The sequence below is a fragment of the Chelon labrosus genome, assembly GCF_963514085.1.
Source record: "Chelon labrosus genome assembly, chromosome: 5".
Lineage (NCBI taxonomy): Eukaryota > Metazoa > Chordata > Actinopteri > Mugiliformes > Mugilidae > Chelon > Chelon labrosus.
Window position 1 is genome coordinate 17,173,012 of NC_140341.1, and position 106,821 is coordinate 17,279,832.

Consider the following 106,821-nt stretch of genomic DNA (forward strand, 5'->3'; position numbering starts at 1 on the left):
AAAAGAAAACTTGCCTTTTCCTTTTTTTTTTTTTTACATAGCATCTACAAGATATATAATAACTAATCTATATACAGAGGACTTTCAGTTATGGAATAATGTTTCTATATTGATGTTGGAACATTATGTAAACTATATTGCTCAAAGCACATCATAATCGCTTCTATAAAAACCTCCAATCGTCTTAATCTCCATCAAGCCATAAACATCCAGTATGTTGTCCAGTTTCCGTCCATCCACCCCCTGCAGATATTACATTGGCGCTTTCATTCAGATTCAATGAACATTTAATCATTTGCGGCGCAGATGTAAACACATAGTCCTCTAGAGAGCCGGATCGCAGTGTGAGGCTTCGCAAGAGCACGACGGACAGAGTGCCAAAAGTGTCCGGCTGCGACGTGGTCGACCGAGCAGACACAATGAAGGCCTGTCCTGTGTTACACGACCGACTTGGAGAAATGCAAAGCGGTGCTAACGTGGTGTAAATTCAGGTGACCTGTGTGGCTGGAGAGAGAGAAAGAGAGAGGTGGAGAGAGGGGGAGGGTTGAGACAAATCTCTCTTAATTCAGATATTGCCAAAATGGTCATTTGCCCCTAAGTGAGATGAATGAGGCTCGTGGTTGAGTGGCTGGCTGATTGAACAGACTGGGGATGCGAGGAAATTGAGTTGCTTGACCCATCACAGGCCTGACAGGGTGAGGTAGTGCAGAGTGCAGAGGAGATACGTGGTGTAACACCTGGCTTTCTGGAAACACAAGGGAATCATCTAAGATCATTTTATTACTCATATTTAGGTAAATAGGGTTTAGGGGCACTAATATAGCTTATCCCTGCATGTATGAACACTAAAGATTTACAATAAGTGCAGTATATTACCAGGAATAAATGCTTTGCATAATGAACGTTCATGAACGTAGCAGTAACTTCTCCTGTAGGCACATATACAAGGTAGCAGATATTGAATGACAATATAGAAAACACAGTTGTAATATTATAAGTTCTTGTACATTAACAAACACTTAAAGCATCCTTATATAAAGCTTGCAACTGCGATAAACGTACATGCATTTTATAAGTTTTTTTTTAATAAAATAAACTCTTAAACATTAGAGACTCCAAATGAATTTTTCAATCAATTTGTAACCGTAATTTAAAACGTAAACCAAACTGTAAATCAAAACCAAACGGTCCTATTCAGAATCACTCAAAATGAAAAACTCAAACCACTGGTACACAAAGCACACTTTACATCTACCCACCTACCTAAAAAGTCAGAATAAATTCATCTTTACGCATTCAGCAGAGCCTTGTAGATAATATATTGCATGATTCATAGTATACATTATGTATTTATACATCTGATATAGTTTCAAGAAATGTTTCCAGCGACTTCACCTGATCCAAGGTAAACTGTGGACATCCTGCTATGCCAAGAGTCAATCGCGTACCACACACTTAAATAAATACTTAATTAAATTCTTATTTTTTATAGACAGTCCTGAGTTGTCAACCTTGAGTACATGCCAGTGACAATTTGCTGCTCACACTGACATGGCTTTAGGCAAAAGAATCTCATAATATGTTTCATTCGGTGTCTGTTTCTGGAGCTTTTAATCATGTTACATGCTTCTAAAGATGTTGCCGCAGAACGGTAGAAGCTCAAATTTCCATTTTCTCTTCTCTGAATCGAAAATGGACATTTACTGTTTTGATTAAGGCCGTTTACATGATACAAAATAAAGCTTCATACTCTTTTAAATATGGTTCCCAAGTTTAAAAAACTAATTTAGAAAATAAAAAAACTGTAGTTAAGACTCAAAGTTATTGATATAAAATGTGATGTAAGTTACAACCAATTAAAATCACCCATCACTCATTAAGATTTTTTTTTTATTCCATGGAGCAAGCTCATACAGACAGATGATTATTTAATGATCACATGAGTCTGTGTATAAAAATGGCTCCGGTAATAGTTTGTCACCGACAGAGGAGAAACTCAGAGCAGCAAGCCTGAGCCCCGTCTTTGCACCAGCTGCTTATGTGTGGCCAAGTTCACGATGGGATATTTCAGTGGTGGATTACCCTGGCATGTTGATCTTATAACAGATGGCAAAGAACGCGGCCCTCTCAAATGACAAGCATTGGGAGCCAGTCATTCACATCCGCTGTCGATACAATAACAACAAGGCTGCCAGTGCGGAGCATGGAGGTTGTACAGTAAGTCATTTGCCAGCGTTGAAAGAATGTTTTAGGTGGGTCAAACCTTTTTAATTCTCTAGTGGTCAACGGACAACGTGTTGAAGTTGGATCTTGGTTTTGGATGCCTGACTTTATTGGCCAGAATGAATCCTGTGTTTGTCATTTTTCATCTGGTCATTCTAGCAGGTAAGAAGTTCTTTTAAACTAAAGAAATGTATGAAATATACTGTATACCTTTTTACTTTAGTTAGGTTGAAACAAGTTATAATTCTACATAAATATAATGCTTAACCTGCCCTTAAAGTGAACTCCTGTCATGTCAGAGTGATGCAACACAAACTAATGAGCAAATTTAAATTTTCGAGCACTGTGGCTCTTTGGGAAGAGCATGTATGCTGTCTGCATTTCAGCCTTTCCTCTCGCTGTCACCTCTTGAAGTCCCCTGCAGTATTATAGAATATTATAGACAGGCAGTTCTTTAATTTGCTGTGCTGAATGTCTGCAGAATTTTTTGAGCGTTCAGACAACATGTTGCTGTAAAATGACCTTCGTTTCAAGGTGAGACGAAAAAGCGTAAGGGGATCCTGCTCTGGCCTGTGACAGATATGTTGTGGAAATAGTATAAGAATATCTCTATTAACGACCCTCAGGGGTGAGTGCATGTTTGAGTGTAGTGTTTCCAGATTTAGACCTCAAATCCGGCTCTCTGAAAATAAGCAAACATGTGAGCTATATTTATGCAACAGAGCTTGAATGAATTTTCTTTTAGTTGTGTTGTAAATTTCACGAGTTCAGTGTGCAGCTCTTCCAAAGCTTGTCTATGCACACAGCAGTGTAAAAGTGGGTCAGCTTCTGAGTGTTGTGCACTTACATTTACAAAACATGTAGCACCTAGTGTGGCGCTTCTATTTTCAAGTCATATTAGGTGAACTACGTATCAGATGTTCTTAAGCAATATTCTTCTTTGGCACAACTTACACTTGACGAGTAACACAGCAGTGAGCCTGTACCCTGTATTATTTGTTTCAGGTACATCCTCGGCCTCGTCTGATGAAACGCGTCTAGTTAAAACCCTTTTCACTGGCTATAATAAGGTTGTCCGTCCCGTCAATCATTTCAAGGAACCCGTCGTTGTAACCGTGGGTCTTCAGCTCATTCAGCTCATCAGCGTGGTGAGGTCTCACGTCACAGCATGTCCGCCCATTTGTATAAAGTTTCACTATCGTCAACTGTCTAAATGTGTCTGAATTCCCAGGATGAGGTCAACCAGATTGTCAGCAGCAACGTACGACTGAAGCAGGTTTGATTATATGTTCTTATCGTGAAAGAAAGACACTGAACAAACCATGTTGCACGACACCTCAAAAGATACACTGCATACTGCTTAAAACAAATAATGTATGTTGCATAAATAGACACATATTCTCTATGAAGGCAGATGTTGGTCAATGGCTGCACTGATCTTCCTATAGTTCTCCAAAGAAATTCTAATTCAAACCGGTTTTGTGTCTCTAAATACTACTTTTTAAGTGCACAGAGACAAATCTATACGTAAAATACCAGAAAAATATATGCAATGAATCATTAATACTGGTGGTTATTATTGAAGTGCTTTCCATTGTCCTTGTCTGTATTTTCAGCAATGGAAAGATGTGAACTTGCACTGGAACCCGGAGGATTACGGTGGCATCAGAAAGATCAGAGTCCCCTCCACTGACATTTGGCGTCCTGATCTGGTCCTCTACAACAAGTAAGCTATCAACCTGTATTTGATCCATGTCATGTCTTTCTAAAACCTTTTTTATAACCGTAAGGTGAATGTGACTTGAACATCTCTTCTGCTAAAAACAATCAGCCCACCTGTCAGTGACATTTTGACTCACACACCGTCTCATACAGCAGTCTGTAGCATGTGAAAGCTCAGATTTCATCAGGCTAAATCTGGCCTCTGTATTGCAGGGGCCCCCTCTCTCCTCACACCATATGCTGCATCTGACACACTGCTGTTTTTTCCCTGACAACCGGCTCTGCAGGCACAACAACTTGTGCCAACCCCGCTCATCCTCGGGCGCTGATGTCCCCCCACGTTAACATTTAACTTATTATCTCCCATGTTGATGCTGCGTCTGTGTTTGTCTGTGCCCGCAGTGCTGACGGTGACTTTGCCATCGTTCACGAGACCAAAGTGCTGCTGGAGCACACTGGACTGATCACGTGGAACCCGCCAGCCATCTTCAAGAGCTACTGTGAAATCATTGTGCTGCATTTCCCCTTTGACCTCCAGAACTGCAGTATGAAGTTGGGTACCTGGACCTACGATGGAAACTTGGTCGTCGTCAACCCTGTAATAAAACTCAATCCATGCAAATTCACTTTCTTGCTGAGAATTACTAATAATCCCGTGTTCATAGGTGCTCCTACAGTAAATATGAAGCTGTACCTACTTTAGCTACTTGTGCCTGTAAAGGCATGTCTGAATGTACTGTACAATCTGAACAATTTAGCATTCTACTCTTGAAATCAAACATAATTTAGAGGCAACCTCTTATAAATAACTTCAGCATATTTACATAGTCGCCCAACAGAGACCAATACAAATGACAACTAGAGAAATGACGGGAGCAGCCACCATGTTTATTGTATCTCCTCGCAGGACAGTGACCGCCCAGATCTGAGTAATTTTATGGAAAGTGGAGAGTGGGTGATGAAGGATTTCCGTGGATGGAAGCACTGGGTGTACTACGCCTGCTGCCCGGACACCCCCTACCTGGACATCACCTACCACTTCCTCATGCTGCGGCTTCCTCTCTACTTCATCGTCAACGTGATCATCCCTTGCATGCTCTTCTCCTTCCTGACTGGCCTCGTCTTCTATCTCCCCACAGACTCTGGTATGTAAAATATGACCAGAAAACATATTTAAGGATTTATGGACATTTTTAAATACCTCTCACATTAGTTGGATTAGTAGCAATGTACTAAGTCTGCATTTTTAAAAATGGGGCTTTTATTCTTAACATGTTTTCCAAGTAAACGCATTGCTGAACTAAATGAAATCGGTAGATGCAAGGCAAGTTCAGCCTTTTCGGAAATATGCTACGTGCTTTCTTTCCAGAAAGTAGATGAGAATTGTGTCTTGTGTCTGTCTCCTAAATATGAATTTACACTCAGCAGCCAATTAGCCTAGCTTAGCAAAAAGACCACATGTAAGAAGATGTAGCCTGGCTCCATTTACCAACACTTGTAAAGCTTGATAATTTGCTCATTGTGTTCCCTTTTGTTTGCCCTGCAACCCTACAGTATTACAAAGACTCAAGGATATGTGTCTGGAAAATAGTCTACCTCACAATACAAAATTGTCACATGTACACATAACACAGATTTGACCTGTCATCCAAATTTAATCCAGCGTCTTGAAACATATAAAGCCCCAAGTCAAAGTACAAATTGTGCATCTGAAGCCAAAATTAGATCCTCATTTTATTTCTTATCCGTATGTTGCATTACAGTATTCATTTACACCACGTTGGGAAAATCCTTAAATGTTGCCTGCCAGTGCAAAGTGTCCCAGCATCATCTGCAACCGAAACTTCCCTGCTTATGTGCACATCTGGCTGAGTTCCCACTGTGTAGGTCTGCCTCATTACCCAGAGTCCCTCTGTGCTGTCATGTCTGAAAGGAGGCCTTTGCTTTAATGTATAATACATCACTTGATCCCTGTTTCTGATATGGCGGCTGACAGGATAGTGTGGAGGAGAAGCTGGTGCCAAAAGATGCCCTCTCCGGGATAACAGCTCTCACTGAGCAACAACATAAAAACATGTCTTGAATTTTACTGGTGTGAAATTGTGTCAGACTCGGTTTACTTGTTCTTTTGTTGGTTTTATACAACATTATCAAGCTGCCTCCCCAGCAAGCCTATCCCAGGCAGATATTTAACTGCTTGTTGGGATAGACAGTGCAATTATTGTGTTGTGTAAATAAAAACTTTGGGTGAATACGTGATTGGCTGACATGACTAACAGAAAACAGGCCTATGGAAACAGCCCTCCCTTGTGGCAGTGAAATAAGACTGCATGTACATGAGCCAAGATACGGTTAAACATGTCTTTTGAATGTCAGAATGGCAAAGAATATTTTATTGTATGTGGAAATATTTACCTTTTTCTTTCTTATATTACATCTTGACCTTTTGAATTACTTCCTAGTTCCGTCTCAAACATCTAAGTTAAGATTTTTTATTTATTTATAGCTACTTCGATGCACCAAGAATAGACATCAAGAAATTCAAACATTAGAATTGTATTTTTTTTCTTATTGTGTGGCCTCGACATTTACCTTGCCCTTCTAATTTGATCTTGACCTCTCAGCTGTAAACCATCCGTTCAAATGTGTACTTACACCTCATGGTGACTTTTAGACAAACTGTAATGAAAAATGGAACACGTTTTGTTATTGCCTTCCAGGTGAGAAGATGACTCTGAGCATCTCTGTCTTGCTTTCCCTGACTGTGTTCCTGCTGGTCATTGTGGAGCTGATCCCTTCCACTTCCAGTGCTGTACCGCTCATTGGGAAGTACATGCTCTTCACCATGGTGTTCGTCATTGCGTCCATCATCATCACTGTCATTGTCATCAACACCCACCACAGATCCCCAAGTACTCATACAATGCCAGACTGGGTCCGTAAGGTGAGCACAAGGACGCAAAGGGCAACACTTTTAATTGTATTTTGATAATGAATGGGTCTGCCTGAGCTTGGCAAGCTTTGGTGAACTGGCCTCATTTTCCTCTGTACTGTACTGCCATCTAGTGGAAGCATCCTGAATATCTGTTTTGAGCCTTTGCTATGCTGATATTACAAAGTACAGTTTTTCACACTGTGCTCATCTTTTGTTTTTTGCTTTTTGTGACAGGTTTTCATCGAAACCATTCCCAACATCATGTTTTTCTCAACAATGAAACGCCCTGGGAAAGAAAAGCAGACTAAAAACGTCTACGGTGGAGATTTTGACATCTCAGACATCTCTGGCAACCAGACCACTGCCGTTCCCTACCAGTCCCCCATCACCAAGAATCCTGATGTCCGCAGTGCCATCGAAGGAGTCAAGTACATAGCAGAAACCATGAAATCAGATGAGGAATCCAACAATGTAATGTTTCTTTTCATACAGAGTACTTCTAATGTTTTTTTTTTTTTTGTATTTGTGACAGATTGTCCCTTTTTCTTTGTCTGCAGGCTGCTGAAGAGTGGAAGTTTGTGGCCATGGTGTTGGATCACATTCTGCTGTGCGTCTTCATGGCTGTGTGTCTGATCGGCACGTTAGGTGTTTTCGCAGGTCGCCTCATTGAGTTGAGCATGCTTTAAAGACTTTGCTCTATGTTTTACCAGTTTGACTTGTTAAGTGACCACCTTGTTGCTCAGACCCTGCAGCAGTTTGAACCTAAGTTCATTTATCTTTTGGACACGCTTATTTTGTATATGCATAAGAACATGTTTTGTGCAGTATATCTTCAGCATATTTGGTTGTTGTTGTGGGGATGGGTGAACACATGTGTGCAATTTGAAACAATAATCACTTGAAAAGAAATGTTTTTGAAATACTGTGCAGTTCTGTTTGATATGTGAAGGGCACAACTGAATAAACTGATTTTGTCAGTTTATAGAGTGACTGAAGTGCTATGTTAAGTCGTGCATATAATAATTTCTTTTCCTGATGTGTCTTTGGCAAAATTACCACTTCTGGCACGTTGTTAAATGTTGCAATTATCTCATTTTATTTGCCATAATCCAATCATACGGAAATCCTCACACGTGTCATATTTTGGAAAACATTTGGCCCTGGTTTGTATTAACATGGTGGGTCTGTTGGACATGCAACATAAGCTTTCTGCCTTAGCAAAAGTAACATAGACCAAAGACTTGCTCTGACAACTGTGTGTGTAACACAGGCCTCAGCTAATCTTTTCTAAACACTGTATGGATAATTTCCATGTAGATCGTTGTGTACATTTTGCTATTAACATGTGTATGATGGTGGTATGATAAACACAATAGCCTATATCCTTGTGTCAAAATTATACTTACACTTATGTATACCCCAACAACACTTATATGATGACGGCTCCATCGACACCATGCATCATGTTTTTATGTTAGGTTGAACAGATTTTTAATTTTGTAATTAAACACTATTTAAAATAATCATCTTTATTTTTTAAGCTTTTTCGTCCAATGACTTCAACTGTTTATATTATTTGTAATTTTTTGAAATACGAATCACTTGCAACTTATTATAAATTTATTTTAGGTAACAATTTTTCTACTTCTTTCTGGTTATTTAGCCAGTTGTTTTATTATTTTTCGGGAAAAAAAACACTATTTACACTTTACAAGTATCAAATTATTCGTGTATACATAAATGTACATTTTATATTACATTTTTTTAACCATTTATGTGGAGGATTCAGAGCATTACGCTCTGTGAATACGAACTATTCCAAACAAATTAAAGAGGTAATAATAATAGATATTTTTTTTATTTAATTACATTACTTTTTAAACGCTGTCCGCATGGTTGTGACGTAACGCCGGTTGATCATGTGACTACTAGATTGGCCTCTGAGGTAAATCCGTAACAGTGATGGGGTAAAAAAAAAAACTAAACAAAACATTATTATAAGAGGGGGATATTCACCCCAAGACAGTGGAAGTTACTTTCATGTCTACTAAATCGTAGCTGGTGAAGGGCTGAAAACGTGAGTAACACATTGTCCTCTAACTGAGACTCATTACTTAATGTGTTTTCGTAGCCGTTGTGACCGTTGTTACTGCGTACAACCGTCTGCCCTCCAGGCCGAGCTAAGCCCCGCCCCTGCCCTGGTCTTGGGAACATGATTGGTGAAGTCGAGTCGTCAAATCGGGTATTATGAAAGTTACTGGGCGGAATCTTAAGCAATACCTCCATGTAGCAGGACACAACAACACATAACATCAGTTTAGAATTGTGGCAACCGGTCTGTAGAGGTGGAGCAGAGCAAAGTTTGGTCGTGTAAGTGGCTCTCCATGTAACATATCTCTGTGCCTCAAGTTTAACATTAGCTAGCGGGCTAACTCTTACTGCTACGAAAGATGACTGACACATGGGGCACATGAGGGCACAGCCGCTGTCAAAAAGGTAAGAGTAACTCATAAAGTGGTTGTTGTTAACCGAATATATGTTAACTCCATCGCAGTCTGTCTATAAGGATTTATTTCAAGCATATGATACAGTTAACGCGGACAGCGCTGCCTAGTTATGTGAAATCAGATTACCTTTGTACCTGTCATTTCGATTATAACTGATAACTACAGTAAGTCTTCCGGTTTTAGTGTCGGCCAGTGCCGAGCAGTGATGGGCTTCAACGTGAACCAGGCATGACAGCTGATCGGAGCATCGACATGATGGAGACACCTGCCAGCTCCACCTTTGCATATGTGCAGGAGGACCTGGAGTCCTCTGCGCTTCCTAACACCATGTCCATAGACAAGCTCTTCCCGGCTCTCCTGGAGTGTTTTGGGATAATACTGTGCGGGTACATCGCAGGGAGGACAAATATCATCACCTCCACGCAGGCCAAAGGTTTGGGGAATTTCGTGTCCAAGTTTGCTCTCCCAGCACTCCTGTTCAAGAACATGGTGCTGCTGGACTTTGCTAATGTCATCTGGCCATTTCTCTGGAGCATCCTCATCGCCAAAGTGTCCGTGTTCTTCATTGTTTGCATCCTGACTCTGATAGTTTCCAGCCCTGACAGTCGCTATAGCAAGGCTGGACTCTTTTCAATATTTGCTACCCAAAGCAATGACTTTGCCCTGGGATATCCTATAGGTAAGTCTAAATCTTTTCATCCCATCACAAACACTGCTTTTCCGTCATGCTTTCCCATCCATCAAACCAGGACTATAATTATGCATTTGTTGCACCATAAACCAAGCTGGCAGTATACACCGATCAGGCATAACATTATAACGGGAGGAGTAAATAACATTAAGCATCTTGTGACAATGCAGTGTTCTGCTGGGAAACTTTTGGGGCTGGCATTTGTGTACACAAGGTGTTGACCTGGCCTCCAAATTCCTTAGATCCCAGACTGATAAAGTATCTGTGGGATGCACTGGGACAAGCCTGATCTACAGAGGCCCCTCCCCTTAACCCATAGGATCCCAAGGCCCCCACTAACAACATCCTGGTGACAGACACTGCAGGACACCCTCAGAAGGCCCATGTCCATTCTCTGATGAGTCAGAACTGTTTTGGTTCACAAGGGAGACCTAAACAGCATTATTCAGATGGTCATAATGTTATGCCTGATCTGTGTATTTCACACCTTTCCTTTATCAACACGTGATGTATGTTTCTAAAGGGTGTGAGTAATGTCAGAGAAAAGTGGGATTCCATATTTTGTTTTTTGTTTTAATGAAACAAGTCGTTTTTAACTTCAAATACAGTAAATGTTAAATGTTCTACACTAGTGTTAGGTACACTAGTGAAAACAAATCCATTCTAATATAACAGCTTTGTGAATGGGATTCTGCATTACTTTAAAATAACTGAGAGAGATGTTGTTATTCAGCTGTTTTTCACTTTGGAGGCTGTGGTTTGTTGTACTATTGAATTGTGTTGTGTTGTACAGACACGTCGTTCAGTGGTTTAGGTTGAATATCAAAACCACCTCTGTGTTTAATTCAGTCCCATACGGTTTAACAGCACCACAAAACTACATCCTTCAAAATGGCCATACAGTTAAATTACCAACTTTCTTACGTTGTTTTTTACATTAACTGAACATTATAACAGCCACAGAAGGGGATTTTAGTACAGGACTGTTTTTTTTTTTTAAATGCTTGTGTTTTCACTAGTGTAACTAAAGTTTCAGCATGTGACTGTATATCCCAGTGACTCAGACAATAGAGAAATCTGAACCTGTTCCTCAATTCTGATCTATTGTTGTCTATTGGTGACATTTCTGAAAAGTGTTTTCTCTAGTTTTCCTGTCTCTTCAGTTCCATCATTTGTTTTATTTCCAGGATATTTCACATTAGAACTATTGATCTGCTCCAGGTTTAAATCTTAAAGAGACGGTTGCTTTTAATGGTCAGATATCAAGGTGGATGTGAGAACCACTGTGCATGATGCAAGTATACTGAACTTTCATGGAGGGAGTGGTTAAAGAACCTCCCTGTATCAAGTGCAGACAAACTGGTGTCATTTACAAACCTTTGTACAGTTTGAAGTGATCCAGGACAAGAACATTTTGTTAACGTTGTGGCATTATTCCTCATTAATCTCTATCTTCATCCACAGTTGAAGCCCTGTACCAGAGCACATACCCAGACTACCTCCAGTATATCTACCTGGTTGCACCTGTTTCCCTAATACTTCTAAATCCCATCGGCTTTGCCCTCTGCGAGATCCAGAAGTGGAAGGATCAGGGAGACAACCAACAGAGCAAACTAAAGATTGTAGGAGTTGTCATTTTACAGGTCCTAAAGAACCCCATAGTGTTTATGGTCGTTATCGGCATCATTGCCCACTTTGCCCTGCACCAGACAGTTCCTCCCTTCATGTCTGAGTTTGTGGACGGCTTGGCCAACTCTTTTGGGGGAGCGGCTCTGTTCTACTTGGGTCTGTCCATGGTGGGACAGTTGAGGAAATTAACCAAATCCACAGTCGTGACACTGATATTACTCATCACAGCAAAACTGTAAGTGGAAATGGTTAAGGCTTTTGCTACACCCAATGGTCAGATGATTTTGTGTTATCAGACAACCTTATATTATTATAATGTGGAGTGTAGCTAGAGTCAGCAGCTTAGAGTACTCCCAACGTGTTGTTTTGTGCTCATGGTGTGTGTGACTCAGGCTTTTCTCAGACCACAAGCCTTTTCCAAATGGATTACACATGAAGAAGTCTCAGACTGATTTATCGTAAATATTTTAGATGCAGTGCCTTTCACACCAAAGTGTTAACTAACCCCTCAAATAACTGTACATGACCCAAGTCTTTTGATTTGACTTTCAGGTTGCTAATGCCCCTCATTTGTAAGGACATGGTGGATCTGCTGGACAATAGTAACACCAGCGCTATGAACCACTCCAGCCTCTCTGACTATGCCTTTCTTTATGGAGTGTTTCCCACTGCACCCAGTGTGGCCATCTACGCTGTTTATTATAACGCAGAGCTAGAAGTTGTGAGTTGTTTACATCTAGCTGCCAATCTTTTATGTGCCATTCAGCTACTCCAGTAACTTTGTGTTGAAATCACAACCCACTTAATGTGTTTTTTTATTCTGATTCCTAACAGATAACTTCTGGGATGGTGATCAGCACTTTTCTCTCAGCTCCGATCATGTATGTTTCGGCCTGGTTGCTCACAATCCATTGGATGGATCCTCAGCGTTTAATGAATTCGCTGCTGACTGTCAGTTTCAACATAAGCATACTGAGCTTAGTGGCACTGGTGAGTCTCAACAAGAAACTTTAGTTCGGCAACATGTTGGCCAATCTTACATAACTGACTGATAATCAGCTGATTATTGGTTTCAGTATGTGGAAACACAGGTCTCGGTGAAACAAAACATAATGTGGTTGTACTGCAAGTTTAGCATTTTCCATTTCAGGCCGGGCAGCAATTATTTCCGTCAGTCACTTTATTCCATAATTTGGCACTGTTCACTATGTATAACATGCACGAGATGTTTTCATTATTTGAAAATAAATTGGAAGACAAAATACAAAAGTACGGATTCTGCTTAGATGTTTGAACCACTTGTGGAAGGGTGACATTAAGAGGCTCTGGCATTGACAGGATGTATGGTTCAGAGAGGCTGACTTACTTCCTCATTCTCCTTTTCAGTATCTAATTTAAGGAAGTGGAAACTCACTTCTATAAATGTATAACCTTTGTGGTGATGAAACATGATTACATTTGTGTTTGTATTCTGCCGTGACTTGCATACATTAATTACTCTTCTGTGTTTTCATTTTCTAAATGTGGCTTGCCATTTTCCTGAATAATCTACCCATTTAGTTTGCTTAGAAATGGAATAACCATGTTCAATATTAGTTCACTGTCTGTGTGCAAATTTTTTGCTATATGTGTTTTCTCTGGCAGGTGTGGACAATTGCTGTTATGGTTTTAAGTAAGAAATTCAAGAAGCTACCTCACATGTTTACTGTCAACCTTTTCCTGGCGCAGGTAAGCATGCTGCCACATACAGTACTCTTAACCTGCTTTGTGTAATTAAACACAAAGGTTATATATTGAGAAGTTGACGTCAGTCATGTTTGATTTGTTGTGGTGTGTTTTCCAGTTCCTGACATCTGTGGGAATGATTTTGTGGAACTTTGTGGTAAAGGAAGGCAACTTCACTGGACTGGTCCTGACTTTCACATTATCAAGCATCTCACTCTACAGTACCTTCTTATGGCCAGGTATGCACACAGCGATGCACTTGAAGTAGACTGATACTGAATTGTATTCATGTATCTTGGTGAGCTCTGATTTTCTTTTCCTGTTTTGTTTATTTTAGGGTTTATAGCTCTTTCACTTACGAAAAGATTTGAGGAAGTGAGAATTTCACCAGGCACATTGGTCATTGCAGCCTGGGGGTGAGTGGCTTTGACAAAAATGAACACAGAAATGAAACCAGGCAAGTTTGTCTGGCAGGCTTAAAGCCACAGACATTGTACCTGTTCTGAAGTAGTACTCATTCGTTGGTCCTAAATTTTAAACATGATTCATTCGAAAAGTGCATCCACTATACTGTACTGAGAAGGATTTCTACGAGTTTACTACTCACTTGAATCTAAATGGTTGAGCAAACCGTTCCTGATATGTAATCCATGCCAGTTTGGTTCAGGGCGAGGCTCTAAGCTGTTCTTTGTTTCATTATCAGTGAATTCAGTGTACATCTCTTTACAGGATTCCAGCTTTAATAACTGCTGTTATTCTCATATTTGGGGAAGTAATGTCAGACACAATTAATGTGTCCTTCTTCTACGGCAGACTGCAGGTATCAGTTCTCACCATTTTCCTGTTTTCTGCCATTTAATTGAAGAGAATTAGATAAAAGTCTGCATACTTTGTGTTTTCTTTCAGATGATCTGCACCACAGTTGTAGTCGCCTTCAGCATACTCCTTGCAGGAGGCTCTCTAGTGTGTCTCAGTAGAGGAAGCTGGGCCCAAAATGACCAAAATCTAGAAGGAGGCTCTTCATTTGACCCTCCAGAGGATGTTGTGACTGAAGCAGAAAACCAGCCTCTATTTGAGCCAGTCATCCCATCAGGAGACCTCAACAGAGGTAGACCAACAGACCATTTAACAGAGACAATTATTATGGATTATTTTAATAAGTCAGCAATTGTTTAGATTACTTTGATAGGAATAAATAAAGACCAGGTTTTCCACGTAACAAAATGGATGATTAGTGAAGCATATGGAAGCAGTTCTAACAACGAAAAACTGTCAGGAGTTCAAGCCCCAGGTGGAGTTAAAATGAAAAGAAAAGTCAATAATCCAAAGTCAAGTCTACCCCTTATCTACAAGTGGTCTACAGCCAACTGCCACACAATGCAACGTCTATGTGATGACCAACACCTTCCTCTCAGATGTGACTTGTCATTATCTGCAGGAAACATGATAAGCTCCGATAAGTTTAGTTCCCTATTGAACACATCACCCTCAACGAATACATTTGTAGAAAATACGCTTGACTTGTCGCTGAGTTTCCTGTCCAAGGTTGTGTTTATTTAAAAGCTGTTGAGAGCAAAAGTGACTAGCCAGATGCTTTGTTTTTGTTTACCCGCTACACTTTTGACTGTTGTATTAGAATGCAGTCAATTTCATTAGTGTACCTAATGTTTTGGCAAGTGTGTTTTTGCTGTATGGAGCAACTCTGTAAGTTAATGGTTAACTTAAGATTAATGGTAGTATAAGGTCATGTTTACAGTCAGTACCCATGGGAGCAACAAATTAAAAACTAACAGAAGAAAATCAATGCTGCAAGTGTTGAAAAAAACATGTACATGGTCATCCTAAAGTCATATATTGGTTACTTAATATAATTATGGTATAAAATGATTCCCGTGGGTTACTGGAACACAAGTGTTGACTAAATTAATACGTAATTGAAATTAAGTAAGTGACAGATACATTTAATTGAAAAATTGGGCATAAGTCAAACATATCTTTGTTAACACAATATTTGTTTTGTATTTTCAGACTTATATGCGTGTCACTATAATGGATTACATGGCTTTTTTATTGGAATACTTTATTATTATACTCATATTTTATTGATGATTTTAGTGTGAAACTGAGTTGAACTGTACTAATACAGTCTGAAATTTCTTTTCACTTTATCTTTATCAGCGTGCCTCATATGTGACTGTGCACCGCCCCAGCCGATGCCTGACATGATCATCAGCACAAACACCAACAACACGCCAGCAGCGCTTGGAGGTATTGGACTGATAGTCAACAGACCTTTCTCTTTCATGAGAGTGTAAATTAGTGCAGAATGTCTAATAATGTCACCTTCCGCATGGGTAATATAAATATAAATGTATTGTTTATATGTAGTTTATAATATTTGCTATGTTCAATTTCTGTTCTGCTGCCCCTTTCAGGTGAGTGTGAGAACAGGTGTGAGTCAACAGACTGCCTCCTCGTCCAAGTGGAGGAGTGCCAGCAGGTTGCAGACAGACAGGTGGCCCGTCATGTGCTCATATGTCTACTTCTGACTGTCAGCCTGCTCGCTGTGAGTAAACTACTACCTTTCAGTGCTACAGTGACATGTAGTCAGCCTTCCTCTGCCTGCATTATTATATTTAGCGCATCACAAACCAAATCAGATACAAATGGCTGAGCTGTGTAATTTCCAACTGTGGAAGACTTTAGGAAACCAATTCTGAAACCCCATTATATAGTTGTGGTTATTAAATTATTACTCTCATTTTAGACATTTTAATATACTGCTCTTTTTCACTAAAATTACATTAAACGAAATGAGTGTCCTAATGGAGACAATTGCACACAACTGGTTCTACGATGACACTGTATACAGGTTCGGCTCGCATTTCAAGTGCACTTCCTTTGTAATTCTTGTTAACAGAACTTGTCGAGCTGCTTGTGGCTGCTTTTTAATCACGATCCTGGTAGACTCTACTTAGAGCTGCAGTTCTTCTGTGCTGTGGCCAACTATGGACAGGTTAGTGTTACAAGCACCGTAGCCTCACCATAAGGAGCATTTGCTCTCACACAACACTACATTCATGTGAGTTATCTTTTCCGTTGACAGGGGTTTCTCTCTTTTGCACTTTTTGGACTGGATAAGCATTTGATTTTACTGCCGTTTAAGAGGAGGTAAAGAATGTTAATTTACTATACTATGTGTACACTACAGTATACAGAATAGTATGTCCATGGATTTATTTACTTTTTCTACGGGTGTGCAGGTTATACAGTCTGTGGCAAGGAAAGAAGCGAGACGAGCAGCCTCAGACTGATTTATCTGAGGACATTCGAATGACCTGCACCCAGTTCACCAAATACCACAAACAACAGTGTTTTCAAGAGATCGTAAAAAAGAGAAGGTGAGAGCACATGTTCTTACTCACTGCTGCTGTGGTCAGACGTTGATGAGGAAATGTCTCGAATGAACATGTTCCTCACTGTCATTCAAACCACCTTAAAAGTTTTTTTTTTTTTTTAAATGTTATTTCTAGTCATTTTAATGTGTGGCCCCTTTTTTCTCCTCCTCATTATTTTGTGACTAACATTAAAGAAACAGTTCTTTGAAGGTCTCTTTTGACTTTCAGGTGTGGGAAGAAGACTATGGTGGAGTGTTTTCTTGGCTGTGAACTTGTGGACTGGCTTCTGCAGGTGGGGTTGGCTCAAGATCGTGGTGAGGCAGTACTCTACGGGACACGGTTACAGCAGGGTGGGGTGCTCCAGCACATCAAACAGGAGTACGGCTTCCAAGACAGTCGCTTTTATTACCGCTTCAGTGCATAACACACAAGAGTCAAAGATAACATTTCCTTTATCCCATAGGTGATGACATTTCAGTTTAAACTGGAAATACTGCTCTATTCACGCCCTGTACAGACACACACAAAAAATCCAGTTTAGTTTGTTTACAGGGGATACACCTAACTCTCATGTTAGGAGTGTTTGGAAGTGCAGCACATCTGCAAATTAAAGGACATCAGGGACTATGCATTGTGTCGAGTTGGTCTCAAAGGGAATTAACAATGAATAGTTTTTTTCATTTCATCCATCATTTCAGCATGTTAATTTCTGCCATATTGAGCTGCAGCTGCGTTGAAACAATGTTTATCCATATTGTCAAAATTATTTAAAGCTATTTATTTGTAAAACAGTAGACACACTGTAACAGTGGTAATATAATCCCTCATCGGGTGGGAAAACTGCTTAAATAGCTCTGTTAAGATGTGACAATGTCCCTTACAGTTCAAAACACTGGACTTGATAACATGGCATTATTAATATTAGGGGTTAAGGTTGTGCTGCATGCTTGTTATTGTTTTTATTTAATGCCGTTCTATGAGTGATAAAAAGCAAAAAAATATTCTTATGAATTTGTGGTGCAGGCCAAAAAAAACACACGCCATTATTTCCTGTACTGGGACACCTCTGCATCCATCATCACTCTTCTGGAAGAGACACTTGCTAAAGGAGTTAAGGGAAGATGAGGTTATTTTCATCCATTTTTAGAGATACTTTGACCCGTTAGTTAACTGGTCGTGTAGCATGAAGCACAAAGTACAGTTGCTTTGGTAACGTGCAATATAATATGACTTGGCATTGATACAGAACAGAGTTTGCACTATTTATCAGGACTACGTTGTGTTGTCAGTGTCCCAATACACCATTTTAACCAACAACTGGTTGTCTTTGTTTCCATTAACAGGATCATTTTGTTTTACGACTTTTTTCTCATCATTAGATGAATTAAAAAAGCTCTTACCTTTAACATGATGACCATAACGTGGTAGCATGACTCCTCTGAATACCTGATGAAATCAGATGTGTCTACTTCAGGTACACACAGGTAGTGCAAGCAGAGATAAAATGTTTGTGGCTTTGGAAGTGCAAATGTTTATTTTATTAACTTACAGACTTTGAGAAAACGTGTTTAAATAGTCTTTTTAATAAAATTGCTATAATACAATGTGTATCACATACTTTTTGTCAAATGCTTTATATTTGTTATGTTTACGTTTTTATTGTTGAAACTTAAAATCATGTAATACATAATGAATTTGGTTTGGAGACCTTTCTTATGAACAGTTGCTACATTTTAGTGTCTTTTCGTCTATTATACAAGCATGTTTGACTAAAAAGTGGACAGTGGAGACGTGCACTCTTGCTGAAGCAGTATTGACTTTTCAGCTTTTGCTGTAAATGGCCATCTCCTCCTTAACGGAGCTTGAGAACAGATTCACCAAAAGATCAGGCTCCCCAACACCCTGTGAAAGAATTTCCTCCATTTTTTCCATCTTCTTCTTCTCTAGCTGCCTCATACCGTCTGTGATCTTCTGTCCTCTGTCCTGTTGAGAAAAAAACATGAGTAGTTAGCATAGTTTCAACAGATTTTAACCCTTGTATAAAACGCAAGCTTCACTTAAATTGTTACACCTTGTAGGATTCAATGATGGCGGCCACCAGTTCATGTTTGACAAACAACTCGTGTTTGCGGTCGGGCTTCCTCTGGAAGCGAGGTTTCTTCTTTACAGGGTCATCTGGACCAAAACTGGGTGAAGAGGTCTCCTTTAACGGATTAAGGTGTTCCACAAAGATGAACGGTTTGAATACAGACCTGTTGTACAAAAGAACGACGCTGTGAGTCATCAGTAACTTCAGTACACACTAAACTAAGTGTGGTACCTTTCAGGGTCTGGAGTTGCTGTAAAATAGTGAACCCCGGGCAGATGAGGGTTTGTTGGAATCACAGACACCATACTTCCTGTTGTCATAAACATGCCCTCCATGTTGATGCCGCTGTCTTTGTCCCTCAAGATATCCATCATTGTTTCCGCATTAATATGACCTTCGAAAATAAAATCAACACATGCATAAACAGTGGCTGAGGTCAGAAAACGTCTCCGTTTTCTAAAGAGGATCCTGCATTAACTAACCGTTGCTCTTTTCCAACAACTTCTTCCCCTCACAGTAGCGGCTCCCAGACGCTTCTATCCTGGCCGTAGTCGTAAAAGAGTAGACTGTAGCAAAGTTGAACCCTGTCTTTCCGTCCCACCATCCTTTGCTTCGCGCATATTCCCTCATTTCTGGATGTTCCTTGTCTATCTTAGTCGTTATGCCATACTGGTTCGAGATGTTGCGATATCCACCTAGAAAAGCAGGAATTGTGATAATTAGCTGTTGGAATTTAGATTTGTTACTACTATATATTTATATATATGAACAGCAGCTCATCAGTGCAATTCTTTCTTAGTAAACTTTATGCTAATCACTGTCCATGTAATCTGCTTCTACCAGTTCTTGCAAGGCTGTTTTAGCTTCAATGAGTGCAGTTGAGACGACAAAAGGAAGACGGCACATAAACAAGGTTTTAACCCTATTCTGAGTTGCAACTATGGTCAATTGGGTTGACACTGTGCTCTGAGTGGGAGAAAATATTCATCTTAAAAATTAAAGTGGCAGCGCTCCCTGGTGGTCAAAACGTGTAAGTAAGAATCTTACATGATTTATTCTTGTATCTGTTTCGTTTCTATCACTCCCAATTACTTTCGAGCCCCTAAACTATGAAAAGGACTACATCTCCCATATAGCCCTTCAATGTAAAACCACTGAAATTAAATCTGAGACTTGGCACTTTAATGTAGTATCCACTATCTTTTACAAACCATTGAGACCATGGAATATGTGACTTTTCCTTTGAGGGTTTCATTTATAACTCATTGTGCTGCAGACTAAACAAGTGTGTAGTCCACTTTGTACAAATCTCTAATATTCTGTTCTTATTACCTTCCACTTTCTCTGCTGCCCAGTACTTCCCTGACGTTTCCAGCAGCCACGCCTCCTTCCTGTCTGAGATGAGGAAGCTGTTGTGGTAGGTGAAGCTACATTCATCTTCCATGCATGTTCCTCCTTGGCCATATTTCTCCAGCAGCCCAGTGATAACATCCACGGCTTTTTCAGCTGTATGTGCTCTCTCAAGCCCAAGCCTGTGAAATCACAGAATCATATCAGATTCTAAATAGCTGCATGTAATTCCTATTGCCTCAAAGTACAGCATGAAAACACTGCTTGGAAACACGTCTAATTTATTTTACTTTGGGCTTACCTGACGAGATCCATGCCGAGAAGAGCCTCCTCCCCGTCTGCGCTCTCTCTGCCCCACACTGCTTCATTTCCAATGCACACTTGATGCTCATTTGCACCCATCTCTGCCCCCCACAGCCACGCTGGTCTGCTCAACACCACTGCATGAGTGTGGGCAACCTGCTCAATCTCTATGTAGGTGCACTTTTCACAAAAAGAGGGGGAAAAAACGAACAAGGGCAAAAACTGTTAATGGTTATCAATTGGGAGCAGTCACACTGTGGGAAATTGAAGGTTGGAGGGCAATGACAGGCTGTCTGTAAGAGTCACCCACCTCAACCTTCTCCTCTCCCTCATAGTCTCTGGCAGGAAAATGCACAACCTCCTGGACTTCATCACAAGGCCTGTCAGAGTTTTTTCCAAAGATGATGCGTTGCCCCTCAGTGGAGGGTGGAAGAGCCACAAAGGTGTCACAAGAAGATGGCTGCATTTCAGTCACTGACTGTCTGAGACAGACAAAAATAATGGATTAGATGAGTTTACTAAAACAGTCATATCTTAAAACCAGATTTAAAGAGCGTGGTTATCTTAGCAAAAGCAAACAATAACACTTTGACTATGTTAGTCCTAAATGTAATGTTTAATGCCATATAGTTTACAGTCATTAGTAGTACCATACCTGTCTTTGCCCTGTCTGTATCAGTTTCTATTCTCGTAACTTGTTTCGGTCATAGTTCGCTCTCATTGACACCGGAAGCAGTACAGTCACGTGACCGAGATGAAGTCAGTTTTATATTCGTAGTTAATCTCATTAGTTTGTAAATTTAAAGACGCCTGAGGAGGAAAGACATCTATATTACTGATTCTGCATTTTATTTGTATTGTTTTATTTTTTAACATGAGTTTATGGTCACATAATGGTGAACGATTAAAGAATTACCGTGATCTGCACCTAAAACAGACCTTGATGATGATTTGTTGACATTGACAAAAATAAATTAATTGTATCGTTTGTTGATTTATATTTTATACTATTAAATTGAATGTGTTTTTATTTATTTATTTATTTTTATTATTTAAAAGTGGGCCTATCTCGGCTTACTCCAATACAAACCTATCTTCGTGGCACCGGGCTTGTTTACATGCGGAGGAGGAAGCTTTTCGCCAGTGTCGCCGTTAGCTAAATTCAACGTCGCGTTTTCCAGTGTACTAACAAATACAGATCGTCAGCCATGGGGAAGTCGTTTGCCAATTTTATGTGTAAGAAGGACTTTCATCCTGCATCGAAGTCAAACATCAAAAAGGTACGTGTGCTAGTTCACGGTTAGCGTTGCTACGTTTGAGGCTTATGGACGTTAGCTTAGCCTGCTAGCTAAAGAGCAGCTCTGTGCTTGCTGCGTAGCAAAAGCTAGCACTTTGCTAACTTCTTGATATAAACTAAGTACAGTTAATTTTCACTTTTGAGCTTCCATTGCTTCACCTTTCTATCGGATAGGCAACAGTTCATTAAAGTTTTCCGGTCACTTGTGTGTTTATTCTCTTTATTCTTGAGGAAATATTCACAAACAAATTTAAATAACAGCAATAAAGCACTGAATAAATGATAACTCGCACACATTCAGTGCTTTTATCAGTATTATTTCTCTGGGTTTCCATGTATTTGTACTGGAAACTCTGCTAACATTTGCTGCTTATTGGATTTAATGTGGGTGTAAGTGTTGTTTTTAGAAACAGTTTTGCTGTTGTCCTTAGTGTGAGTGTTTGTGAGGCTAGCTCCAGATCCAGTATATTGTTTGTGTTTTGTGCATGTTGCATTTTCAAAAGAAATTAACCCACAAGTTTCTATGTTTTTATGTTTACTTCTGTACACCAATGATTTAACAATAATTCAAATTCCTTTCATTTAAGTCTATAAAATGCCAGAAAATGTCCCTCTCATTTTTCAAGACAATAAACGGATGTCCTCATGTGTAATAAATATACAGATATATACTCACTTGACCAAACATTAGGCACACTAGTGAAAATTAATCCATTCAGATAAAATAGTCCAGTACTAAACTCCCCTTCATGACTGTGTTCAGTTTATGTTGAAAAAGTGTAGGAAATGACGTCCATTTTGGAGGATGTAGTTTGTGGTGCTGTTAAACTAGACTGAATTAAACACAAACGTGTTTCTGTTACTAAGCTCAACCCACTGACTAAAATGGGATTGTCGAAGTAATGGAAACATATTTTGGTACAACACACTTACTGTTATTTCAAACAAATCCTGAATATGCTAACCATCATGAAGTTAATTCAGGACTCTTTATTGTCAGTATGCATTCATTTTCATGATAATAAATTAGAAGGTGTAGGTAGCTATGATTACTTGGGAAAAACAAAATAAGCACAACTTTACCTTTATGAGAACATGTAGCCAATGAATGTTTGATGTTTTTGCTTGCAAAATAATATAATCGTTTCTCAACCATTATTAAAATTGTTTCTGATCCATCTTCCTTTAATCAACTGAATGACCAAGAAGTAATTTCTGCTTTAACATAGGGTGACTTGTCTCAGTGATTTCATGTAGGGATGCACTGGAGTTGGAACACATTGTTGTAGCTTGAATTACTTAGTACGCCTATGAGAGTTTGTTCTGTAACCATTCCTGTCACTTCATCTTACAGGTATGGATAGCAGAACAGAAACTTACCTTCGAGAAGAAGAAGCAAGAAGACCTAATGCAGGCGTATCTGAAGGAGCAGGACACTTACAACAACAGGTTAGATCATGACACAGGAAGACGTCGTGTGTTTTCTTCAAACGCAACCAACTTCATATGTTAAAATGTTGATAAAAACATGTTCAACATATTGTTTTCTCGCCTCTAGGCTGTTGATGGGGGATGATCGTGTTAAAAATGGCCTCAATTTCATGTACGAGGCTCCACCTGGAGCATCCAAAGGTAAATGATCCCTTATAAAAAAAAAGTAGCTCTGATTCTTATCAAATATTTCTCAGGATTCTGAAAAGTTAGTTCCTATGAAGATATTTATTAATATTTTAACACTTTTGTCTTTTTTGTCTTCACAACTATTTTCTGTCCTGAAGAGGAAAAGAAAGAGGTAAGTAAAGGCAAACGCCCAACTACAAAAATAACAAAATGATTCAATGAACCAGATGGTCAGAACATCTGCGCTTTGAAATGTGACATTACCTCCTTTTTTGGGGCATTTGGAGAGTTCATTCTGCAGAAACGTATCGTCAACGATGGTTTTATCCCTACAATACAATAAAGACCTAAAACTAAAACTTTGTCCGACCAGAACTTCACAGACTAATTAAAGTATCAAGGAAAAAAAGTTAAATTTATTGTAAACCATGCATTACTGATGACTTAAATCAAAATACTGTACACTGTATATACATTGTGAGCTTGAAATCACGTTGTTCTTGCATCAATTTATAATAATTAAACCACACGCCAAAATTCATAATGAAAATGTGCTTTTCAGGACGGTGAAGAAGAGTACAAATTTGAGTGGCAGAAGGGGGCTCCTCGAGAGAAGTACGTCCCCTTTTTACGCACATGATTTTTTCATTATTTTGTCCAGTGCTGTCAGAATTTGAATAACTTTTTCTTTAATTGTGTCTTTTAGGTATGCAAAGGATGACATGAACATCAGAGATCAGCCATTTGGAATCCAGGTGCGTGGTATTTTGTGTTTATTTGAAGTATACAAGACGATGAAATGAAGGAAAAACAAAATGCCTTTAGTTTTCTCAGGACTTTCATCTCCTCAGAGCCCTGAAAGTCGTGCAAACAAAATCTGTGGTCTGTCTGTGGTTGTAATGCTTTTAACCCATGTTCACTCTCAGCCTTTGAGTAGTAGTGTCTTATGAAACAAATGGTTTCAATTACACACATATTTTCAATATTAAAACCAGAGCTAATATAACACATGAATGAATATACTGTCTTTTGGGGCTTACATGCAACTCCAGTACTGAGATAATTCTAATATCTGTCGTTGTCAACTTTCCCAAGGTGCGCAATGTGAGATGCATCAAGTGTCACAAATGGGGCCACGTGAACACGGACAGAGAGTGTCCCCTCTATGGACTGTCGGGCATCAACGCCAGCTCTATGACCTCAGAGGAAGCGGCAGGTTCGTACGAGAACTGTTCAGAACCGGCGTGATCTTAAATGCCGTCTCATCAGTTTCTTTGTGTTTTATGTAGCAGTTAAATCACTGTAATTAAATGTGAAATGTACAGTGACTATAAAAAGTGTTCACCCTCTTGGACCTTTCCTCCCCTTTATTGATTTTACAAATGCAATTATGGTCGATATAATTTGGCATCTGGGAAACTACAAGGTCAACACATCTGCCGTGTTCGTTCCGTTTCTTCAGGTTGGATTTAACTGAACTCTAGATTATGTTCCCAAACTTACACTTTAGAAATAACCTCGTCTCTGAGTTGCTTGGAGTTTTGTAATTGTATCCAGGTATACTGATTAGTGTTGAGATGATCTCTATTTCACTTATTGACTGGTCCCCCATTAATAGGTAGAGTATATTACTTATGCAGTCACTTTTTACATACATTAAATACTTTTTATATGCATTACATTAATAAATTAAATGTTTATATAGATTTGATTAGGTTAGGGTCCATTTTCACTTTGACAGAAAATAAGTTTTTGTATTTTTTGTCAAAAAAAGTGCAGTTATATTGACCATGATTACATTTATAAAAGCCATATTAAGTGGAAAACATCCACAAGGATCAAAACACATGATATGCCTTACAATAAATAAGGTGTAAGATATTTAATTACTGTATTCTTATTTTTACTAGCTGAAATTTAGTTTCCAAAAGATACATCTACTATAAATGCCTAGTAAATATGGTTATTGACAGTAATGTGGTGGAAAAACTAGAATAATTCTTTGTAGTGCAAGAGAAAACGGTCAGAATACCTAGATGCTTGATATTTGACACCAGTAGGGAAGCTTTTGTGTGTCACGGATTTTGCAGCAGGTACACCTACTGCATCCTTCCTCTCAGGCTTCAGCTGGAGCTCCCAGCCTCGAGCTGATTCTGAGTTCTGCAATCAGCGAGTTGAGTAGTAAAGTAATAATGTTTACCCTGGGAGAGTCCAGTCAGTGGTGTTGATGGTGGAGTGCTGTAATGGTCCCCCTCCTGTGCCGGGAGGAAAAAAAATGTAATTATTGTGTATTCTGATTCCCCCTAACTGCTGCTTTGGCAGAGAATGATATTGTATGATTTGCTCAGCCGGAAGTGGAGTGAGTTGATTTGATGTCCCATTCTGTTAACAAAGCCGCCTCTGAAATTCCCACTGTGGAGATAGTGGATGGTATGGGTTCGACATCAATGGGACTCTGAGGCTGTGATTTGTGCCAACAGGTCCGTCGATGCACCCCTCGGAGTTAATGGCGGAGATGCGAAACAGTGGGTTTGCCCTGAAAAAATGTGTCCTTGATAGGAATTCAACTGTTTGTGATCCATCGCAGGTAATTGTCTTGTCTCACACTGTCATCTCTGTGCGCATAGGACAGTATAGGAACACACACAATTCCCTTGAGAGCGTGAAGACTAGCTGTAGATTTGGTATGTCACGAGACAATGTACGTTTGAAGAAATCAAAAATGGTCTCGGCTTAAGTCGTGTACAGAGATCTGATGTAATCAATTGACCGCTGAGAGTCGTATTTATCTGTACGTTGTCGTTCTGATTTGAACCTGATGTGTCCTTTTACAGGAATATGTTGCCAGTGAGGAAGAGGAGGATCCTGAGGTGGAATTTCTCAAGTCACTGACAACCAAACAAAAACAGAAACTCCTCAGGTAAAAAACATTTACATTACAAATGTTAATGTTTTGAAATGTACTGAGATTTGAATATTAAAAGCTAAAATGGAAAATATTTTTTAAAGATGAATTTCGTACGTCATATTGATAGAAGAGGAAGGGAAGCTCTGATAAGGGTTCAGTCTTACATCCACATTGCATCTATGTTTTTCATAAGGTTGTTGACTGCTTTCCTTTATGATTAAGTGTTTTATATTTACCTTAAATGCTCTGAGGAAACGTTAATTGTTGAGAATTTATTATCTTTGTGTTTTATGTCCGCTGTCTTGTTTTGACTGTTAATCAAATGGTTGTTTTCCTGTTTTTACAGAAAACTTGATCGGCTCGAAAAGAAGAAATCGAAGAAAAAGAAGAGCAAGAAACAGAAGAAGAAGAAAAGCAAAAGTAAACAAAAGAAGAAGCATGAAAGCAGCGACAGCTCCAGTGAGTCCTCCAGTAGCAGCAGCAGCGATAGTGACTCGGATTCAGACAGTCATGGCAAGTCCAAGAGCCAGAAGAAAAAGAAGAACAAGAGGAAAGATTCCTGTCGGGATAACAGCTCTGAGACCGAGCGACGAGTCAAGAGTCAGAAAAAGGCCTCTTCTCACAGGAGCAGGTCACCGAGTCCTCACGCCGGACAGAAGCGGCATAGAGAGGAGTCTGGAGATTACAGGCGAGCGAGGACAGAGAGGGGAAGGAGCAGGAGTCGGAATCGCAGCCACGAGACCAGGATCAAGTCGGAGGGAGGTCAAGAGAGGAAGAGGGCCAGCAGCAGGGACAGGCAGAGACCTAGCAGCTCCAAGGCAGGCTTGGACAGAAGCCGGAGCCGCGAGAGAGGCAGGGAGGAGCGAGGTAAAGAAGGACATCACAGTAGAGATGGGGAGAGGAACAGAAGTAGCACAGAAGGGAGGAGAGGCAGAACAGCAGATGGGAGGAGCAGAAGCAGAGAAAGGAGAAAAGAAAGGGAGGGAAGGGGAAGAAGTAGGAGTAAGAGTAGGGAGAGAAGAGAGAGGAGCCAGGAAACGACTAAAAGAAAGCACTAATCCCCCCCCCCCTTATAACACTGGGCAAAATATAAAAGTATTGTGCATGTTTCCTTCAATGGGTGTTTAGTGTTTTTAGTAATCCTGTAGAGTCCCCCTATTTAACAATGTAAATGTGCGTGGATCTCCTTTTCCTCCAGTAGAGGGAAGCAGTCGACAGAAAATATGGAAATGCATCTCAGTGCTCTCTGGTGCTGTTTTGTACTGTATGAAAGGCTCCAAATTAATTGATTACCATTGGAAGCAATTTGCAGCTGATCCGCTGATGGGAAAATGCTGGACTCGTTTTCATGGTCAGATGCCCACAAGAAGGACAAGTTCCGGTGCTGCTTTCTTTTTTTTTTTTCTTTTTTTTTTTTCTTTATCCTGCTTTCGTGATTTGGAGCTTTTGAAAAAAAATTGACATTGTAAGATGTGTTGTTAAAACTGATGTAGAGCCCTAAAAGTGTAGGGCTTTTAATTACTGATTAAATTTTTACAATTCACAATTTATTATTTTTCTTTATTGTTTTTGCGGTTTAGAAATTAATGTGAGCGTCTTGAGCCATCTTTACATTCGCACTTTATTTTCTTAAAGGTATGATAGTAACTAAAAACAAACAGCGTTTGCAGCCCCCCACCCTCCTCCTATTTTTTTATTTTTTTTTTATTATTATTATTTTTTGTAAATCATTGTCCATACATTTTTTTCAAGTCGGGTTTCCGTGAATAAAATAATGTGACTTGGATTTTTGCTGGGGTCTTTTTGCGCGTTTCCAAAATCAAACAAGAAAAATAACGTGATTTCTATCCAAGCGCGTAATTACTGTACAGCCCTGAGAGGAGAGAGAAAAAAAGCAAGCGGTGGACGCGAATAGAGGAAATAACGTTGTATTTGTCATTAATAATTATAATATAATTACATTTATTTATATTAAATCAAAATCGGATTTTATGTTTTAATATAAGAGATTGGGTGGAAATAAAATTAAATTTAATAATGACAATAAATTGTCAGACATTTTTTTTTCTAAATGAAATCTGTTAGATTTCATCTAAAGAGTCATTTATTTCATTTGAAAATGTAGCGACATAATTATATTAAATTTCGACATTTTTACCTGATGTTTGCTGCCGCTTTAGCTTTTTAGATTTCGAGTTAAATTCAAATTGGAAATCTAATTTGATAGTTTTCACTTTCTGTCCGTTTTACTTGAAGCCGATGTTACACAAAAGGAAATGAAAATAATTTCCCTCTATTGCCTTCTGGTCAATTTAACATCCTCTTCAAAAAAAAAAAAAAAAAAGGAGGGTGTCTGGATGAGATGCTTTTCCATGACGTATTCCCAGTCCTGGATTCACGCTGTAATTATTCCCCGGCTTTTTCTTTGAGAGTCGGACGCTGCACTGGGTAAGCACAAAGAAGTCAGAGAGCATCCTTGAACCCTTTCAGTGCGGGGCCACTGATATTCAAATAACACGCAGGAACCATTTGACTGCGCTGCGCAAAGAGCGTTTAAAATTCAACATTTGCATGTGACTCTTTGCCCCTTCTTTTTTTTTTTTTTTTCCTTTTCTTTCTAAAGTTTAAAAAACTGTTCCCATAACAGCGATGTGGTTTCTGGCAAAGAGACAGAAGCCACATCCTTACTCTCGGCCCGTCGATTGGTATGCAAATGAAAGCAGTTAATTTGGACAATTAGAATAAATATTCGGGGACCTTTTGTCAGCGAACCCCCTTGGAAACCCCCCGATAAAGTGAAACTGAACAAAAGATGTCTCGGAGATTAATTAGATATTTGATAAGACACGAATCCCTAATCGCAAATACAAGACACATGGGGGCTGCGATGTGCTCCAAGTCATAATTAATACCATTTAACAAGATTTTCATTTGGGCATGAAATGTCTTTTCCGGGGCATTAAACATTGATTTATTCCATAGGGGAAATAGTCAAAGGTATTGTAGGTGAATTTTAAAAAGAAAAAAAATATATATGTGTCACTCTACTTAAAATACATTTCTACATTAAAAATAAAATATATTTTCCAGTTTAAAATCAAACGAGTAATGAATAAAATAAATATAAAATCTACATCACACAGTTCCAGCCTTTTTTCAGATGTTTTAATTACGATAAAATGAAAGTCTTATACGTGTGACTTTATACAGGTAAACATTTATATATAGATATTTTTTTTAGCAAAGAAATAAAATGGTTTAACCAAAGTTTAAAAAGCTGTGTACATACATATCCACAAAGTGCGTTGAAAGTAAACTCCCTGATTTCCAGGATACCAACACGAATAAAACAATCATAGCCTAACATTTACATGAAAAGAACACATAGTTTAGTGGTCAATATACAAGATGGAACTCACATTGTCCAACCAAAGTTCAACAGGTTTTCTCGCACTCTTCGCAGACATTTCTTTTCCAAGTTGTCCCTAAAAAAAATTTCCGGAGGCCTACAGTAAATCACTCTGTTTTTCTTTTGATGAATTTACGAATGAGATACTCGCCCGTGGAGAATATATATATATTTTTAAGATCTTGCAATCGCTTCTGGAAATATTTTCTCCTTTTTTACTGTCTGTCAGATAAGACCCGTTTTCATTGCTGTGCAGTTTTGAATCTGGTTTGATATTATTTTTATTTTTTTGGAGGGAGTGGGTTTGGAGAAGCCTCAAGGCTCGTCGTGAGGAGACGGATCCTTAACAGTGATTCTGGGGTTTACCCCCTCCAAAATAAGTTCTGGCGACTCGGACCTCGGGGTCTCCAGGTTACTGGTGTCGGTGTCACTGTCGCTGCCCTTTTTGCCTCCTCCGCCTGCCGTGTGCGTTTTGATGTGCTTGCTCAAATGGTCACTGCGCATAAAGCGCTTGTTGCACACCGGGCACGCGAACCTTTTCTCGCCGGTGTGGGTGCGAAGGTGTCTCTGGAGCTCATCGGACCGAGTGAACCTTTTGCCACAGAAAAGCCAGTTGCAGACAAAAGGCCGCTCGCCGGTGTGCCATCTCAAATGCGCTTTGAGGTGAGATGTCTTTCCATACACTTTACCGCAGCCGGGAATGTGGCAGCTGTGGAGTCCCTTTCTCCGCAGACTGGCCCCGGCGGGTCCCAGCCGCTCAGCCTCCTGGCAGTTCGGACAGTCACACGTTGCTCTGCCGGAGTATCGCCTGGACGACCTTGTGGAGCTACTTATTCCTGAACTGCCCCCTGAAATCATGGCGTTGGCGGCAGAAGCGTCTGTGTAAGTGGGGATGACAGTTTTGAACCCGTCCTGCGTTAACAGGTGCTGACTGGTGGACAGCAGATGAGACGCAGACGGGCTGATTCCAGTGGAGCTAAACGCCGAGTGGGTCAGCGAGGAGAAGTCCGGGTTGTAGCCGCTCAGCTGGGAGTGGATAGCCTGGGGGGTCCCGGAGTGCAGTGAGGTCTGGAGGGTGCCTGCGGGATTCTGGACATCAAGCCACGACCCGGGGTTAGTGTGGACATCCCACCACGAGGACCCCCCGTTTGCAACATCGCCAGAGATGGTTGAGTGGAACCCCGACTTGTACCAGGACTCGTATGGATGCGCCATTCCCACCCGCGGGTACAGAGTCTCTGCTGAAGTGTGGACTTTGGAGATAAAAGCTGACTGCCCAGACTCCTGCGTCGCGACGCTCGCAGAGTTGGAAAACAGACCGCTGTACTCTGTGGAAAATGCTGATGAGGTCGGGGAGGTGGAGGCTAAGCAAAAGGCGCTGTTGCCTGTGCCACTGGTCGGCGTTAGTCCTGTCGAAGCGCGGCTCGTTGCTACTGTGAAACCGGGCAGGCTGGATCCTAAGTTGCAGCTGGAGGAGGATCTTTTCCACGGATGAAATCCACCTTTTGAGAACGCGCTGGAGTCAGGTAAAGTTGTAAGGGGACTGGTGTTACCAATTTTGTTGCAAGTTGCAGCCAGCATAGCTAGAGGTGTAGTTCCAAACCGTGGCTCTTCCTGCAAAGACAGACGAAAAAAAGTTGGACTTAAAACAGGCAGGGAATGGGGCAAGATTTCACGCTTAACCCGGACGCAGCGTGCGCTCAACACGACGTCAACAAATTAACAAAAACAACAATTTAGTTTTGTAGCTTAAACATTTTCGGAGAGGGATAGAAGACGCGATGGACATTCAGTCAAGTATCTTTGCACAGAGCACGTAACAAGTAACTCAGAATATTAACTGCAGCCTATTTTGCAAAGTTTGACTAGCTGTTGTTTTAACATACCCATGCGCTTTGTCCGTTATTAAACGTCAATTTTAAAAGCAGAAACAAGTTAAGTAATAAAACACACGCAGTAAACCTTCATTAACCTGAAACATGTATGTTTACAAAAGCAGCAAACATTTTGTTGCAAAAGAAAGTAGGCGGCAATAACTTTACGCACAACTTTTGTGCGTAAAGACAAAGTCGGACTCACCCCAAGTATAGACGTAGCCATATCCAGGGTCTGTGCCGTGATGAGAGTGTTCGCGATTTCAATGCTGTATGGCTCCAATTTGATTCAGATTTACCGTGTTGACTCGGGTCACACGGTTTCTCTCTTGGCTCGCAGCTCCCAACACTACCTAGTTGTAGTGAGCGTGTTCTTTGAAGTACAGCTGGCTGGGACGCGCAGCCAATCTAATAGGCGCATTCGTGGCTGGGGTTTGAAGTCAGCCAATGAGAGGCGCGACCACAGACAGAAACACCAAAAACCCCGCCGTCAATCATGTGTTGTGCAGCCTCTGCTCAGACTGTCATACAAGACACGATTTGGTATTTTTTTTAATGCGTACAGTTATTTTTTTGTATTCTCACACGAAGGCTCAATGTCTCCTTTCATGGCAGAATTGAGTTCACACGTCAGTTCTCCCAAAGGTAAGATTTTCATTCATTTGAAAGCGTTTGAGGATTGTGCCGACAGTCTCCTTAGGTGTATCCAGGTTTCCCCTCTTTTGATTTTCTATATTCAGATCATGCGCAACACGTCATTGAGAAAATGTTGATTTAAGCGCGGACTGTCAGCGTTGGAGGTAACTTGGAGATGACTTTATCATATCGGCACAAAGCGCATATGCTGCTATGTTCTAGGAATGGCACAGTTTACGCACGGTGGGAAACAACTGGTGTTTTATGCTCTGTCCCATATTTTACAGCCATTGTGTTTTATATTGGAAAACCAGATGGATTAAGTTTAGCGAAGAAGTCCAGAAACAGGCCTGACTGCACAGACCATGTCTTCTCTAACCGCAGATTCGATTATTTATGAGCTGGCTTCATAAAAAGACGCATCACAGAATACGAGAAGAAAGGCACATAAGGACCCACAGTTCATCAACTAACCCACATTTTTTTTGTTTTGTTTTGTTTTTGTTTTTTTTACTTTCAGCCAAATCTGTGCGTGTGGTCGTTTTGGCGCACGCCGTCACCCCCTCCCCGCTTACATGGTGGGGGAGTGCAGGTGAGGGGTTAATTAAAAATGACAGCTTGCTTTATCAGCGCATGCCGTAGACCTGTTTTAAAAGCGGTAAAAAAAAAAAAAAAAGTTTCAGCATCCTGGGGATACCTGCTGTAAGGCCGCCAGTCATGCCCTATTAAAACGATTTAACTGGAAGCCAGTACTGTAGCAGGGAATTAAAACGTGATGGCACATTTAATTAAATCGAGCACAATGAAGAGGATCCCGTGTTTCAAAATTGTCCTAAACTCGAGCTTCTTCTTCTTATTTTTCCTTTGAACATGTCAATTCAATAAGCCGACATATTCCATAAGCTTGTTAAAGCGCTCAGGGATAATGGCATAATGTAAAATTGACCTGCTCTGGTGTGATTCATCATCCCTTTAAAAGTTAAAGCAATTTGCCAGAGAAAAGGCTCGACCGAAAGATGTGCATTACAGTATTCAAAATGGGCAAATAATGCTCTATTATGGAGTGTGAATGCAGCCAGTAAACACAGGCGCAATTTGTTCAAATACTCCTTTTTTTTCCCTTTTTTTTCTTTAAAACCCCACCTTTTGGAAGGGGTGAATAAAAATCTGTCTCATCAAATACTGAGCGCAGCCAAGAAAATGGAATCATTTTTGCAATCATGACAATTTGGCAGAGTGCTGTTAACGGTATTAAATGTAATTGTTGCTAAAGGAGTTAAATTAATTCCGGCGTGAAATGCGGTTTTACGCGGGATTTAAGTATTTATTTTCAACACATTTTCTATATAACAAATCAGAGCATAGCTTCATCATTCAATATCATTCGTCACTTTATTATTTTATACAAAAAATATATATATAATTCCACCATTTTAGTTTGGAATTAATAACAAAGAGAGTTCACTGCCTGTATGTTCATGTTTAGTATTATATCTATATATCTGTATATAATGAGAAGTGTGAACGTTCGGATTGGAGTCCTAATAAAGACATGCATGATCCTAATGCACCAATAAATGCTTTTTATTTGAATTAATTTGTATAGAAATGTATTTGTTACATTATTCTGTAGAATAATTAAATAGATTTTTCAGAGCATGTGCATCCAGGGACAGGAGGGGAGAACATGATCTTGCCTTGTCATTCAAGTGAAATTTCTGAGCTGAATCTGTAATTCTGGACTCCATTCGTGAGCACTTCTCTGTGGCAATTAGGAGCCTATTACAAGCCATTAGATTGATCAATGTACCTTAAACAATGGGAATGATTTATTTGGTCGAACAAAACGCTCTGCATCTATTGTGATGAGTCTAAGTGGGGGTGCATCCATCAACAAAAGATAAATGATTAATTCAGACCTATTCATTTAAATTCTTTCTACAAAGCCGGCCTCACTTGCCTCAAATCCAGATTATTAGAGCCTCATTTTCTGCATGTTAAACCAGACAGGCTGCTGGATCGGGCAATGGTTTTTGGTTGTGCCCCTGTGTGCTTTAATTTGTATTTCTGCAGAGGGAAGTTTATTTGAGGATGTTTAACTAATTGTGGTAATTTTGTGCGCTCATGTGGCTACACCTGTTTCTCTCAAAGGGGGCTGGAGTAAACTATGAGTGAAAGGATGCTGTACTTTATTTCTGCGGTGCTGTTTTATTTCCACTTGTATCAGAGGGAGCTCAGTAAACAGAAAAAGTGGGCACTTTTGTCAAAATGCTTTCACTTAGTGTATCTTCCTTTTCTTGCAGATATTTCTGGGGTGTAAAATTTATTCTAATCCACTTTAAAAATCTAAATATTGTGTTAGAAAACAGCTTATTTTCCTTTATGTTGATGTCTTTCTTTAAATGTACTGCATTTCAGCTGGCATATTACATGAGTTTAATTATTTCCACAAAGGTTGCCAGTTCATTCTTCTTTTGGAGGATGGTAAAGAACGCAGTAAGAAAACAGAATCAACATACATTAAAGTCCGTAACCGACAAGCTATGAAACAAGGGGACATGGGAAAATTGCTCATACCTGCCAGCACCGTACGTCTTCAGTTTAGACGACTGTCAAGACTGCTGCTTTCCAGTGTTAACAGAAAGCAGACAATGCAGCCAAGCCTCTGATAAGGACTAACAATGCTTTTAATGCCCACTTTTCAACAGCAGCGCGTCAGTCCCATCTTATAGGAGCTCATCAACCAGCATCGATATTATCGACAGCTAAATTTGGAGGTGCAGGTCAGCTTGCTGGCTTACAGTGTCAACTTTCATTTCCTGAGGCTGCATGCTCTATTTTGAGCGCAGGCAGCGAGCTAGTTGAAGTGCAGTCGCCTGGTTGCGTTTGAGGACTTACAGCTTCATAGCTCTGTCAGTGAATGTGCTTTTCTGACTTGGTGAGCTGTTGGGGAAATCAGTGAAACCACATAAGTGTGAGAAATGGCTCCAAAGAAGGTGCGTTTTTTTCTTTGTTTGTGTGTGTTTTTTTTAAGGAACAGATCCATTCAGAAACAAGGACAAGCATGCATTGTAGATTATGTAACTGCATGTGCTCTTTCTGACTGCAGATGTTTCCACATTGCCTTTATTAGGGTAAGGGAGGTGATGTGCCAAAGCCACCACCACTGATTGGAAGGTTTGGCACCTCATTAAAAATAGGAGTTGTCGGCCTGCCCAATGTTGGGTAAGTAATGCTTATATAGATACTACAACCTTCTCACTTCACTTAACAGCATCTGGACCAGATTTGACTTCTGTGATGCCAAGAATATCAGTGTATGCAAGACAGTAAACCGAATACACAAAACTCATGTTGACCGTTTGTAGAAAAAGTTCTCTAAAGTGTCCTTTAACAACTGTAACACTGTATGTAAGGCTGTTAAATGTCTGCGCCCCCAGTAACCTGAGAACAAATCAAACCATGTCTCGCATGCATCACAAAAACCTTGAAGCGTTTCTACCTAGCGGTTAACTATTATGATTTAGAGTGGCGTAAAAGAGCTGTAGCAAATAAAAGTCTGTGCTGTTAGTACAGTTATTAAAGTACAAATCCCTAAATTTATGAATGAGGGTTTTATGTTTACACCAGTGTCTATTAATTAGAGAAGAGTCATAGTTAAACAGTAGTTACATTCAGTGAGATGTCTTCCTCATAACAGTATATTACTATTAATCTCCATCCACATTTGAACAAATCTTGCATGACAGCAAGTCAAAACGAACCCATCGTCTATAGGCTACGTTGTGGCAGCAAAGAACGCCGAATGAATGAAAGGCGTTTGTTTTGAATGCCCACTCATTACTCATCATAGTATGCACTAGTCAAAGGTTAGGGTGCATTCTGGATAGCTCTGTGGGCAAATAACAAGGGAGAAAACACTAACACTGTCACATCTCGGGCAATTTGTGAGTTAAGATGCTGACATACTGCAAGCATGTCAGACCTGGTCAGACAAATCCATTTTGTCAGCATCTACTAAGACCTTCAGCAACATCAGTGTCATAGCTTAATCACAGGGCAGACCCTGCATGCCTCTCCTGTAGCCTCCTCCGAGTTACAGGAAGGGCCGCAGCGATAGGTCGTCTTCTGCTCAGCTGACAGGTTTGCATCCTCTTGCTGCTCCATAAAAGATCTTTTAAGTCATTTTCAACGTTCGTTTTCAAGCGGCGTAAAAAGTTTCTTTACGACGTGCAGGACTGGAAAGGACATACAGATCTGTGATGTTGAGTCGTCACTGCGTAATAATTTATAACTTATGAATATTATTTCAGTTAAACAATGGACAGGCTAAGTGTATCACTCATTTATTATACCCTATATTTTGGTAACGATTATACGTAATGGAGTAAAATACTTTATCTAGAGCAGACACTGGTTCACATGTGGTGTGTACTGGTAGCTGTTGTGAAGTTTATTGCGCAAAACTCTCTTCTGTCCAGTGTTTTCCTTTCCTACCGCCATGAAACCACAATTTCTTCCTGCTATAAGAAGTAGAACTCACTGAGGTTGTGGCCTGCCATGCCACATTTGTGTCAAAGAACAACTTGTCAACCCTCCTATGGTTTCTTCATGAATGAACTATGCTCAGATGCCAGCCAGCTGTTAGTTGGGCGTAACTGACTATTCTTCACACACGGGAAACTTGAGAGTGTGTGATTCAGCCAACCTTTCAGCTATTTCTACACTTACACCAGCACGTGTTCAGAGGGTTTACTGCCACTCTGCGGCTTACAGGAAGGAAAAAGTGTATTCAAACCATATAGAGACACACTATATGGCCTAATTGCATCAAGTCTCTAACTAGTGATATACCTGCCTTTTGGCATGTGTACGCTCTGTTGTGATTAAGAAGCCAGCATCTAAATAATAATCTCCTAACAACAAGCTCTTTTTTTCGTACATAAACATCTGTTCTTATAGTGAGTGGATAGATGTGTGCTCAGGAAGCCGTCTCATCACGGCTCTGAATGAGGCAGCTTGCATGGGGATAACCAAGATGATTAAGATTAACAAGGCATTCAAGCAGAAAAACAAAGAAGCCCACTTCCTCATGCAGGCTAGTAAAGTGGCTCGGGAGTCGCCGTTTTGTTTTGTTTTTTTCCCATGGACTGACGATAACACAGACATCAACCGTAAGAAACACAGATACTGCAGAAACACATACATTTAAAACACTGTGAATGCACACGCTTAAATGTAACATGCTGCTTAAAACATATACAGGTTGTCTGTGTTAGTAGCCATCCATGCGGAGGACCTACATTTAGCCTCCTTACAATAATCCACCAAGACTAAAACCACAAATGTGGATAAATCATTAATAGTTTGTTTTTGCCCAACTCTAGTTCTTAGCACATATGGGTCAATCAGTGATCTATACGTATCACTAATGCTAAAACAAAACCAGACATATTTTAAACAGTTTGTTCTGTTTAATATATAGTTGAAAACTAGCTTTTACTACAAATATACTTTTGTAAGTTTTGAGTAATTATTAAGGACAAAATAGTCCACTTGATGAACTCACTAGCTCTTTGCGGACAATTCACCTGCTTCCCACAGTCTTCATCAGCAGTGATATTTGGTCACATACAGGTCTACTGTATATACAACATATAGTCAACCATCAATATACAGCATGCTAATCAATGTATAGTATTCCTGTGTAAATATATTTGTCCATGACATTTCTAGTATAGATAGGTGATGCCCCACCCTTTCCTTTGGACCACCACGGGACCTTATTTCAGGGAGAATTCTGCATGGTACTCAAAACCTAAAGACACATAATAGTTTGACCCTGTTTAAATTGTGCCGTGACTTACACATATGATGTTTGTCTATTTAAATGACAATGCTGCAAATCAAGAAAGTTATTGTAAACTGTCCAAGTATAGGACTGTGAATACACCTATTAAAAGAGACTGGAGTAAGTGACGTCAGCATAACATTGTCTCACTATAAGATACCAAGAGGAGCTGAAGATCCAGATAGAAAGGATTTTCTCTTCTTTTAAAACTGAAATTTGCAGTGATATACAGTATATTGTACAATACAAGAGTTTATTGTGGGGAAAAAAAGTCTAAAGTCTGGCTCCAAAATTCTGAGACCCATCCCTTTTCCTATTACTAATATAGTTTTTTCTTTATATTAATAATTTAAATTTTACAAGTGAGTGTGGTGTTGTGTAACTGTGGATTTCTTTTCCTTTTTTCAAGGTGATCTGGGAACAAAAAAATCCAACGAATCCAGCATTATATAAGAAATTAATACGTGCACTTTAGCAGTCTCAAGCAATTTTATGCCTGCAGGACTTGGCAAACAATCATTTCAACGTGAAGCACTGAGTGAGGGGATAAAGATGGAAAGTCCTGGATTATAGTTAACTGCCATGCCATTATTACTCTTAGACACTTACCATTGTCTGTAGATTTTGAAGTACACTCGAGCTGCTTGTGCCACAGAAAATAAATCTCCCTGTGATCACAACATGAGGCGGCTTTTTGCTGATCCTGTTCAACAGCAGAGATCTATCAGAAATGTAAATTGCCCCTCAGTCCCACGGACAATTGATCCATTATGGGATTATCTAACCTTGTAGTATTTTTGATTAAAACGCTCAAATATTCAGTCCATTGGAGAATTGTTTTCTGTCTTAAAAATACAAGATGAGATATAAAAATAGAATAAAGTCAATCTTAAATCTTCAATCTTAAATAATTTACTGAAGCGTTCTGATACCATGCATTTGAACCGTTGGGCTCTACACACCAGCACCTTTAGATGTCTTGACCCCGCTGCTGTTTTTATTTTCAGGAAGTCAACCTTTTTCAACGTGCTGACAAAGAGTCAGGCTGCAGCTGAAAATTTCCCCTTCTGCACCATTGACCCAAATGAAAGCAGAGTGCCCATTCCAGATGAACGCTATGATTTCCTCTGCCAATTCCACAAACCTGCCAGGTATGGGGTCTCATCGGTCTCGTATTATTCACACTTCAGATCTGTAGTTGCCGACGGTCCTCTTGCTATAGGTATGAGGAACCATATAACAATGTTGTTGACATGTGGCTGTGTGGTGTGTTGCAGACAACGTTAGATTGCTACTCTACCCTACTTCTTACAAAGAAAAGGCTGAAGCTTCTGAACCTCCAACACCTGGTTATCATACACATTTATAGAGGCTGTTAAAGCAGGTTGAATTTAGATTTGTTGTGCTATCCTGTATAGGAGCTATACTCTAAGTCAAACACACGCAGAATAGATTCAACCTGCAAAATATGACACCAGTAACCATACAAATAAAAATGCAGTGCAGTTTCGCCGCTCCGTAATAGCTACCTGTCAAACGTCGCTACCGTTTTCAAGGTAAAGCTGGAAATATTCGTCACATACGCTCACTTGCCAAAACATTAGGTACAACGGTGAAGACAAGTGCGTCCTAATATAAAAGTCCTGCAGTAAACCCTCCTTCAAGGCAGTTTATGTTGAAACAATGTAGGAAGGATGGTAATTTACCTGCACAATCTGCATCAGGATGCAGTTTGTGGTGCTGCTTAACTGGATTGAATTAAACACAAAAGCTGTTGTTTATTATGTAGCCTAGCCCACTCAGTCAAAGGGACTTGTCAAATTAATAGAAACATTTGTCGATGTAGCTTGACATGTCTCATCTCTCTGCAGAGACCTCCAAAAATGATTAAAACCCATCTGTGAGCCATCCGCTGCCTTAAATTGAAGAGCTCCAAGAATATATTAATCTAATGTTTACTCCTATTCGAGCAACAAGACTGTAATGCCCTGCTGGGAAAGTCTTTTTTTAACAAAATAAAAAATATGAGTTTCACAAGCATGTCAGTTCAGGTAAGTGTCCCAGGACCTACAATGTTCAAAAGCCGGACCTTCGATAAGTGGAATGCAGTCTTCATTAATACGCCTGAATTTGTTGTTGAGAATAGAAAAATAGAGAACACCAGCCTTATCATCTAAAATGTTGATAACAATGTTCACTTTGATTCAAGACTGGTTTATGTTTATAATTTTGTGTGTCGACACAACTTGATGGTAGATTTTAAGGTTTTGCGGTGATGTTACATTGAACATTGGTGTGACTGTTGCTGATATTTTGTCTCTTTTATGAGGAAGCAGTGCACGGTATATACTCTTTACGTTAAACGGCAACAACTCACACTAGATTTTCACCTCTGAGTTCATTCTACACTGTGCTAGACTGAAATACAAGCAAAACCAGAGTTTTCTCCATGTTATCTTAAATATCTGACTTTTACCGTTTACTTCTCGGGTCGCAGCAAAGTCCCAGCGTTCCTTAATGTTGTCGACATTGCTGGCCTGGTGAAAGGTGCTCATGCCGGCCAAGGCCTGGGAAACGCCTTCCTGTCCCACATCAACGCCTGCGATGGCATCTTCCACATGACACGTGAGTCCCAGGTTGAGGGTTGCTCCCCCGCACAGGATTTTGTGTCATCGACAAATCAAATCATTTTAGCAGAATCAGATATTCACACAGTTAAAACAGTACCACCGACAATAATTAGTCATGCTAGGACGCCAGCACCAGACATTTGAAAGCAGGAGCCATGGTTTTTACTGAAGCTAGCAGGAGCATCTTGTGTGGTCGGTGCCAAGATCAACATAACAGTCAGGATTAATGAAGTCAGACCGAACCTCACATTCCTACTGGGAGGCTCCTAGAATGAGAATCACAGGAGTGGAGAGTGAAAGGGTCTGTGCCAGGTTTAGACTTCACACAATCAGTAGCTTATTCTGAGGGCTGGAAACATTAGGAGACCATTGAGAAGGAAAACTGCATATTATCGTAATGTGATTCCTAACACCACTTACACAGTACAGAAGAGGTAAGTAAGGTATTAATAAAACATTAAGAATACTCTCTCCCATTCCCTTGTTGCCTTTTTAACATCCCATATCTTTTCTAATCTATTCTCATCTATTATTTCTAATATTTCTAATAACGTTGTTTATTTACTATGATTCTAAATACTGCCTTCTGTTACTTTGTGAAATCACAGTTGTAATTATCTCAGCAAATCATTCCCAGTCTGTCCCTCAGTGAGAGAGCCTTCAAACCACTTTCTGAGTCTTTCTCTGCCTCTCGTGCTTCTGTGTCTCTGACACGGTCTTTGTCTTTGACAATTAAAGTGTTACACGCTAGAATAATTCAAATTACAGCAACTGAAATCCATGCAGGGGCCCTTTTAAAAATAGCTGAATTTGTTTGCTGATTGTATGCCGTTATTGACTTTCCCACTGTGTGAAAAGAGCTTTGATTAGAGTCGGTGGCGGCGGGCATGGAGCGGACGAATAGAAAGGGTTAAGATTAAGGCGATTTTTCTATATTGTTCCTAAGCTGCCTCTGTGCATCGCTGACAAACATGTTACTTCTGTTCCAGTGCAATTTTCAAATAGCCTTTCTGCATGATGACTCTGGAGTGTAGTTTGTGTGAAGTGGAACTGGAAAACCATCCACAGTAAGACTTAGTGATGATTCATAGAGTGGACAAGACATGGCAGGTGAGATAAATTAAGGTTGGGGCTATATCGTATTTCGTTATTGTCAACAGATGAAAAAATCTAAACCTTTAATGTGTTAGTCTTTCTCTAAACACTTAATAACTTAACTTACCCTCATTGTGGCTCTCTTTCAGCCCCGACCTCCTTTGTTCCTTCGTAAAGAATAACTTCAATGATTCTTTATATTTTATATTCAACTAATCTCATAAAAAGCCAAATAAATAGCAATAAAAGAATCCTAAAATGTACAGTTTGTTTATATCTACAGCCTGATTTAGCCTATTGCTCTGTGTCTATGAGCTCTGTTGTTATCCAGAAATACACAGTTCTATTCACTCACTTGCTGAGGTACTTATCACAGCCTGCTGACTATGGGCTGCAATGTCTAAGGCAGAGTCTGATCAATACAGGTAGTATGTCTGACTCCCAAGGAGAAACTATCAGATACGATGGATCTACAGATTCATACTTGTACGAGCGTTCAAAAGAGAAACACGACAGAGATTGCGCTGAAAGAGACGGACTGAGGGGAAGCGGCAGACTCTCAACTTACCCTATAGACTGACAGCGAGGCACTGAGCGGCTGTGGGCAGTGCTCAGTGTGGATGTTGCAGAGGGATGTTTTGGAGCCGGTAATGCAAAAGCTGCACGAGGCGAGGATGAACCGTGCTGAGGTCAGAGAGTTGCAGACAACATAGATTGATAGCACAACACAAGATTCAGCAGTTGTTTACTGTGCAAACTTTTCCCAGTGTCCACAGACAAATGCGCTAAAGCAGTCTTATCCAAAGCTTGATTTAACTTGTCTGTTGTCCTTTTTGTCTTTTAATAGAGTTGGATAATGTAGAAAAAGAAAGTTAACCTTTGGGCTCTGCAGCTCTTAGCACTTGTTGCAGACAGCTTCCATCTGTAGAGTAATTCTTCAGTGCCAAGGCATTCATAGTTCCTTATAAGACACTGAACAGAACTGCAGTGCATAATTAAAATAAGTTTCTATTGCTCTCTCTGTCCCTGTGCATGTGTTAATCTGTTGATATAAATATATTGTTATTCTTATTTAAAGATTCCTTTTTAATTTTTTCAGTTGACCAATTTTTCTTTCTGTGGTTTTTATAGTAGGCTAAATAATGTGATCTATACATTACGTTTGTGGCCCATATGTTATCCCAGTATAGCCTATAGTACACGCAGCTACAAAAGACCCACAACTCTTTTCATATGGACCAAATGTATACGCCAGATCCTCACCCAAAACCACCTCTTTTGTTTCTGCTCGCACAAAGAAGACAAACACTCGCCGACAATCGGAAATAGAAATCGAAAGCTCCTTCTGTGTGTGCATCTGCAGCTATCTGCTCTGGCATGCCATTGTTTTTCCGCCCTTGCGAAGTCCTTGGAAACAATGTGGTTTGTTTCACAAGTTAACCATTAAACATAGCTGTCTTTTGTTTTGTAATTATATCTATCGGGTGTTAAGCAGACTGCAATGCTGAAGCCACTGCTTTTATATAACTTGATTATATGGTTGTGGGGAGCACACGTCTTTGTGTCTGGAGTGGTATGTTCTTTTGTCTGGAAATTAGTGGAAGAGTCTATATGGATACTACAGGGAGAGCTCCATTAGTAACATGAGACGGCTCGGTGCTGTTGCGTGATTGTTAGTGCAAACTGAGGATGCAAGCAATTGACCTGAATCTGAACAAATTAAGTCTTGTTTAACTTCAGTTTCTGCCAGTCCAGTCTGAAATGATTTTATGGTCTTTTATTTTCGATGTAGGGTTATAACCACAATATGTTCCACTGAGTAGTCAAACTGGATTTTCCTCTTGGCCTGGTCTGCACATTATGAATATTCGTTCATCCCCTGATGACTCGGAAAAGCCTGTGTAAACAGAGGATTTGCTTTCAACAATAACCTCCAAAAATTATTAAAGCACATGATGACATCCTGTAAGACGATTCTGTTGAACGCATAGTGTTTCCTGGTCTCATAACAAAATGGTTTGCAGGTTAAATGTTCCCGGTGCAGTGGAAAGCGGCGGGATCTTTACTTTCTGAGACAAGACAGAGACATGTTCTACTTCATCTGCTCCTCTGTTCCCCGCTAGCAATTCTGCCAGCTCACCTGGCCTTATTCCCAGATGTTTGGTTTCCAGCAATTAAATGTTTGAATGCTCACACAGTGCACCCCCATCACTGTGGGAAACCTCGAGTTCACTTCTAATGAAGACTTATTTATGGTTGCACGGCACTCAGTAAGAATCTAGCCCTAAGACACCGTGGTATAGCGCATTTAATCTTAAGGGACTTTCTGTGGTTGTGGGAAGCCAACTGGAAAGTGGCTGTTATTTTTGGCGTAGACTTTTTTGGTACTGTGATATTCATGCTTTCAGCACCTGAATTCCTGGTTAAGTTGAGGCTTTTCTCTATTTTCTTCTCCTGCCGGAAGGTGCAGATTAAACTTTTAGGGAAATTAAGTTGATTAGTTACACAAGGTTGTAGCTAATCAAAACATTTTAGGACCTTAGCCTCCACTGTGGTAGGCTGTGATTATCATTTTTGAGTTTTTTTTCTTTCTCAAGACTCATTTCTGGTGAGTATAAAACCTAAAAATATCATTATTTGAAGGAACACTTTGGAAAATGGATTTTCACATTTTGGATAGCTTAGTTTACACCGGAAACCTTGACTGTATTAAAGACAACTTGATACTTTGAAAGATGACAAATATCTGCCATGTTTCTGGCTGAGGCTTGGTCAGGCATCTGCGTTTTTGGACCCATATACTCTGGCTGTAGAAAAAGGGAGTGTCCTACTCTGTTGGAGACTATCATAACCTAAACCACATGAAAAAATGGGATACAGTAAAATAATCATTCAGCTTTCTCAGAGAGTCCAAATATACTGGCCAAATTCTAAACTAAACATTTTCATGGTATTTGTGTTGCGTCATTTGTTTTATTATTACCAATAAATGTATGAGACGAAATGCTTTTTGGACCAGTGTACATGAGGTGATGGATGTGGACATTTTTGCGAGCCCAGAAATTTACCCAACTCATAACTGCCCTTGGTATTATAATTCATTGTTTTTGATTGGTTTAAACACACTCACAAATTGGAAAGCTTCAGAGGAGCACATAGGTAGATATTGTAACCTCTAAGAACTGAGCCGTGCTAGCTGTTTCCTCCTGTTTCCTGTCTTTATGCTAAGCTAACCCCGTGTTTGTGGTATCTTATACAAGTTGATAGAACTATAATACTGTATGAGAAGTGATCAGTCTTATTAAAACTAATACGCATGTTACAAAATACGTATAGATTTCCTGGTTGATACTCAATTAATATGTGGTGGTCTGCTACTTTAACTCGTATGGTTATTCTCATATTTGGTTTGCACATTTGGTTTCATGTGTGTGCAGCGTGATTATGAAGCCGTTTCTCAAAAGTCATGCTGTAAAACAAAACATTTTAGTGCTACATGCTAATGCAACGGAGGTCAAATCCTTATTGATCATAGTCCGTTTCACCTACTTTGGAAATATTTTGTAGACAGTAGACAGTTGCAAAGTTTGACTTGTGCAAATTCAGTGTTTTTGGTTGATTCAGCCGAGACTTAATTAATTCAAATAAACATAAGCAATTAATTAACTGCCTCTAAAGCAGAGGTCTTCAACAAGGAGGGTCGGGGAGGTACTGCAGGGGGGGGGGGGGCGCGAAAGTTTTTTTTATATTCCCCCCTGCAATTTTTTCCACAAATTTAAATGTCTTTAAATAAACATACATAAGTACTAGGTCCCTGCTCCATCTCTCCATCGGTTGGGCGTCCTTGGCCTGGAAAATGTTGAAGACCCCTGCTCTAAAGTATTCATCAGCCACAATATGAATGTTACTATCTATTTCAGTTTCTGATGTTGGGGCCTAATGTTGATCCAATCAATGTTTCTTTCAATTACAAATTGACAGCAGTTGTCCTTCTTATATCACACAATCACCTCTAAAAATCTTTACCATCTGAATGGAGTCAGTATCCTCAGCGACCACCGCGTGAATCACCATTACCTGACGACTACATGAATCAGACGATAAGGAGTGAGTGTTGTTTTTGTGTTTGTTTGCGGCATCATTCAGACGTCATCCCACACTCGGCTAATTGCTTAGAGTGAAAAAATCAAACGGATTGTTTAGCTACAGGCGCTGCAAGCAAACAGGATTGACTATTCAGACAGAGATGATTTATGGCTGACCTGCCTCCACTCTGACGCCAGTAGTGGCTGCTCTCCAGGAATTCAGCCTTATCACTCACCGACTCACAAATTCTCAAACTTGACAAACATCCAGAACACCTCAGTGTGTGTTCGGTAACGTGTGAATGTGTCAGCAATTCAGTTTGTTTGTTGCACTGATCAAACTGTTGAACAGTATTGGCTCTAAAACAGATTAGTTTCCTGAAAACCATTTGCTAAAGTAGTTCTATACACCTGGGAGTATCTTAGCTTAGCTTAGCATATCTTAGCTGTGATCTTATGTCTGAACAAATCACTGGTGTAGTCTTTTCCTCTCTATCAGGACAATGAAGACAACAAATCCCACAAAAATGAGCCGTGACTCAGCATGGTTTCATTTTAAAAGAGAAAATAGAATTTACTTCCTTAAGCTGCAGGGCACTGTCGTTTTAGCAGACATCTTGGAAACATCAGTATATATAAAACATTTGTTGGGATCTATTTCTGTCAGCAAAATGATACATTCACCATTCTCTGAAGCAAAAGTAGGACAACACAGTGTCTCATTCATGTGTTTTGAATGCAAGAAAACTGTCTCTCATTCAATAATGTTTTTTTTATTTATTTCTGTGGTCTTTTAGTTTGGTGAACGCATACCAAAAACCAAACCAAAAAGAAAATAAAAATCACCTGTAACGTTGAAATGAATTTTAATTAGATTTTTAAATAAACCGACTGTACTGTGTTCAGCTGTCAGATTTCAATCATGATGTGGCCGAGTAAAGTGGTTTACAAGGACAAGCCGCTCACTTCCCTCACTAGACAAACACACACTGTGTTGTGTGACGGTCTTAGCCGGCCCCCAGCCCCTGCCTTTGTTATTATTCTTGAGATAAAGTGCTAATATTGCATTATAAATACGTCAGAAAATAAAATCATCTGCCCTGTGCTGTATGTAGATTTTTGTTTATGATTCAATATTCAAATTGTAAACTCTCGCCCATTTAGCTGTGCCGGGATCATCCTACTTTTGTGTGTTTTCGGGCCGTGTTGAGGTGCTGTCACAGCATTTAAATGAGCATTTTGCTTCAGCGAGAATGAAGAGTTTTTGTCAGCCTCCACTCATCGAGGATGATTAGAGAAAAATGTCTACCCATCTTGACTGGAGATCGCCACAGCTCCAGATAACATGCTCGGTGATTGAAGGTCGCAATATTTTGAATTCTAATGGGCCTGCAAGATGAATTGCCTGAAATAGACTGTAGAATCTTCCTGCTTCCTCCTCATGCCCCCCTTGCCTGTCCGCTGTGAAAAGAACCACTGGGAATGGCAAGGCCCGATGATCATAGAATTATTGGATGGTGATTCTAAACCCTTCAAAAGGGAGTTGCTATGGAGATCTCGTTCCAAACTGTGAAATGATTCACCTTTGAAAGGCTGGAGGGCCTGAAAGCTGAACACATCATTGTTCAGGTGGCGGTTGGTTAGGAAATTGCTGGTGTCTGTGCAATCAGCAGCACTATAGTAGTTAGGGATCTAAAAAGGTTTGTTCTCTGAATGATGTGGGACAACACTGGTCTGCATATGACAGTTCCTTTCAATCAAGGCACTCTCATGCTCAGTGGTTTAACAAAATAAATGGAATGACAGAGGTTAAGCTAATGATAAGGGAATTAGTTCCGTAGTTTTCTGTCCGTTGTCAGTTCAGGAAAACCGCAGACTCTCCTCTACATCCAGTTTTCAGCTGCACACACACCAGGCTTGTCTGAACAACTTTCCCCTTCAAACGCTTTTTTTTTTTTTTTTTTTTTCTTTCAGTAAATGATATCAAACATGGTGGAAAGATGCAGCTTTAAAACTCAGTTTGGTATGAGACATTGCGGTTGTCAGTAGATTACATAGGAATTGGGGACACCTCGTGAGGTTCTGATATTCATACTATCAAGCACTGTGATTTCACTGTGATCTATTTTGAAAGATGGGATCATGTAGAAAACATGAGTGTATCTCTGAAGGGCTCCAACCCACCATTTTCTGGTGTCAAACTGCTTTTTAGCAGCCAATGTATTTGCCATAATTGACATTCGCAGAGAAACAAGGCTGAATATTCCACAAACTCTGTTACAGACGCTGTGTACTACAAATTGCTGTCAATTTCATGTATCCTAAAATGAATGTCAAGAAGATATTCCCTGAATGAACATAAATACCCTTATGTGTATTTCCAGTGTTTTTATGCTGGCAAGACATCCATAATGTGCTTTTCCTGACAGACTCATAAAATAGCTTTTACTGCTCTGAATACCAGGAGAATTGCGGCACTGACTTTGCATGAACATTTTAAAAGCAGCGCGAGGAATGCAAGTTCTTTAGATGTGCTCTTACCCATCTTGCATGTGAAAACATGCACAGGAAGTTAGAAGTCAATGAATACTGTAATTTAACTGAATTATGTTGACCACATATCCTCCCAGGTAGCAACATCAGAGAAAGCAGCTCAATCAGTATTGATCTTGACTCGACTCAGATAACTGCCTTGTCTGTGTACCTGACAGAAAAGTAATGATATAAGATAACTTTAGCTTTCTTGGTGTTTTTTTTTTAGATGTTAAACTTCTTCTAGCTGAAAATAGAGATACTTTTTAAAGTGAAATTTTGCTTCTTTGTTTTTCCTTGGAAAATACATTTGTGCATTTCTGTTGAACTTTTATCTTCTCAGGCTACACCTGCCTGCAGAGCTGCTGTAATTTCGCAGAGATTAGCCCAATCCCTAATCAGGCCGTTGAACATCACTCCCCCTCAAGAGACTAATCCTTTTGTTCTGTCAGTTAAAGAGCACCTGTTAATAGTGTCTTCATCATACGCACTATTTGAAATGAAGCAGTAAAAACTGAATTGTGAGACAGACCTGACTCTTCAAAGTGGGCCTTTCCAACATCTTCCTTTCCCTTTTTGTGTGTTTTTACTGTCTTGCACGTGGCTTTGTGTGGCGCCGCGGTTTCATTAGGCCGGTCTTCACAGAGCCTTACCCAGACCCTGTTGTTAAAGGACTAATTGTGATTGCCCCGTCAGATTTCTCTCGCCTCTTTCATTTCATGCATTTGTTGTCCAGCTCTAAGCCTTGAATGGGAATGTTAAATTAGGCGAAATTAATTAAAGCAAATTACTTTGGAATATGTGGTCAGTAAAGACTGTCAGCTGATAACTAAATAGTCAGTGATCAGCTGCTCTTGGTCTTTGAAAACTAATCAGAATTTTTTATTTATTTATTTATTTTTTGCTTTTTTTATCAAACTGTAAAACAAAGAATAAATCTTAAAATGTGTTTTACCTTGATTGTGCTTGCTTTTGGTGTTTTAAATATTTTCTAACAAATTGCCATACTTTTGTATGTCATTAACAGTGGATTATACCAAGCACAAGTGGTTTATTAGCCACATAAACCTTATTTAAACCCTTTTGCGCTAATTAATACGTCCCACATCGAACAACAGACTCGTGCATTTTCCATTTGTAATAGTGTATCTAAACTGTACATCATAATTGTTTATAATGTATGTATATTCTTGCAGCTAACAAAATGATTACATTGCATTATATTTTCTGAGTTCATGCAGACACAATAGCAAATTTTCATTCCAATCAGCGCTGAACAGGGAGCTGGTAAATTGGAGCAGCAAAACAATAATTCCACTGATTAGCCCCTTTCTGTGTGGCGTAAGTGAACTGTTTATACTGTGGAGTACCTCTGCAAGAGGAGAGGAACCAAAACAGCCTGATTAGGCAAAGAGTAATTGAATAAGTTCATTTCACCATGAGGACAACGCACAGGATGACAGCTTGCACAAAAGTCTACAGCTTCTGTTGACTTGCATGAGTAATAAGGTGTAGGAGGTTTGGCTGTCTGTCACTTTGTTGTCGGGCTAGATTGTAAAAGCCGTGTAGTTTGCTTTTCATGGTATTTATGCCTCCTTAATACAGTGAAAAAGATGTAATAAGCTGTGCATGCAGAAAACCATTCAAAATCACTTTAATCGCCAAGTAGAGGCATAGCTACAAGGAATTTACAGTGAGGAGCAACAAATTAATATTTAAAATCAATATATGGATTCACTAACACAACAAAATTATTGACCCCGAGTAATGTTTGAAATAAGTAAACAAATATAACATCAACTGATCTGCATGATATCACAGCGGTTATAACAAGATACAGGGTTTGAACATCGTAGACTGGAGGAAGTTGTTGTCTGTGGCTTTGTTTTTGTGGCTGCATATGGTGAAAGAATGGATGAAGGTTGTGGGTAGACCTTGTTTTTTTGAGCTACTGTGTGTGTTTGTGATGCCTCGGGGAGGAGATCCTTAGGTTTGTACTGGTGGTTTACACATCAGTGTCCCATGCATCAGCCCCATACATTCATGAAGAGTATTTGGTGTCTACGGACATGCTACCAGCTTTGTGAGACGCTTTCCTTCAAGCTAAATGCTAGCATGAATGTGCTAATCTAAACTGACAAGTCCCGCATGTCAATGTTCAGCAGGTGTAATGTTAGCCTGTTAGCATTCTAGCTGTAACAATTTAAGATAAGATAAGATAGGACTTTATTCATCCCAGTGGGGAAATTAGGGTGTTACAGCGGCAGGGAACAACAGTGCAAGATACAAAAAAGATAGAAAAAATAGAATAAGGCAGAAACTATATAAAAGTAAATACGGTAATAATATGGTACAAAAACTACTATAACTAGCATACTAATGTCAAGACACAATAGCAAGACATTTCACACGGAGCCACAAACATAAAACGGGCTCCATGCTACATGCTAGCATGAATGTGCTAAGCTAAAGAGACAATTCCAGCATGCTGACGTTCAGCAGGTGTAATGTTAGCCTGCTAGCATGCTAGCTGTAACAGTTTAACTAGCTTACAAATGTCAAGACACAATAGCAAGACATTTCACACAGACCCACAAACATAAAACGGGCTCTATGCTACATGCTAGCATGAATGTGCTAACCTAAAGTGACAATTCCAGCATGCTGACATTCAGCAGGTGTAATGTTAGCCTGTTAGCATTCTAGCTGTAACAATTTAACTAGCATAATGTCAAGACACACTAGCAAGACATTTCACAAACATAAAACGGGCTCCAAAAGTCATCAGGATTCTTCCTGTGGGGATCATGAATGTCTGTGCAACATTTCATAGAAATCCATTTGCTTATAGCCTATTGTGGACTAAGGTGGCGCATCAGCTGATCAATAATGCTGACATGACATTAATGCTAACAAGTTTTGTGAAATCTTGAGTACGTACTCAGGACACATATTATCTGATTAGTGTAGTCGCTGAATGTTGTCCACTCAAACTAAACAAATTTCTCTTCAGCAGCCTCTCAAGCGATCTAAAGAAATTCACGCAAGATGCTGCTCTGCAAAGATTTACTTGATTCTCTCAGGTATGCTCTCAACCATCATGATAAACATGCGTCATCGATATTTTCTACATGTGTCACTGTTAGAACTTGCTGAGATATTATCTCGCAGGGCCTCACCTGTCAGCAGGCACTGCACGCACTCAGGTGTCATCGCATGGATATGGACGGCCGATAACTTTTAGTGACGCCACGGTGCGCATTCCAAGCGTAGTGTCCCTCAACACTTCAGCAACTTAAAGCCAAGTCATCATTCACCTGTCATACACTCGCTGTTGAATGAGATGGCATTCCCATTACGCCTCGGTGCGAAACTTCATGATTCACTGTTGTTGACTGATTTACAACAACGTCTGTAGCCGTGTTCCAGATCCAATTATGCAGTTGTTTATAAAAATCTAGCATGAAGCCTCTCCACTTGTGGTAAATTGTTTAACTAAGTGCATTTACCCAAGAACAAATTTGAGCAACTCATTTGCGCAGTTATAAATTAAGCAACCACCCAAATGTTTATGCAATGGCAGAACAATAACAAACAGGATCAGTGCAATAAATAAATACGGGCTGCACAAAAGTACAAATAGTATTAAAAATTGTCAGTAAGTATTAAACAGGTTAGATGGTCTACTATAGTTGCTAGCTCAAACAATGAGTGGGAACTGCACAATGCACACTGGAGATGTAACGCAGGTATTCTGAACATATAATAACATTTCATATGATATATAAAATGATTACAGGCCCAGGGGATATTTCCAAGAATTGTGTGTTTTTGTTAGGTATAGTTAGATAGATAGAGCTGAAATATAATAATACTGGTCAAGTGAAATTATCATTGCGTAATTTACACTTGAAATGGAGCATATTTTTATTGCAGTGTTGCCACTCCTACTGAATACTTCCTCCACCACCGAGGGGCTCTGATAATTAAAATAAATAAAATATCACAAAACAAACTGTGCACAAATCATATGGTTGACGAACAAGTAGAATAACGTTCAGGGGAAGAGTGCACTACGGTTGCCACTATTAATGTTAAAGGCTGTCACTCTCGTGTGACAGATGTACACGCTTGCCCCCCCCCCCCCCCCCCCACTCCTCCTCCTCTACCCTCCTCTACCCTCCTCCTCCTCCGCCCTCCTCCGCTCCCCTTCCCACCCCTGAGCTCTACTGGAGAATCAGAAGGAGTCCTGAGAGCCGCTGGTGGCTAAATGGTCTGCTTCAGAGCCTCATTACCTAATCATCGACACAGCCACAGCTAAGATGCAAATGATTAGGAGAAGACTGTCCTCTTTCACTCATGAATGTTGACATTTTCTCTTAAATCATGCTTAGATTTCTGTATTTTTTGTTTGTTTTTTTGTTTTTTTACTTAATGGCTATTAGTTTTAAGACGGAGAGGTAGAAAATGTAACACCAGATGGTTTTCATCTCATGCAGAATGACAGACAAGCCTGTTTTCTTGCACTTAAAGCCATTTTTTGTGGGATTTGCTTTGATACTGTGAGCTGTTTTCCTACAATTCTCGACACTTGCACGCCGAAAAGAAAGATTAAATATATTCCTGAATATTTGATTGTATTTGTTATGACTTTCCTGCGCCTCCTGCTGTGCCTTTTCATGTGGATGTTTATTATTCCCACATTCTCTGCAAAAGCTAATGATTTTTTTCTTTTTTTTCGAGGCTGAATCTAATCGCTGCTTCACATTTGATCTCAAAAAGTCGATGTCATTGATTCTGTTACTCTGATTCTGCTGTTTGTATTAAATGTGATCACATAAAGCGATATTATTGTTGTTGCTGTAAAAAAAAAGAAATGTACCAATTCTCTCCCTGTGTGGTTGTCACCGCAGGTGCCTTTGAGGATGAGGATATCATCCATGTTGAGGGGACAGTGGACCCGGTGAGAGATATGGAGATCATCCATGAGGAGCTGAGGCTGAAGGATGAAGAGATGATCGGCCCTATTATTGACAAGCTGGAGAAGACAGCCATTAGAGGCGGTGACAAGAAACTCAAACCAGAATATGTGAGTCAATGTCCCAGCAGGCCCTTTGCTCCCCCTCACAGCAAGGCACAAATAATAACCCTCCCACACACATGGCCAAGGAGAAAAAAAAAAAAGTATGTTTTTTTAATCTCCCTCCAATAGGTCTCACCCCTCCCCCCGGCCCATTTTTTTCCCTTTCTGAGATTGAAAGTGATCAGGGGTCAGGGGTTTTCTGCTGTAGAAATCATTAATAGAGAGTTACTTATTCAGCTGCTGACCCTGGGTCACAGCACCGGGCTAATGAAAGTGTTTCCACACAGCTCTTTTCATCTAAAGTAATACTCAAATCATGGCACAGCTCTTGCTCATGCTTATACACCTACAGCAGCTCAGGAAATTGTGTAAGGCCATACAGCGGGTGACACATATGCCTATACCTTGCAATGAATACCGTAAATGTTTAGAATGTTCTTTGACAGCCCGGTTCTCGGAGGTGCAGGGTAAAACGCAGGGTAAGATGAGAAAAAAAAGAAAAGATACCCTGGTTGTCAGATCCGAATCTATTTGGATTCACACACACATCCAGAAGGTTATATTGTTACGGTAATGAGGCTGTGCGGGCAACTTTAGCGACGATTTGGTTGCAAATGTCACATGGTGCCCTCCCATCATCGGAGCAAGATGGGATGGGGCAGCAAGCAAGGCGGGATGTGGCCTTTCACTTGGAGCGGCCAATTTCAGGCCCCAACACACGGAGGCTCTGACCACTCATTACACTAACGAGAGGGGCTATTTCACCTGCTGCAGAGGCCCCCGTGACTGGTTGGTTCCCCTCAGACGAAATCCCCCCCCCCCCCCCCCACACCCACTCCCCCCTTTACAGCCAGCAGCACTTCCCCACACCCCTGTAGCCCCACAGACAGGAGCCATTCAGTCTAGGCAGGTGGCCGCTTACGCACATAATTGCTAACAATTTTAGGCAATGAATAAAAATGATCTACATTACTTGTCAAAGGTTGTGCACACGTCGGCAAGTGAGAATCTATAGAAGACCTCTTTAGATGGCAAAGAATGGTGCTTATCAAAGGCTGCACTAAGCTTTTAGATGGGAGGGACCGTGTGATTGTCTCACAGGCTGAGCCTAGCGTTTGACACGCTCAGCTGTGTGTAGGCACACGCGCACATGTTTATGTCAGCATCTATATGCAGAACATAAAGGCTGCGTCTAAAAACGTACAGGTTAAAAGAAACAATAGCGCCGGTACTTTCTTTCCTTTGTAGCGCCAGAGGATGCTATGAAATAAAAAGGGAATTGGGTGCAACTATTTAGATGGTGATTACTTCCTTAGATTTTCGTCTTTGCTGAGTAATTTGAAAGACGTTTGAAATAAGATTTTATTTCCATTGTCGCGAGAGCTCTACAGGTACAAATTTCATGAGGACAAGCTGTTTTTATTCTGCCTTTAGTAGATATTAAGGATTATTGTAATGAAACCGAAACAAGGCCGCAACTTGTTTCATCTTAAAAATCTGAAACTTTATATTTTTTTTCCTGATTTTTAGATTTTCTGTCAGAGAATGGGAAGTACGAAATAACAACAATGTATTCCCTGTTTTAAATATTTGATTATTAACAACTGAAATTGATTCTGAAATTGGGGATCACTCAATGAAAAATTATCTAATACTGAAATTTCTGATCGATGGAAGTAATTTAGTAGTAATTTTAGTTTGTCACTGAGAGAGAACTACTGAAAAAGAATAATGCAGTATTTTTGTGACACAAATGAGGCATTGTGTTTTTAGGATGTCTTGCTTTTTTAATTCTGGAACAGGATGTTTCATAAAAGTTTAAATTAGGGAGAAAAAATGACAAGATTATATACTGTTTAGAAAAAAAACTGTATAATATGGTTAATATTTACTGTTACGATGAAAAGGCGGGCCCTTGATATTTTGCATTTAAGCTAAACGTACGTTCACGCGGCAGTATAGAGCTCATATTTATGCATTGTTATGAAGATTAAAATCCATTTTGACGGTGCTGTGTTTACAAGAACAATGTTTCATGCCTTCTGTCCATATGAATCCTCAAAATCCCTATCCTTAAAAAAACAATAATAAGAAACCGGCCCACCAGCGGCGCTTCATGGTGGCAAGCGTATGTGTTTGACCCCTGTGGGACCTATATGCCTTTTATTAACACCTGCCTGTTAGAGGAGCGCTGCACGGCGGCTGCGAGCTGATGAGGGAAACCTGGAGCGGGTTCAGCCTGTGTCACTGGCCGTTTGCTGTTTCCATTTCACAGATGATTAATCTCTCTGTGAAGACTTGGGCCGGCGCGGGCGGAGTGTATGCAGCTCTTCCTGCGCTCTCTCCCGCTGGCTGCACTCTGGCTGCCTGACTAAAAGGCCTTTAGAATTCCTGTGGAGAGAGATGTGCAGAGAGTGAATGCAGCTGGCTGGGGGTCAGTGTGTGGAGCTTTTTCTGCCATTGTGTAATTGAGGCTCTGGCAGGATTTTTTCCTCAGTTCTTTCAAAAGGGAGTATGATTGTGAAGTGCTGCAAGGGTTTGGGGAGGGAAAAGGAGGTAGGGGGAGTGTTGCAGGGGGTGGGGGAGTTTTTATATGAAGGGGGAGGTCAAGTTGACAGGAACAAAAAGAATGTGTTCCGCTAATTTCTGTGGGGCTGGATCAACAATAATAGGCTCAATTTCTTTATTACAAATTTTATAACTACCTCCCTCCCATTTTCCCACCCTTTTCCGCTTCCAGATCCTGTCAAGACCCAGTCTTGCCTGTGGTCTCAACCCACAAGTACCTCAGTAATGAATGTGGCATACATAGCTGGAAATGCTCAATATTTTCTCCAGAAGAAACAGTGAATAATTAGCTCTGTACCTCACTAGTGCCTATTCAGTATCGCTACATTCTGCAAAGTGCCTGAGGAAAGACCAATAATTTACACCTTACTAACCAACTTCCAATTAGTTCCCCACTCTTTCCAATTTTGTCTCCTCTCCCTATCCTTTTCATTAAACAGTCCCGATGGAATATTGATGTATAAAGCTGAGACTCTAGGAGAGACACCCCAGAAGGCATTTTGTCATGATTTAAAGGAGGGAAGGGGGTCTTGTGCATGCCATCCCTGTCAAAGCCAGGCCACTCCTGCATGAATGCGAGCACGAGCCATTGTTCATTTTGGCATCAGGATGCCATGCATTTAGGAAATAATTACCCCATACCCTGCTGGGTTTATATTCTTTTTCATCTCCTTTAATGGCTTCTTGTTCATTCTATTTTAACCCCAAACAGGACGTTATGTGCAAAGTAAAGAGCTGGGTATTGGATGAAAAGAAACATGTTCGCTACTATCACGACTGGAACGACAAGGAGGTAAGACTTTGATGTTGCTGTCAAATTTCATTATATGTCATTTATCTTGCTAATCGTTTCATCTGGCCAAAAAGTACAACCGCTCCTTCTTCCTCCTCTTTGTTTTTTTTTTTTTCTTTTGTGCAAATCACAATGCAGCCTTTTTCTGTTTATGTTTTGACTTTTGTACAAGCTAATGACATCTGGCCATGCTGATCTTGATTTAGAGGCTTCATAGTCGCTCCCCACAGTGTCTATACAAGAGACCCTAATTTGATTTGGCTTCACTTGTCTCTGCCTGTGTTGTCCTCAAAGGCTACTTTGCAAAGTTTCTCAGTGCTTGCCTTGTCTGTCTCTTCCACAGATCGAAGTGTTAAACAAATACTTGTTTTTGACATCCAAACCAATGATCTACCTCGTTAATCTCTCCGAGAAAGACTACATAAGGAGAAAGAACAAATGGTAAGTGCTTCGAAGGAGGGCGGGAGCAGACACATTGCGCTCACTAATCATCTCCCGAGAACTTTCCCTCCACTTATATAAGGAGTTTCGTTAATTTCCACTAACTTTGGCGGAATCTGCAGTCAGCTACGAAAAATGTGTGTGCATGCCTCCGTGTGTTCATGTGCTGGCGTGTGAGGCTGACTGCGGTCTCCTGCTGACAGAAACGGTCATATCTTTGTGAGAGGATCTGCCTGGAGGTGGCACTAAGTAAGCTCTAACACAACATCCAGCTCTGCAAACCCCCGACCAGCCTCCAGACTCTGCACTTCATTAAGCACATTCTGGCATATGGTCTCCATTTTCCATCAAAATTTCTCATTTCCATATGATATCAAAGAGAGTGAAGGCTTTAAATGACAACAAAACAAGCATGTGTACACTCAAAGCCAGACAAGTGATTAATATCATCTGGGGACGACCAATAAATCATGAGGACAAAACTCCTTTAAATATGATCTGAAATTCTTCATGTTGTTGCTTTTGCTTTACAAGCATCTCTTCACAGCCACGACATTCCCACAGCTGAGGCTTTCTTGATGTACAGTGAGTAGATGCATGTACGTTGTTCTTCCTGGTGCTGACATACAGGGGTTCGCACAACTTACTTTGCAGCTGCATTCATAATGTGACCAGCGATGACCTTTAATCCTCTAATATAAACTTCTTCCAGCTCTATGATCCCCTCCTCTGTCACAAACACTTTTTATAGTAATGTTGTGACTGGCCTCGGTGAGAGCAAATACTAGAAGGCTGGTGTTAGACATCCATTATATCTGAAAGGGCTACTTTTCCACACTACAGCAGTTTTGTCAATAACACCAACTTGAGGATTGTTATCACACTTTTCCAATTGCCCTCTAGGCTTGTGGTGTCACTTCTTACAATATTTGTTTTTAGTGCTTTACTTGGCAGCATTGTATTACAAGGGAAGTTGTTTACCTATGACTGTTTGTTAAAAATGTTCCTGACACGAAAGTATGACTGTCAGACAGAGGGAGGAGGCAGAGAACTCATAAATCAAATGATTCACGGCGACTGGAACATCCGTCATCATCCGCAGGAAGAGGATTTTTTTTTTTCTTCGTGTTGTGCGTGTGTGTTTTTTTAACTGTGCAAAATGCAATAAATCTCAGAGCGTTTTAAACAGCCAAACAGTAGTGCTCAGGTGTCCTGAGGGCTCCGCGATGAACAATGCCGACATCAAAGTGTTGATGTTTGACAAGTGATGAGTCACTTCCCTTGTCCAGAGAGGAGCTCACACCTGTATGGAGATGATTACAGGTAGATCTAGCTGGCCCTAATTGTACAATAAATGCTGCTCTCAGCCCTAATGGCAGCTAGTCTGCTGCAGAGACGCCAGACTGCCATTTGGCTGTCGCCATGCTCCCGTGTTTTTCCACCAGCACAGTTGAGATGATGATACGGTTAAGGACTATTCAAAGCAAACAGCAAGACAAATTGCAATCTCAGCTTTAATGTGTCGAGGAAAAGAAGGCGAATCGTAGAATGAGGCAAATAAGCCAATTTTATCTGTGTCTCTCAGGGCGCCCATTCAGGCCATTTCACAGGTTCACTTTCCTTCCTTTTTTCAGGCACCGCTTTATATTTGGAGTGTATTGTTGAGTGAATTCTGCCAAGCAGGATTTAGGTTAATGTTACAAATTTTAGCAGCCTTCTACACAACGCATTATTTTTGGTTTTAATATATTTATATGAATTGATTTTATTCTAACAGACACTTAAAAGCCGGTTATAGATACTGAACATCTTTTAACAAACACGGGTGATTAACAATAGTTTTATCAAACGTAGTGAGTCCCCAAAAACATTCCATTGTTAACTGAAATCATCCTGTTTTGAGTATGGGAACCACATACCAAGCTGCCCTTGTTTAGACAAGAATACACAGTATTAGCTTTAGCAAGCCATCATTAATGGAGGGATCAGACGAGGAGCAAGGCCTCCTTTCATCCCCAGGTTCTCTGCTGGAGACAGTACATCATTTACTGTTGAGAGGAGCACATGGCTCCAATCCTATACAGTGTATGTGTATGTGTATGAGAATGCGTACATGTGCATGTTTGAAGTCTGTTTCAGAGGCGACTCCATGCTCATTTGGATGCTGGTGTAATTGCGGTGTGGAGATCAAAGGCGCGCTGGCCGAGTGATGTTCCAGAGGAGACTTTACCACACAGCCCTCTCCTCTGTGCAGAGGGGGCCGCCTGCTGCTCACCGCTCCCCTCTCCCCTCTAGCCATGCACTGCCCCCTGCACATCCCCGCTCGTAAAAAATGATTAAGGCTGCATTTGTCATGTGTTTATGACTGAGAGGCATTGCGTGATAGGGAATGGCATCTACAAGAGTCTATCAAGAGGCTTTCTCCTCTTTCCTCGGCGTCAGTGAGCTTCCTGGAACACTATTTATCCGCGCCACATACCGTAGTTTGTGTGTTAGAGATGGTCATTAGAGCCCTGTTGATGATGTGGTGGCTGCCGTCCGCCCGGTGTTGGCATCTTTCACTTGTCATCTAAGATACTGTTTATTTTACAAGAATGAAGCCTTGGCATTTTTATCCATCTTCATTATTTTAATAGGTTTGATATCAGATATTTATTTAATCTTCCAAAGAGAACTAAGAGCAGTCAGATTTTGTAATGGCAGAAAGACACACTGGAGAATATTCCAGCTATGCTGTGATGCTTTTCCTTCTTGTCATTTCTTTTCCTGCTTTTTTTTTTTTTTTTTCGTCTTTTGGACAATGTGCATTAAAGTAAATTGGTGCCTCTTAAGTAGATGAGTTGACCTTTAAGGAAACCAGCAAGCGTGACCTGTCTGTGAGTGCCTCTGCAGTGTGGGTTCTCCTGGTGAGTGTAAGAACTGCAGGGTACCAATGCTTGGAGCTTTTATTAACTGTATGTGTGTGTCTGTGTGTGCCTGTTTGTCTGCCTGTATGCAAGTGTGGGTTTGTATTGTGTGTGTGTATATATATGTGAGCATGTGTGCCTCTCTTGTTGGTTTGTATAAATCCATTATTACACTCTTAAACTTACTTTGAACATTATTTGACTGTCAGCACGTCTTTATTCCGGGACTACTCAAATAGTTCCATACCACAGATGCTCCTCCACTCAGCCTTTCTTTAATGTGTGTTCCTCCTTTAAATGCATGCATACTTTTATACATTATTATAAATTTTCCATTATTTTTCTGTCATCTTGTAATTTAGAAAATCTTTTTTTCCATGCTCACACTCTCATTAGCAGTTTCAGACAACTATGATGTGGAGTGGCAGCGCTTCAGGAGGCTTTCGGTTGGCAAGCCATTGGTTTGATCTCAGCAAAAGGCCTTGTTTATCTACGAAGCTCTTGTTAATCAAGACATCAGCTCAACGTCTACCTACTTCACTCACTTACAAGTTCAAAGATAAGGCTGAAATAATTTTCTATTATTTTTAATGGTAACAAATCCGGAAAAAAAAAAAAAAGATTCAAGGTTAATAAATCAGTCGTATAATTGTTCTTGTTGAGAATGATTTAAATGCAGACACAGTTTTATTTGGGCTGCAGCCTTGTGTGTCTGCCATGAATACACCAAATATATACAGCTTAATCACCAGCTGAAAATACTCTTGTTTGATAAAAACTAAAATGTCTCCTGTTTTAAAAATTCTTTTGCCTTTTTTCCCTCCAATTAAAATCTTAAATCAAATACGTGTATATTCCAACAGGCCAGGTCCGGGGCAGGAGGGTCAGAAAATAATGAGAGCTGATGTAGGGGTTTAAATCTTTGCATTAGAATCGTTAGCAATGAGAAAAAAATATATATAGATTGACCTCATAGTTATAAATGACATACGCAGTGTAAACATGAGGTAATATCTCTGGCTCAAAGTTTGAAGAAACCCAACCACGGTTGAAGAGGGGGGAGCAGGGCAGGAAATTGTCTTTCCTGAGTCCGATACTCGAGTCTGCCTGTAGGAGGAGCTTTGACAATTAAAGTGAAGGAAGTCGCAGCAGCAGAGCGGAGTTGCAGCATGTCAGTTGTAGCACACAGATGATAAGAGGAAAGATCCTTCATCTGCTCAGCTTTACTGTTGACTTGTATTTTGTTAGCTCCGTTAGTTTGTTTTGTAAAAATCCCAGTAATGATATGAACATGTGTTTTATTTGTGCTCATCATTTTGATAAACTGTTTCTTAGTAGATTCAAAGACTGAAAGAAAAAAAAAAAAGCGGGGAATAGAGGGGGGGCTATTATGATTCACTGAAGGCCAGTCTATGAAAGCAGTCCCTGCACTTCAGCTACTCCAAACCATAATTCCCATAAACACAACTGAAACTTTATTGAGTGCAAAACCACTGGCTCCATCCAAGTTTTTAGGAACTGCTGTCTAGGGAGTTAGAGTTCACTTTTCAAAGCCATGTGGGAGATATACGATCACGTACTCTTTTTTTTTTTTTGTACTGTGCACAGTTGTCCACTCTCTCCTTGTGCAGAGTGGGATCCCGACAAACACTTTCCCATGGTAAGATGTGTACCCTACTGCCCACAGTCGGTCCTAATGGATGCCTTCAGCAAGCTTTCAATGAGAGAAAACAACAGGAGCGGCTGTATAGTAAAACCGAAACAGATGTAAAGTCCTGTCGGCTCGGTTAACCCGGTTATTGACTGTCCCCAGTCCAGGTAATGAAAGGACGCAGTTGACATGTAACATGTCACCCCATTGTCTTTGATGTGCGCCGTTGTTGTAACCAGACAGAGACTAAACTTGAGACTAACGGAGACATTCTCCGTTCCTGTTTGTTCCCTAATGGCCGTAAGAAATCAGTTTGCTCTCCAAAATTCAATACAGATTGTCACTTCTCCCTCATTTATCAATCCCAGTCCTGATAAACGCTGAGTGAGTCCCCCCACAGCTCATAATGCATTCAGACTCCTCTGCGGCAGAACAACATGCCTGCTTTCTCCTGACAGCACACTGGGAATTGTTCTCCTGTAAAGCCTGTAGTTTCCAGACATAAAAAGAAACGTCTGTCTAATGATACATTTTGATAGCTCTGGCTTTGTTGAGCTGCGCTTTTTATTATCTTTGTGATAAGGTTAAGACCAAAAACACACATGCCACAGTGAGTAGCCTGCAGCCTCGGTAGCACTAATGAGACAAATAAATGAATTTAGTGTTGCCACATACAGATCCTGAACCCTTATTATCAGGATTATTGTTGAACTGTTATGAATGGGGGGGGGACAGAGGGAAGAAAAAAAATAAATAAGATGTCGGCTCGGAGGGAGGGGGGCAAGATTGGCCGATGTTACATATGTCCTTGATTACCTTCCTTCTGCTTTTATTCTAATAAGTGGCATTCTTTGTACTCCCTAGGACAGCTAGACAGTCTGACACACGATGAGAATAAATATTGCATGTGGTAGACATTAAGCTGTCATCCTGGAAAAAAAGAAGAGATGGAGAAATCCGTGTGGTGTTCTTCGCCGCTACACTTTGCCTGCTCTTGTCACAATTGTCACATCTTGATGACTCCCCCCACTCTACCCCAGCCCCCTTATTTTCTCTCGCCCAGTCAACTGCCATGAATGACAGCATGGATACCCCATATAGAGAATTATTTTGGGTGATGTAGAATGCACTACTCCGGGTTACTGCTTGAATTTCTGATGTTTGACATATTTTTTATTTTTTTTTTTAAGCCCCCCATCCCCATCGTACCCGACAAATATCCTTAAACAAGGTTGCAGCTTTGATAATGTCTTCTCGACGACCATCTTAAAGACAAAACTGCAACTGATGGTTTGTTAAGGTTTTCTCTGTCATGTGCAAACATTTAAGATTTAATGGGTGCAGTTATCAAAGAAAGGAAAGTTGTTTTGAAAAGCTTGTTACCAGCACACCCTCAAGGTTTGTTTGAGATGCGATGTGAGATGATGCTCTTAATTAAAGCTGCTCCCATTGTGCATGCGCCGTGTTCTGTTTCCTCCGGCCTGTGATTGCTTTGAAGATTGAAAGAAGTTGATAATATTGGCGATAGTGTGCGTATGTGTCAGATCTCCTCCCTTCTCAGAGCCTGATGTGTAATGCCTTTCCATCCGGCTATGGCCACAGGGAGCAGAGAGCGTCTGCACTCTTGTCGCTCAGGAGCTCACCACTGGGAGGATGAAAAGCTTCCCACTGAGCCCCCGACTTCCCAGCCTCAAAAGCCACCATGAGCTCATACCTCTCATTTCTCTCTCCCTTCGCAGAGGAAGAAAAGAGGAGGGGGTTTGTATTTGCTGTGTGTCGCAGCATCCTAGGCTCCTATGTCGCTCATCCCTGTAACCTGGGACCAGCAAAACACGGAGGGTTTATTACTTGATGAGTCTGTGCTCGGCATGTGAGCCAGTTGCTACCAAGATGGCTCAGCAACACGTTTAGCGGATATACCCAGGTTCAGGTGCCGGGGCCCTCCACCTGTGGGTGTGTCAGTGGTAAAGCTGTGGAAGATGTTGGTAGCGGATTACTCTTCAGGTCTGTCAGCATTCAATTGCATGTGAAAGGAGCTTTGAAACTGGAGGTGATGCCCCACCTTTCACGGGCTTAACATGGCTCAGCACTCATAATGAAGCCTACCTGTATGAGTGTATGTCAGACGCAGGCCCAGGTCATTGTCTCAGGTAGCTGCCCCTGTACTTTTGAAACTCCCATTGTTTGCCCCTCCTGAACCATTTAAGCAGATCAAAGCTCTGACAAAGCCCAGGGAAGCCCCAGGCATGCAGAAACACAGGAATTATCCCCCCCTTAGGATTCCCACACAAAAAGACAAATAGACTAGCTGCAGAGGGTGGCCCCCTGTGGGACATCTGTATTCAGAGCCAGTCTGTTGTGGAAGGTCCAATTGTTTTTTTTTCCCCTTGTCATTTTGCATGATATTGTGCTTTAAATTAGATGCACTGTAAATACAAGAGGCTTCAAATCTAAAGCTGTTTTTCTTTTCTGGATGTGAGATAAACAGATGGTGTTGCTTTCATTTTGACTTCTCTTTGCCATTAAAAAACAAACAAACAAAAAAAAAACTTGCATACATGTTTTAGATTTGTAAAGTTTGATAAAAGTGCACAAAGAAAGCTGTATTTATCTTTCAGAACGGAGAGCAGACGGGGGAAGCACAAACACGACTTGTTCTTCGAGCCTTGTTTGAGCCTTCAAGCTGGTGAATGATTAGCAGAAATAATGTCCCTGTCACCCTTAATCACATTAAAACGTGGTTAACATTTAATTTTTCCCACTTGATATGCAAAAATTTCCACTTGATTTGCAGCAGAGGCCATTGGAATTCCATTATAAAAAGAATAAAAATTTCAGGCGTCATTTGTTCAGAGAGGGATATCAAGACCAGAAAGTGCTGAATCTTTCTATTAACCGTGCACTGAGAGATGGCACTCAGTGCTGGGACATAATAGGAGACTGACAAGACCCATATACACATACAAAATCCTTCTCTCTCATTTTTATATTATTATTTTTTTTTTTAAAGTTCAGTCTTGTGGAAGCTTTTTGAAGAGGGCGTACTTGGACAAATAATTATATTATTATTGAATTCTGTAAAATCATATAGATTTTCTTCATTGAAAATACTGATGATGAAAAACAGCAAAGAAATCATGCAGTAAACATGCATTATAATAAAAGTCAAGCCTATTTCTGATGTCAAAGAAAGAGATAAGATACAGACTTAACTGTGATAGGCCTCGATGCATTGAAAACACTCTCTTTGAAATTTACATGAATACCCTTTATGATTTAGACTGACTGAAAGATAAGAACAGAGACACACACAAAAAAATCTGAAGGATGTTTTACATAAACATTTTTCCCAAATTTACACATCCGTATCAAAATTCCACACAAATAATTGGGAGGGACATAAATACAAATTGCAAAGCGGCGTGCGTAGACAGCGGCGAAGTTGACAGAATTGGTTTTGGGAGTCGTGTTGACGGCGCATCAAAGCTCTTAATTGACAGTGCTTTGTTTCTGGAGTTGAGGGAAGGGGGTGTTTCATGTTCCTGTGGCAAGGTGTTTGTCTGGTCCTGTGTCACTCAGTGCAAGGACCCAGAGACCCCCGTGCTCATTTGCGGCTCACGTTCTCCGTCTCGGCTTCACATTATTAAAATCATCCCTCAGCCTTCTACCAAGAGCCTCTTTGTTACTTGGCTGGCTTGGCTCAGCTCTGTCAAGTCTTCACCAATTACAGTCTCAGGTACAATGGTCTATTCAAAGGATCACAGCCCTTGACTGGTGTGGAGAGAGTGATTTGTGAATCATTATTCAGCCGCCTGTAGAGAACGCAGTACCTGAGGAATGCAAATAACGTGCCACCAAATAGACAGCTGTGCTGCTAAAAGTGACAAACTACAGCTGTTATTATCTCAGATTGGATTTTTCCCCCTCTTGGAGCGCCCTCCGTCTCCTATGTTTTCAGGCTTTTGGCTTTGACTAAATGCGTTTTATTTTTCTGTCCTTTATTGCTCAGACATCGGTTACCACCTTATTGTGGTGGCAGTCAGACGTCAGCGCTGCATCCATATTGTGAAAAGAAGGGGAAATATTAGGTTATGGCTCTTAATAGATGTGCATCCAAACAGAGAGACAAACTGGCACACGAGGCATCTGAAATGTACCCTGTTGTGTTATTTTAACTTGTTGAGAAAAACATTCAATCAAAGCAAAACTGTGCTCTCCTTGTGCCCGTTCCCCTGTCATATATTGTATATTGATAATCATTAGGTAGGAGCAGCGATATGGTGCTGCAGGTGATAAAGCGGTGACATTGTTATTGGAATAGATGTGGTATTGAGGTGGTCGGGTTCCTCCCAGTCTTTGATTCTTATGGGCTTTAAACAGGAAACCGGGATTACAGATAATGACAGGGACCCCTTTAGAATCAATCCAGCCCAGGAGCCGCCGTGTGAAAATGGATTTGTGCGATGCTGTTCTTTGAGATCTGTCCAATCCCAGCCTCGGAGCTTGTGGGGCTAATCTCATAATTGCCCTTAACCCCCTTGTATTGTTCTGACTGAGAGTTACCATTAAGTGTGAGGATACCTTTGTCCTGCAATGTCAGGTGTCCCGCTGGACAGGAAGACGGAGAGGAGAAAAACTTTTGGAGAGATGACAAAGACGTTTATAAGTAAGGAAACACTTAGCGGTTAGTTGTTCTACTCCCTCCTGACTTTACGGTAAATGTTTATTTGGACGCTCAGCAGGTGAATGAATTTCTTGTCTTTCAGAGTAAAAAATGTGCCGAAACAGAAAAGGCTTTATGTGTGTTGTGTTGAAGTAGGAAGCTTTGAGGATAGTATTTTGCTTTTAGGTTACTTGTACCCATACCTATCAGAGGTTTGGACAGTTATGAGTTACTTTGCCACAAATAAACAATACATATTCACCTCTTATCAAGTCATTAAATATGTTATTAAAATGAATGTGTGATCAAGAAATATACTCATTATGCATCAATGGGTACATTAAATGCTGATGCTTACAGTACAGTTTGATGATAAAACATCAATACTTTTACTTATATTAGATTTTAAACTGTTAAAGGAGCATTTGTACATACTTCACGTCAAGTCCACATTTTCAGCTAAAACTTTCCTGCAAAGAAAGTCAAAACCAGTCAAATGCCACCTTTGGAGTGCAGCCTCCCCGCAAACACTCGTATGTTCAGCTGCTCTCATGAATATGCATGCACCAGTAAATAACAAACGGTGTCCTGTTAATCAAGTCCTCCACAACGGGTTTTGTAGCTGCTTTTGTTTTTTCTATTTCTTTTTCTCTCTCTTTTTTTTTTTTAATCAGGTTGGTGAAAATCAAGGAGTGGGTGGACAGTCACGACCCAGGAGCCTTGGTCATCCCCTTCAGCGGCGCCCTGGAGAGCCAGCTACAGGACAGGAGTGAAGAGGAGAGGCAGAAGTACTGCACAGAGCACAAGACGCAGAGGTTAATTAGCATTCAGTCTCCCCACACTTTATTATCAGCTGTGTCCTCCATGCACTCCTTTAATTGCATGTGCTGATAGAATAATAAATGGCAGAGTAATTACCATTATAAAGCAAAGGATCCCTCTTCTTACTGAACAACTCAGTCAAAGGGTTTTCCTCTAAATTAAGTTTTTAACTGTCATCTGTCATCTGTAGGTATAATTATAACTTGGGCATTTTGGGTTTATTGTTCTCGTGTGAAAACCTCTATGGAGAGAAAAATTGTGACAGCAGATCCCCCCGCCGCCTCTCTCTCTACACAGAGCAAAGCGTTGGGTTGAATTCTTAAAAATGTTAAATGAGTCTACAAGCTTTCTAATTAATCAAAGAAGCCATTGGAGAGTTGAATGTCTTGTGTGGAGCGAAGTGACCCATCTTATTCACTTAATGAGTTTATATTGGAATGAATGGGGCCTTGCCACCGAAGTGAACTTTGTCTAGGCGTCAGCGGCAATAAAGAATACTTAAACAGTTCAGACCCCTCGACTCAAGCTGAAATTTCTCTCCACCAGCGCCCTGAGCAAGATCATCAAGGCGGGCTACGCAGCCCTGCAGCTGGAGTACTTCTTCACCGCTGGACCAGATGAGGTCCGTGCATGGACCATTCGGGTAAGAACCAGCTGGCTGCTGTGCACATACATCTGTGATAGGTGTGTAACAAACACACACACACACACAACCGTACAAACACGGTATCCGATGTTCCACCCTGCTGGCACCCTCACTGATATCACACACTTTCAACTTTGTCATGGTTGTGCTTTAGCTAGTCATTACAGACCAAGGATAACTTCAATTACTGGTGAGCTGCTGAACAGTGAAAGTGGGGGCTACATTGATTGAGGAGGGCAACAATTGATTTTGCCCATTACGTCCATGAGAATGTTTCCATCCTGTGCAGATCTGCCTGCCCTCCTCCTGCCGCTGGAGATAAGGAGCCTGTGCATTGTGCCTGCCTAATCTGTGTGACGGAGGTTGTCTGTGCCAAAATTGATGTCGCTTTTCATTCGACTGTTTGTGGGCCTTGCTGGGGGCTCCTCCTCCCTGTGTGTCTCAGTTTAGTGAGCCCAGCCCGCCAAGAGCTTTGTGCAATGGGATCGCAGTATTTACATCAATACAGATGTTGGCTTTGCATGTTGGTATTGTGTGTGTGTTTTTTGAGCAGATACAAGCATCGAGTGCAGATATAATAAAAAATATTTGACCGAGCTACATCTTATAAGTTCATATAGGCGGTACGGCAAAGAAACTTTAGAGAAACTTTATTTTTTTTTAACAAGAAACTAAAGATTTGAGTTTCATTCTGTCAGTGGTAATCATATCCATTCTTTCATCCCATCAGATATTTCAAGGGAGTGTAATTTCAAATCAGATTTTTACAATGCAGAATGCTTTCAGTCCCATAAACATAACTTGTCCATTTGAAAATGGAGGCCCATTTTCAAAGAGCGTTGCAATTTTCCACAATGGCATCTATTCAAAGAACTTGTCACCAAGCAGATCATTACGGTTTTGTTCCCTGATTGTGAGCCCGTTCACCGTTCACATTTTAGCGACAAATGTTGTTCAATTTGTTGAAAATCTTTAAATAGGCCTCTATAAATTATGTTTATTTGGGAGCAATAATGATGGAAAAATCCCAGGGAGCAGGACGCAATTTTGAAAGGCCGACGTAGCTTGAATTTGAATCTGAGGTTGGCATTACTCGCTGGCTTACAGAACATGCACAGTAAGCTGTGTTTGTGTTGTGCATGATGTTTTGATATTTCATTTTCAAGACTTAAGGCGAGCACTGAAAATCTCCTTCAGTGTGAAGACAAAGGTAGAATGTGCAAGGTGGATTGACAGCATTGCAGCAACATTAAACTATTTATATTCAATGGAAGATAACACAACGGATATTAAATGTATTTCATATCAGTTTACTACTCAAGTATTTTGTGATTACTTCTTGTAATTTAGTAAAATAAACAGAATTCGTGTGAGTTCGCGTCCAGCCTCTGCTTTTGTGTGCCCAAAAAAATAATTGCCACTCACTGCTATTATTGAGCTACATTAAGCTATATGTCATCTAGTTTAAATATTTCTGATGCTTCTGATGAGGACGCACTTAGCTGATGTCAACATGACAACGCTGGCTGAGTATAAACAGCAACTGTTATTTATGTCCCACGAAAATAATTAACAGGGTAGATCCATGGAATCTGGACATAAACAAAGCACCAGTCAAGTGTGTTTTTGTCTATAAATCTCATCCCGCATTTACAATCTCGTGCTTTCAGAAGGTTTAAATGTGATTGACGTATGTTTTTAAATTTGCGACAATCTATCTCAGGTTAATACGCACAAAAGATTTATCATTTGATATTTTGAGATTATATAAACACGTGACCAGTAAACTATTGTGTGTATTATTATTTTTTTGCATATTTTGTGTGTCTCATCAGAATTCAGGAAGCTGCCATGAGCTGGAAACAAAGACAACTGGTAAAGGAATCATTTATCATAGAGTTTAATTCATCCTCGATGTAGACTCTTCACCACACTGCCTCTGAGATACAGAGTTATCAAATCCAGAACTAATAGATTAAAAAACAGCTTCCACCCTCGAGCCGTCAAATCCCTCACACCTTCAGCCTCTCCTTCATAGACTGTTGCGCAACAACCCCTATATTTATTCCCCAATCCACCGAAACTCAGTAGGCAATGTTTGCACTACTATGGATACCATTTGCACTCTTGTTTAATGTTTACTGTCTTAAAATGCTGCTGTTCCTCACTGTACCAGTTACATTCGTGTGTGCTAATGGGTGCTATTATTGTGTATATTGTATTTTATTTTATCTTTATGCTGCTATAGTTTCTGTTTTATTGCTCCTGAATCAAAGAGCTGCCAAACTCTACTTTGTTGTTTTCCTCCAAACAATGACAATAAAATGTCTTATTCTTAAAATAACCTTACCATTGAATTCAGCCTGGGATATCAATATTGCAAAATCACAATAACTGTCCCGTTGCTTTTTCCTCATTCCTAAATGCCACCCCTCTACACAAACATCAACCGCCTCCTAAATACTTTTCAGATAAATATTAAACGCTACGTTCCGTATAAAATGAAACCCCCTCCAAACAGGCTTTGTTAAACATTTTTGCTTTGTTTCCCAGGCTGTGTACAGGCCGGAGGGGAAGGTGAGCTCACTCCCTTCTTATTCTTTATTTATTTATTTATTTATTTTTTATCACAGCACACAGTGAATTTCAGTCGGGTGACATCACCAGGTTTTAGTTGCACTCGTCTCAGCATGACTGATGTCCTCGCTGTTTCCAGAAAAGTCCCAAAACACTTCAAAGACATCCTCAAAAAAAAAACAAAAAAAAAAACATGAGCTTGTCCTCCTCGACATAACTGATTACAGCCAGCCTTGATTGTGTGTGAGGGGCATTTAGTCAGGTAAGCATCAGTGAGTAACTATATTAAGCCGATACATCTTGCATTGTAAAAACTACACTCAGTAATGTCGTGCTCCTAAGTCCTTTAACATGCTTTATTAGGCAGCCTCGAGGTGACCATTATCTATCAGCCTGCTCTGCATAGCTCTTAACTAGGACAATGTGGATCTCTTGTAATGCGCCATATGAAAAAAAAAAAATAAAAAAATCCCTCCCTTAATCTATTTTTCTCCAGATAGACAAACCTTGATGCTGATTAATGGTAGTTAAACTCACAAGCACTCCGTCAATGAGATTGCAAATAGATGGTAATGTATTGGAGTCATTAAATACGCATCATTCTTTTGGCATGAAATATGTTGACCCCAACCTGATTATATACATAATTAAAACTGCTCAACAGTTTCTGAGCACGGAGCCGCGGAGCAGAGGGAGAGAAAGAGAGAGGGAGCGAGCAGGTCCGACAGGCAGGAGTCATAATGATGCACAGCAGCCACGTCACTTATTTGGGTCATTTGTCATTTCCGCCCTGCATTATTTCATTGCATATAAATTGCACATTTTATCAGCCCCTAGTTGCGTCTTGGAGTGTTAAAGAGGATGCAAGGTACAAAAAAATAATAAATAAAACTATTTAACTGTTGTGTGTTTTGTAAATTGTTATCTCTTGATGTATGTTTTGAGCATAAAATCACTGCTGTGTCTTATTAGACAGTTTAAGAATAAATACATAAACAGCTTGTAGCACTACATCCACCCCGGTGAAACATTACTGACAGTTTGAATTTGAATTACCAAACTCTGGTGTGTCACAATAATAAGGCCTGATGCAGTGAGGTCTATACCACCCCGGCCTCTCACTGCAACACTGGGTCTTCTTGCTGTCATGACCAGAGAGCCGAGCAGCGACCCACAATGAGGCAAGATTGCTTGGACAGAAATCAATACCACCACGGAATGGGAATCAGAAGGCATTGATAGCAGTGCTGGGTCCTTATCGGTGTCCAGGCTGCCCTAGCAGGGCACAGCCGAGTGGAAAGCTATCCAGAAATCAGGACTGAGGCAAGAATACCCCCGACCGAAAACACCCCCAGAGTGATCACAACGCTATCACCCTATCAAACACCATGTCGCTCGCATGCTGTAATCCATCTTCTCCAAAACAATTCATTTGTCCTCTCTTTTCCTTCCTTCTGACAGAAAGGAACTAAGGCTCCACAGGCTGCGGGGAAGATCCACACAGACTTTGAGAGGGGCTTCATTATGGCGGAAGTAATGAAATTCCAGGATTTTAAAGAGGAAGGCAGTGAGAACGCTGTCAAGGTGAGCAGTCAGGGTGCCGGAGGAGATGAGGGGAAGTCTCCTGTGATCAGTGGAGCTGACAGTCGCCACACAGCTCCTACTGGAAACTGCTCTTCACCTTTACTCAGGGGAAGAAATTACTGCACACACTCCAGCACCACTCCTGACAAGCCAACTGATTCTGGCTCTAAACACTGCCATTCTGCTCCAGCTGTGCATATCTTTATCACAATGTGTCTTAACTGGCTGATGGTAGTTCTTGCTCGTGGCACAGCGCAGACGCTCAGAGGAAGCACTTCTTCACCCCACCAGGCATTTATCAGATCTATAGAGTGCGCTGTTAGCTCGGAGCTCTCTGTCGCCAAATCCCCGAGCTACTGTAAGCATGTGACAGTGATATAAAGCGGCAAGTTAAATAAAGTGTGAAATTCCTCAAATCAGGACTGTTTCATGGATGGCTAGAGCAGAAATGTGACATGCATATCTCATTTTTTATTTTTTATTTTTTTACGATGGCCACTGTTTGTTTTGACCTTTTAACAGTGCTGTGGGTAGTTCATGTGCACACTCCTGTCAAATGTAATAACTGATTTCATGGTGAATTCGTGGAGAAAATTTAGAAAATGCATTAAAATGCCTTTTTTCCCCCACTACATGTTTACGTTTAGCATTGATTCAGTTTCAGATCTGAAAACTGTAATTTAGTAACTGACGTTGCAGAGTTAATACTCAGTTAATCAACGCTGTAGGATGCATTTTGTATCAAACGTGAACTCTTTTATCATTACGTGCATGTAAAGACAAAAAACTTAATTGAATTCTCAATTAAATTAAAGCAGAAGTGACTCTAACGTTGCCATGCGTGACACAGCGGGCGTAAGCCATTCTGTTGCCAGCCCACTACCACCACCGTCAACTCCTTGTGCCCACTTACAGACTCAACTAATGTAATTATGGTGGCACAAAGGGCCCGTGGGGACCTGTGTGGAAAGGAAGCACTAAAAAACATTTAAATCTCCTTACTATTCAAGCCTCTCTTTTTTTTGAATAAATATTTGATATTTAATGCAGCGGCAGCGTATTGTCCACACCCTTCGTAAGCTCCAAACAGAGAGTGAAATGTGTCGGTCTCTGGGGGGGGTTTCACCATTGTTATCCAACGTTGAGATCTGAGTGTCAGGCCCTTACTGCATGCTCTCTTACTAATCCCTTTTTGAGCCTCAGAAGAACATGGAGCGTTTCTGACTGTGGCATTAAGGTCCATGCTATTTAATGCCAGTTGTGGGAATAGGCTGTCTGAATAGGGCCAGTGTACGGGGATATCACATTATTAGTAATCATATCTGCTTAAGCCAAGCTTGCTGCTCCAGATGGCTGCTTTCAAGTGCAAATGAACCAGTTAGACGTGTCTGGTTTAATACATACTCAGGAATCACAAATAGCCATTGATTTTTTTTTTTTTTTTCCTGTCTCCCTCTCCATCCAGTGTTTCTGGTGGTATTGAGCTTGGATTAAATGGTCTCCTGAGCCTTTAAAGGGACATTGATTCTTCTAATTAATTGTGCACTGTGCAGAACCAGAATGCATAAACCTGTCCGTATTAGCACTTCAAGTCAATTATTTTGAGTTTGCCGGGAAGGAGAACAAACACTTACTGTATACAAAAAGAAATGTTAGAACTTATTTTGTTTCCTTGAGAAGTTTTATAGTGCTGTAATCAAAGACTTATTAACATTTTGCGCTTGTGCACATGAAACTGAAATGGGCAGAAGAGAGGATTATTCACTCAGTGGGAACTCAGGCACCCCTCGGACAAAACATACATGCAAGTGTGTGTGTGAGTGTGTAGTCGAGCGAGTGTGTGACATTTGCAAGTGTAGTTATTATAGAGGACAAAGTAGACCAGATACTAATCCTGGACTACTATTTTCTTTTATTATTTACAATATATAGCGTTATTATTCTGTTTTATCCATTTTGGCAATGAGCTAGTAGCTAATGCATGCTTTAGTATATCATTAGTGTAAATTAAACAATGTTTTATTTTATTTTATTTGTTCTTTTACAGGCAGCAGGAAAATACAGACAGCAGGGAAGAAACTACACTGTTGAGGATGGAGACGTCATCTTTTTCAAATTTAATGCTCCAAATGCACCAAAGAAAAAGTGACACAAGAACAGTATGATTGTTTACATAAACGTAAACTACATTGTTACGCTTTTTTTGGCTGATACACACCAAACACTTTCCTACTTTTTGTTTTCCGTTGTGTAGGTTCGGACCCCCGCCTCATGCGCCAGAGCACAGGTTCAGTAAACTCTGACAGCTTTGCTATTTAAGATCAGGATCAGCCCCCACTCCAAATTGTAGCAGCATTTGAAGGAGCATATTACTCTCCAGATACTTCATTAATCTCCATCACGGGTGCCAGCCCTGACACAGCTGACAGCGGGGACAATGCCACCTGCTCCTCTCCCCCTTCTGCAGATAATGCATGTTTTACAGTAGCCCAGATGTCTACACTCAATAAAACATTTGACAAAAACCAGTCTGTGTGTGTTTTGGGATGTCTGTATTGAGTGGGTAGCTGCATGGGGACGGTGATAGCGGTCCTGCCGACCACTGATTAGAGAATTAAAAGACACAGCTGACATTGACTGTAGCATAGAGGGGACGATTATAATTAAATCAGTTAAGTGATGCTGATTTTGGAAGGGCATATGCAGCGTGCAGGTGTTTTGGCCAAAAGATGTGGTCACTTTAAATGATTATTTGTGAAGAGATTGAGTTAACCTTTCATTTACAAATTTATTTACTGAATATGTGTGTCTCCTGTTTCATTGTCCCTGCAATCCATTAATACTGACAGAATAGCATGTGTGTTATGTTAACAGTTTCTTACTTCTATGCCTGAACAAATACACATCAAGAAATAATAAAAGAAATATTAATTCAAGCCATACTTTGACCAAAAAAAAGAAATCCACATTTTAGGATATTCTGTATAGTATGAAAATAGAAGCTGGCACAATCCACAAGCACAACCAGAAAACGATTCCTGTTGTCTGAAGTAGTGTTTTTCTCGCCCCTATACTTTGTGTGCAAGTGTTTGTGAAGCATTTATGCTGATGGAATTGTATGGCTGCAGCCGCAGCGCTCCAAAGTAAGATTGTATTCACCGTGGGAGTCCGAACAAAGAGCTGTAGATCAGCAGTGCTTTGCTGAATATCTTGTAACCATTAAGACTGCAGGGGAAAAAATGGCCTTTTGATGAGAACAAAACGATTGAATAAAAATGGTTATTTTACGGAAAGAGCATTGCATATCCAAGTTTCGGATGGGATGTTTTATGGAGCCGAGCCTGTGCTAGCTCCACAAAGCATAGTGTTTGTCATGGAAATAAGGTGGATTATAGTCTTTAAGGTTTGAGATCAGTGGCAAAATATAGGATAGTGTTTATTGTGGTTACTTAGAAAGAATGACGGATGACAACATGTCCATAAAATAACATTAAGATTGTTCTGCTTGGTATCTTTAGCATGAACCACTGATTTTAATCACTCGGATTTCACGCAGCAAAACAAGGAAGTTGTTATATATGCTGTCTATTCTGCAACAGGCTGTTTTCAGCTGACTGTTTTCTAAGTGAAACCATACAAATCCTCTGGAGAGCACAATAGGAGCTTGAGACAAAACTGTTTTTGCATTCTTCCCGGGGTGGTGGTGGTGGTGGTGGTGTTGGCCAACCTTAAACCCTCACAGAAGATCATTCATCTGCTGCAGTTTTGAGGCTCTGGGATTGATGAGTTTTTCCCAGTGGTCTGGGGCCTGGAGTATTTTGTTTTTCATAAAGTGACAATAAATCTTCTCAGGGCAAGTAATAAAGCTATTTAGAATCATGCAGATGCAGGAACAAAACACCAACCAAAAAAAAAAAAAAAAAAAAAAGCAGCCTTGTTCTGTAAGTACATCCACAACATGCTGTTTCAGGGTTTCACACCAATAATTTTGCTGTCACAGAAGAAGCAAGAATTAATTGATTAGAAACTCATTGGGTGTCCCTTTCTGTCCTGACGTCATGGAGCATATTTCAAAGTATACATGCATTGTAAAGTATTGAGAAGCATCATCAGGTGACGTCGGTGGGTTGTGAAAAAAAAAGCGGCCCAACCGGACTCGTAAAATGAACCCAGAAATGGGACAGAATCTCCGTTGGTACAAACGTCCTGTCAGCACCATCAATCAAGCGGTGCCACTCTGCCCCGAGGCAAACCACAGTGGCATCAGACCAAGAAGGACACAGAGTGGAAAGCTGGCTTTAAAACACACACACACCCAACAAAACAGACCGCGGCCTGCTGTTGTAAATCACACACACACACCAAAGACCTTTGAAGAGTACAAAAAAGAGGAAGAAAAAAAGAACACATGAGTTATAACAAATAAACATATAAATAATTATGGCATTTTTCAGAGCAGTAACTATGCACAAGGGATCGCGTTGGGAAATGGTTATTATACTGTATGGTATTATTACGGAGAGGAAATTATGTCTATTTTGGATGACAATAAAAGTGTTGCCATGTAGTTATTGTAGCTATTGTGTGAATTCTCTACACAGAATAGATGTGGAGTCGATATAGAACCGGGATTTGACTAAAATAACGCTTCATGTTCATATGTGAGGGTTTATGCGACAATTTCCTCTCATTTGTGCTGCAGTAGCATGACACAACTTAGTGCTTGGATTTATTGCTCTCACTGTCAGGGTGATAATACAGTGTCAGTACAAGGCTGAGTGCAAGAAATGCCATAAACAGCTCAGAGGAGGTTTAGAAGGGAGTGTTTAAATCATAATCTATGGAATTTATTTCTCTTCTTCTCCACTGTAATCGCAGCAAAAGTGACTTTTCCGTACCATTGCGGCAGCATATAACAACACGCCGTAATATTTTTAAGATCAAATAAAATGCAGCAAAATATGATTTAATTTAAAAGGTTTATTGGCACATAGTAAACAATACACAGATAGATTACCCTTGCTCAGTTCCTGTGCAATAACCCGAGGATAACAACGGTGCATACTGTGTATTACTGCACAGTATACCAGTTGTGCATGTACATTGTGTCCTATACATGTTAGTCTAGACGGGCTGCATATAAACCAACAGTGGCCACTTAATTAGGTACACTTGTATGATGTGTGGCAGTTCAGTCATACAACTCTGGCCTTTATTTGCATTTTTTGCTCTTGGATTAAAAGTGTAAAAGTGATTCACTGGGCTGTTTTATATTGACAGTTGTTCCTAAAGGTGGCAGAATATTAGGAACACCTCTTAACTGAATACAGTCTAGTGTAACGCCACATGATTTCAGTGATAAACATTAGAAATTGATTAAAGAGCATCAAACAACCCATAGTTTAATAGGCATCATGACTTTATAGACATTAAATTGAACAGTTGTACCAGATAGGTGTATTAGTGGCCAATCCAGCAATTTTATAACGACTTATTCAGTAGTCTTTACACTCTCGGACACTTGTGCTGCATGCAATGTTGCAGAGAAAATCTCACACGCTCTGACTTGAGAATTCGAAGGGTTTATTGCAACACAACAAAAAAGCTTACCGACCCAGGGCCTCAAAGATTTATACACACTTAATGCGTCGCCACAGAGTTCTCAGTACATTCCAGGAAAATGTATCTCTCCAGTACTTCAGCAAGACCAAATAAGTTTTTATTTTTTGTTTGTTTTACTAATTGTTAGCTTTTATACTTTCATTTTTTTTCTTGCAACATTTTGTCTGTATGCTGTTTGTTTCTTGTCTATATAGAAATATGTCTATATTTTATACTTCATACCTGTTACATTGTTTTGTCAAGTGATCTACTGAAAACTGGAATTCCAACTGAGCATCAAATTACATGGCTGACAAGGCTGATTCTTATCTTAAAGAGGGAAATGCATTAAAAATGATTATAAAAAGTTCTCATTTAATTGACCTCAACCCTTATTGTACGTGCAATTGTCAATTCTGGGTACGTCGGACAAAGAGGAGCATGATTGTTCCTGTCTCAGGTGCTTCAGACTTGTCTCCACACACATTTGATATTCCGTCCACACGTCTTCATGCTGCACCAGTTTCAATTTTCTCTCTCCTCTCAGGTCCCATTTACAGTGCCTCCAGTAGGGCAGTTTCTCTCCGTGGGGTCACTCTCTCTTGGACTGGCCTTCATGAAAACAACTGTCAATATGTTAATACAAAACACTCACAACCATTGTGGACTCACTCTGTTATCTTTCACATTTCTGCAATGTGTCACAACAGCAATGTCCACTACTAGAAGACAGTGAGGAAGGCTTTTGCACTGAATGGTAATGTTCTGTTTATAATTTCTGAACTGTTTTTGTTAATAAAGCATAGCATTTGTATCACATAATGCTGAGAGAAAAGGTCTGTGTTCATGCAGTGAGAAGGTCATAGAAGCCCCTATTTATAGTTATATCTGTCACACTGAATCCTTATAGATGTACTGAAACTCCCACTGGGTAATTGCTCTGCAGACTTCACAGATTCCTCTCATGAGGTGAATACAAGCTCTGTCAATACAATCTCATTTCCTTTGTTTGCAGCTCGAGCTGGAGACAACACTCGCAGGTCTGAAGACAAACACGATGGCAGTTACGTGTCTTGTGTAGGCCACTGTGTCCACCAAGGTGTTGCATTTGTGTTGCTTTTAGGATATTTGACTTTTCCCTTTAACTTGGAGGTCTTTGTAGAAATTGTTGATACGTTTCCAAGGACTCCTGGAGTAAGACAGACGTAGCTGCGAGGTTTTTCTAAAGCTGTTTCCATTGGCCTGTGTTTACCTGACACTTGGATTGACAGCAGAGTGATTGGAAATATCCACCATTCACCGCCGTGAGCTCCTGAGTGCACGGAAAGTGCTTTTGTAGTCTGGCTGTAATGGGCCAAGTTTGAATTGAAGGTTGGGAGAAATAGCCTCACTGCGGTCGCGCACTGTGAGGAACTGACACACCACAAATAATACTCAGAAGTGGGGTCCTGATAGCATCACAGCCACAGAGCAGATACAATAGCATGCAGGCTCTCATTTCAATGCACTTTCACAATGTTGTAATGTGCACAATCAGATGGAGGGGAAGAAATCCAGTCAAATACAAACTCAGATTCTGTCTTGACTTTGTTTTTTGTTTTTTTTTCCACAAGTTATCGACTCAAAAACTCTCAGGCTTGAAAGAAGAAGAAAGTCCCACTATTAGCTTGCAAAAACACATGAGAGCGAATATTAAAGCCACTATGGGAGAATTCAGACTCATATTATCACATGTCATCAGCATTAATAGTGTAAATATGTTTCGTAAATTTAAAAATAGAGAAACGGCAGTAATTCGCTGGCTCGATATCAGTCATTTGAAGAATCCATAGTAACTGTGTTTTCATCCATGTCATTATCAAATTCACTATTTCCTCTACTTAAATCAGTCACACCAGGCCACCAACTCAACTTTAAAGCCAATACACGCTAACTTAAAGTTATTAATGCTGTAAAATATCACATTTTACTTCAGCCAATTTCAAATATGACAAAAGGAGGTATTGGATCTGGTATGGGATCCCTGAGTAGTGGTACCAGCGGGAGGCTGCAGTCCATCAGGACTAAAACCTCACACAGACGGTTTATTCTCATCTGTGAATAGTCACCCCCTCACACACACACCTGGACTCTTAACCAGAAGTCACTATAAACACTTTGTTTCTTTACAATCCCTGTGCAATCTACACAGTTTCCTTTCTATTTATAACAGATAATTTTCTATTTCAATCCAGACTTTTTCTTTCTCACTAAGACCTATATTTATTCAACCAAACACCATGAACAAAATCACTGAGCTTAAGAGGCAAAAAAATCTGATTCTGATTCTGATCAAAACTAATATTATTTATGTACTTGGAAGTGTTGTGTTTTCACACTTAATCACACTTAACACTCGATAAACATCTCGATAAATATACTGTTACTAGAGTGGTGCCAAACAGATGATTTTAAGATATTCATAACCCTTTTTGCCAAAAGATAAAAATAGAATAATAGGTTGATTTGCAAGACCAAATAATACCTTTTCGTAAAAAGTTATGTGACAGTTTGTGTTTGGCAAATAATTTGTCCACTTGTTATATTACAGTGTTTTAGGCTTCAAGCATCCTTCTAAGTTTACTTCACTGGTAACAACAATATAACTGAGTGAGTACTAAGTAAACCATGTAACTTCAATGCCCGCTGCCAGTAACACAGTAAAACTGTAAATGCATAATAAACAGGAAAAGAATCCAACAAAGGATGACTGACAGGTGGGCTAAGAAATAGAAACACGGTGTGAGAAACTGATAACCAATCAGCTTTGAGCAGGCAGGCGGGACTTCCGGTGTGTGACGCAAATACTCCCAGTCAACAGTGGAGGCCCCACCCTTTGTGTTACCTACCGCCCGTCAATCAAAATAGAAAAAAATCTGACAGTTATCACCAATTTCTTCGCGTATACAATCAGTATAATTTCCTCATCATGTTCGGCGGCTTGTGACTGTCAGGAGCCTCCGGTTTACAGCAAGCCACGCAATGACTGGTATGTAATATCTACTGCTCCTCACCCACGTATGCTAACAAGCTATCTCAGGCATCTACTAGCTAAATTAGCTCGCTAGCGGGCTAACAGGCATTCCTGTCGGTGATATTGCTAATCATCGCCGGCTACGTTAGCAGCCGTAGCTGACGCTGCGCTCGTTAGCTTAGCTAACTGTGCTAGCTTGTTTAGGATACATCACAAGTAAGCCCTCCCTCAACTTGTTATCAGTGTTTCTTGGATGTTAGTACCATTGGCGCTGAGGTTGCAGCGGTTTACCGATGTTATAATAACGTTACAGATGTTTGTAGTCGGTGTGTGTCTCGGGGTTGCTTAGCTAACGTTAGCTTCGGCTGCTCTCGCATTAGCTAACCTATAACTTGTGATTTTCACTTCACAGCCCCAGAACAGCCGATGAAAGATGCTATGACTGCCTTGGAGGTGAACAGCAGTCAGGGCGACTTCATACAGCAGGAAGAAAGCAGGGGCAACCAGGTAAGGTTTACCTCTTGGTCTTATGACTATCATACGTCGTTGCTGCGTTTTTAGTACCCAAGTCGTGCCTACTGAAGTTCACTCATTTCAAACTTGGAGGGGGTCTTGTGCTCTGATTTGAACCTCTCAGGCAACTCTTCCTCTCAGGCTGTTTACAAATCCCGCCTCTTTTGCTGGGAGTGACTCCAGAGACAGACCTAAACATTATTTGGCTGTTATCTTTGGTGCTGCCTGAGGGGCTCAACAAGAAAGTCCTTTTCACTTTCACACTTTAGTCACTCTTCAGCAGTGAGTCACACTTTCTGTGTGGCCCCAGACTAATGGCCGCCCACTTTCTTCCTTTTAAACTTGCCCGTTCTGGGTAGGACTCTCAGCCGTCACCCCTCGACCTGCTAGCAACGACCTGCACTAAGGTTGGGTCACCATCGTCAGAGGTGGACAGAGGTGCTGCCGCTGATGTGGTAAGTCAGCACCTCTGCTGCATCTGATACAGTTTTAGCAGAATTGAAGGCTTCAATCAGAGCTGAGCAAAACAGACGGAAGAGTAGTGACATTGTTTTTGAGATCGTAGCCACTGCATCCTAACAGGGGGAAATCTCATTGGTACAACTGGGATATATATACTACACTGGGACACACTCAGGCAGGGCATCCATATCCTTCAGGTCATAAGATAGGTCCTAAATAGATGATGTTTACTGAAGCTAAACCCTCAGTGTAACCAGGCCTGCCACATTTTGAATATGCTTCATGCTTGATCTGTTTTGGACTCATGAAACAGAAACTAACAGCTGGGTCAGTATGTATTTTGATTGTTCCTGTTGCTTTAGATTTTGCATTTGATGAATTTGGCCATCATCGGCTGTGTACATATGTATTAGCTGCCAGGACAGTCCGCTGGATAAGGATTTCTTTTTATGCCAATTTTTTTGTTGACAATTTAGGATAATGTAGATTAATTTATATATGTATTTTATCACACAAAGTCTTCTTACCAGTATGCTGTATTTGCCAAATTGTTTGAGTGCAGTAGTGAAGACTTCTGTGATGCTCAGTCAGATTTTATTCTGGAAGGTCGTTGTAGTGTGAGCTTGGATTACAACTGGACAATGACATGATGGGAAAAAAACAAAGATGTCAGCAAAGATGCAATTTTTGTTTATCATATTTTCCTAAGAGAAAATTGTTTGGTTGTGTTTTGGTTCCATTTCCAATTGGTCCTTATTGATTGATGTATTCAACCAGAGTGCAAATGTTTCTTTATTCGTGTTCACGTTCACGTTTAAGCAGTTGTAAGAGAGTTTCATTTCATTTGTAGCAACATGGCAAAGTAGAGTATATAAGTAAACATGCTCTGCGCTGTGTTCATGCTGCTCTTGTTTTATAGTTGACATTAACTCAGGCGTGTTTGCCACTTTGCCACCGGAGAAGATAAATAAAACCAGTCGGTTAGTTCAAGCATGTGGTGTTGTCGGCAATCAAAGTTTCTCTGATGTGTTTGTGTAGAACTGAGGAAGTAGGATGACAGGCCGTCAGCATTGTCTGATGTTTGAGTTACCTGTCAGGCTTCAGGTGCGACCGTAGGACCGCAACCCTCAATCTGCTGTGATTCGTAATAAATAATACACAGAAGTACTAAAATACCAAGGGAATCACAACAAAGGTGTGAACACCCATACATTAAGGTAAATATGAACAACATACAGGTGAAACAAAATATTCCTCAGCTTAAACCGACCCAAAGAATTGTTCTCATTTAGGTCTGTATTTCAGATGCTGATTTCTTTCTTCCAGATGATGATCTCTGTACAGACTTGAAAAAGATGCTTACTCTCGTTTTAATGTCATTCATTTTCTTTCTTAGACATCAGATCTATCTACACAGCTAACTGGGACTGACAAATGGGAGGTGTTAACCCCAACAACAACAGCAAAGGATGAGTCTGGAATAATACAGATCCAAAGTCAAGGAATATTTACATCAAATGGACAGTATGTTCTTCCTCTTCAGAGCTTACAAAGTCAGCCAATCTTTGTGACGTCAGGAACAGATGACTCCTCTGCCAATTCAGTGCCTAACATTCAGTACCAAGTAATTCCTCAGATTCAGACAGCAGATGGACAGCTGAGCTTCTCCACGTCCGGCGTGGAAGGACCAACTCTGACTCAGGATGCCACGGGGCAGATTCAGATTTTGCCTGATGGAAGCCAGAGTCTCCATGTGACATCAACTGCAAGCATCCTTAACAACAACCAGAACCTCATATCACAGACTGGTAATGTCCAGCAGATCCAAGGGGTTTCTATTGGCAGCTCCACCTTCAACAACCAGGGCCAGGTTGTTACTAATGTGCCTGTGGGTTTGCCTGGGAACATTACCTTTGTTCCTATTAACAGCATAGACTTGGACTCCCTTGGCCTGTCTGGTGCTCAGACTATAGCAACAGGAGTCACTGCTGATGGCCAGCTAATTATGACAAGTCAGCCTGTGGATGGCTCAGAAAGTCTGGCTAAGACAGACGGTCACCTCTCACAGACACTTGTAAACGACTCAAATGCAAATGCTGAGCTATTTGTGCCAACGTCTTCCTCTCAGCTTCACGTTTCATCAAACGAATCAGGTCTGCTGACGCAAGATGCTTCGTTATCATCCGTGGCTACAGAGCAAGCCGACTCAAGCTCTGCTCTGCAAGAAGGCTTTATCCAGCAGAATCAGGAGCAGAATGTCCAGGTGTCCTCAGCTCAGTCCATCATCCAGCTGCAGCAAGTTCCTGTTCAGACCACCAACGGTCAGGTGGTTCAGTCAGTGGCGACAGGTGGGCAGAGTCTGCAAAACGTGCAACTGATCAACCCAGGAACGTTCATCATCCAGGCTCAAACGGTTACGCCATCGGGCCAGATACAGTGGCAGACCTTTCAGGTTCAAGGGGTGCAGAACCTTCAGAACCTCCAGATTCCCACCACACCACCCCAGCAGATTACTCTGGCACCAGTCCAGACTCTGTCCCTGGGGGGCATTAGCACAGGGCAGATACCCAACCTGCAGACAGTGACGGTCAACTCAGTGGCCCAACAGGAAGGCAACACAGACACACATGGAGGTACAGTAGAACTATTTATTATCAAAATATACTCAGGAAAAGACCACTATGATGGACCTAGATGATTAGTTCCACTGGTCTGACTGTGACGGTGTCTACAGACTTGTTAAGGCTTTATTGACATGCAACTTTCATGTTTATTTAGTTGCATCTTTAAGTGTGCAACAAATTAGACCTTTACTTGATCTTAGTACATGAATTTTGTTGATCTTTGGCAATTCCTAGCATAGTAGCGGTCTAAACACCTGAGTGTTCAGGGCTTTTTAAATGTTTTAAAATAAGAATGATCTGTAATTGATTATTTTAAATGTCATAATTATGTGCTAATGTTCTTAATTTTTTTTATTTGCATTTTTGCCTCCTACTCCTACCACTTTAATATCCCCCAAAAAGTCTTTCTAGAGTAAATGGCTTTTGAATTGCCATAATATACTCAATTACAGCAATTATTGCAATGAAAGTGAATGGAAATTTGTTTTTGGTGTTCATAGCAGTCAGTCCACTGTGACTGTGTCTGTGTACGCAGTGTCACAACTCTTGTCAATCACACTTTTTTAAAAACATATAGTGTGTATTGTATGGTATATATAAAAAAAAAAAACATTACTGACATTAGTTTAATTGTTAATAATTTTTATTTTTTTCCTACTCATCAGTTAATAGGCCTTTTCACTGAAGACATGTTGACATGTCACTGCATGAAAGCACACATGTAAATATTAAAATGAACAATGACTGAATTCCATTTAGCTGCTTAGGATTCAGGATCCCGAAATTGTGCATGCAGGCACACTGTCACACTGTCACCGTTTGCAGGGACATTTGAATGGAGCAGAATTATCCCTAATGTTATTAATTACACCTGTGCTTTTCCGCCTGTGACAGGTCAAAACGTCTGATGTAAAAATTTCCTATAGTTTAGCCTATAAAATAATGACCATTTCAGATCAACAGTTGCTTATTTCACCTGGCCAGCAGTCAAAAGAAAAAGTTTCTGAAAAGCAAAAAGGCTTCAGTTTTGAAAAAATATCAAAGAAAGCAAAGGCTGTGTTTTCTTTTCTGATAATTCCCGAACCAAAGCACCCCAAAACATGATGCTGCCACCTTCGAGCGTCATGGTTGGGACGGCATCCCTTTTTTCCTCCAGACATAATTATGGTCATAATGGCCGAACAGTTCCAACAGACCAGGACATTTCTCCAGAAAGTAAGATCTTTGTCTCCATGTTCAAACCATAGTCTGACTATTTACAACGGTTTTGGACCAGTGGCTTCTTCCATGAGAAGCAGCCTTTCAGGTTAAATTGACGTTGGACTTGTGTAGGTATATTCATATTTCTGTACTAGTGTTCTCCAGTATCACAAGGTCCTCTGCTGCTGTTTAAGGACTGATTTGTGCTTTTCATGCTATAGTACGTTCATAGCTAGAAGACAGAATGCGTGTCCTTCCTGAGTAGTATGATGGCTGTGTGCTCCCAAAGTGTTAACATTTGTGTAGTGTTCTTTGTACAAATGAACGAGATGCCTTGAAGCATTGCTCCTAATGATGAACTAGACTTGGAGGTCCACAATTTGTGTTTTTGAGCTCCTCGCTGATTTCTTTTGACTTTCCAGTGATGTCAAGCAAAGAGACACTGAGTTTGAATGTGGGCCGATACAGGTACACCTCAGATTTACTCAAAAGACGTCAGTTCGCCTATTACAAGCTCCTAAAGCCGTGTTTAAAGGCGCAGGCAGCTGAGTGAATTTCAAACTTCTGACCGACTACATTTGTGATATAGTGAATTATAAATGAAATGATGTATCTGTAATCAATTGTTGTAAAATTCAATGCCTTTTGTCTCAACAAAACGCATTGTTCATATCCTTAAAGCAACTTTAATCCTTATGTAATTATAGCTGTCGAAACATTGTAATAACATTTTCATTTGTTTAAAATTGTAGTTCATCCATTCATTTTCTGCTACTCATGTGAGTCTAGAAGTCCACGGGTACTCTTAATTAAGTGTCATTGATACATTTTTTCTTTTTGGCACTAATCAAGTAATTATTTCCTCACTGGGCTTAATATGGAGTGGAACGAGTTAAATCTGCTGCCATGATCTGTCAGTCACACACGGTTACAAAGAAGCTGTCACTGTTGAGGCTTTTTGGCAAGTTATTACTAGAGTCTTTGTTGATGTTAACACTTGCATTCATTTCAGACATTCAGATTAAGGAAGAGCCCGACTCTGGGGACTGGCAGCTAAGCACCGACTCTACCCTGAACACAAGTGATCTCTCCCACCTCCGGGTCACGCTGGTGGATGAAGAGGATCAGCTGGGCCAGGAGGGCAAGAGGCTGCGCAGAGTGGCGTGCACTTGCCCTAACTGCAAAGAGTCAGGTGGGAGGTGAGTAAAGCGTGACTCTTACTGGCTCTTGAATGCGTATAGAAAGAGAAACATCTCCTGACATTCGGTGTCCCTACTTGTTTTTTATCAGGGGATCCAGCACGGGGAAAAAGAAGCAGCACATCTGCCACATCACTGGCTGTGGGAAAGTATACGGAAAGACGTCGCACCTGCGAGCACACCTGCGCTGGCATTCAGGGGAGCGACCTTTTGTTTGCAGCTGGATGTTCTGTGGGAAGAGGTTCACACGCAGCGACGAGCTGCAGAGACACAGGAGAACACACACAGGTGCCCTTTCTTTGCTCCCTCCGTGTTTGCACATCAGGAAAACATCCATAAAATCAGTCAAATTTGTTAATTTGTGCCCTGCAAAGTGTGAGTCATGTAAGAAATAACAGTGTTTGTCCCCCTCCGGATTTACATGTAAAATGTCAGGGTAGCACTGAGGATCACTATGAAAAACGCATCCAAATTTCACAGACTTGGCTGTAATTTCCCAGCTCGGAATGAGCTTTAAACTGTTTGTTCTGCAGTCTAATTAGCAGATTATGCAAAAAAAAAATCCCTATTACATTAGAAGTCAGCTGTAGCTTTCAAGAGTTTCGCTTTTGTTTTTTGTTTTATCCCCTGATTCTGTTTAGTCTTTTAAACAGTCGGTTGGAAAGCACAGCTGAAGAGATTAACTCCCTGTCAGTGTAGAAAGCTGTAACATAAGAGAAATCCAGCTAAATGTACCGACACGGCCTAATGATATACTATATCTGATGACACTTAATGCCAGGACAGACCTTTGAGAGGGATATCAGCACTTGGTCACGCTGTTGTTGTGTTACCCTACCATATCATTGGCAGAACGAGACCTCTGACAAGACGGACTAAAGTAGCATTTCATTACGCTGTCAGCGGCTAGATATGAGCGGCTGGCATTCACAGTTAAACTTTTGAAGTGCATATTGAATAATTCTAGGCTTCTAATTAGCAGTAATTGTAATCAAATATCAGTTTGTCATTTTTGATTGGCATGAGGCAACTAATTCCAATTTAACAGTCGACCTATGCATTTAGTAACAGTACACATTAAAAGTCTACCTTATTAGTATTTTACGTTACATCTAAGTTTATTTATACATTAAAGAAACTACCTCCTATATGTCAGGTAATAGTAGACTTGCTCTTCAGATGTATTCAGCACCAAACTCCATCTTACAAACTATATTTTCTCTCTGGCAGGAGAGAAGAAGTTTGTCTGCCCCGAATGTTCCAAGCGCTTCATGCGGAGCGACCACCTGGCGAAGCACATTAAAACTCATCAGAACAAAAAAGGCGTGAACTCTGGCAGCGCTGTGGTGGCCTCGATGGAATCCGCGGGGTCCTCAGACAGTATCATCACCACGGCAGGCGGGACCACCCTCATCCTCACCAACATCCAGCAGGGCTCTAGCAACGCCCAGGACATCCTGGCCAACGCGGAGATCCCTCTGCAGCTCGTCACCACGGTAGCGGCCAGCGAAGTCATGGAGTGATTTCCGCTCCACTTCTACATGAACTTCTACAACCTCTCCCATACTGTATACTCCTACCTGCATTTTTATTCAAGTTTTTGAAGGAAAAATTATAAATATCTATAAATATATATATTTTAACACAGAAATAGTCCATTCCTCAGTTTTTACTGGGGAAATACAACACAAGTGGGGGCGTAAAAGGAAAAAAGGTGGTAAATGACGTTGCAGTAAATACACAAGGAAATGCCTTATTTTGTACAATATTGTGTAGTTGGAAATTCCACTTTCTTTTAAATCTACTTATTTGTTAAATATGTGTTTCACATAAAGAAGTATTGGTATGTTCTTTCTCTTTCCTTTTCCTGATGGTATAGTTTGATGCTATTCTTATTTAGCAAGATTTGTCCCATACTCCTTTGAGCAAAGACTAAATCTCGCAGCAGAACTAATTTTATCCAGCTGAGGTAAAATCACAGCTTATGTCCATGCAATTTTTTCACGTTATTTTGTTATTTTTAATCTTTTATCATGCATTCTTGTGTCCTTGCAGTCTTGCTTGCAAAGCCCTCCGTCATTTTATTTTTTACAACTTTGCCCCCACCTTCTACATTTTGCAGGTGAAAATAGAAAAACAATCAAAATTTTGTATTTTAATTCCTCGTGAACATAAACTGTTGATGCACATTATTTGCTTATGAAATATTTTGACTGAACAGCTATTTATATATTGGGCTTTACATAGACAATGCATTTGTGATATTGAAGGTCTAGAGTATTTCAAACGGCTCCACCAACTGTAATTCAGACGAGTTTTTTTGTAAACCATTTTTTTTGAAGGAGGAGGATGACGTGTTGTAATATAAAGAGAAAAAAAAGCCATTTTTTTGGAGGTAATTGCCAAATTTGACAACAAACTCAGGGTGACTTGTGACTGTGCGATGAAAGTAGAGTTAATCACCCCTGTAGCTTCTCGGGCCATCCTGGGATATTGTGAAGAAATGTTACCTGTGCTCATTGAATCCTACTATGTTGTGGAAACAGCTTTGCAGAATTTCAGTCCTTAACAATCTGTGTATTACTGTAAGCGGTACTATTATTATTATGATTTTTTTTTTTTAACAGCACTGTTCTTATCACTTTAAAGTCATCGTTCATCCTTTTGTATAAAAATGTTTGTACTTCCCAAGAAACTGTCCATTTCACCCACCGTCTGTAAACGTATCAGTCCCTATGTTGTTTTGCTTTCGCTGTATGTTACATTGCCCTCTTCCACCTTGTCTTTTTATCTTATTTCTGCCCCCAGACTTTTGAAATGATTACACGTGCGCACTGAACAGTGAATTTAATCGTGGCATATTTGTTTTTTTTTTTTCTTTTAAGACAATGAAAACCATGTAACATGATCCTCCCTTGGCCACTTAGTTTCTTACAGGAGATTTAACTTAGAGCAAGATGCTCCTCTTACCCTGTACTAAACACTAAAGGTTTATCCTCACTCCAATCCTCTGTATAAATATGTCAATATCGATATAAATCTTTATGTTACACTTGAATGTTATTTCATTTAGCTTTATTTTAATGTATCCTTGTTGTACCATGTCTGCTCTGTGAGAGCAGTTTCATGATTCATACTAAAATGACTAAACGTGACACAAGTTTCTCATCGCACCTTTGTCTGTTTTTCTGAAGACATGTCAGCGCAGAGGTTCATGCTCCCAGCACGGCTCACCCTCTGGGTTAGTAGTCCAGTAGATGTCACTGCAGCCAAGGGAGCAGGACCAGAGGTATGTTTGACCCCTTGACCTTCCCCCCGTGAAGTGCCGCTGAGATGAAGACAGGAGCCACGGAGGCCAAAAGGAGGCGCAGACCCTCAATTAACCACAAGTTAATGTCACACAGAAATGTCAGCAACATATTCTGCTGCTGGAGAACAAAGTAGTATCTCATGACTTTGAACCAACCCCACAGAGACATGAGAGGTCTCAGACAGCTCCTCAATTTGACCTGGATCCATGAGTGAATTATAAAGAAACGCCTTTTAAATGAGCAGAAAAATCTAAAATGTGCAAACGTGTCAATATTATTTATCATAAATAGTAATTTCTAACTATTTTTGAAGAATTAACCCAATATTGCCAGCCCACACACACGCTGCATCACTGTCTGTACCTCTTTCACTAAATGGGACATTTTACTAATTAGCTACTGATGCTATTTTATTCTTTAATGATGAAAAGACTGCAGCATAAGGGGGTTAAGAGCGTATTATAGCCTACCTGGTTTTAGTGCCTGTGAACACAATTAAAACGGTAGTCTATGAAAAGCTTTATCTGCTAAATCTGAGTGAATAGCACACGCTTTTTGAGTCTTAGTCAGTTTTTGTGAAAACGAGCCGGTGAACGGGGCCTGTAATGTTAAAAAAAGAGGACTCGTCCGTTTTGTCATTTGCATAATTTAATGAATCCAATTCATTGTAATGCAATACCAAGTGCACCAGGAACATAGAATGACAGTTTGAGTTAATGAAATGTGTTAACGGTATCATCATTTACTTGTATGTTAATTAGTCCAATTAATTTCCCCTGCTCGGTAATCTGAATATTGTAATAATCTTTGCTCCCCTGCAGGAATGAAATCTGTGATGCACAGACCTCAGGGACAATCTGAACCCAGAATCGTGTTTTTTTTTTTTTCTTTCTCAGTCGTGAAGAGTTGATTTGAAAAACCTGAGTGCCTTGAGATATTTTTTTAAGTCTGAGATTTTTTTTTTTCTTTTTTGCTCGAGCGTCGTTTAACCACCGGTTGTGTGTATGATCTGCTTTTTATGATGCAAATCATACTCCGGCATTGTCCGGTATCAGAACCAGGACAACTTTGTTGTGCTTGAAAAAGTGCCATTGCCTTGTAACGAGACCCGTTTCTTCTGGCTGGTGTAGATAAAAGCTGCCATAAGTGGGGGATCCTCCCAGGCAGCTCTGCAGGTTAAAGGGAGGAAGAAGAGATCGGGCGGCTGCCGAGCGTGACACTCGCCACACTGTCACTTCCACTCACCACCTGTATTGGAGGAACTTTGTCAACAAGCTCCTCCATTTATGTTCCTACACGTGTAGGTCACATCACACGTCTGTAATAGCGAGAAGAGCTTTTAGCGGCTCAGTTAATGATTCATGAGAGGAACCTTTGATTTATACGTCTAGATCTTAAACAGAAAAAAAATCAAAGCCTGTTGCGGCTTTGATTTGGCGAAACCACCATGTTTTTGCAGCGCGGGCTTTGTTGCTCATTGTAGCTGACGCCTTTTGAACATTATGTGAACCAAATTTTGCAAAACAAGACAGAATTCAACTTATTTTGGAGAGGAGTGCTTCATCAATTACCCCGTCGTCTGTGTTTTTGTGACAGGCAGGTATCGTTTGTTGTTTGTGCGTTTTCATTGTACCAAATAGCTGAGCAGTTTTTGAATAGCGGTGTAATTGTACGCGGTGCTCAACTTTTCTTCCAATTCATGTGCAAAATGCATAAATACAATAACTATGCAGAGGGAGAGGAACACTGTAATCATGCAATAACATTTCCAACTGTATGTGTGATAGAATTCAAAATGCTATTGGGATTATGGTTCTTAAACCATTGGGAGGTAATGTGAACTGTTGGCAGAAATGACTTATTTCATTATGCTGTCCCAAATATACGAAATACTTCAGCGAGAGGGCTGCTTCTTCCCTATCCGTGCCCAATTTTAACTGTTTTCCCCCAGTTGTTGAAGGATAGGCCTGCAATTTTGCAAAATGACTATTATTTGCCTTTCTCAAGGAATCAACAACTTGAAAGTACAGTGCAATGAATTGTTGGAGTTCTGCAGCTGCATTCATTTAAAACATGTCTATTTTTATTTATTTTTTCAGACACATCTCGCAGGACTTAAAGCATAAAGCCTTTATTTGATTTTCTTTTGGATATGAAATGCAAGTCTCCTTATAAGTGAAAAGCACTTACCGCCCTGCTTAATATTTTGTTTACAGCAGGGTACTTATGTTGTTTTTCTCTTAAACCATTAGGACATTTGAAACTACATTTGGACACTACACAAGTGTCTTGTGTTTCTACATTCCTGACACATTCTTGCCCTTGATCAACTGCAAAAGGCAGACAATAGTGCAGATCATTTTCTCCAGGCAAGGAAACACAGCATGGATCAACTCAATAACCTGATATTCCCTGTCTTCTGAATGTGGCCAATTTAGCAGAAGGTCAGTGCCTTTTTTTTTTTCTTCCAACTCCCGAGACTATTTGGTGACCTCCCTCTGGAGCCCCAGCAGGACCAGAGGAGACAAACAGAATCGCTAGAAAGTGCTCGTGTTGACATTGCGTTAACGTCTGGACTTCTCAAGGTGAACAGATACCTGGTGTGGGCTATTATGTTAACGTGGTGGCCGCGGCCTGCAGTCGCAGGCTTGGCGATTCAGTCTCATGGGATTTTTTGGTCATTATCGCCAGCGTCGGGGTGGATGTTGGAAATTTAAAGATGAACACTGGGTAGAAAAGTATGGTGCACGTGTTTTGGCGTGGTTGCAAATCATCTTCCATCATCCTTTTATATGCAGAGGTGCCCTTCACAGCTTCAAATTAAACACCCTTGTCTCAGGGAAATTATGGTCTGGCTATGTTCTATTTCAAGAGGGTGGAATTCAGATCGGATCTAGCTTTCCTATCTTTATTCTGAAATTTCTCACTCCCACTGTTTTGCATTTATTGTATGTATCTTTTTTTTTTTTTTTTTTACCAGATCCAACTGTGAAAATTGAATCAACAACAATGAGACGCCGCCATCAAAATTTCCCACATTATGTTGTTCTTTGTGCTCACACGCAGTATGTGTCTGTTTTTAGCGGGGAGACAATTGCATAAGACGACGTCAGAGAACGGTGAGTAGATTAGCGAGGATAATTTTTAGTCATTCCTCACAGCAGTCATATAGCTTTCACTTTGTATGAAATAACTCTCTTTATTGTGCGCCTCAAGGTCAAACGGCTTCAACTTTCCTGGACTTGAGTCGAGGAAAAAAACGCAACTGAGTGTGCGCTAGGTATTTTCTTTTGGTGACAAGAGCTGGCCTTCAGCCCATCGAAAACGATTTCAGATATAAAAGGAGACGTTTTGTATCTGAAAATGTACATTAAACGGTGTCAACAACATCCCAGAGGTCAGAGTAGAGTCCCCATGGAGACTGAATCTGGCTGCTGCGCTCGGGAGACTCGACACCCCCCTGAGTGGCGGCTCTGTGATGGCTCTCAGTTTCTCTCGTCATGTCCCTGGCAGCTTTGACACAGGTAATATGCATGCAGGCTGACAGTGCCTGGGATGTGCGGCAGAGACAATGATGTACATATCATTTTCCTCGCTGACTGATTGAAGACTGTAATCTGTGCTGGACTTTCTCTCTGATTACACACGTCTCAGGGAGCAAAACAAGGACTCTGAGCTGCCACTGGGCACTGGGCTCATCCAGGGCTTTCAGCCTTCAAGAGGACTGAAGTCCGCCTTTAAGGTGAGCTCAATTTTCGTCCCATTTACACTATTGTTACAAGTGTCGGATAGAATGCATCTAGTAGATCGTGGTCAAACAGTGGCTGTCTGAAGATGACACAGGAACAGAGATGTTTCTGGCACCCAAGGTCATCCTATTCCCATCTCCGGCACAGACACAAATGTTTAGAGCTCCTGTAAAGGCACTCACTCAAAGAGAGAAACAATATGAATTTTGCGGCACTGAGCTCACAAAATGCAAAGTGGCTCCTACAGCTCAACAGGCCGATACTAAACCAGTAAGATCCGTCATGAGGTGCAGATAGAGAATATGTTGCTGGTAGCTTTAGTGGCTTCTTGTTTACTGATGAAAGAAACCAGTTTTTGAAGGTTTTTGTCTCGCCTAATGTTCAGTGTTTGCAAACAGCACACTCACACTCTTCATACACTCTTAACCTGCCTGCGTAACCTTGCGAGGTACACTTGTGTCTTTATGTAAAACCTGAGCGATTTCTCTGTTGACAATAGGTCAATCCTTTACAGAAGGTACCTAGCACATTACAAGGTTGGTCTCCAGGGAGAAGTAATGGGTTCTGGGCAATTGACCAACCTGCCATGCTTTACTGCACCTGCACTGAGTTAGAGCTGTCATCATTACCACTTCCTCTAACGTTCCCCCACAGCAACCCAGACACTCCCACTTACAGCGATATTTCACTTTGCTGGAACATTTTCCCTCTTTCACATGCGTCCCTCCGTACGCGAGCGGAGGTGGTCGAGCTTTAAGACTCGAGGCATTAAGGTAACCTCCAGCAGGCATTTGGGAACCTGCACTAAAACATATCGTTCCCAGAATAATCCCCAGTTACTAGCTATCATCTGGCTTGAACTTTTCAGATTGAGAAGCACGCTTTCCAAAAAGAGAAGAAACCGGAGGATAAAAGGTTGTAAAAGACGTCTACTCACATTTTCTCTGTGTCAAAATATGAAGGAGATGAGGTTAGTCATTTGAATGGCATTTATCCTCTATTTTAGCTGGGTTATTCAAAATGATTGCAAAATTGTACAGTCTGAAAATAATCATTAGGCAGTTCTGTGAAAAAGCCATTTGAATGGTTCATTAAAGTGAATCAAAAAAGGAACAAGCTCCTACATTAGTTAGTTAATCAAGACTGGCCTTTAACTTAATTTGTATTTTTCATTAGTACAATCCTTTGGAAATTGTTGTACATTTAAATGAGTGCAGCTACACTACAGACAGAGGAGGAATCAAAACTGTGGAGGTCACAGACATCACACACACACGGCTTACTGATTACAACGCCGACTGAAATCCGGACTAATCAACATTTACCACTTTCTTCTTTTTGTGTGTGCTTTAACGGTAGTTACGTTAAAACTGAACGTGGAAAACATTCAGTGGCTTCAGAGCAAACAAATGAAAAGACTTTTCTTGCACAGTTTAGATCCGTTTAGTGAGTTTTCTGGAACTTTCAGTCGTGAAACGTGATCCTGAACAACACAAGAAAGTTAGATAAAATTGGAATTGAAAGCTCAGTTGTTTTTAAGGATTCTCACTTATATTCCTCCTAAAAGGTTTAGTTCTGCTCTCTGTTATCCAAGCTCCCTCACTTTACATATATAGCAGTTGTTATTCAATAGAAAACAACAAACCACTATACTGTATTAAAATGATGAGCATTCAGGCTCTTTGAATGACAAATCTCAGAAATTATCAAGGCCTCAGCGTAGCAAGCCTGCAGCAACTTTGCTCTGACTTGCAGATGTTTTTCCCTCAGTTTTCACTTCCTCCTCCCACACATGTCTTATATCAGTATTTGCCGGATCCAAAACGACCAGCTTCGAAAATGAAGGAGAGGAACTTTACATTGTGCCAGAAAAAGGAATGGAAATTGCGGGCAGTGTCAGATAATTGAGCTTGTCGTAAGAGACATGTTAATAACAGACGGAGATGCAGAAGACTTGTCACTCCGTACCCTGGGTGACAGACTCTCTCTGCTGTTGATGAGCTGTTTTAGAGGGGAAATTGTTCCACGCAAACACCATCGTTATTACAAGCTGGCAAGCTGCTCGCTTGTGTACCCAATTCTGCTTGAACTGACAGAATCCAATTGACCGGCACATATTCATGCACTTTATTTTCTTTATTCTCACCAACAATGCAGATAATTACTGCACCAAGTAAAACTGAAAATAGAATTTCTCTGTGTCCCAGAAAACAATGCCAGAGCTGTCTCAGCAACATGTCTGCTGAAATTACCGTGACTGGGAGACCTACTGTAAGACAAGCAGCAATCCAATATTTCTTGTCAACTTAAAATCTACTGAAACCATATTGACACTTTCTTCTGTTATAAAATACAGTGGAGTGCAGTTTTTGGTGCCGCCGTCGTCCCCTCTGAAGTAAGGCGAGGCAATCCTTTAAAGCGCCCAGAGTTTTATTAGCAGTTGTGTTGTGACCCAGCCTGTTTTCACGGGTCTCCTTGTATCCTATCGTCCTTTCATTTACTATCGCCCAGCCGTAGAAGTTTCTGTGGTTTGAAACAGTGCAATCAGTGTCTGTGAACATAAAAAAAACTCTCCCAAAGTCTGAAATTACAGTATCAACATTTGAACTTGGGATGTCATCAGTAAGTGCAGCTTTGGGTTACTTCTTAGGCAATCAATGGGAGGCTGATCATGAGCAGATTTTTTAATTTTTTTTTGTCTTTTAAATTTTCAGTTTATTAATCAGTTGTAAACTGTGGTGTAGCTTCATGTTCAGACAATGGCAATGTTTTCTGGGTCACCTACACGGGAACAGTTTGCACTTTTTTTTTTATCTGTTATTGAGGCAACTTGTTCTTAAACGGCTACTATAAACTATTCTACTGAAATGAGACATGTTTAGATACTGAAGTCACATTTTAATCCATGTATTTATTGTGTTTTTATTGTTCATAAGCTAAATCAAGCCACCTGACACCTTTACTACAGAGAAAATAATTTTTTTACTACGGTATCTTTCACATCGATTCATTTTTGATTAATTTAATACCCATATTTTGAACATGCATATGGGTCGACCCGGAAAATAGTGACCCTGTTTTTGCCTGCTGCTTCTGTAAATTCAAAACTAACAGACACCATGTAAAGAAGAGCGCGTGGTTTTCGTTTTACGGCCGAATAAAGAGCAGGTTTCAGAGAGCTGGAAAATGTACATGGGCATTACCCTTATAAGTTTAAGTACTAAATGGGTTCATTTGTCTAAAAATGAGTGAGCGTAGACTTTGCTGTGGTTAACAGGCACATTTAGCCTAAATTTCATGTCTGTGTTCCTATCATTAATCCCCTTGGGAGTTAATGTGATCAGCAGAGTAGCAAATGGGACGTTGTCTGTGATGCTTGCGCCCTCGGAGAATAGCGCCCATGGCGGGAGAGTGTCTCCCAGGGACCAGACCACATCTGCTGAGTTCACGTCCCTCTGCCACCTCTAACACATCTCATTAATAAGAATCCTTTACACACTGTCAGTGTGTCTTGTATTTTTTTGAACTTTAACTTTGTTGTGAGTCCCGCTGCGAGGAGGATGCGCGGCTGTCATACTAATGTATAGGGACAGTGTAGTGCCGCTGTCCAACAAGTCGTCCGTTATCTGAGGGAAATGTGTCCGTCCAGAGGTGGGGGCGGCTTTGTGCTCTCAACCAGGCCACCTCTCAGCCTTTGTGCCAGTAACAAGCTCAGCTCAGGCTCCAACGAAGCGAGAAATTGTAAACTCTCCGGAGAGGCCCAGTGGAGAGATAAGGGCTTAGTGTTTGCTGGCAATGTGCATGGGGATGAATCTGATACGGCCGAGTCCCACGCCAGAATGGGAGTGATGATACCTCCCCTTCTATGGAGAGTTATGTTTAATCCCCTTTACCAGTGTATTCACTTGCAAATATTCCTGTCACCATTAATATGTATTAACATCCTTCACACACTATTCAATACAGATTTATCAGACTCTATTTTTCCCTCTTGTGCTCGCCATCATCTCTGTGCTGCTCTTGAACCGCAGCTTTTTATAAGGAGAATAGACCTCAATGTGCTGCTGGTGTTCAGGCAGCCTGGAGATACCGCAGGGTTCAATCTGGACTCCAGACAGCGTCTGCAGCCTCAGACAAGACAAATTCCACCATAATTTATTTGTACCACAGATTTTTAAAAATAAATTCCCAACTAACTTTTAAATGTAAGTATTTGTCACCGTACAATGTTTCATTAAACTGTGATGAGTTTAGCAAAGGGAATGTTGAGTAAAAAATGCGTTTTAAAAAAATTATTACAAGCTTAAAATTCAGAATTAAAAACAGTAGATTATAAATCTTCTATTTTTCTTTATTTATTTATGAGGTCCGAATTCTAATATTTTATCTTTTTTATCATATCTTCACAGCACAACCTAATATTTACCTTTACTTGGACACCAGCCTACGTCGTCTTTATGCGTACCTGCTTTACATATACGTCTCTGTTACAGATAACACTAACCGCCATTATTCAGACTGTCATACTGCACCTGCAGAGAAGAATTGGATGACACTCTCCTGCTAGATTTCCTTGAAAATCAGAACTGAATTTATTTCCGTTTAACCTGCAAAATGTCTTTGAAGTTTTAATTGTAGCTCTCAGATATCTGCAGCAACCCTTAAAAAGGTTTGATTTACCGCAGATGATGTTCAATTTGTTCCCCTGATGTTTTACTTCAATTCTTTATGAGCCTGAAGGTAGTTTTGAATTATATTATGTGGTGTAATCTAACAAGATAAAGAATGCAGGATGGGATTTGTGTGAGATTTTGTTTGTGTTTGGTGGTCTAATCCAGACAAAGCCCTGAGAAGCTCATTACAGCCTGGTGAGGCCTTAAGCCTGGGCTGTCTGCATTAAAGCAGCCAAGAACTGTCTGTCAGCTCCCTGGCAGAGCCCAAATCAAGCTGTCAATTACTGGACGTGTTTATGGAAATTACATGTTTGTTAACATGCTGGAAAAATGTGCTTTCGGCTCAAGCAGCATGTGTTCGGAGAAACAATTTTGCTCGGAAATCACCTTTCAAATGGATGAAGGTGATCCTCATCAGATCACAGACACGAGAAGCATTTTAACTCTCCCGGTCCCGACATGTGCAAGGAAAAGCCCAGACAGAAGGAGACACAACTAACAATCAAAGGTGGAGTCCGTGAATGACGCTGTGTTTTTGTTTATTAAGTCATTTCTCGTCTGCTGTCCAGCCTCCTTTTTTTTCTGCTCTTAAAGATGCAAAAGCACAGGTTTCATAACGAACGCGGCGGCGAGGAGACGCTTGTTACAGCTGGAGCAGCAGCAGCTCTTACGTCTGACATCCAGCTGTACAAAGAAAACATTACGTGAAATACATTTTATTAAATATACAAAGAGTTAAGTTCAGCTCTACGGGGAGTGTGATTTCTAATCAAGATTTAGATTTATGCACAGTATTTCCTCTCTCCTTCTACAGACATCTTTCCAGTTGAACAGCTTCCACAAGAAGAATGGTTCTTTTAAAGTATACTGTAGCTTCACTTTAAATAGATTTGTAACAATGCCCTGCGAAAATGAAGCTCTCTCTACCATCCAGTGCGATGTCTCCGATGAGATGTTTATGTCAATTTCCCTGTTGATTTTCCCTCACATAAAGGCCTTGATTTCAACCTCCCGATGATCATGAAATTGAGCCGATCGACATGCATGTCTCAGATGTCTGGTCGAGCTCATCTCAGACAAGGTAATTTTGCCAGAGCAATTACCATTGTAATGTATTCCAAAGTCAGGGCATTTTCTGCTGCTTAGGTGAGCCGCTGACAGCATGTTTTGATTTTTAAGCAATTGTGCTTTTCACTCCGAGATCATGCCGCGGTCTGCATTTCTCCCTATGTAACAACCCGCTATGATTCCATTATTTCACATTAACATCTAATTACCTCACTCAAACCTGCAGCTATATTGAAAAGCCACGGCGAGTTCTGGGGTTTGACGAAGCTGTAAGTAAAGATGGGCCGGTGGGTGTTTATGAAGAAGAAACCTCAACTGTAAGGCACACACACAATCCCCAGTGGACCCGTAATACCTGTCAGGGACGATGACAATGCCCTGGAGAATGTCACTGTGCAGTGAAACTGTCATCACACTATTACTCTCACCATTACTGGTCCTACATCTCCATGTAATGGCCGTGGCACACTTTACAATTCAGATTGTATTCTCAGTCATTGGCACTTAAATGCTGCACTCCATTTTATGAAAAGATAAAGATCTGTGTAATCTGCCAGAGCTCAGCCATCCCTTGAAAGCTTGTCAGGCGGCATTTTGTTGTTCACAAGAAGTTGTCATAGCCCGTAGCATCTCCCTTTGTTGGGTTGGTGAGAGTGTCTCTTTGAGTGCACTATTGTGCGTTTGTTGATGTGCGCTTGCCTATAGAGTCAGACTGTGTTTTGGTCCAGTTATCAGTTTGAGTCATCACAAAGGGGACACGTAATGTGACATATTGCACAGTTCAGCTGCGGCTGCGGATCGGCACACAGTCATGGATCACCAAATTAAGATCTAAATGTGCTCGCTCGCTTTGTTGTGTTTTAGTCGGGATGTTTAGCAACCTATATTTAGATTTGAACTTTGATGCCTGCTGCTTAAAATGGAGGCTGGGGATATTCTACATTTTTGTTACTGTCAACAAATCCTCCCCAAAAACTGCCTTAGACACTTAGTCCAAGGCTGTTTGTTCCTACTGAAGGCAATAATATTTAAAGTCAGTCTTTGGAAATCATTGATTTTCTTCCTGAGCAATTAGATCAGACAGGACTGAGTGATGCCCAAATCTAAATACATGTTAAGCAGATATTAAGTATGTTATATTTAGATTTAAAGAGAATGAGTTAACATTAACATTTTTGGCATTTATTCCATGCCTGTTTGTGCTTACTGAAACTATAAATATGTGTGATCTCGCTTGAAATGCTTAGTATTTTCCTAAAATAGCTATGCGGACTCTCTTTTAGCAAATGTCGTTGAAACAAGTTGTGCACAAGTTAGGAACTATTTTATGTTACACACGAATACACACTAAGGTGATCTGCTGAGGCCTCAAGGTCAGCTTGATCAGCCCAGTGTTCATTGTAATGAAGGACCGCGCCACTCTGTGCAACCGTTAATGTTTTTTTTTATTCTATTGTGGACAACACTTGAACCCGTTAGAGCAGACGGCAATTTCCATTTCCATACCAGAAAAGGTCAGCACTGATTCCGAGACTGGACCTGTAAGAAAACAAACATTTAACCTCCAGAGAATTTGCAGCCGTTGTTGCTCCCCGTTTCATATAATTTTTGTTTATTGCTGTTTTTATCATTAGAATTGTCGACGATAAGAAGAACACAGAAAATCACCGGCCTCGTCCTTTAAGTTTCTGTTGTTTGCAGGTCTGGGAAGAATCCAAATGCAAAACCGCTGGCCTGTGTGCAATAGCAGATTGAGTTTAACAAGCCAGATGGGTTGTAATTGTCTGATCAATCCAATGTTTGTGGGCTTTTATGCCTTTTCTTATGGTTTGTTTTCCTTACGTGCTGTTTCCTCGGCTGATTCCCCTTCCCTTGGGGAGTGTCTGTGTCAAAAACACTTGCTGCCTCACCGGCGTTACTTCGCTCGGGATGTGGAGTCATATTGTTTGTGCTGTCTGAGTTAGCCGGCGCCTCCCATGGAAGGGGCTGGAGCGGCGTTATCTTCCACGCCCGTCGGCCGTGCCGCTGCAGTCTCCTCTGTCTGTTACGGTGCCATATTGTTAATGCTGCTCTACTTTCCTCCATGCAGAAGTTATTGCTGACTCTCTTCTTCGCTGCTCTAAATAATGTCATTTGAATGTCGTTCGCGTCAGTTAAATTAGTTTAATTATCTTTTAGCTGTTTAACACTTCATCCTGCTTAGTGATTCACGTTCTTGAACCATCACGCTGCTCTTCTTCTTTGACTTGATTTGGATTTCAAACAAACAAACAGAAATAAACCGCACACACGCGTCTGACTCTGAACTTTTCTGAGGTAGGGTCTCATAATGCAGCCATTGTTATTTTCATGCCACATGTAACAGCAGGCACTCCTTCCAATCATAACTTAAGAGTTGGTCCCTGTACAGATGTGAAGAGGTTAACCCTTCACTTTTGGAAGCCGCTGACTGGTTTCCTTGCCTCTCCTTTACTTTATCACAGTAATTGAGACTCTTTCACGGCACTTCTGTTTCTTTTCCTAGAGATATAATGTGCTGGATAGATCCTCAACATGCTCAATCACAGAGAACTAATTTGACTGTATTGTTTGACAAGTGTTCCTTACAGCTTGATCTGAGTGAAATGCAATCTAAGAACAATTATGCCATTTTCTGAAAACAGTATGGGGCAGGTAAAAACCATTTTAGATTTTAAATGTAATGACCACTCTTAAGAGTTTGTGGGATTTTTATTTTTTTTATATTTACACCTGACTGCTTTTTCTCATGGAAGGACCAGAAAGTGAAATATTGGCATTGTAAACATATCTATGCATAGATAAAATATATGAAATACCTTTGCTCTTAACGTTTTCTACTTTCGCAGACATTTGTGATCCGCGGAGAAGAAGATCTAGTGATTTTCCTGCGGTGTACGGTGAGGATTTAATTCTAATTCTGCACCACATCAGGTACCTAATCTTAAAAAATGGTAGGTAAAAGACCCTGAAGGTGGACTGGCATTTGAGAGGTAGTGAAGTAAAAGAGCTCAAGGTTGTAGAGGACTGAAACCCATCCGGGCCACGTCTTTCGAAGCCCCTGTTGGACTTTTAAATTTTTATCACTCCTGATATTTGTTCTCAATGGCAAATTAACAGCCTTCGCCGTGCCATTCAGTTTCCTTTCCGAAGACAAGGCTTAAATTTTCTCTAACTGCCTGAATTTACTACTCCTCTATTTTTCACACGACAGAATCAATACCAGGACTGAAGAAGAGAGGATAAAAATTTATGGTATCTTGCAATTTAATGGTTGAAAAGATGCAATTTGAAAGATCATAAATTGTGAAGGAGCTTATGCTTCATTGCACTTGATTCAGTGCTTGCTGTTAGAACTTGATTTGCGAGTGTCTGCAAAGTGTGATTAACGAGGCGATCAATGTGCAGTGCGGCACACTATGGCACTCCTAATGCTCTTCATTAGAATAAATAAAATAAATTGACTGCAGCTCTATGAAAACTCAGTAATGGTTAAAAATCAAAGAAAGTCATCCCCCAGCCACGATTTAGCTCCTCTCAGCCTGCATCCACCTTGATCACATTATCCTGACAGCCTTGTCTCTGAACCTGCAGGGGCCCTGAGACGAGCTCACGGTGAGGGAAGTAAAAGGAAGTGGTGTGTCGGCGGGGGCCACAGGCTATTGCTTAGTTGACTGGTAATCATAAATCGGAGGCTTTTGTACTGAAAGTGTTGGGGGGAATGCAGTCTGAGGAGTATTAATGCATGAAATAGCATTTCAAGCTGATAAACGGTTCGCAGGATGGTCAGTCTGCGCAGATTGCTCTTCCCCCTTTCTTTTTCAGGGAGGCATATTGTTTGTAATAACATTTACCAGAAAAATTTATTCCACTTCATCTCATGTTTTCTCGCCAGACAGCTTGGTGTAGCTGTTGTGGCGGTGGGGGAGGTGGGGTTGTCAAACCCTGCTGTAATATTCACTCCTCCTTGCCCGTTCGCTTTGGATTATTGTCTTTTCAGATTAGACTATGTTGAATTGTCTTCAATATGAGCTGTCATGCAGTCACTTAACTTGGCCCTTCAATTGATTTCTTGCTACGTCTCCCGTGTAGCTGTTAAAATCAATTAGCTATAAGTAACTGGGCAACAAAATGTATTTGTAAATGAGCCGGTATTGATATTTTCATCTTTCTCCATTAAAAGCAGAGTATCGACTCAGGGGTTTATGTCATGTGTCATGTTGTTTCTTTGTCTACACGATTACTGAGGAAATAGCTTGAGCTAAAACAAACACTGCATCCATAACATCAGAGCAGCTGAAACAAGGCTAGAGTCTGAGTCCATGTATGGATCATTTGTGTATGTCTCTATATTAAACAGCGCTGTTGTGATTCCTCCATGTTCAAACTTTTGTTGTTTTTTTTTTGTGTGTGTTGCAGCTGCTGATGAGATGTGCAGCCTGATGATAAGGTGCCTTATGGCGTCCGTGCGGCGACCACCGGCCCTCCATTCTCTTGTCTTTGTGCTGCTACTGTAAGGTGAATCACCTCTCCTGCCACTCAGTGCAACCTTTATTAGCTCTCTGCCCATTAAACACGGCCTGAGTGCTCATTTTGCATGGAGACATTTAATTGCGTGCTGCTGAGGCACTACTCCTAATAAGCTAAGTGCTGGCTCCTACAGTGACTGCGTGAACTGTATATGAACTGCAAAACTTTCATCCTTCCTCCAGCCCTCTCTGGCCATTATTTTAATCATCTTAGAGATCGCACTCTTTCATTTAATCGTGTTACATTTGTGTACCAATAAATGTCCTTCCTCACAAGGCTTTCCATTAAAGCCCTAACAATGTTTTTTTTTTTTTAAGCGACCCTACAGTCCTCGTTGTACATTGTCGAGCTAGCAGCTAAAGCTTTGTCAAAATGCGTCGACTTACCTTATGATCAAAAACTAGACGCCAACTTTGCTAACACAGACAAACAAGAAGTAAGTTCAACAATACAAGGCATAGCAAGCCGGATAACATTGCTCACTAGTCCAGCAGCAAGAAGACCAGCCTGCTTGCAGGTTTAAAATCTGTGCTTGCTTGGTCACTCTCTTTTCTCTAATCAGCTTTGTGTTGTCCTTACTGTTGATGGTTTCCAGCCTAAACACTGTTCATAAACCTGCAAAACACACACAAAACTCCCCAAATATTTAATTCAATTTTGATTGGTGTAGAAATCATAGAGCAACAAACCACAAGAGCTAAACACCACATCTACTCACATCATGTAGACCCATGGAGCTTCTCTGCCTTTGAGAAAGTGGCATCTTAAACAAATGCACTAAACACTGCCTGTCATGTAAACACAGACTAATGGCATCTTGGAAAAACTAAATGCAACTTTAGTTTTCTTTCAAATCAGCATTAAAAAGTAATTATAATGTTGACTTAAGGGATCCTTAAATGGTTTACAGAAATCTGTTTAATCTTCGGTAAATTTAAAACCAAAGTTTAATTATTTTCAGGTTAAAGTAAAATTGAAGTTAAATCTAAAATATCTTCATGGAATTATTGGAATTCATCTTTATCATTTGTTAATCAAATTTCAAAGCAGTATCTTGGAAATGTACACCCATGTAAAAAAAAATATGCAGATAACTTTGTAGAGCTTTAGATTTAACATTTCATTTCAGTAACTATCTCAAGAGCTCTCAGGTCAGACATCCAACAGACTCAACAGGGACGCTCACCAAGGACCAGTGAAGTTTATCTAACATTGGCTTTAATTTCAAATTTAATTCAAACTGACTTTAGACTAAACTCAGTCTAAAACCAGTGCTCAGTTTCATATTCATATTTTAAAGAAAAATGTCTTTTATTACCAAATTCAGTAGTGAAGAACAGCACCATGAACACCTGGAAGAATAACATGCACAAAATCCACCATAGAATTGGTACAGTGTGTAACATTTGTTATGGACTGCAGGTCTTTACGCACACAAACACAATCCTTTGTATCGGCATCAAGTTGCAAGTTTCGAGTCGTCTTTCTGTTAACGAGTCTGCCTGTAGCCATTTACAAGTAACCTTTGTCTGATATATGATATATTGTCTGATATATAATATAATTACTGTTCTAATAGCAAACAATAATGTCACTGTTATCAACGTAGTGATAGTGACCTTTTTGATGCCTATAAAAAAACACACAGAAAAATCCTTTTATTCACAAACTCAAATGAAAACTTGAGGAATAATGAAGTATGATTACATTTGGCACGAAATGGTGTCAACTCAAAAATAATTAAGACATTTATGTAGCATCGTATTCCTAAATTGTACATTTTACAGATTCAGATTAGTTTCTCCAGGAATACGTTAACATACCACTTTCTGCCTGAATTTTCTAATCCTGCGAAAGCAAAACCACACTTACACTTCTGATCCATCGTTCCAATAAGCAACACAACTCTTTCTTTACACATTCCTATGACAAAACGTGAACAGTACTTTTTATTTTCTACTTTCTTGAAGCGTCCACAGTTGATCGAGAGCCTTCCGTTTAGTCGTTGTCCAGGCGGTCAGTTTGCGCAGGGTTTTCTTTTTGTGTCTAGGGACTGTTTTAGCCGTCCATAATGGGAGGTGCATTTCCCGTCCCTTGTTAGCTTGAGATTCCTGCAGCTACCGTGGGTCAAACCCCAGACATGGTGGCCACTGATATATTCCATGAGAGAGTACTGGATACCCTAAAGTAATTATGGCGGCATCCTGAAATTTTTTGTTTTTTTGTTCTCTTGATGATTTCCCTGGGTATCTCTTTTCAATTGGAGGACAATGTGTGCAGTCATTTCTATATTTTTGTTTTCCACCATCAGCCAGAATACCGCTAATAATCCATGAAGGCTTTTTTTTTTCATTTTTTCCTAAACTGTAACCCAGCCCAACCAAATGGGAAGGGTCAGCGCCGAAACAAAACAGATCAAGTTATTTTTTTGTTTTGTTTTTTAGACCGTGTTTAGAGAAGGCTCCGTGTTGCGTGGCGCGCGTCCATAAATAACAGACGCCGCAATTTATTTCTGAAGATTGCTTCAAGATCATGCTAAATTGCTCAGATGAGATAAACAAATGTTGACCGTACATGGAAATTAAGCTTATGTTTCACTGGCTAACAGGCACACGGC

General features: G+C 40.5%; 7 protein-coding genes and 1 long non-coding RNA gene across 11 annotated transcripts; 6 read left to right on the top strand and 2 right to left on the bottom strand.

Annotated features, from left to right (window-relative positions):
• The first annotated feature begins 1,577 nt into the window (after positions 1-1,577).
• On the top strand, positions 1,578-8,199 carry LOC311488537 (acetylcholine receptor subunit alpha). 2 transcript variants are annotated; one of them, XM_084545301.1, is made up of 9 exons: positions 1,578-2,385; positions 3,229-3,371; positions 3,455-3,499; positions 3,840-3,949; positions 4,348-4,543; positions 4,853-5,090; positions 6,666-6,889; positions 7,115-7,351; positions 7,438-8,199. In XM_084545301.1, exons 1-9 carry the CDS (start codon positions 2,343-2,345, stop codon positions 7,564-7,566), a joined length of 1,365 nt encoding a protein of 454 aa, XP_084401427.1. In that variant the 5' UTR covers positions 1,578-2,342; the 3' UTR covers positions 7,567-8,199. The 2 variants fall into 2 exon arrangements, with proteins under 2 accessions (XP_084401427.1, XP_084401426.1); XM_084545300.1 differs by having other exon boundaries at positions 1,578-3,371.
• Positions 8,200-8,657: 458 nt separating this feature from the next.
• On the top strand, positions 8,658-18,438 carry gpr155a (G protein-coupled receptor 155a). Its single transcript, XM_084544106.1, has 16 exons — positions 8,658-9,376; positions 9,571-10,066; positions 11,543-11,942; positions 12,260-12,428; positions 12,542-12,697; positions 13,352-13,435; positions 13,551-13,671; positions 13,770-13,848; positions 14,162-14,252; positions 14,339-14,540; positions 15,611-15,700; positions 15,868-15,998; positions 16,353-16,448; positions 16,539-16,603; positions 16,696-16,833; positions 17,059-18,438. Exons 2-16 carry the CDS (start codon positions 9,616-9,618, stop codon positions 17,252-17,254), a joined length of 2,469 nt encoding a protein of 822 aa, XP_084400232.1. The 5' UTR covers positions 8,658-9,376; positions 9,571-9,615; the 3' UTR covers positions 17,255-18,438.
• On the bottom strand, positions 17,286-21,402 carry scrn3 (secernin 3). Its single transcript, XM_084544109.1, has 8 exons — positions 21,228-21,402; positions 20,883-21,054; positions 20,571-20,752; positions 20,252-20,451; positions 19,402-19,614; positions 19,151-19,313; positions 18,902-19,082; positions 17,286-18,813 (listed from the first exon to the last, which is right to left on the bottom strand). Exons 2-8 carry the CDS (start codon positions 21,036-21,038, stop codon positions 18,652-18,654), a joined length of 1,257 nt encoding a protein of 418 aa, XP_084400235.1. The 5' UTR covers positions 21,039-21,054; positions 21,228-21,402; the 3' UTR covers positions 17,286-18,651.
• A 142-nt stretch (positions 21,403-21,544) lies between these two features.
• On the top strand, positions 21,545-28,353 carry cirsr (corepressor of RBPJ and splicing regulator). The gene is made up of 10 exons (XM_084544107.1): positions 21,545-21,852; positions 23,224-23,318; positions 23,428-23,501; positions 23,648-23,661; positions 24,052-24,104; positions 24,196-24,244; positions 24,585-24,705; positions 25,970-26,076; positions 26,324-26,409; positions 26,744-28,353. Exons 1-10 carry the CDS (start codon positions 21,781-21,783, stop codon positions 27,453-27,455), a joined length of 1,383 nt encoding a protein of 460 aa, XP_084400233.1. The 5' UTR covers positions 21,545-21,780; the 3' UTR covers positions 27,456-28,353.
• A 444-nt stretch (positions 28,354-28,797) lies between these two features.
• Positions 28,798-32,434, bottom strand: sp9 (sp9 transcription factor). The gene is made up of 2 exons (XM_084544108.1): positions 31,886-32,434; positions 28,798-31,420 (listed from the first exon to the last, which is right to left on the bottom strand). The coding sequence occupies exons 1-2, from the start codon at positions 31,904-31,906 to the stop codon at positions 30,122-30,124; spliced, it is 1,320 nt and encodes a 439-aa protein (XP_084400234.1). The 5' UTR covers positions 31,907-32,434; the 3' UTR covers positions 28,798-30,121.
• LOC311487748 lies at positions 32,248-39,209 on the top strand. The gene is made up of 3 exons (XR_014699055.1): positions 32,248-32,325; positions 35,450-35,541; positions 39,175-39,209. It is a non-coding gene; the product is annotated as an uncharacterized lncRNA (long non-coding RNA).
• Positions 39,210-40,590: 1,381 nt separating this feature from the next.
• LOC311487747 (obg-like ATPase 1) lies at positions 40,591-74,887 on the top strand. Of its 2 annotated transcripts, XM_084544111.1 has the most exons (9): positions 40,598-40,792; positions 53,423-53,598; positions 56,873-56,953; positions 57,297-57,394; positions 67,289-67,429; positions 67,983-68,079; positions 72,121-72,243; positions 74,291-74,402; positions 74,498-74,887. In XM_084544111.1, the coding sequence occupies exons 1-8, from the start codon at positions 40,786-40,788 to the stop codon at positions 74,390-74,392; spliced, it is 825 nt and encodes a 274-aa protein (XP_084400237.1). In that variant the 5' UTR covers positions 40,598-40,785; the 3' UTR covers positions 74,393-74,402; positions 74,498-74,887. The 2 variants fall into 2 exon arrangements, with proteins under 2 accessions (XP_084400236.1, XP_084400237.1); XM_084544110.1 differs by lacking the exons at positions 72,121-72,243; positions 74,291-74,402; positions 74,498-74,887 and having other exon boundaries at positions 40,591-40,792; positions 67,983-69,229.
• A 5,834-nt stretch (positions 74,888-80,721) lies between these two features.
• sp3a (sp3a transcription factor) lies at positions 80,722-90,672 on the top strand. 2 transcript variants are annotated; one of them, XM_084544464.1, is made up of 7 exons: positions 80,722-80,872; positions 81,270-81,364; positions 81,730-81,825; positions 83,229-84,465; positions 86,669-86,855; positions 86,947-87,143; positions 88,086-90,672. In XM_084544464.1, exons 1-7 carry the CDS (start codon positions 80,866-80,868, stop codon positions 88,376-88,378), a joined length of 2,112 nt encoding a protein of 703 aa, XP_084400590.1. In that variant the 5' UTR covers positions 80,722-80,865; the 3' UTR covers positions 88,379-90,672. The 2 variants fall into 2 exon arrangements, with proteins under 2 accessions (XP_084400590.1, XP_084400591.1); XM_084544465.1 differs by lacking the exon at positions 81,730-81,825 and having other exon boundaries at positions 88,086-90,671.
• Positions 90,673-106,821: the final 16,149 nt, after the last annotated feature.

What these genes read in the sequence shown, in the direction of transcription:
- scrn3 (XM_084544109.1), bottom strand. Translation starts at nt 21,038, where the DNA reads ATGCAGCCATCTTCTTGTGACACCTTTGTGGCTCTTCCACCCTCCACT. An exon ending in GTTGTTGGAAAAGAGCAACG is followed by an intron (nt 19,314 to 19,401) that starts GTTAGTTAATGC and finishes TTATTTTCGAAG; the next exon opens with GTCATATTAATGCGGAAACA. An exon ending in CCATCATTGAATCCTACAAG is followed by an intron (nt 18,814 to 18,901) that starts GTGTAACAATTT and finishes TTTTCTCAACAG; the next exon opens with GACAGAGGACAGAAGATCAC.
- gpr155a (XM_084544106.1), top strand. Translation starts at nt 9,616, where the DNA reads ATGACAGCTGATCGGAGCATCGACATGATGGAGACACCTGCCAGCTCC. An exon ending in TTACTCATCACAGCAAAACT is followed by an intron (nt 11,943 to 12,259) that starts GTAAGTGGAAAT and finishes TTTGACTTTCAG; the next exon opens with GTTGCTAATGCCCCTCATTT. An exon ending in TCTTCTACGGCAGACTGCAG is followed by an intron (nt 14,253 to 14,338) that starts GTATCAGTTCTC and finishes GTTTTCTTTCAG; the next exon opens with ATGATCTGCACCACAGTTGT.
- LOC311488537 (XM_084545300.1), top strand. Translation starts at nt 3,141, where the DNA reads ATGTTCTTAAGCAATATTCTTCTTTGGCACAACTTACACTTGACGAGT. An exon ending in TCATTCAGCTCATCAGCGTG is followed by an intron (nt 3,372 to 3,454) that starts GTGAGGTCTCAC and finishes CTGAATTCCCAG; the next exon opens with GATGAGGTCAACCAGATTGT. An exon ending in CTATCTCCCCACAGACTCTG is followed by an intron (nt 5,091 to 6,665) that starts GTATGTAAAATA and finishes ATTGCCTTCCAG; the next exon opens with GTGAGAAGATGACTCTGAGC.
- LOC311487747 (XM_084544110.1), top strand. An exon ending in ACGACTGGAACGACAAGGAG is followed by an intron (nt 56,954 to 57,296) that starts GTAAGACTTTGA and finishes TCTCTTCCACAG; the next exon opens with ATCGAAGTGTTAAACAAATA. An exon ending in ATAAGGAGAAAGAACAAATG is followed by an intron (nt 57,395 to 67,288) that starts GTAAGTGCTTCG and finishes TTTTTTAATCAG; the next exon opens with GTTGGTGAAAATCAAGGAGT.
- sp3a (XM_084544464.1), top strand. An exon ending in GAGGTGCTGCCGCTGATGTG is followed by an intron (nt 81,826 to 83,228) that starts GTAAGTCAGCAC and finishes TTTCTTTCTTAG; the next exon opens with ACATCAGATCTATCTACACA. An exon ending in CAACACAGACACACATGGAG is followed by an intron (nt 84,466 to 86,668) that starts GTACAGTAGAAC and finishes CATTCATTTCAG; the next exon opens with ACATTCAGATTAAGGAAGAG.
- sp9 (XM_084544108.1), bottom strand. Translation starts at nt 31,906, where the DNA reads ATGGCTACGTCTATACTTGGG. An exon ending in TGGCTACGTCTATACTTGGG is followed by an intron (nt 31,421 to 31,885) that starts GTGAGTCCGACT and finishes CTGTCTTTGCAG; the next exon opens with GAAGAGCCACGGTTTGGAAC.
- cirsr (XM_084544107.1), top strand. Translation starts at nt 21,781, where the DNA reads ATGGGGAAGTCGTTTGCCAATTTTATGTGTAAGAAGGACTTTCATCCT. An exon ending in GACCTCAGAGGAAGCGGCAG is followed by an intron (nt 24,706 to 25,969) that starts GTTCGTACGAGA and finishes TTGTGCCAACAG; the next exon opens with GTCCGTCGATGCACCCCTCG. An exon ending in CTGTTTGTGATCCATCGCAG is followed by an intron (nt 26,077 to 26,323) that starts GTAATTGTCTTG and finishes GTCCTTTTACAG; the next exon opens with GAATATGTTGCCAGTGAGGA.